The sequence below is a fragment of the Dermacentor variabilis genome, chromosome 1 (genome assembly GCF_050947875.1).
Source record: "Dermacentor variabilis isolate Ectoservices chromosome 1, ASM5094787v1, whole genome shotgun sequence".
Lineage (NCBI taxonomy): Eukaryota > Metazoa > Arthropoda > Arachnida > Ixodida > Ixodidae > Dermacentor > Dermacentor variabilis.
The window spans coordinates 102453045-102597223 of NC_134568.1; the positions used below are offsets into that span (position 1 = coordinate 102453045).

General features: G+C 44.7%; 3 protein-coding genes across 6 annotated transcripts in view; 2 read left to right on the forward strand and 1 right to left on the reverse strand.

The window, feature by feature from the left end:
• Positions 1–11724: 11724 nt before the first annotated feature.
• LOC142582124 (palmitoyl-protein thioesterase 1-like) lies at positions 11725–12991 on the reverse strand. Its single transcript, XM_075691523.1, has one exon. The coding sequence runs from the start codon at positions 12850–12852 to the stop codon at positions 11896–11898; it is 957 nt and encodes a 318-aa protein (XP_075547638.1). The 5' UTR covers positions 12853–12991; the 3' UTR covers positions 11725–11895.
• Positions 12992–13205: 214 nt separating this feature from the next.
• On the forward strand, positions 13206–89673 carry p115 (General vesicular transport factor p115). 4 transcript variants are annotated; one of them, XM_075691531.1, is made up of 20 exons: positions 13207–13326; positions 13832–13918; positions 14013–14151; positions 14575–14678; positions 17061–17219; positions 20619–20739; positions 23655–24019; positions 28235–28323; positions 31676–31830; positions 34249–34454; positions 38837–38947; positions 43585–43706; positions 47966–48147; positions 49708–49826; positions 63406–63544; positions 68594–68718; positions 78431–78607; positions 83262–83393; positions 84581–84595; positions 89310–89673. In XM_075691531.1, the coding sequence occupies exons 1-20, from the start codon at positions 13249–13251 to the stop codon at positions 89403–89405; spliced, it is 2721 nt and encodes a 906-aa protein (XP_075547646.1). In that variant the 5' UTR covers positions 13207–13248; the 3' UTR covers positions 89406–89673. The 4 variants fall into 4 exon arrangements, with proteins under 4 accessions (XP_075547659.1, XP_075547646.1, XP_075547652.1 ...); XM_075691537.1 differs by having other exon boundaries at positions 68606–68718; XM_075691544.1 differs by lacking the exon at positions 84581–84595 and having other exon boundaries at positions 13206–13326.
• Positions 89674–96413: 6740 nt separating this feature from the next.
• Positions 96414–144179, forward strand: part of LOC142579659 (uncharacterized) — a 64984-nt gene continuing 17218 nt past the window's right edge. Inside the window, exons 1-2 of the mRNA XM_075690117.1 lie at positions 96414–96708; positions 98585–98696. Coding sequence (XP_075546232.1) covers positions 96670–96708; positions 98585–98696 — 151 coding nt within the window. The 5' untranslated portion in view covers positions 96414–96669. The remainder of the gene's footprint in view (positions 96709–98584; positions 98697–144179) is intronic.

Sequence of the window (144179 nt, forward strand, 5' to 3'; positions counted from 1 at the left end):
TGCCTATTGCATATACACCGTTTTTTCGTGGGCGCCGCCATATTGTGAACGCAGTGGCGCCGCCTATGAGCAGCGCCATACTGGCTTGGGTGAAAGCGGTGTTTTGCATGGCAGGTATATGCTCTGCGGTAGGTTGTGGCGTTTGTTTTCGCGCTCATGTGGTATATTTAGTATGCCGTGCGTCTTCTACGTGGTAAACGGTTCTGTGAGACGTGCTGAAGTGGTTTAAGGCGTCATGGCCGGAGTTTCTGCTGGCGTTGAGGTGGACGGAACACGCAGCGCGATGTGTGCGCGCATATTTGAGCCTACAATCAGCCTCGGAGATCAATTGTGTATTTCTGAATGTTCCATTCACTAATGTGACTTTATTGCAGTATTATCCTCTATTTCCAAGCTGCGGTTTAGGAGCCATGAAACATACGCGAAGATCGTAACAGCGTGGGTACCGTTCTGCTACGATAGGAGCTGTGATGTTATACTTTGACAAGCGTTCAAACTGTTCGCTGCAGGTTACATTGCGTGAATACTTGGTTCGATGGATGAGGCTTCCGCCCATGAATAAAATAGTTTTGGCTAGTAATAGCAGCATACCTTACAGTCTGAATTAAGCTTGTCCAGCAAATGGACTGTTTACGAACTGCGCGAGCGTCCTAAGCAGTGGTAGGTGCTCGTTTACATATATCTTTGTTCTATATACCGCATGGTCCAAGCATACGGCATCGGCGGTTATATCTCCATAAACGTTGTGCGGCGTCACTATGCGAGGTCGTATTGCGGCGTTAGGCACGTTTTCTCTTTCTTTTCCGAGCAAGAGGATGATAACCGATTTTTTTTTCGGTTGTGTTCGTTCCGTTCTCTACGACGCACTCACACGTATTACGGAAATTTCGCCCTCAAAAATATCCATCGCATTCTTTTTATGCGATCCCTCTCATATATTATGTCTGTATGCATGCCAGAAAGGCAATGCCGAAGCACACAGCCTATATATGTATCGTGCTGGCTCACTAAGCGCAGTGATCGCTGTGTTGAGCAGTGCCATTGGCCTCATGCAGGAAGGCTAGCGTAGACATATAGTAATTTCAAGCCTACTAGACTTGAAATGCGCGAGAACGATGCCGGTGCATCATAAATATTTGATAGTGCCTGCCGCTTAGATGTTTCGTGGTTGCATTATGTTGGCCGTGCACGAGCATGCACTCTTATGTTTTATGTTTTACTCCCTTCGCCAAGCGATCAGACAGTGAGCTGATTTACCATTTAATGCTGGTAATACAGAGACAACGGTTTTCTTTGTTGAATTAAAGCCCGTATAAGCAAAATAGTTCATGACACATACACACCGCGACTGATAATGTGCGTACACCGCGGCTGATGAAGCGCGTCACATTTTTGCGGCCCCAAGACATATTTCCGCCTACTGTAGTTACGGATGCACCGAAAGGCTTCCCTGATGACCTTATATGAATGAACATGGCGCAAATTTCACAAAGTACGATCTAAAACAATCCGAAATCCTTCCGCACCACGCGAAAGCAATACTTTCAAGCATAGCCGCGCCGGATCGCCCTAGCCAGAGAACAGGAAAGGCTCGCCGCGCGCCCTATCCTCCTCGCCTGATGAAAAGGTCTATACATTGTGCGGGAATGCGCGACAACAACACATTTTGCGCGAACCTGATCGCTTTGCTGTCGGGCACTGAAAGGTCGCTGACGGCGACGGCACTCAGGCGCGGTGGATATATAGAGTACCGATATCTGTTGCACGGGTCAAGATAGACTGTCGAACTAAGTGAAAGCGCTATTGCTTTCCATTCAAAGGTATATTCTCTTTGTGTACAGTTGAACGTTTGAAATCACAAATGAGAAGTTATTCAGTTGCATTGAGTTGGAACGGACATGAGCCGCGGAAGAAACGAGGAGGTTCTAAGAGATAAGTAAATCATAAAACAGTCACGTAGTGCACTGGCTTTTCATTATAGCATTCACATAAGTACAGCACTAGCGCAAAAGGTTTCCCAGATTTCATCCCCGTATTGTATTCGAAGATAGGGCTGTAATCTACTAAAACATGGTACGGAAAGGCAGGCGTGCAAACACAAACAGAAATATAGAGTGCAGTTTTTTTTTTACTTCGGGCACTAATAAATAAGGCCTAGAAAATTTACTCGAATTACGTCACTACAGATTAATTATCTGCCCAGGCGGACATTGTTTACACGAAAAACCGAAACAATACATTAACTAATTAAAATAATTGCATTGGTTAGTTTTTATTGCGATAGGAGACTCCAGGCGCATTTCTGCCGTCGCCGGGGGGCGGGGGGGGGGAGGAAACGGTTCTCCGGCGGCCGCGCGTGCCCTATCTTGAAGCGAAAGACAGCGCAAAAGACAGCTCGCTGCTGCTGCCGCTCTTCCTCACGCCAACGTTTTGACAGCGAGATGTGTTTACGTTTGCCTCTGCGCGCGTCACGCCATGCTTGTTAATTTAGTTAGTAAGCGAATGTTTACGAGTTTATATAGCCGATAACGCTATTATCCGTACTTCGTAAAGCTGTCTACGAATATGCTATCACAATCGATGCTTCGCCTTTCGAGCGAAACTGCGACTTTTTTTTTTGGTGGGGGGGGGGGGGATGAAGGCAACTGGTCAATAAACCCATGCACGCTACCTGAAGGCATCAAAGCTGCCGGATTCGAAACTCTCGCTATATAATGAACGAGAAGAAATGAAGCCGAGAGGGCCCGATTTTTAGTTTTCATATCATAAGAAGCCAACAAACAATGACACCAAGTACATAAATAAAAGACCCCAGAAACATAAATACTCCATAATGGATGGGAAAACAGCGCCGCGGTAGCTGAATTGGTAAGAGCATCGCATACGTAATGCAAAGACGTGGGTTCGTGTCCCATCTGCGGCCAGTGGTTTTTCATTCGCGTTCATTTCCATTTATTTATCATTTGTTTAATTCAATTAAGAATTGCAGATTATTTGCCCTATGCTGTCTTTGGTGTCATTGTCTGTTGGCTTCTTATGATATGACGAATAAAAATCGGGCCTCTCGATCGGTTTTCTTTGTTCTAGTTCATATAGTACATACGTATACACTTAACAACCCCTTACTATATATTGAGCCGGATATCGAGTGTTTTCTCATTTCTAAACAAAGTGAAATATTAAGTGTACGTGGAGTCCGTTTGTCAAAAATAGAACACGTTATTTTAGTTATTTGATACGCGCTTGTACTGCAGTTCGCAACTGGACGCCCAGTCAGCTAAGGAGCTTGTAAATAAGAAACAAGTGTTTTCATTTATCAGGAGTATCATGATAATGACATCAATGAAACAAGATAGCAGTGCGTCACGAGACGAATGCAGATAATTTTGTTCTTTCAACGATAATGAGATAGATAGATAGATAGATAGATAGATAGATAGATAGATAGATAGATAGATAGATAGATAGATAGATAGATAGATAGATAGATAGATAGATAGATAGATAGATAGAAATAGAAGAAGGGAAAGACAGGGAGGTTAACGAGAAGAAAAGTCCGGTTTGCTACCCTACACTAGGGTAGTGGGGAGAGGGACGCAGAAAGATAATAGGGAAATAGAGAGAGAGATAAGCGAAACAGAGTACAGGCACGCAATCACTGCTGTTCACAGCACAGGAAACAGTTAACACTTCTCAGAGCTACAGTTGCTCGGGCTACTCATCTGCGACGCCTTGTGACGTCAGTATTTCTAAAATGATTTGTTCTGACAATGGTCCGTCGTTGATACGAGTTCGCGCAGTGGTGAGCGTTTGTCTCTATCACTTGTATTGATGACAGTCCCACAAAATGGGTTCGAGTGTCTCCTCGAGACCGCCATCATCACAGGAGGCGTTGTCAGCCATTCCAATACGGAAAGCAGTAAAGACTACTCCTAGCCACAGCCGACAAAGCAGGGCAGCATCGCGTCGGCTGAGTCCTGGTGGATTGCAAAGGCGGAATGAATGCTTCTCAACCACAGAATACTTTCAGTAAGAAATCATGTTAAATATAAGTTAGCTGCAATGTTATTTAAGGTAATACGTAATCCTCCCCCAGTAAATATATTTCCTGAGGCTACTTTGGTTAACTTGAACCGCACAAGATTTGCACCTAACAACAATTTCTTATTGCCACTAATACATACCAATTATGGAAAACAATCTGGATATTTCGCAGCATTATCTACTTTGAACAGCATCCCACTATAGATGTCAAACGCTCTTCGTCTTTAGGTTTGTTCAAGAAAACATTATTCACTTTTCTACTAGATAGACAAAATAATCCACATATCTAAGCTATTCACTTCACTCCTGCTCATTTCCTTTCCGTTTTTCCTTTTTCTTTAGTTCTTTTTTTTCATTTGTAGCCTTTATAAATATTTTTGGTTTATTCTGTTGCGAATGCCTTAAACTACTGTTTTAATCCTACGACTAGTTATTCACTTTATATTATTTTGCAGTTTGTACTACATTTACTTTGATAATCTTCCGCTTAGTGACTACTGTACTGCTGTTTTATGCTGTGTATTTGCTATAATGTATATATTTTCTGACAGGAGGTCCCCTTTCAGCCACAGGCTCTGGGACCTCCTTCTGTATACTTGTGTAAGCATGTATATCTACTTATTAAAGAAATAAACTGAAACTGAAACTGAAGAGTTCAGGCGGCGTAGTCGGTGTTTTGAAAACTTCGTGTGTGCCACAGAGAAAGCGTGATCTTTCGTGAGAGCAGGCGAAGTATTGTAGCTGCATCTGAGCGTGGCAGCGGTATCCATTCTTGCGTGCCGTCTTCAAGAGCTATCCGAGCAGCGTTATTGGTGTGCTCGTCGCCCATAACGCTGCAGTGACTTGAAAGTCATTGAAACCTGATGTGATGTCCTTTCTTGGTCAAAGTAAGAATGAACTCTCCACTCGAGCACCAGGTGTTCGTGGGGTCCGTGGCGCAGGACTGAATGTAAAGTCTGTAGCGCCGCTTTCGAATCGCTGAATACAGACCATCTATGAGGTTCTGTTTGGCTCTCCAGGCGAAGTTCAGCACGAAGAGCTGCAAGTTCTATAGCCATCGACGTGGTCGGGTGGCACGTTTTGAAATCGAACGTGATGACTCTCACTGTGAACACCACGGCTTCTGCAGAACCCTAGACAGCGGCCATCAGTATAAGTGTGAACGTGATCGATGTACCTCTCATGCAGTGTACTTCTCAATGTACCTCTCAAGAGCAGATGGCAGCTCAAATTTTTTATTGCGATAGAAATTACATGGACACTCCAGGCGCACTTCTGCCGTCGCCGTGATGTTCGCTATAAAATCCATGGGCGATAAAATCGTCGCAGCGCGCCGTATGCTGTATGTGCGAGTGAAAGCGTTGCGAGTGCGAGCCGACGATGGCGGCTCAATCTCGCGCACGCAGAGGAGGAAAGCGGGGAGGAAGCGCGTTGTCTTCCGTCGCGCGAAAAGCACCGAGGGGAGGGAGATCGGTTCTACGGCGGCTGCTGCGTATGGCGCGTGCACTATTTAGAAGCGATCTGCGATGAGTATAAAGCAGTCTAGGTGCGCCGGGAGGTCATAGCTTGGTGTGTGCTGTGTTCTCGTCACTTCGTTCGCATTGAAGCAAGAGGCAGCACGAAGGTCAATTCCTCACTCCAGCGTTTTTACAGCGAGTGTCCGCGCTCATCTGGTGAGCTGTGTTTATGTTTTTCTGTGCGCACGTGACGCCATGCTTGTTGATTTAGTTAGTAAGCGAGTGCTTACAAGTTTATACAGGCGATAAAGCTGCTATCGTTACTTTGTATAGCTGTCTACTAATTTGCTATCGCAATCGATGCCTTTCGGGCGAAACTGCGGCTTTCTCGATTACGCATTTTACAGCACATGTTTATATTGGGAAGTTGAAAGTAATTGTCATAAAAGTTTAGTTACGTGTTTCTACGTTCCAAAACGGCCATGTAGGCGGAAATATCTGGCATCAAATTATTCATTCCCTACTACCTACTTTTAGTACCGAATTTAAACATGTGCCATAAAATTTGTAATCAATAATTCAATTCATTAAATTAGTTTAATTTCTAAATAAACTGCCTTCTTCATACAAATGATGTCCACCTGTGCAGATAATTATAGTTAGTGACGTGATTCGAATAAATTTTGTAGGCTTTGAAGAAAGTCGCAGTTTAGCCCGAAAGACGAAGCATCGATTGCGATAGCATATTAGTAGAGAGCTATATAAAGTAAGGATAGCAGCTTTATCACCCGTATAAACTTGTAAACGCTCGCTTACTAACTAAACTAACAAGCATGGCGCCACGCGCGCACAGGCAAACATAAGCACAGCTCACTAGATGAGCGCGGACACTCGCTGTCAAAACGCTGGCTTGAGGAAGAACGGCAGCAGCAGCGAGCGAATTGACCTTCGTGCTGCCTCTCGCTTCAACGTGAATTAAGCGGCGAGATTACAGCGCACACGAAGCTATGAACCCCCAGCTCACCTAGCCTCTACACTCATAGCAGATCGCTTTCGAGAAAGGGCCCGCGCGGCCGCGGCATACGTAGCAGCCGCCGGAGTAGAACGTCCCCCCACCCTGTTTTTCTTTTTCGTGCGTGTCATTTTTCTCAGCTAGGTTGGCTCAGCGCTTTAGCTAGGCGTAGCGAACGTTGTACGCAGCGTTTCCTGGGGCCCTATAACGTAAAACTATTCCAATATGTTTTTATTCCAATCTCCTGACGTGAAACTTGCGACGCTAACATCGGGTGGTGACCCGCATGGTTGTCTGAACAGACCAATCAAACGTTCTTCTCGTTTATAAAAGGTCACGTTTGTTTGCTTGAAAAACGAATAAAATTGCCTACACTGGCCGGCTTGTCTCAGCTAATTGGCTGACAAAAGGCGAGGAGCACGCTCAAGGGGAGAGGGATTGAATGGGGCCGAGCTAGTACATTGAAAATCGATAACCTGATGAAGAGGGTGGTGCCGGTGTCTGTGATTGGTCCGCTTTCCCTTACTTTGCTTGCTGTGACCGGGAGAAAATCGTGGCGAAGTGCAATGGAAGGTTAAGAATGCCTCCAAAACGGATCCTCAGCAAAAGGTTGGCAGAACCAGGGCGTAAACGTGCCGAAAGTGCTCGAAAATGTTACACGGCCACGCAAAAAGCTTTATTGTATGCACTTGACGTTATTGACCACTACCTGCCACAAATTGGCATGCGGTCATCTCCAGAGAAGACAACCTATATGTGGTGATCGGAGGTTCAACGCAGGACGAAGCAGCCCTCACGCTCACTCTCGCAGGCGAAACACTGCAGCGAGCGAAAAAATCAGTGTGCGCTCTAGGGATACCTATTGACCGCACAGGCACAGTGGATGCGTGGCTCGCAGACCTTCGTCGGACATAGCACAATACTATGCACCTCATAAAACGAATCTGTTTCCGCATGGGCGGTGCTGGTACCGACGTATGTCGAAAGCTTGTTAGTGCTTTGCTGACATCCCGAGCGATATACGGAGCACGCTGTTATGACCAGCTGCTCGGCACTGGACACAGCTAGAGGTGCTCCACAGATCAGCTCTCCGTGTTATCACAGGGTTCCCGAAACACACACGTGTCGAGGAGCTACATCGCTATGCGAAGTTGCCTACCCTCCGTGCAACCGTCGAAGCATCGAAGGCAGGACACGAGGAACGCCTGAAGCATACCAGACAAGGCAGGACTTTACTGGCCTACGTGGGAAATGATATATCAACTTTGCCACAACTGCCATCCGACATCTCACCGTGGGATGACATTGTTGTCGTCGACACTACACCAACGCCCCGAAACATGGGCGCCCAACACGCGCACCGCCGGGCAGCATTCGCTGCGCGTCATGCGCAGACACTGGCAGACGCACCGCTAAGCCACGAACAAGTGTACACTGACGCAGCTTTCGACCCACGCAGCAGCGAGGGAGCAGTCGCCTACCACGTAGTGGGTTCTTGTGCGACACATTCTACCTTTACAACTGCTGATGCCGAAGACCCAACGGAACTTGAACTCCGCGCAATAGTCTGGGCATTAGATAAAGTTTCAAGCACCAAGCAAAACACATCGATATATATACACCGACTCTCAGTATGCGCTGCATGACTGCAAGTCGCGCCACACAGCATTCTTCCTATTCCCCATTATAGGCTTTCGAGCCATCCCTTAATACGTAAAATTAACCCATGCTCTCCGCCAGGTGCGAGTAGCCAGTGCCTGAGCGATTGGCGGCAGCCATCTTTTATTCCTTTCGGAACGAGGCAGCCTGCGGCTATACAGAAGAAAAATCAGTTTAGTTCGGCATACTAATGCATTTTAACGCGCAAACGTCACTTTGACGCGGTGAGTTTTCGCGGTCATGTGACGTCGAGTGACAGGCAGGTGAAGTGGGTGTCACCCGAAAACTTTTGACCAATAGCCGAGGGATAATGGCGAAAAGGCGTCGAATCAGAAATAACTAGTTTTCTTTTGTTCTTTCCAATCATGCATAATTGCAGTAGTACCTTAGCGCGATAAGAACACGGATAAAAGAATTTGTATCCGTGTTTTTATCGCGCTAAGGTATTACTTCAATTATGGACGACTAACTATAGTGCAACAATCAACTCTTCTACAATCACGCATAATCAGTGTGTACACGTCATATCAGATGGGGAGGTAGCGCGGTTTTAGTGACGTTGCGTGACATATAGGCGAAGTGGGGGTGGTCCAAAAAATTTTTGACCAATCGCGCAGTGCTGATTGAAGAATTGGAATAGAAAAGTTTGGAATAGCTTTACGTTATAGCGCCCGTGCTCTCTGTGCTAGCGCTATGCCGTGCTGTTGCGCTAACTGCAGCAAGAAGCCTGAAGATGGTTATGCAGTTTTATGATACCACAAGGAAAGCGCGACGGCTGGCGCAGGAAGCAGTGGCTGCATAGCATTGGGTGAAAGAACTTTGTTCCGACAAAGAACAGTGTTGTTTGCGAGGTGAGGCATCTTTCTTATTGCTCGTATCAAAGCATCCCCTAATGCTAAAATTTTAAGATTCTTCCGTCCTGCTCAACAGCGTTATTGTTGCGCAATTTGTACGTCGCATAAAAATGGGGTTGCCCTGAGATTGCTTAATATTCTTCTGGGACTCCATCACCTTGCACGTCACCAACTGTTGTTATTCAGTCAGAAAAAAATTCTGTTTTCCGCTATGAATATTTATGTGCGAAGATACAGCCTCTCGATCGTACTTTTCGCGATTGTTAGGATCCGTTGCCTGTTTTACTGAAAACTGAAATAGCGGCTTGTAGAGGAACTATTATTTTCAGCTTACGTCGATGTGTGCATCAGTCATACAATGAATGCAGGCCCTGAAAAAATTAGTGGCAAGTATACCCGTGGTCTTGCAGGTGATGAGCGCTAGCCAGTCCACATTGCGTCTTTTAAGTTTTAAGGCGAAAGCCTTTAGATCTCTCTTTCAAGGTCGCGTTGTGAACAGAAAATATCACGAAACCCAGGAAGGCCAGAAGCGACCCAAAGCATGTCTAGCCGTGTATAAGAGGTTAATGATTATGATTGACTTAAGGTGGATTAGCGAGGATTTAGGTTGATTAGGGTATATTAAGGAGGATTAAGGTGCATGAACAAGAATTAAGGCGTATTAAGGAGGATTAAGGTGAATAACAGTAGGCTTTACAAGGTTTTCGCATTCGCGTCTCTCAGGCGATACCTAAGGACACGTTGAATTTTTTGTAATTAGCTTTGAACTGCAGTTCCACGCACGCATGAGGGGCGATGATTATTATTTGGCTTTCTCACGGCTAGAGGCAATGTGCAGGGGGTGTTCACATGATCGCGCACGCTTGCTGTTGATATCGACATCTAGGCGGAGGCCTGGAATCTTCGCTTTAATAGCGAATGTTTTAAAACCACCTTTCTGCGGCTTTGTTTTGTGAGGACACTTTTTCCTTTGATTTAACATGAGCCGAAATCATTGCATCAATGCGCTTTGATTACGAAGGTTGAGCAATAAATCATGACTTTGGTCATGATGTAGTAATGCAGATAATATTCTGTAGGCAATAATGTTTAGCACTGCAACGTATTTCACCCTAATCCACCTTCATCGACCTTAATCCACCATGATCCTCCATCATCCACCTTGATACACCCTAATCCTCCTTAATACATCTGCATCCACCCTAACACACTCACTAATCAATCATTAATTAACTTTACTACTCAGTAATCATCTCGTATACACGGCTGGACAAACCTTGGTTTGCTTCCGGCCTTCCTTGTGTCACGTGATATTTTCTATACCTCACAGCGCGACACCTTGAAACAGAGATCTAAGGCTTTTGCTTAAAGCCACACGAAGAGGGATGTTCCACAAGCAATACTAGATCAGACGCACAAAGTAAAGCATCTCATCATGTGGCAGAAAAATTGTCTGGAGCTTAGAACTGACCTCAAAGCTCATTTTACATCAGTATACCCCGTTCATACGGCTTTAAGAAAAAAAACCAACCTCCTCATTAACGTTGCCTTCAGCATTATCGATGCTGTTATCAGCGTTTCTCAAAAATTTCCACACCACTGGGGCGCGCAAGTGGCCCAAAATAACGCGCCTCCATAGAATGCTGCGGCCCGTCCACGGGAGCTCAGGAGAAAAAGCGTGCCGTGCACAGCGCGCGCGGCCGGCGGGCGAGGAGAATAAAGGAGGAGAGCGCCGCGGCGAGGAGAGTGTCGCTACTTTCAAATTATCAAGGGGTTTTTTAATGCAGGGAGGAACACAGTCACGTGGTATTTTCCATATTTCGCGGGGTTTATTGATCAGTCGGGAAAATTAGTACACAATTTGAACGTCACCGAAAACAACGCAGTTAGATGTCCCTTGGTTGTGCCTACACATGCCTCATTGACACTTTGATAATTAAGATAGTACGTCTCGAGTTATATAATTATTTACAGTAACCCAATTAAATCTCGGTAACGAAAGAATACTGGCAGCTACTCCACTGTACTGGAAACAATTATGCACTAGGTTTTCTCCGAGTAACGCATTGTTTTTTTTTAAATATTTGTGCATGATAGTTAATTTGGACACCCTGTATATATTTATGACCTCTGCAAGCAAGTTACGATGTTTCCATCCCTAATAAATGTTGAATAATATTAGAAGTGGTTTTTTTTTTTCATGAGTCGTTAGCATTGCTTAATGAAAAGAGAAGAAATACTCAGACACATATCATTCACGTGCATTTCACACGCCGTTAATAAACGACTCTGCCGAAAGGGTCACTGAAGTCTGCAGGTTTTTTCCAGGGTCCGAAAAGCACGCAAAGCAATTTGAAGCGAGGTGAACACACAGCAACGTATTCATTCTCTAGGCATAGGCTATCCATACCTTTAGATATAATTGTTAATTGGCTTCTCTTTCAAATATATAATGAACTTTATCCTGTGCATAAGTGAAAAGGTCGAGGCAAATCAAAAGAAACTTCAGATAATGTTGGTGACCAAACTCTGGCAATTACACTTAAGGTGGGGGGGGGGGGGCTCTGTTCCCTCCGGAAAACTCCGGAGGGGGCTCGGGCCCCGGAGCCACCCCGTGGTCGGCGCCTATGGCACGCGCCCTTTCCCAAGTCCGACCGCCTCCAACCACGAAAACGCACCACAGAGGCAAATAAAACGATTCGATTTTAAAAGAAAGGAAGGAAGATTTTATTTTTCTTCGAAGTTCATTAGTAGGATTTAAAAATGCCCTAATGTGTGACAAGCGTTCACTCAACAGCTAAATAAGTATCATTGGTATATAAGGTGTCACTGCATGGATGTATCGCGAGATGAGAGAAAAAACCCAAGCTCACAGCAAATATTGCTTAATTATGTTCTCTGTGAACCACTCGTCCTTGAACTGAAGGTGGTCGCCAAGCGTGGACAAGAAGTGAAGCCTGCCGCTCTGATCAAGCTCCTTGAGGCCAATCCAGTCTTCCGTGTAGATCTTCTGGTCGTGCAGAGGCACTATAGTCTTGTCGTCGTGCTCCGCGTAGTAGCCGAACCAGCTGGTTGCTTTGGGATCGACCACTGTGTCGTTTTCGAACAGGACGAGCACGAGATTATTCAGCTTGAGCAGGTTGGCTTTGTAGGTCTCATTCTTGACGCGCTCGTTGTTGATGTCGGAGAGGAAAAGACTCTTGGCAATGTACGTATGTCGGTCGAAAGGGTCCTGCCAGTACTGAGCGGGGACCAGATGTTCTTGAACGACGTCCCAATAGGCGCCGATGTTCAGAAGCTTCCTGGCATACTCGCAGAGCGCCGAACTTTCCCCGGGACACCTTGGAAGCCCGTAGACTCCCTGGTGCTGCCCGCCGAGGGAGATGAGGTTTCGTATGGGCGGCTCAGGACACCTCTGCGCCACTGCCCTTAGGAACTGGCCGCCCTGGGAAAAGCCGAGCGCATTGTAGCCCCCGGATAGCTTCGAGTCGTTAGCGATGATATTGCAAGCCTCTTCAACCTGAGCGTTCGTGTTCATGAAGTAGCTGTTGCCGATTTCGTCGATCATATTGGTACCGATACGCAAGGAGTTCACGTACACGCCGGGGATAGACTGCTCGAGGAAATTCTTGAATCCGCCCAAGCTCAGCGGATTGCAGCAAGAATCACCCAGGCCGTGCCACATGACGATGGGAAAAGCTTGCGACACGCTCTCGCCATCTCTGCTGAGAGGGCGGATCCTGTCTCCATTAGTTATGTGCGCACCGCAAAACGCGACACCGATGCACAGACTGAGCTGAGTCCATAAGAGCAAGTCAAATTTCATTGTAGCTGCGCAGCAATCACCTGTGAGTTGCAGCTGATGTGAGTGACTGGTCCGAACGAACTCCGCAACAGCCCAAGCAGCAAGTTTTGGAGTGCGTATCTCGCGCGATTTGAGAGACGGAGAGCGGTGACAAAGCGGCGTAACCAAGGCGACCAAGGACACAAGTAAATGTTGGATAAAATAAAATAAAAATTAAAATTAAAGAGAGAAAAGCAGCACCCAGAGTTAAGTGACCTAAAGGAGCATGTACAGGCACATTTTAAATATCCTTTTGTTTGGTATATGCTGCTACAACATGCTTACATTAAAACAAAAACCGAAAGCGAGAAACAGACCAAGTCCGTGCGGGAGCGCACCGTGCGCCGGAAGTCGTCTGCGCCACGCCATAAGTGCAAGATGGAGCTGTTCAAGTCGGGCTTGAAAACTGTGCTTGGTGGACAGCCCGGTGCTCATGCTCCAACCGGGGCAGAAACGGTACTATAACTATTTATACAGTGATTGCAGCGTTTGGTCGGAAGGATGTCGGTGCCTATTATTGAGCGGGCTTGTGTCGAGGTGACATGCCCACGCTCCCGGCATCGCTGCTTTGCGAGCTCATATGTCTTGCTCGTGTCAGTGTTTACAGTATTTCTGTGCAGCTAAGGCAGTGGGTGCTTTGCGTGAAGTATGTTTTTTTTTCTCGCTTGACTGAAATATATAGCGGCGAACGGGCATGCAATTGGGCCGGAGCTGACAGTGAAGAACACGGAGTTGGCGTTTAAGCGACGAGCTATTCGTTGCTCGGCGATGTTATTTTACCTTCACAGCTTGTAAATATTCTGCTTCGAAATGAGAATGCTCGTAAATGTTGTGACAAATATAAGGAATAAGCACCGACAAGGCTGCTTTAATGTGCTGTGCTGAATAACATTTGTTGTTCGACGAGATGCTACGTCACAAACCGAAACTCAAGATAGCGACTGCAATTCTCATCTTGTAGGTTGAGCGCCTAGTCAACAGAGTTCAGACGTCGACGCTTTTGGAAGACCGGCGAGATGCCTGCCGCGCTCTCAAGGCTTTGGCAAAGGTAACCAATATTGTGCACCTATTTTACTAATGTTTAGGGCGAAACAAACTGTTTCGGCATGTGGTTAACATGACTTGGTGCGTGCTGATTTCAGAAATTCAGAGTGGAAGTCGGTGCTCAGGGCATGGACGCCCTGGTTCATATTCTGGAAACTGACAGAGGAGACGGCGAAATCATTGGCTACGCCCTAGATGCCCTTTCGTACGTCATATCGGGTGCAGAGGAGAACGAAGGTACCGTGTTTGCTAATGCACCGGTTTGTTTCTTGAGCTTGTTGCGTTCTGCTGCACCAACAAATACGACTTCGCCAAAAATATTGTACACTCACTGTTGCGAAAGCTTCGCAGTACTTTTAGTAGTCATGGCAGTTACTTCAGCTTAGCTGTGTTTGCTACAGAAAGCTTGTTTTGGAAGAATTTTCGACAACCGCTTTTTCGTGGCATGTGCTTAGGACTGTTCTTGCTATATTTTCAAAAGTATTGATTTTTTGTAGGTTGCATATCCAAAGAAATATTTTAAATTCTACACTTTTCTTCTTTCGTTGTCAGGCCATTAGGAGGCAAATAATGCTCTTTGTAAAATTGTGAAATAATGCTCTTTGTAAAATTGTGTTGTGGTAGCTTCACCATCTGTGTGTTTCTTTTTTTTAAATACAGAGGACTCTCAGGATGAAAATGCAAGTCGAGAACTGGGAGAGCAGTTCACAGAAATATACATAAAGAAACCTGAGAATGTTACACTTCTGTTGGATCTTATGGAGGTAAGCCAGTTAAAAACGTTCTGTGGCACTGCTGATGCTTAGATACATTGGTACTGTTCACACTATATTGAAGGAAGCGGTAAATGGTAATGGGGAGTTCAGTGGAAAGGTGAGAGCCCATGTGTTTGCTGAATGAATCCTCTGTACCACTTTAATTAAGGTGTGTATACACTCATTGACATCTTAATAAAAGTAACAATAATTAATAAAGTAACAGAAAGTAACAAAGATGTAACAGGGCAAAGGGTCAACAGGTTGCCACATGCTGGCATGGACAGCATTACACAAGGGCATTCCAATGGAGAGCATGTGTCCACATGGGAGGCAGGCACAGTGCATGTCAGCTGGGATAGTACGCTGAACCACGCAGTGGCTACTTGGCTACTGAAAGTGTAACTTTCAGTGAAAGACAAAATAAGGATACTGTGTTATGTTGTATACTTAGTAAGTTTGTAGCGTTTCACACATGCTTGTGGCTAGTTTCTGAACTTGAAGTTTCTGAATGCTTTGCCAAGATATTGTTGAGTCGCATTTAGATTGAACTGAATGATGCATGCATGTGCTTTCAACCACACATGTCAGCAGGTATTATACCTTCCCATTGAAATGTGGACAGCGGAGTGCATGATTTTTGCGGAGCCTAGCAAAAAGCTAAGGGCACAAAGATGTATGATGAACTTTAATGAATTCTGAACACCTGGATCATCAGAGTTTGTTGTACATCTTTGTGCCCTTTGCTTTTTGCTAGACAGCGCAGAAGCCGCACACTCTGCTGTTAATATCTCAATGTGTTTGTATAGTACATCTGAAAGCTGCTCTAGAAGCTCATTAGGCCATCCACATATTAATGTGACAGCGTTAAGGCGCTTGTGTCGCAGAAAAGCCAGTGTCGGCGTTGGCCGTGGGCGAAAAATCCCAGAAGGCAATTCTTAAATAACAACAACTTGCAAGATGGGCTGGGTGGGAATCGAACCAGGGTCTCCAGAGTGTGAGATGGAGACGCTACCACTCAGCCATGAGTTCGATGGTTCAAAGCGGGACTAAAGCGCCTCTAGTGAATGCGGTGTTGCCTTAGAAACGTGCCCTAGAAAGTTATACTGCGGTGTATATAGGTAATTATGAGCATGTAAATTACTGAAGTCGCAGTTAAACGAGTAGCGAAATACGTTTCTGCTACATTTCTTCTGCGCTTGGCGCACACGCAGAGCCATATTGTGGCAAACACAGAAAACCCCCTCCTCGCAATGTACGGCGCTGCCCCGACAGGTGGCGCGCCACTCGCCCGCTTCTCCCCTTCATCTTGTTTGAGCGTATTGGGGCCGTGCGGGGACCGGTGCGAGGATGCCCCAAAGTTGTGCTGTGGACTTAGAAGTGTTGTATATGAAAACTATGTCTTTGTGTGACTCAAGAGCAGGCTGAGCGAATGAGTGGGTGGTGCAAACGGGTTGCGATAACGCTATCGCGTTCCACTCTTGAAGGCGAAGCTTAAAGGGACACTAAAGGCAAATACTAAGTCAAGCTAAAGTGATAGATTAGTGTTTGAGAATCTCTAAGGCGTCAATATTATTGCGAACAGAGCCTTAATAATAGAGAAATTAAGGCAAATGCAGGACATGATTAGAGACTCCCCCGAGATGTTCAAGCACTTGCCCGATGACGAAAACACTCCCCAGTTAAATTCTGTCACAAGTGCTCAACTACTCGTTGCAAGAAACATCCTTTTATTGCATTATAAGATGAAATAAAATGCTACTTGTCCAGTTCTATTTCATCTTTAGAAAAAAGAACTTGTTGAAATTGCCGTTGACAATGATGCCCGCGGTCGAAAGGTTTCGTTTGTGCTCGACTTTGTGCCGCCCATGCTTTCGCGTTTCAGCACTTTCCTGATCGCGTAGTGCTGCGCTGGTTTTGCTGGCTCGCAGAACTCACACAAACTGCAAGTAGATAATTCAACTTCCATGTGATGTCACGGGATGCTCGAATGGTCTACACCACTTGACCAAAAAGCAGCTGCAGCGGCGAATCCACCACTCTGTCTTGACTCGGTACCGCCATCTGTTGGGCGCCGTTTTACTCACCGACGGCAGAGAGCAAAGGGTGGTGATGCCGTATGCAATGTCACCACTCCGCAGGAGATTTGAACTTTGACAAAGGCATTCAGACCCTTCAGATGCCATTTTCTCGTAAATTAAGTCTTTTCTTGGCATGAAACAAGCGTTGCGAGGTTTCTGAGATGGCATTTAAGCAGTCCACGTCGACTTAGTATTAGCCTGTAGTGTCCCTTTAAGCGTCCTCCAATTTTTTTTTCCATCCAAACTACCCTGACAGCATGCAGACTTTCGTGGTGCTGCTAAATAGAATGTGATTATTCATGCACTACAGGAATTTGACTTCAGAGTAAGATGGCCATCCGTACGTCTACTGACTGGCTTGCTTGTTCATCGTGCTAAAGAAGTTCAGGAGTGTGTTCTCACCAGTCCAATGGGTGTGTCCAGACTTATGGACCTTCTCTCAGACAGCCGAGAAGTCATTCGAAATGATGTGAGTATTGGATGGCATTTTCTTGTAGTGTCGCATGGCTGATGACTTGCCAGTAATTTGTTACATATGCACTTAAGCCTTTCGACTAATTGTGACATGGCTGTAGCACAAAGACTCCAACTGTGCGATTAGCTTCTGTTGTTGTTAGTGCGTACTACAGCAATCAGACATTAATCATTTGTAGTATTTGTAAGCTGGTTTAGTGATGGCTGTGTGCTCTCAGCTTAGAACTTGGAGACCATCTCACAGTTACAGTGGAACGCCGCGTTAATACGCTCTTTTTGTGCTGCTATAGATAAATAAATTAAAACTGAGAATACAATACAGTCAAATGCCTCAACAACGAAATGACCTGTATAATGAAGGATTCTATACGTCACAACCGAATTTTTATCTTTTGTATATACATGTATTGTGAACACCTCTACAGTGAAGACCACTATAACAAATTTGCCTGTTGTATGTACGAAGGAAACTAAGTGTCCCCAATGGTTCTGTCCTTTTGGCTGCACCACAGAGATAGATAACATTTTGTGTACTGGCTGTGCCATAAAGCTCCATTTTCCACTTTGTTCATTTTATGGTGCTCATTTACCAGACCTTGCACTTTTGCATTGGTTACCGAAAGCTTAACGCCATCACAAAGTGGGATGTTTACCCACTTCCAAGAATCGATGAAACTCTAGAAAAACTACGATATGCAAAATTCTTTTCCTCCCTGGACCTCTAAAGTGGGTACTGGCAGGTAGAAGTGGATGTATGAGATTGTGAAAAGATGGCATTTGTGACGCCACACGGACCAATGACCTCCGTTTGGCCTTTGTTATGCACCTGTCACATTTTAGCTAATGAGCTGAGCTGACTGTGCTCACCGGTCTGAAATGGCAATCCTGTCTCGTTTATCTTGACGATGTCATGTTTTTTTTTTTCTGCTACCTTTGAGTAGCATGTAGAACAACTGCGGTTTTTGATGAAAGCTATTAGGTCAGCAGGTTTGACGATAAAACCACAGAAATGTCATTTCGCCTTTCAAGAACTCCTTTTCCCCGGCTATGTCGTCAGTTCAGAAGGCATTCGCCCAGACCTTTAGAAGACTGCAGCAGTTGAAAATTTTTCCAAAACCAACTGACAAAGAGGCCGTTAGGCAATTCATATGACAGTGTGCTTACTACAGACGCTTCGTTAAAAATTTGTCAAGGATTGTGGAACCACTAGTGGGGCTAACAAGAGAAGACATGCCTTTTGTTCGGTTAAGTGAACAGGAGAGTGCCTTCAGTGAACTATGAAGGCATCTTCAGAATCATCCAGTTCTTGCGCATTTTGACGAAGAAGCCGAAACTGATCCACACAGATGCAAGCAATTTAGGCCTCGGGGCCGTCCTCATTAAGTGGCGAAATGGAGAGGAACATTGCGTATGCTAGTCAAACTCTTTCGGAGGCTGAGGTGAGAGAAAAAGAATGCCTGGCGGTGATATGGTTCATCAACAAGTTTAGACCATACTTTTGTGGTAGACCATTTCAAGCTATCAGTGACCATCATTCATTGTGTTGGCTTGCGAATCTCAAAGACCCATATGGACAACTTGCAAGGTGGAGCCTCTGGCTGCAGGAATACAATATAACGGTCGTGTACAAGTCCGCTCACAAGCACAGTGATGCTGATTGCTTGTCGCGTGCACTGATTGAATCCACGGAACCTACACCTGCGGAAAATGGACAGGATTATCCGTTCCTAGGAGCTGTGCTATTGTCACAAATGACGCAGCATCAGCAGTCTGACGTGGAGTTGCGTCTGCTCATTGATTACCTAGGACACCCTGTTGAGCTTCCACAAGCTTCTGCCCGCACCTTGTCATCATTCGTTCTGAGAAATAATATCCTGTATAAAAGAAATTTTAACATAGTTCGGAGACATTTTTAGTCATTGTACCTTCAAAGTTACGACCCGAGATATTGGAAGCGGGCCACGATGACCCATCATCACTTAGGTGTGAGCAGAACATTTGCAAAAATCCACATGAAGTATTACTGGCCAAAGTTGTTGAATTCTTTGCAACATTATGTGAGAACCGGCCGGGATTGCCAAACACGCCACCATTGAAGCCAGCAGATCTCTTTCAGCTCATACGGCCACCGGAAGCTCCATTCACACAAGTGGGAATGGACTTAATTGGCCCCTTTCCTACATCATTATCACGGAATCAGTGGATTGCAATTGCAACTGACTACCTAACTCGATATGACGAGACAGTCTCTTGTTAGGCGAATGGCCATCGAAGTAGCTGCATTTTTTGTCACCAGTATAGTGCTACGGCATGGCGCTCCTAAAGTTATTATCACTGACTGAGAAACCATACTGCTCGTTTGACAGTCTATTAAGAAATTGACGCACACTAGTCACAGAAAAACCACTGCTTATCATCCGTAGACAAATGGACTGACTGAACAGCTCAACAGAACACTGACCAATATGTTGTCAATATACGTGCACATGGAGCACTGAAGGTGGGATGGGATACTACCGTACGCAGCATTCGCGTACGATACCGCAGTGTAAGAGATTACTCGAATGGCCCCTTTCCAACTTGTTTTTGGCCGGACTGTCACCACACCCTTTAGGTGCAATGCTACCTGTAGATGAAATCTACAAAAATGACCATGATATCGGGGACTTCACACAAAGAGCTGAAGAGGCATGACAGCTGGCACGACACCGCATTCAGCAGCAACAGCAAACCAATGTGGATTGACACAACTTGCGACGAAGAGAGGTCCAATACACACCTGGAGACAGAGTATGGTTGTGGACTCTCATACGGATGTGCAGCCTATCCAAAAAGCTTCTTCATGATTATTTTAGCCCGTACAGGATAATTTGCCAACTCAGCCCCTTAAATTATGAAGTTGTACCAGAAGGTCAAGTAACCTCAGCACAATGATGACATTGCACAAAAAATCTTTCATGTCGTCTGAATGAAACCTTATTACGACAGACAGTATCTGCTATCACCAACAAGCATTTTGAATGACAGCCTGGAAACCACTGCCTTCTTTATGAGCATCGGCGCAATGCACTTCTGGGAAGGGGACAATGGCACAAGCTGCTTTCAAATCACTTGCACCAGCCGTGCACCAGGAAAGGAGAGATGTGGAATGCTTTGGAGAAGACTGTGTATGTTGGAGCCAGGCTCTCACTTTGCTGCTTGTTGGGCACATGTTCACCCAGCGTTCACCAAACATTCACTCTACTGTGTGTTAATATCAGCTGCCAAGTTTCATGTAAACTCTATCAATAAATTGGCATCTCCCAAGTAGACTGTACTATACACATTGCAAAGATATTTGGAAACAGTGCATACTGATTGCAACATGTCAACACAGTGCTCTTCTTTTCTGCAGGCACTACTTCTGCTCTCTCACCTGACGAAAGCTAATGCCAACATTCAGAAGATTGTTGCATTTGAGAATGCCTTTGATCGTCTTCTAGACATTATCATTGACGAAGGCTGCAGTGATGGAGGTAAGGTTACTTTGCATTGTGCAGTAGCATGGTTGCCAAGTGATGCTGGAATTTTTTGGAGAGCAGTTACTTATTCTCATAGTTACCTTATGCTTATTGTTTAAAAACTGCTAATAAAGTGAATGTGCCGGCTAGTTGGTCGAACATCTTGCATTTGGGAACACCATGAAAGACGACGCAGAAGAGGCAGAAAACAACCACACATAGTGCACCACACAGTGCTACGTGTGGTTGTTTCATGCCTCTTCTCCAACCTCGTCTTCTGCGCTGTTCCCTAATGCAAGATTAATAACAGCTGTGAAAGAGAAGGCAATCGTCATGTCGTCATTTGTGCTGTTGCCATAGGCATGCTATATACTCATAATGAATGCGCCATGTAAGGAGGAGTGGAATAGTAATAATTTGTTAATGGCACTACTTTCTTTAACCCTCTGATTGACCTACTGTACCTACTGCAGTCCCATTTTTCAGGGTAACTTCATTGTGCTGTACTGGTGAAATGCAACATATGACTGAAGTTTGCTTGTCTGCTGTCTTTCTGGGCCTCATTTAAAAAATTTTTCTGTTCGATTTTATATTCATCAATAAGGTGGAATGGGTAGATTGACCATTTGCTTCCTCATCCTTTCCTGCTATATTTTGTTATTCGTTTCATCTTTCTTGAAGCACCACAATGATAAACGAATTCTCTTGTGAGCTAAATTTCTTTCTTGCTCTGGAGTAAAGAGACAGAAAAAGCCGAAGCCCATTTTTCTCCACACACACACACACACACACACACGCACACGCACACGCACGCACACGCACGCACGCGCGCGCACACACGCGCACACACACACACACACACACACACACACGCACACACACACACACACACACCTTGATTCAAAATGCATAAAAATGTGTATTCAGTACCGCTGCGTGGTTTCTAATTTTGGTAATGTTAGGCATCTCATTTGTCATATTAACCTGCCGTGGTTGCTTAGTGGCTTTGGTGTTGCACTGCTAAGCACGAGGTCGTGGGATCAAATCCCGGCCGCGGCAGCCACATTTTGATGGAGGCTAAATGCACAAACGCCCGTGTACCTTGCATTGGGTGCACGTTGAAGGACCCCAAGGGGTCAAAATTAATCCCGAATTCCCACTAAGGTGTGCCTCATAATCAGATAGTACTTTTGGCACGTAAAACCCCATAATCAAATTTTTCTTTACCAAGCTTTACCAAGACATCACAGTGCAATATGTGAGAAATTCACACCCTTTTGAGTCTTCTTAAAGAGACACTAAAGGCAAATATTAAGTCAAGCTAGAGCGATAGATTAGCGCTCGAGATTCTCTAACGCGTCAATATTATCAGGAACAGAGCCTTAATGATAGAGAAATTGAGGTAAAAGCAGGACATGATTAGAGACCCCCCCAGGACAACCAAGTACTTGCCTGATGATGAAAGCACTCCTCAGTTAAATTCTGTCACCAGTACTCAACCATTCATTGCAAGAAACGTTCTTGTATTGTATTATAAGACGAAATAAAATGCTGCTTGTCCATTTCTAGATCTATTTCATTTCTAAAAAAAAGAACTCATTGAAATTTCCCTTGACAACGACGCGGGTGGTCAAAAGGTTTCGTTTTCGCTCTTGTCCGCGCCGTCCACGCTTTTGTGTTTCGGTAGTTTCTTTATTGCATAGTGCTATGCTGGTTTTGCTGGCTCACGAAACTCGCACAAACTGCAAGTAGCAGAGAGTTCAACTTCCATGTGATGTCGCGGGATGCCCAAACGGTCTACGCCACTTGACCAAAAAGCAGCTGCAGTGGCGAATCCACCGCTCTGTCTTATCTTGGTACCACCATCTGTCGGGTGCCGTTTTAGTCACCGATGGCAGCAAAGAGTAGTGATGGCGTATGCAACGTCACCCCTCCCCCAGTTGGGTGGCGGGAGGTTTGAATTCTGAAAAAGGTATCCGGACCCTTGAGATGCAATTTTCTTGTAAACTAAGTCTTTTTTTTTTTGGCACGAAACAAGCATTGTGAGGTTTCTGGAATGGTATTTAAACATCCCACATCGACTTAGTATTTGCCTTTAGTGTCCCTTTAAAACCATCTGTTTCATAATAACTTTTGTGATACTGCGCAGCCCTGACAGATGATGCTGGTACAAAGGGTGCTCAATAAACTCAGCGACATCCTGGAAAGCATGCACATGTTGCTTGCATAGTGTGCTAACCTATACAAGCTGCTTCTGACCATTTTGCAGGCAGACACGAGGAGGTAGAAACGGAAAATGAGGATATGTATGCGTCGCTTGAGGAAAATACCCTAGGTGGATAGTGGAACATAGAAGTCGTACTTTCTTTCTAATTTAAAATGTTTCTGAGCTTTCAGATTTGACTTCTTGCAACCACTACTTGATGAAGAACACATTCATGCTTGAGACATGCTAATATGATCCATTCTCTTGTTATGTCCATCATAGTAGCTGAGCTGCGCATGTGTCAACAATTTTTGTATTGTCAGTGTGCATATCTGATTTCTTGTAGGTACACATAAGGTTAATAGCACTCATTTTTTATTTGCAGTCTGATAATACTAAAATAAGTTAATGAGCAGCCTGTAAACGAGCAGGGCATAACTTTTAAAAATTCCTCGGTCGCTGCCTATTTATAACATCGTGATCTGTTTGAGAAAGGTCATCTTAATATGGTAGCATTGCTATAAAGGGGTTCTTTTTCCATTCATCTTTATACATTGCTTTTCTGTTCTTGAAATGTTGCTACTCAAAATGGGTTTTTGTGCAAGACGAGGTGGCACTAACTGTGCATGCCTATGTCACTCCTTTCCTTGATTCTGGCATCTCTAAAGGAATATGGCTGATGGAGTACACTCACCTGAGCCTGTGTGTTGTACTGCCTATACAGGTGTGGTTGTCGAGGACTGCCTGGTGGTCCTGCTACACCTACTGAAGAACAATAATTCAAACCAGAACTTCTTCAAGGAGGGCAGCTACATACAGCGGCTGAGCCCCTTCTTCAACTACCACCACAGCCAGCAGCAGCAACAGGAGGGCTCAGAGGCACAGCAGTCTGGTGGCGGAGGTGGATGGTCAGCCCAGAAGGTGTCCAACATCTTCCACATGCTCCAGGTGGTGCGCTCCTTAGTGTCGCCCAGTGCTCCACTCAATGTCACTTCATCGTGTCAGAAGGCAATGAACCAGTCTGGCCTGCTTGAACAACTCTGCAACATCCTTATGGCCATTGGTGTTCCTGCTGATATCCTCACTGAGGTAAGCATGTGCTCCTTTCACCTGCTTTGAACTTAAGTGAACTTTGAACTTTCCATGTGAATGGCAGCATCACTGCATGCGAGCAGGTGTGTGAGCTGTGTGCCATATGACTGCTTAAAGGGCAACTTTGGTGATTTTTTAACCCAGTCGCTTCCACAGCCGGCGATCTGCCGGCTGTGGAGACCAAGTCCAAAGTCAAAGAATTGCTGTTTCTGGCTATTTTTCATGGATGACAGTACATTGCCAGCTATATTCTGTTTTGGGTTTCGCACACTACCTGGACGTATATGTCTACACTTTCAGCAGTAGTGGTTTGTAAAACAATGGGTAGCTACCTGATCACCAGACTCCGCTATGTTGTAGCCGTTGCAGCCAGAGTACCAGGCTCTAAAGTAGGTCATACGGGCTCCCAAGTGGGTAAATTTCTGTTAGCACATACCACTGAAAACTTTGGAGCAGAACCATTGAATGCAGTGCTTATTATTTGAGGGCCAAGTTCGTAAGTCCAACAGGCATCCTTCTTGTGTGTTCTTTCTTTTTTTGTGCTTTTTCTGATGCAGAAGCCATTTGTGAACAAAATAAATTGGATATATTGTAAATACGATGTCTGTAGCAGATTTTAGAGCAGTTTTCGTGCAATGCAATGCATGCTCAATGCAGCAGGAAAATGTGCCATGGAACAGCAGGTCCGGCGGACTGCCAAAAGGGTGGAAGCGAAGAGGTATACGAGCCTCAGTGAACCTGATGTTCCGAGTGGTTTGGTCAGATATTCCAACTGGGGCAAGTGGGAACTGAATAGTTTTTCCACAAATTAGTTTGGAAGGTTTGCATGCGCAATCCTGATCAGTGCCCTGGAATTAATATATTTAGTGGGGCCTCTGTGCTTTCTGGCCATGGTGTTAGCACTGGAGCAGTTATGCTAACATCATTTTCAAAGCTGTTATTAAATGAAATCTGCAGGGCTCTTATCTTTATCTCCTTTAGCTCTTTATCTCTATGCTTAGCTCTTTACCTCTTTATCTGCCTTGCAGAAAGGTTTTGAAGGCAACACAACCTTCGTAAAGTAATATTTTTGTTTCGTTTTGTTTGTTCCAGCAAAAAGAGTTGTGTGACAGAAGAATGTGTAGAATTCATTGTAGTTGAAGACATTGTCTCAAGATAATGTTATTAGCAGTTCTGTACTTTGTGTATGCCTATTCTAACATCAACAGTGGCATCTTGAGAAACAGCTCCCTGGGCTGTCCAGTCAAGTTTCAGTTTCAATGTACTGTCTTAAGTCTATTTAATTTTTTGCAATATTTTTATGTGACCTGAAAAAATTTACGCTTGACAGTAAATGCAGTAAAATTTGAAACCACCACTTTCCTGGCAGGATAACAAAGACCAGCATAGTTGCCCTTTAATTGGGGGTGCAGTCAACTTTGTGCCACTTTGTTCCTAGTGTTATCCTTTCCTGGTATAGACACTGATAGATGGGCATGCACTTCATGCACATCAGTGATTGATACTACAATCTTCTAAAAGATGGCGATGGCATCCACAGGCTATGCATGTTTGCAAAGTGAGGAAGGGGATGTGCAATATGGCATACTAGGGAGCATGAAAAATTGTGCTACTACAGGACTCTAGGTTATAACTGAAAGACGCGTGCACATTCGGACTCATTTCTTGGCTGTCTGTACTTAAAGTAGCTTGCATCACACATTTACTTTTTGCAGCCATGACTGTCCTTATAAACAGCACACATTGAGGCACTCAGTGGGGTGGGGAAAGGCCAACCTTCTGGTGGCAGCCCTCCCATTACTGGCTTATCTTAGCTCTATACTAATTAGCTGCAATGTTGCCAAGCACCTCAACAGAACCATTGCTTTAAGAATATTTCATCATAATGAAGTTACAGGAAACTTGAGCTTTAAAGGCAGCCTTAACATCCGCAACACATAAGTAACTATTCTGAATTACCTTTATTTTATAATAATTTTCAATCGAACATGAAACAAAATGTGCCCTCCTTTAGTAGGCCTGGGAAGGTTCATTGCCTCCTTGCCCCCACCCCACCCTTGCGCACATGTCTGTACTTAAAGATATGAGTGCCTGTTCATTATTTTCATACACTAGTCCATTTTGTGCCAACAAACAGCTCATGTATCGAATGTGGGATAGTCTACTCGGCTTTGAGCAGAGTTCGCTTCTTGTGTACTTTACAGGCTTTGTGTGGGGACAAGAATGTAGTGAATGAAAACGTTTATTATACAGTTGTAACGTCTTTATGCAAAAATATAAAACTAAGTTACTTGCATATTTATTGAATAAGAATAGAAGAAGCAACATTGCATTTGAAAAAAAACCTAAGCCGCTTCATGCTGTGACATTTACTGTTGTGTTGGCCTGATAACTTGTATTGAAACTTCAATCCTTCAATTTTGCACTTCACTTTGATTAGAACAGCTGCCTATGTATGGTAGTACCTGTGCTGGCCTTAAATGTTAAGGAGAAAATTACCAAAAGTGTTGTCTCTACTACGTTTGAAATCCTGCATATATATATATATATATATATTTTTACCATGTCGTGTAGACATATCCATCTCCTACCTCTCATCTGTGTTTGCGATGAATTCCCGTAACCATGAATCTCTCCTACCTGGTTAAGTTATTTTACTGTGTAACGAAAATTGGCATTCAGTGCAGCTGGCCCTACATTAATTATTATTGTCTGTATTTTTTGTGATTCTATACAGTTCAGCTAATGTTGATTGTAAATTTTTTTTTTCGTTTCTCTTACATGTAATGCACAACTTTTTTTCCCCACTTTGTGTTGCGACATATGCTGTCTTTTGTCCAATAATGATGTATTCACCACTTATGGGGCGGTCTTTGGTCATGTTGCTGGACTGCAGCGTGTTGTAAATAAGGGGGACTTCCCATACAAAAATAGAATTGCGGGTCTGCACAGTGGGTTATGAGGGTTGCTGTAGAGGAGGGCTATGGATTAATTTTGACCACCAAAGGTTCTCTAATGTGCACACTAAGCACAGTACACAAGCGTGTCTTCAGTCTGCCTCCATCAGAATGTGGCTGCTGCGGTCTGGAATCCAACCTACAGCCTCTTCCTCAGCAGCTGAGTGCCATAGCTATTGAGCCACTGCGGCAGGCGATGTCCCTTGAATAAAAATACCTTTTGTGCAGTGCTTTTAAGAGTCCAATAAAGCAGCTAATATTGAAGAAGAAGAAGAAGAAGAAGAAACGTTATTAAAGAATGGTCCGGCAGTTTATTGAAAAAAATATTGAAAAATATTAAAGCGCAGTGACTTCTATATGGGAATGTAGTTAGTTTTACACTGACTGACTTGAGTAAGCAACGATGACAGAGCAACTATTGTGATGTGTAAGGTATGTGACTTTTCTACCACCATGTTCTTGTCATTCTTACACCGGGGATTAAAAAAGAAATTTGTAAGGTTATGTTAATATCTGGTTTTAACACACTGGTATGCAGAAAAAAGTAAATGGAATGCAGTTCTGAGGTCAGTCTATTGTTGTGTGGTATTGTGTCATTAAACAATGTTCTGCCCATGCAAAAGTATGCCAGTGCTACATTTGCATGTGAGCATGTGAGAATTTTCTCTAGTTCCTATTAAATTGTACTTTGACATACAGTTGGCCACAAATGTTTAAGTGACACAGGATTTGCAAGCACTAAAAAACTGAATTCCCACAAAGCCTAGGCACTTGGCATGGAATTCAAAGCTTCTACCTGTAGTAGTTATTGTGGCCTATGATGCCTTGACAGAGTAGAAATTCACATTTGTCATGAAACCCGCATTGAGTAAACTTTTTTTTGGCTGACTGTGTGTTTAGACCGCAGAACTGTGTCCTGTTTACTTTGTTTCTGCTGTGAATAATAGAAATGGGCTCAAAGCTGAAATGTCACTGGTGTCTCTTTGTTACCAGTTGTACAAGACCAGGACTGTTATTATGTAGTGATTCCTTCCACTTTGTTTTATGGCACTCTTATCATTCATTACGCGTGGCCGGCTGATCTCGTTGATAACATGGGCAGAGCGCTGCTCTGACAACTGACAAAGTGCGGAGCATAGTGGCATTGGAATATAATTGTTCCATTATCCCGACCCAAGAACATTCATCTCTGCAAAATGTTCAGTTTTGCCTTATTTTCAGTGAACAAAATATTGGGAAAAAAAATATTTTTCAGACAATAAACACAGTGGCAGAAGTCATACGAGGCCATCACAGTAACCAGGAGTACTTTGCTTCTGTGAATGCTCCTTCCAATCCCCCTAGGTAAGTCAGTTTTTCTGTAGCCATTTGAGCTGGAACATTTTTATTAAAGCAAAAGGCATTGTAATGTGAAATACAAGGATCTTTACTGGTATTGGATAGACATATTAGTGTCGGACATTTTTGTTTTAGACAAGTATAGGAGAAGTAGCAATATAGTACTTGATTGTTGATAATATATGGCGGTAAATTTTGGCTCATGAAATCTCTTAGCATCTTCATTATTGGTGCTTTGTGAGGTTTTCCACCCTGTCACCGCGTGGCAGACACAGTATACTTTTCTTGCTTTCTCAAGTTAAAGGATTTTGATGCATATTGGTGCAGTGAGTAGTACATGCATTGTATGATAATTTATCTGCTTTAACTACTGTCACTTGTTTATAGGTGAGAAACATGCGGACCAACTTTTTTTCATTGCAACAGATGTTCTGAAGGTCACCTGTGGCACAAAGCACTGTTCCATTTCTGCAGCAGGATTACATGGAGAGGCAGGCTTTAGTTGCATAAGAAACCAAAACGTTTATCAATTTCGTGAATATTTGATATTACTTGGGTTAGGCTTGCATTGCACGGTTGGAGTGTGTCGCTTTCCAAGGCTGTTCTATTTTGCAAAGTCATCCTAATGCAATTGCTTCAACTTTTCTGGTTTTGAATTTGAAATATCAGTTGCCATTTGACAAACTGGCAGAGGTTTTATGCCTATAACTGGCTGACCAAGGTACCTCGTGTTGAATATTATATTGCTGAAGCAAGCGTTTATTCTCTTCCATATTTTGACTGATGTTCAGGCTACCTATGTTTATTCTTGTATCTGACGAACTAATCAGCTGCTATAATTTGTAATGCCCAACTAATACAGTATGACTCACTGCCATCATCATGCTGCCTTGCCATGTCCCAACACAGTATGGTCAAGGAAAGTTTATCAGCTGTATTTTTAGCAAGATATATTTTGATACACAATTGCTAATAAATCTTTTACAAATGGAAAAGTTTTAAGAAAAGGCCTTGAAGTGGTTTCAAGTATTGCATCAGTATGTACATTTGGATGCTTTTACGATGAAAACTGTTATTACAAAAAAAAGACTTGAATAATAAGGGGACAAGCATGTAAATGCGTCTAAGAGACAAGGATGAAAGGACAAGACGGGACACACACAGTACACGTAGTGTCCTTGTCTTGTGTGTGCATTTACATGCTTGCATTGCTGAACCAACTGGCCCAGCTAGATTCTTATCTTCCAACGTTATTGTGAGTGCCAATACAATGAAAAATTTACTCTTGTTTAACAAAATGTTGTTGAATGCTTTTGTTTAATAAAATTATTTGTTTCTCCAATTCTGGACCTCTTTGTCTAATGCACGTAAGAACACACACAAAATCTATGGCTGTGATTTCACTTCTAATGTGCAGGATCTTAGCTTCCGAGTACTCGCATGGCTTGTGCTGTCACATTTGATTTTTGCTTGTGCAGTTTGTGCCCCCTTTGTAGGCCTGGGAAGGGTTGTTGCATCCTTGCTGATTATTTTCCAACTCATGTGGTGATGTGAAGTAATGACTTGTTTGTCGGACATTTGTAATTTTACAAAATGGAAGTTTTGAGAGCACATGCACTCTGTTTATGCGCGTGTGCTTGCTGCCAGAAGTAAAGCAGAGGCTGTGTGCGTGACTGAACTCCATGTAATTTAATAATTTCTTGGTTTTGCCTGTCATAAAACAGCTGTGCTCTTTGGAACTGGTTTACGAGTATGTTATCCCATGCATCAGCGTTCATTACTGGCTCTCTGCCATGAATGTAGGTAGCTGTGGGTTTCACAACCCTTCACACAGTCGTAAAGCTGAGAAGTCACCGCTCACGTAGTACTCTGCCAAAGCAGGAGAAGTGCATGGCATAACGACCAGTGAGTAAATCTCTGTTGACAGCAGCATCCATGTGCTCGGAGCTTATGACCTATGATGTTGTTGGTACCATTAATGGGAAGACGGAATCCTGAAAAGCTGCCCCGGTGGACTGTGGCAAGGATTCAGAGGCAGACCTGAAAGTCATGACGACCAGTGAAGCAGTAGCAGCAGTTCATTCCTTGCAGGCCTTTCTTGCAGCATTGCCAGGACTTTTGGCTGAGCACGATGCTATGTCTTCAGATCATCAGTTCAACAGTAGTAGACTACTCTGTGAAGTGAAGCATTCAGAAAAAAAAAAAAATGTTGAAAGTGTGCTCTGAAACTTTTCTTTTGGTAGGGTTTGGTTTCATTTGGCACACTTATTGTGCTTTATTAGGTGCTCTAGGGGGGACAGTCACTCTAATAGAGTAACCTATGCGATGGGGGAAATTCATGGCACCATGATGTAATATTTGTAATGAAAAACGTAATTAGTGAAGAAGGCACTATGGAAAGAGATGTGACCTGGCAGAGTCCAGTCAGGATGAAAAAATTTAAAAGCAGATTCAGGTGCTTTGTGCAAAGGATACTAGCTATGTTTAGTGGACAGGTTTACATTAAAAGATAGTATGACTGTCAGTGTTGTGTAGAACTAAAAAAGTTATGATGAAGAAGTCTTAACAGCTTGAAGATGCAAGTGTCTGAAATAAAGAGAGCAGTAGTGATGTGGATTCGAGACGACTATGCCCTGGTAACAGCCTAAGTTGGGAGTATTTCAGAAAATGTTCAAGTTAGAAAACTAAGATGGTTTAGTTGGATTATGAGAAGGGACAAAAGCTCTATCTTGTTAGGTTGCAAGAGGGAATCTGGTAAGCCAAAGAAAAGGTGCAATGACATATTAGGGAAGGTATCAAAAACCAAGAGGCCAAGGAAGAAATGACACTGGAAGAAACCAATCTATGAACAGTGGTTGTATATAAAAATGACATGGCTGAATAAAGAAGTGAATTTTTGTTAATTATCCGAATGAAAATTTAAATTTGTTGTGCATGTTATGTCTGCCTCTTCATATTACCACCCGCCGTGGTTGCTCAGTGGCTATGGTGTTGGGCTGCTGAGCACGAGGTCGCGGGATCGAATCCCGGCCACGGCGGCCGCATTTTCGGTGGGGGCGAAATGCGAAAACACCCGTGTGCTTAGATTTAGGTGCACGTTAAAGAACCCCAGGTGGTCAAAATTTCCGGAGTCCTCCACTACGGCGTGCCTCATAATCAGAAAGTGGTTTTGGCACGTAAAACCCCAAATATTATTATTATATTCATATTACCCTGCTGCAAAGACAGTCACAACACGGGCATATTCAACAGAGACTTTTCAAACGCCTGCTGTAAATGTGTATACATATTCTTGTAAGTGTATTTAGCTTTCTTCTTCAGCTTGACTCTACTATTTCTACACACTATTTTTTTACAGACCTGCCATAGTCGTCCTGCTAATGTCCATGGTCAACGAAAAGCAGCCTTTTGTCTTGCGATGTGCTGTCCTGTACTGTTTCCAGTGTTTCCTTTACAAAAACGAGCTTGGCCAGGCGCAGATCATCCAGACTCTTTTACCCACATGTGCAGACAGTAAGTTGATCCTGCATTTTGGATGGCCTTTTAATTTTTGCTTTATGACCTACGGTCACACTTCTGAGCACAGCTATATGGGCAAAATTTCAGGCACCCATTGGCTAATCACACTGTACGTCCCCAATCAGTGTGAGTGCCTTGATTGTAATGTATATGTATTGATGAACTTGTGCTCGCAATTTTATTCTTGTTATTAACTTTGTACCTCATTACTCATGTTAGGCAAATTAATAGTTAAGATTAATATGTAAGGATTATAATGCCAGCCTCTACACTTCTCATTTACCCCTGTTGTGTACAAAGCTACTATGTCAAGAACAAAGTGGACTATGGCAAAAGTTTAGTGGAAGGTGTTAAGTGACAGGCAAATGTGATTTGTAGCTGTGAAGGAAGTGTTAGGAATGTACTATAGTAAAACCTCATAACAAAGTTGAAGGGGGAGCCATAATTGCTTTCTTATATCAATTGTTGCATCTATTGCAATATGAATCTATAAAAATTTCAAGGGGAATCTCAATTTGTTATAGCCATTATTTCATTATATTCCATTTCGTTGTTATGAGGTTTGATTGTATACAGTGAACCTCCCTTAACCGAAGGCATAAAATGAGAAAGATAATTAAAGATGACTGGAGATTCAAGGGGTGCTATAAAGTAAAATTATTCCAAACTTTTCTATTCCAATTCTGCAATCAGCTCTCCACGATTGGTCAAACACCTTTTTGGACCACCCCCACTTAACCTGTCTGTCACGCGACGTCACGAAAACTGTGATAGCTCCTCATCTGATATGACTTGTACACACTGATTATGCATGATTTGATCAAACAGATGAAAAGTAGTTATTTCTGATTCAACCCCTTTTTTCCATGAGCCCTCGGCTATTGGCCAAAGTTTTCGGGCTGCACTCTTCACCTGCCTGTCACACGACGTCGCAAAACCGTAAAAAACTCACTGCGTCAAAGGGACGTGTACGTGATAAAGATGCATTAATATGCTGAACAAAACTGAATTTTCTTCTGAATAGCCGCAGGCTGCCCCGTTCCGAAAGGAATAAAAGATGGCTGCCACCAATCGCTCAGGCACTGGCTACTTGCACCTGCCAGAGAGCATGGGTTTAATTGCATATAATAAAACTTTTTGCATGGCCGTGTAACATTTTCGAGTACTTTAGGCACGTTTATGACCTCGTTCTGTCAACTCTTCTTTGCTGAGGATCCATTTCAGCGTCATTCTTAAGCTTCCGTTGCATGCCGCTGCGATTTTCGATCAGCCACCTCAAGCTAAGTAAGGGAAAGCGGACCAGTCACAGACGCCGGCACCACCCTCTTGATCCGGTTATCGATTTCCAGTGCAGTGGCTCGACCCCATCGAATTCCTCTCCACTTGAGCGTGCTCCTTGCCTCTTGTCAGCCAATTAGATGAGGCAAGCCGCCCAGTGTAGGCAATTTTATTTGTTTTTCAAGCAAAAAAAGTTACCTCCTATGAATGAGGAGAGGATTTGATTGGTCTGTTCAGACAACCCTGCGGGTGACCTCCTGATCCTTGCGTCGGCGGTTACGCAAATTTGACGTCAGGAGATTGGAATAAAATTATATTGGAATAGTTTTACGTTATAGGGCCCAATGTATGCAAAATGTCACTGTATTAGGTGCACATTGCAAACTCAGAAGTTTAAATAAACCACAACGGTGCAGCTGCCATCTATGCATAAAAATGCATGACGTAGTAGGATGTAAAGGATACAGGTATATCAGAGTTGCCTTTTGCCACTGTCCTCGTGTGGAGCACGCTGCCCAAGCACACTCTGGACTCTTTTGCTGCAGATTTGTCAAGTACCTGTGGTCCACTCACAGTGTGCCCACATTATCATTACTTATCACGAATGTTCACGAGCTTCTTCGAATGTTCTTCAAAAATCATCACAACCACTACATTTTTTCCTTCATTCTTCTATGCTTTATGTTTTCCGTTCTTGAGTGCTAAGGTCTGCTCTGTGTCTGCTACCCATCGGTAGTGTCCTTTCCTGGTCTAATGTTTAGAGATATCAGTAGCCTACCAGGAGAAGCACTCGAAATAAGGAGGTGAGAAATACATGGTGCTATGGAAGCTTACAATATGCCATGAAAATCATTTCAACTTGGCTGACGTTTTGAGATATATGCAAGGTCGAGTTAATACTAGTGCGAAAGACAGGAGTTGAGCATGCTGGTCCCTCGCATCTCCATGGTCAGCAGCATTAGCATAAGTACTGACATCGTGGTCTTGAGCACTGAAATGGTCTTTTTCTGCATCACCCTTGAAGACTGCCCCTCCATGGTTGCCATCTCTTGTGGCACTGCTGTTTCCTTGGTTGCTGCCAGTGTGTTGTCTTCTGACGTTCCTTGCTTCCCCATCCTCCTGCTTCTCTGCCAGTGACGAGTGTGACAGCGGGTCAGCTGCTATGTGGGGGTCTATTCAGCACAGACCCGCTGAGCAATTGGTTTGCAGCCGTGGCCCTGTCGCATGCACTTGTTGACAACCCAACGCAGAAAGAGCAGCTCCTCCGTGTGCAGCTTGCCACCAGTGTGGGCAACCCACCAGTCTCCCTCATGCGGCAGTGCACCGCCATCCTTCAGCAGGTGAGAACTGTCTGCAGGGAGCAGAAACTGGTAGTAGGCTGGCACAGTGCACTGGATTGTGATCTTAATGTTAGCAAAGAGGGCTATTTGTCTTGCACTAGTGACCGGAAGGAGTTGTTCTAATGATGATCGATTAATTTTTTTATTTGGTTAATGATGAATCATTCATCATTTTAGCCTTTAATCGATTAATTGCATTCAATGCAGGGTTTTTCATCGAATAACTGATTAATCAATATTTTTGCCGGCTACTCTTAAAAAGGTTGAAACACAGTTGTCTACTCTTGTAGGAACCTATTTTAAGGTTTGAGAGGTGGAACCAACTTTGAAACACAAGCGTATAAATGTTTGATAAAGGATAATTTTTAACTCGTTAAAGACTAGGTAAAGTTGACACTAGTGGCTTTCGAGAGGATAAACAATATATGGTATAAAATGGCACTTAGTGCAGAATTAAATAAGAAACATGGCACTAGTGAATAGTACAGTTAAACAAGAAATAAGAAAAATGGCAAAAGTGAAAGGTGAAGTTAAACTGAAGTATGCAATAAATTGCACTATGCACAGGGTAAAAGAATATTACTGGTTTAGGATCTTAAATCACATGCTCTTTTCTTGAGAGCGAAGGAATGTCAATTGGCCGGGATGTTTAGGTAAAAACAACACTTTCTTTGAATGCCCACACAACCAGCATGCGAGAATAGATGCTCAGATGCTATAGATTTGCTGGAATCAGCATGAACTTCATTGCTACGTCAAATACATGCTCCAAGCCAGTGCGCATGCTGTGCCATATCTTTAGTAGACTGGAAGTGGCATGATGATCAACGACTGATCAACGATTGTGAGGACATTTCAAACCTCCGGCTTCAGATGCTGTGGTGGCATGTGTGGTGTGTGGGAAGAGAGGGAAAGCGCTCGGCTCTGCATCACTTGGTGCTCTGAAAAACAGTCGAAAGTCGCTGTACCACAGCTGCACAGTCATTGCTCATGTGCTGCCATTCCAGTACGATTTAATAATTTTTGCGCCACTCCTGTCAAACGCTCAAAAACAATCAAACGGGTCTAATTGATTAAGTCGATTAAATGGAAGGTGGACATCGATGAAGATTAATTGTTTTGTCGGATACATTTAGTTGATTAATCGATTAATCATTCATTGATTACCAACCTCAACTTCAGAGCAAAGCTGCTAGCTGGCTTCGCTTGCATAGTATCAATGATCACAGTATGGCAGTAGAGGCCATCCTTGAAGCATGGGAACTTTGCACATACATGCCACAGGCATCAAAGGTATGCTTAGTGCCTGTGATTGACCGAGTTACAGCACATTTCAAGCATATGCAATGTTTTGTCAAAAAGTTTCTGGATTGGATGTCAAAAATGTTTGAGAATAAATTCATTCCCCTCTTGCACAAGTCACTGCTACTACACCAGCGAATAGAGGTACTGTCCCGAAGGTATGATGAGTCAGTGTTGTAAAATTTTGTGTGGTTTGTTCTACTGTGATTTGCACCATGTGTGGCAGCCAAGGAAAGCAAGGAAATGTTGCATAATGTTGACTCAGCTTTAGGAGGGAAGCTATGGGTTGTCCCTCAAATTTTGTGTTGTTTTCTTTGTTTAGTGCATTCAGAAATTTGATTAATGTTGATGAGTGCTCTAGTCGACCAATGGCCAGTTCAGTGCTTAAATTATTGAGAGTATGTAATATTTGCAAAAATCATAATCATACCATTATTGCTGTGAAAGTACTATTAGGGATTGGTCATGCATGTTGTCAACAGCTTTTGGTGGAGAATTTCGGGAATATGCTAGCTGCATAAACATTTGTGCTCAGACGCTGGAGTACTGACCAGAAACAGCAGCTACAGCTTTACATCTTGTTGAGCATCAAAGGGGCTGCTAGTAATCTGAACTTTCTTTCAAATGTCGATATTGTTGAAATCTGAGCTTGTGCCTCTGATCTGGTAACCAAAAGGAAACGCATAAAGTCCAAGGTTTGCCTCAATCAAAAGAGGCAAGTAAGAAGCAGTGTCAAGCCAAGGTTGATTTGTTGTTTGATTACCAGGGAATTTCTTCCTCTTGCTCAAACAGTTATACTAGCTGCATTCTGCATCAAAGTAATAGACAGGAGAGGTCGGGTGGAAGTGACCTAATTAGTGTTAAAGAAAGACAAATAGCTGTGCCATCATGACAGTGTGCTAGCTCGTACTGTCTTCATGACTCAGTAATTATAAAACATTCGTGAATACTTCAACAATTCACAGCTTCTTTGGAATTGTTCTCAAGCCTCAAAGGAGGACTAGTTTGAAGGTGATGGAAACCACTAATACCTGAAGGAAGCCTGTCTGTATATTAAGCCATAGGTCCGGAAACTTTGACAAGACCGTGTGCAGGCGGTTGATTGAAAATGTAGAAAAAAGACAATACATCCTTGATGGCACATAACTCCAAGCGTCAGAGTAGATTCACATTGCCCAAAATTCATATCTCATGAAATGAAACTGCCATACATAGAAATGAAACTTAAGAAAATTTAGTTTTGACCGGGAATTTGTATTATTTAACAGTGTATTATGGGGCTTCAACTCTAATATGCAGTTATTCAGTACCTTCTGGCATGCTAAAAGGTGCACTGTAAAGCCTTATCTTGATTCATATTGTTATCCACCTCAGTAGCGTAGTGGCTATGGCGTTGCACTGCTGAGCTCAAGGTTACGGGTTTGAAATGGCCGTAGCAGGCGGCATTTCGATGGGGGTGAAGTGGCATATTTAGATTGAGATACACAATAAAGAACCCGATGTAGTCAAAATTAATCTGGAGTCTCCCACTACACTGTGCCTCATAATCTGATTGTGGTTTTGACACGTAAAACCCCAAAATTTTATTGAATGTTTCTGAGTCGTACTGTACGTGACTTGCCTTCTTTCTTTTTTTTTTCTTGTCACAAAAAAATTTGCCTCAGTTTGCTCACATGTCGCTCCGTCATTATTTTGTGATTGCAAAAAAACTGCATATATGTGGAGTAGTGCAATATAGTATGTTAAACAACTGTTACCATGCCAGAGGCACTTTCAGCTTCATCTTGTGGGGATGCCGAAACAACTTTCTCAAGTTATTTTTCATATCTCAAAATTAATAAAGCTTCTTTTCCACATTTTTTGCATTAACATTTATGTGCTTTCAGTAGCTCATGGTGACTATATCAGCTTCAGTTGTTTTTTGTCCTTTCTGTGCAGAGTTGTCAGGTTTGACAATTTAAATTGATTGCAAGAACAGATTGGTTAATGATTTTAATCCCCAATCAATTCTTGGGCTGTGAAAGATGCCATAGCGGAGGGCTCTTGATTGACTGCACTTGGTTTTCCTTAATGTGCTTTTAAATTTAAGTACAGGAGCATTTGTGCCTCCTGCTCTCTTCAGACTGCAGTCATGCCATAGCTGAGCAAAAGAGAGTTGACAGGGTTCATGTTATTGGAAAGGCTCTATACCGTAAGTTGTTATGCAGCTAATGAAATATTTCCCATATTGTGATTTCACCGTAGTTGAGGTGCACCGCAGCTGAAGAAACTTGAGCCACTGGTTATTGATCCCTGTCTCAGTGAAGCAGTTGTTGGCATGCCATTACATGTGTATACTAAATGAGTACAGCACCCCATGACAACTAGAAAAAGTTAGAGATGTTAGGTGTACGACAATAAAGTAAAACAAAAAGAAAAACCTGCAGCTGAGGAAAATAGAAAGAGTAGCCATGACATCTTGATGGTGTTGTGTTGTCAGTTTTATAACAATATTCTAGCAGCAGCTTTAGAGTAAAGCTCTTAGGCGGCTGTTCCTGCATCGAGTGTCAGTGTGACCAAGCAAATGAGTGCAGTGGATGAAAGAGCAAACGCAGAGCGTAGCGGGGGATAAAAAAGTGGCGAGAGTGAATGGAGTGAGAGGGGGAAAGCAGAGGGGAAGGGTATGGCAAAAGCGGGAGAAGAAAACCATAGTGTTGTGCAAGACGCAATGGCTACGTTATAGTGCCAGAGTAATGCACGTCATCTGGGAGATCTGTCTGCGGCAGCTGCTGTGAATCGTGCCCACGTGTCACCCATGTGCTGCTTCTCACAATCTCCCGATTAGCTGGGCAGTCGCACCACACTTCGCACCATTTGCATTGTACCGCATGAGACAGGTTGTCCACGCCAGCCAATATATCACAAAATGAAAACACGTATAGAGCTGCGGTGAAATTTTGCATTAGGGAGTATCGTAATTGTCGGTGAATTCTTTTCTAGGATGAGGGGCTGATATCGTTCTGCTTTTCTTTTTTCTTGAACAATGTTTTGTGCATTGGGGCAATAATTGTCTCCTTTTTTTTTTTAATACTTCCTTGCAGGGTGGAAAACTGCAGACACGGTTAGGTCTTCTGATGCTTATGAGCACATGGCTGGCCAACTGCACGCTTGCAGTGACAAGTTTCCTCAACATCCCAACAAATATCCCTTATGTATCCTTTTGTTTTCATGAAAATTAACTCTAGAGCCTTAACATGGCTGCTAGTGCACTACTGATGCTATAACAGCCAAGACAACTTGTGTATCCAAATTTGTTCATTGATCAAACGTGGTCGAACAAGAAATAAGTCTTTGGAGCCTACGTTTTGTCAGGCGGACTTGTCGTCAGGGCAACAACTGCTTTTGCAAGTCTCTGGATCCAACTTTTCGACAAGAGGACTTGCATCTGTCAGAGTAACAACTGTTTATACAACAGAAGAAATTGTTGGCCTAACGAAAAACCCCTTGTGCAAATGTTGGTTTCAGACTGGCATCTCTTGTTCGACCACTGTTGATAATTTCAAGTCTCCATCTTCCTGTGTACCTCTGTCTCATTAAAATTTGCTGCTTAGTGATAGGGCAATTACACAGGGCATGCTTTAAATAAGCATGTGTCACACAGCATGCAAAGAAAGCATGTGTTTCGGCATACCACGGGCCACAATGACAAGAAAGAGCTTACAGCCATACTATTTCAAGATAATCATAACTGGATGTAAGCAAGTTTTGTTATGCCTAGGCATTATTTATATATAGGAAGCAAGAAATAAAGCTTGTAAAGGCTTTGAAGGCTGCATTATTGAAAAAGTAAATAAAATGTATATGGTGCTGCTTTACACCAAATCTTGGTGTTTCTAAAATGAAAATTAAGGTAAATGTGGTGGTATAGAGAAATTAAGATGGTTTAAAAATATTATGAAGAAATTACGCACGGTAAAGAATAATAAAGGAAAAAGTGTGCTTCAAAGGGTTTTGTACAAATTTTCGCTGCACACTTCTCAGCACAGACGCTCTTCTTGAGTCTGCATTGATGATAATGACCCGCCCATGTGCCAAGTTCCTGAGACTGTGCCTCATTGAGTACCTCATTCTTAAAAGGAGGGTTTTGCCTTTCTATTCTGACCACAAAAGTTTCAATATGGCTTTCTTTTGTTCATTGTTAATTGCGAGGAAGCCAGGCCATTAGCAAGAGCAAGGGAAAGCACATTTAATTTGGTGGCGGTGGTATGCATACTGAGTTCTGTGTACATATAAAATATCCATCTTCGTTAGAGCAGTGTGCTGTACAATTAAAATGTTTGTAGAATTGCTATTGTTTTAAACAGGGTATAATATCTGTAGCATAGTTATTTATAATCTTGGTGTGCAGTAACAGAAGTGGAGGCATTTTGAGATGCCCCAAGAGAGCATCCCTTGCTTTATCTGGAGAATTCGGTACCAATCTACTAAAGAATTCCTATATGCACTGATAGTTTTCTGCTTGAAAAGCACTAAAGCCGAAGTAAAAACACCTATAACAGGATCATCTTTGTACACGCAGCTTTTCATTGAGTAGCATCTCTGCATAGAAACACAGGGGTGGGACTCCTACACCAAATGCACCATTTTGATACAAACACAATTTCCCGTGCCGAATTGTGCCAAACATAGAAAATTGACTAAAGTTGTGTCACACTGCACCAGAACAGCTTCGGTGCTCCGGCAGTGGCCGCGAACAGTGGGCTGATTCATTTTTCAATGAAGAGTGCAGCCATTCACATTCCACACACTGTGTGATAGCGCCTCCCACAATTTCTCCTAATTTTCGAGCTTATAACACTAGACTATTCGGCGCTTCCGGCAAGTGGCCAGTGTGCACGCGGCCACTCCCGGCTGTCGCTGCTGTCGGAACGGCCAGGACGGCTGTATTTAGAGTGTACTAAAATATGGTTTAGTGGGCCGAGTGGCGTGGCGCTCCCTATTTGAGGCGCAAAACAACAAAAAGTAGGCTGAGGGCGCTGCAAGCTAACTAAATATTACGGAAGCACCTGCTGCGGGTTCAGCGGGCAGGTGTCTGTTCTCAGGGTTACTGTAACACAAAACTATTCCAATCTGTTTTTGTACCCATGTGAGTGAGGCCTGAGCCATTTTGACTTATCACGATGGGCAAATGGCGGATTTGGAATACAAAGTCGCAGTTTCGCCTGAAAAGCAAAGCATCAACTGCAATAGCCAATTAGTAGACAGCAATATAAAGGAAGGATAGCAGCCTTATTGGCCATATAAACTCTTAAAGATTCGCTTACTAACTAAGTTAACAAGCATGATGTCATGTGCGCACAGGCAATTATAAACACATCTAGTTCGATGAGAGTGGGCACTCGCTGTCAAAAGCTGGTGTGAGCAAGAGCGGTAGCAGCAGCAGGCAAATTGACCTTTGTGATGCCTCTCACTTCAACGTGAACTAAGCAACAAGAACACAGCTCACACAAAGCTATGAGCCCCCGGTACACTAGACTCTACATGTATTCATCGCAGATCACTTTCAAGATAGGGTCTGCACGGCTGTGCCACATGCAGCAGCCGCCGAAGTAGACACTCCCCCCCCCCCCCCCCCCTTCTTCCCCTCCTCCTGGTAGCTTGCATGCAACGGAAGACGGTGTGCTTCCTCCATGCTTTCCACCTTTGCGTATGCGAGATTTAGCTACCGTTGTCGACTCAGCCTCACATACTTTCATTTGTGCATACAGCATACAGCGCATGGTGACGATGTTATCGGCCTTGGACTTTATACGAAACATCACAGCGACATTACGGCAGAAATGTGCTTCGATTGTTCATATAATTGCTATCGCAATAAAAACAGATTGTAATAGGTTTGCATTATACCAGCCCAGGGTCCATGCGGCTCTCTGGATCTGCGGTGACATATGGTGACCCAGAAATTATGTTGAATGAGTGAATTCTGGGGTTTTTCTTGCCAAAACCACGATTTGATTATAGTGGGGAACTCCGAATTAATTTTGACCATCTGGGGATTGTTAACATGCCCCTAACACACAGGACCACGGGCATTTTTGCGTTTCACCACCAAGGAAATGCGGCTGCTGAGGCCAGGATTCGATCCCGTGACCTCATGCTTAGCAGTGCAATAAAGCTGCAAGTCACCACGGCGGGTCAGAATTTATGTTACCGCGTCGATTGGACCGCATAATTTGAGAAAATTTTTTGCTATCATCATGAGTATTGGCGTCGGAATATATAGTTCCATCGTAGTGCCACCAGTGTTTTCGGCTTTACAGGAAAGCGTGCGGCGTCCCATCGCTTGACCCACTCTTCCGTATTCTAGTACGCTATAGCTACAAAGCGTGCTTCTATGGCAGTGTGTTCTCATTGGCTTGCGGCAAGGTGAAACTATTCCTATTATGTCGAAATGTTCAATAAACCACAGTAGTTCATAACTGTGGCTTCTTCGTATGGCCTGTTGGTGAACTGCATCTCCAGGCACTTCACCCACATTGAGACACGAAGAAAAAATGTATTTATAAAAATATGTGCTACTTTTCGAAGTTTTCGGATTCGATATTGCAGAATGCATGTTTTTTGTGATTGCTACCACTAATTAAACACCTACAGGACCTATTACCAAAATTAGCATGCACTAAACGGTTTCAGTATCAGCTAATCTGCTTCAAAATTCAGCTTAAGACGTTGGTTAAGGCAGTTGCAGCACAGCGCTTGTGTTGGTTTATTCTGTGTTCCATTGTGGTTTCGAGGGGCGCTGCCATAGCCCATTAGCCCACCAAAATTCAGATTGGCCTGCTCCAAACGGAATTTTACTTGCTCCAAAAATTTGCTCCAGAATAACTTTGGGCAGTCCCACCCCTGGAAACAGATGGTTGAAGCTGAGGTTATTGGTTAAAAGTTTCAGGCATACTCTTAGTCTCCCATCAGGTTTGGGCATTGCAAATGGACTAATGCAGTGCATAGGTCATGACCTAGTGATTGTGTCTCCAAAGTATCAACTTGCTCCACGGCGCGAAGATAGCTCAAATTTCAAACGAAAGCCAGTGCACCCTTCCTCTCGAGGGAGTCCTGCTGCCTGCCCGGGAATCAAGGTCACAGATAAATGCGCGTCTGTGTAAGATGCACTGCCTGCAGTGTTGCTATTTATGGTACTTGAGTTTGGTACATCATCCAATGCAGAACACTGCGAAACTGCCCCTGTAAGTGTGCGGTGCAGCAAAAAACTGGAAAAAAAAAGAAAAAGAAGAAGAAGGCAAACCTCTAGATGTTAACGTGTCTCAGTTCCACAGCTCCAGTGTGGGAGAAGGCAGAGCATGAATGTTGCTTGTGGATGCTAGTTGAGGCAAAGGGAGGTAGTGTCTATAATAGCAAAGAAGCTTGTCCCTTGGTAGCATGGCAATGCATTTCAATTTCTTCCATCTCTCCTAGTAATAAACCAATTTGTAAAATTGTTGCATTAAAACATTCTATAGACGGGACGTTATAACTTCCTGTATATAAGCGAAATTTTCAATGGAGCCTAGTCAGGGGCCCTTTAAAGCAGCAGTGCCTGTCCACAATTTCTGGTTCATGCTCATAAAGTACCACTACGCTATTGACCTTGAGGCCTAGACCTGCTTTTTACTCAGAAACCACAAATATAATATGATTTGTAACCAGGAGTGGAAAGACGTGTCATCAGGTGAAAATATCCTATACCATACATTGCAGTGCTTTGCAGTATCCACAAAAGTGAAGGGCCTGTGGAAGGGGGAAGAAGTGGGTAGCAGAACTGGATTGTGTATTCTCCTTATCTTGTTCATAGCTTACTTCGCAAGTTGGCCTTGCAGAAGGTGATGAGCACGAAGATTTAGTTCAAGGCCTGTGTGCATTTCTTTTAGGAATTTGCATTGAATTCAACGATGATTCTGTACCAAGCTTTACTAGGTGAGCACGTTTATTGATTGATGATTCTTGTGAATCTATACTAGCTGTAGCGGAAATTGCAACATATGGAAATAATAAAAAAGCCTGGTGACTTTCACGCCCATTTTGTAATGGAAAATGCCGTTAAATTTGACATTGCCGTACAGGAAAGGACATTGAAACATGTGACATCAAATTGATGTCAGTGTTGCTGTGGCTGAAGTGCTAGAATAAAATAAGAAATTTAGCCTTAATTCTCTCCATTTACAACCCCTCATCCTCCTTAATCTTTTATTTTGTTAGTAAACATGCAAAAAATTTTCGATGAGTAATCAGCCAGCATCATTTAATATTTCCCATTAGTTTCTCACCAAGTGCAGCGTGAAGGTGGCATTGTTGCCATGCTTGCTGGTAATGTCGAGTTTCAATGCAGTGAAAATGTGGATTAACTAGCTCAAATTGGCTCAGTGTTATCAAATCGACTCACTTATTGCCACCAGTGAACTTGTAAATTACCGTGTTGCTGGGACACTGGCAGCATAAAAAGTTCAATTTTTGTGAATAGTCATTTGAAAATGTCATGTTTTACATGTGAGTGTGCTTCAGTGTTCTGTGAGCATTTATAGAAACCTGCTTTTTTGTCCTAAAATGGGCCCCTGTATTCATCTATTTTGCACTCACTATCAGTCTTCTGAGCATTTGCAGCCAGTCTTTTTTTTTTTCTTTGACAGTAATTGTTCATGGCTACTGAGAAATTTAATGATTAACTGTGATATTTTATTCACCTTGGCACTTAGTGAAAGAAAGAGAAGAGACAGTACTTTGGCTTGCAGCTTGTTTTGGTACTTGCCTAATCAGAGCTGTCCTTTAAAGTATTTGTTGCACAGAAGCCACAAAAAAAGAAAGAATGAAAGAAAGAAAAAGAAAGACACTCTCTCAACCTGGGTACTCACTTAGGCTTGAAACTGCAGAATACATGCCGTGCCCCTCAACTCCAGGCTGCATGCTTAGGCTGTTGGAAGTTCTGCAATTTCCTGGTTGCTGCGCTGCAAAAACCTTCATGGGCATCCCTGCTATTGTGCTTGATAGAAAAGGCCACATAAGTTCAAGGCTGCAGGGCGAGCCTCCTGACTTAGCTGTGTGTTGGACTCCAGGGATTCTTCGACCAAATTACTATCATATCCAATCACCAAAGCTATATTTATGGCCCAACTTCAGGCTGACAATGATGTGCACATTGTGTTTCATTGCTAGTGTTTACTGCAGCCTGCTCACTCACTGCACAAATATTCCATTAGGTATCACTTTTGGTCAAAATTAACTTTTTGCTTGAAAAGTCTTGCTTAAGCATTCTTCTTTTGTGTGTAGTACATAAAAAAAAGAAAAGCTTGTGTAATGAAGTCGTGGTGGCTCAAGAAGCTGGATGTTTTCTTCTTGTTTGACTGCCTACTGCTTGACACAGGCGTGCCTCATAATCGTGTCGTGGTTGTGGCACGTAAAATCCCAGAATTTTTGTAACCCTTTAATGACAGTACATATAAATTCCCCAAAATAATGTTTATTTTCTATTTGAATGTGCAATATAATAGAGAATAAACATAATCAATGAAAAGAAAAATATATTTTGCTCAAATTTTTTTCAGCAATAGGGGGTAAACTGCAGGAAGAAAACTGGAAGTGGGCTTCACTTTGAGCCACCCAAGGCTTCATTTGGAATTTGTACAGACAGCTCTCATCATTTGTGAACCATATGTGCACATTTAATTTGCTTTGCATCACATGTGTGGCACCACTGTAGCCAGATATCTTGCATTGGTCTCTCTCTTCTGACCGTGCTTTCAAAAGAAAGCGAGTCATGTGCCAAACTTGTTTCTTGTCCTATATTTCTGCTCTAAACCAACAAATGGCTCTTGCTGCCTGTCAGTAAGTGTTGTCCAAAGATACATAGCCAGAAACTTTGTACTCAATACCAAAACTTGGCAAGAAAAAATTTTTTCATCTGGTATGTTGTCTGTAGGCAACACTCATTAATAAAGGATTAATAAGGGTCAGACCACCATGGCAGTCGCATCAAACGTATAGATAAAACTGCCTGTTTTTGCATGTAGCATCGTTTCATTTGGAATTCTTTGAATGGAGGTTTCATGCTGAATGAAAATCTTTCTGGCCTCAATCATACAGCCATGATAAGAAAATGATTGCAAACTGTAGACAGTGTGATCAGGAACATAAGCCAAATATTTTGTCACCACTGTTTTGTTACTCTTTAGCACATTTGTTGAACAGCAACCTTGAATAGTTTTTTTTTTGACATTAGACATTATTTATTTCATCATAAATGTGTACATCAACATAAGCAAACAACTGTTGGGCCCATAGCCAAGGCTAGTGTAGGCTCATGTGGTATACATGCGTATGTGCTACGGCAATCAGGACAGTGATGAACAAATGCGTATTGATTGTAGATAATTGTACAGGATGAGAAACAAGAGGGAAGAAATACATACATCAGTGCAGCAATAGAATAGTATTACTGAAAAAATATCACCACAAAGACAGAGCAACATTCTTAACTAATTTTTGAGAGATATAAGGGAGTTTTAGAATAGGGGCCCCAATAGTTTGGGGTCCCAAGGAGCTTTGCAGGTGTTAGCGTTGGGGCACGTAGGAGTGAAGAGTTTTAGAATAGGGTTTGACGTTTGCGGATAGCGTCTTGCGTTGACAGCGCCACTACGGCGTCAAAAAAAACTATTAGAAATAATTAAATAAATTATACCATTTTATGATAGGAATAATAATTTTTACTTGCATGTATTCACGTTTAATTACAATTTAGAGGTTATTCTCTGTAAGCAGCAAACAATTAGTTGCGCTTAGTTTTGAGCAAACCAACTTTACTAGCCTTCACCAGCCAAGCTTAGCCGCGTTAGGCCTACGAGCCATAAAATCCACAATCGAATTCAAAATCAGCGGCGTCTAATGAGTCAATCTTCATAACACACGCTAGTTGAGAGAAAGCGATAACAGCACTTACTTCTCCTAGCTTGCGAACTTCACGCGTTACCGCGAATCGAACCCAGTTTTGTGCTAGGTTAAAGCCGTCGCTTCAATGGGTGCCGCCATGTTTTCCGACGCAAAGCTTTTGGGGCCGCTATTTGGGCTCCCGCTAAATCGGTGAAATAGCGTTCTCAACGCAAAACCCAAACGGAGTTTGCGTCTTGCGCATGCGCAGTGGCTTCGACGCTATTTCTTTGGGGCCCCAAAACGTTTGGGGCCCCTATTCTAAAACTCTCGATAATCTTTTTATGAAAAACAAAAAGTTACTAGCACTCTTCACTTCTATTGGTAAGGCGTTCCATATTTTTGTACCATATGTGTACCGTATGTGTTTCGGGTAACTGGTAAATTGAAATTTATGTTAGTAGCGTGCCTAATATTTCGTGTAGGAATCACAAATATACTAAAGAACAATGAGTGATTGCGACATATTATGTTATTCACTAAAATAGCAACTTTCATTTCGGAGGATAGGGTAAAGGGAAGTGTTTTCAACCTGCAAAATAAATGACTGCTAGATTCGAATGGACTAGAAAACGTCATTATCCGCACTGCTCTCTTTTGTAAGCGCAAAATTGGATCCAAATATGTTTTAAATGTGGACGACCATGATTTGCAACAGTATGTCATATGACAATGAAAGAGAGAAAAGTAGATTATTTTCAGTACCGAAATATCGAAGCATGCCATCGCCTTTAAAAGCCCATAACACACTGACGCTAGCTTCAAACATACATTATCAATGTGTGGCTTTCAGTTTAAACTACTGTCTAGTCTCACGCCCAGATATTGTGTTCACCTGCTCCAGAGTGCTATTATCAAGACATATTTGTACACAGCCCCCCAAAAAAGTAAGTGATAAAGGAGCAGTAGCTAGAGCATTGCCCCCGCTGTGTAAAAACGTGCTGAGGGGGAGCAGGGAAAGTAAACATTGTGCTCTTTATTATTATCGTGCCCTTTTCTAACATTTCTCTGGTAATACACCACACTTACTCCAGTGTGTTATCAGTTTTGAAGAAAAGGTATTGCAGGGTCCCTTTAAAAGCGATGAACTTGAGGACTCCCGAAATATTTTATGGACTCCCGATAGGGTCATAACTTTCTTTTTTAAAACTGCTTACACTATGTGCTATATTCCTTTTTCATGCTATTACTGGATGATTGGCGTCTTTCATCAGAGCTATAGCAACTTGGTTGTTTTTGTATTCCTTGCTGGCGTACAGCGAGTCCCTCTGCCAGCTGCTGATGAAGCGTGTGGGCCTGGACACATTTGTGGATAAGCTGGTGGCCATACCGAAGCAGGAGTGCTACAGTCAAGCAGCCCAGAAGCCGCAGCTCAAATACAAGCACCCCTCAGAAGTGTTCTTTGACTACGAGTTTTGTCGCCTTTTTAAATCTCTTGAAGGTAATGGAACAGCGCTTTCAGAAGATATATATTGGCAGGGACAAAGAGAAAAAATAGACAGGAAGGAGCACGCGCACACACAGACAAACGCTAGTTTCATCCATCTATTGCTTACATCTGCTGAAACTTCTTGCATACACATATGCTGCCTGTTTCAGTCAAGATGAAGTAAAATTTTTAAAGCACTGAAAACGAAAATAAATGTTTTCTTAGCATGACATGGTAAAGAATTACATGTTATGTGCAATAGCAGTCTAGTTAATCCAATTCTGCTAATTTTTAATTAACTTTATGGCAGATAATACACTTGCAAAATTGAAGCTGTTAAAAGCCCAAGGCATCCTTGGAATCATAAGACCATCACCAGTTGTGACTTATTTGTCCCTAAAATTTGCTATGAAATGTGTTGTCATTCCATGCAGTTTTATCTTGCAGTTCATAAACAGAGGTCTTTTCCTTTAGTAGTATGCAATAAAAACCCAGCAGTTTGTATCTCATGGTACCCATACAGGGCTAGATTGCACAAACGTTGAAAGCACATAGAAAATACATGCACCAGTTGGAGCCTTTGCTTCGGGTTAGATTACTTTAGATTAAGCAACATTATGTTCTGGCAACATCACAGCATTGTCAACTATAGTATCAGTGTGTACTCTGCATCCCTTTTGTGCTCTCATTATAGCTGGAACACTTAAGCATGGCACATGCACTACACAATCCTGTCAAGTTAACCAATGAACATTAAATTGACATAAAACTGTGATTTTACACTGCATACTTCCACATATGTTTGACAAGACCATTTCATCTGCTAAAATCTTGATTTTCAAACTAGTGAGTGCTAAAGTAATGTTTTCCTGTACTACGTTGAACGAAATTTATTTTATAACACATTTTGAAAATGCATAAATTGAATCTGGCTTTAGTTTCAGGGCTTTTAGAACTTACCTTGAGCACAAGCTGTCTTTGATTGTGCATTTGAAACAGCCTTGTGTTATCTAAATGACTTGTCCAGAAGTTTGCAAAGTGATGTAAAATTTTTAGAGGGAAAGTTGGGGGCATCTACCTTGAAGTAGCTGCATGCTGCTTCTCAGACGTACCAACTTATAGTTAGCATAAATCATTATTGATTTGTTGTTTTTAATATTGTGTCATTTCACACATATTTCACACATTCTCCTGGTGGTCCTACATTCAAGCTGCACAGTGCAGTACCGTCAATTGTAGGCTGGAGTTGCACTGCTAGTAAAATACTGCACATTGTCGTTAATTGCTAACAATGGAATATTTAACTTCATGTTATTACTACAAGAAAGAAGTTGATCCATTGCAGTTTTATATTTTTTAGCGTTTAATTGGAGATAGATTTAAAGTTGTTTAAGAATGGTAATTTACATTCAGTGACATTCACTGCTAGGTTTCTGTGACAGTAAATAAATTCGTTCCACACAAAGTGGCAATGCCTTTACAATGGGCAACTCACGCAACCATGTATGACTGTTGGTACACTGATACAGATTATAAAATGAGTAACAGAAAGAAATTCTCTCTTGGTTTCAGGCACAATTATAAAGGCAGTGCAACCGCGACCAAAAGATTTACAGAACGGGCCTGAGTCCAACATGACAGCGCAGCAGCATTCATTGCTGTTGCAATACAAGACAGTTATCAGAGATCAGGTAAGCTAAGACAGGGACATAAGCCAGGAAATCTTTAAAGCTCCTGTAAAGGGTAAAGGCTGGCCCGCATGACATATACAATTTGCACAACAATTTGGCTAACAAGATAGGTGTGAGCACAGTAGTTGTGGGAGGCCCCAGTGTTCTGCTGCTGAGCATCAGGTTGCGTGTTCGATCACCACCTACATTCTTATGGGGATGCTGTGCAAGAACAGTCTTGTGCTTAGGTCTACATGCACTTTAAAGAACTTCAGGTGGTCAAAATTAAACTGGAGCCCTCCACTACAGCACCTCTCATGCTTTTAAGTGCTAAATGCAAACATTTTGTTTGATTTCGGTGATGCAGCCAGTGCCTCCCCTTCCTTCCTTCTTAAGCAGGAAAAGGGGGCACAACTTTGCTGCATGCACGTGGCATTCTTTATAGAATGCATGGATAGTCGGGAAAGGCCAGTAATTTTGAACAGCATCATGTGTTGGTGAATTCAAGGGTGCCAAATGGCTGTAATGTGCAATTAAACATGTGCAGTCAGTTTGTGACTGCGTAATTGCAGTGCACTGCTGTAAGCAAATGAATCGCAAGGCAGCAGCACTTTTATTTGCTTGCACATTCTAGCTCAATGAAGCCCTATGTTTCACATCATCTGGAGGTGTGCAAGCTGCTGAGGGTCATCACGCTGCAGATTTCTCCTGGTTGCAAATTTTGCCTAGTGCCTCCTATATTAAGTTACAGTGTGTGACTGCATATGGAGTCCACCTTCCAGTAGGGCCATACGGCCCATGCTGAACTTTCTCTCCCATCTCCTTTGCTGGCACCTTTCTTTCATGATTTAATCTCACACCTTCCACCACCCGCCCTAATCCTTGTTCACTTAGTATACTTGCTTTCTCATGTACACTACAGTTTGGGCGGCCACAACACAGCGAGGCAGTAATGGTGCCTACAGCCACACCTTTGTCTCTTTTTCCCTCCACTGTTCCATTTTAGTTTTGATACAGTATGTAAAAAAACATCCATAATGGTGTCGATTGTGTGCAAAGGATGACGGCCGTAAGGAAGGTAAAAGGGTGAGAGTCCGGCAGTGGCCTGAGTCGCGGTGTTGTAGGCGTAGATGACAAACGGAAGAACTAGGTCCTAATTAGAGCGATCAGGTGAGACATACATGGTGAGCATGTCACCAAGAGTTCGATTAAAGCATTCCGTGGTACCGTTAGTCTGTGGGTGATAAGCAGTGCATTTACGATGAAGAATAGCACATTCAGCAAGCAGTTGTTCGATGACTTCAGATAAGAAGGCGCAGCCTCTGTCGCTTAAAAGTTCATGTGGACTTCCATGATGAAGGAGAAAACGGCAAAGTATGAAATTGGCGACCTCCTGCGCTGTAGCATTTGGTAGAGCAGCAGCCTCTGCATAACGGGTTAAGTGGTCTACCGCAACGATCATCCACCTGTTGCCGGTAGGAGTCAACGGAAGTGGCCCGTAGAGATCTATGCCCACGCGATCAAAGGGTCGAGATGGGCATTGTAAAGGCTGGAGTTCGCCGGCGGAGTTGTGCGGTGGCGCTTTGCGGCATTGGCACTCATGACAAGAGCGAACGAAGTTTCGAACGAAATCATACATTCCCTGCCAGTAATAGCAGTGTCGAAGTCTTTCGTAGTCTCCCGCATGGCCACACTGAGGGTCGACGTGGAACGAGGAGCAGAGCTCTGAGCGCAAGATTCTCGGAATGACGAGTAACCAGGTGCGTCCCTCTGGGGCATAGTTGCGTCGATACAGAAGCTGGTCTCGAATCGCAAAGTGAGGAACTTGGCGCCGAAGCGTACATGACGCTGTAACTTTTGTCGTATCCGAAAGAAGGTCGAGCAGAGATGCAGTCCAGGGATCATTACGCTGTGCAGCAGCGATAGTGTCAACGTCCAGAGAGGATAATGTGCGCTCGCAGGAGGAGTCGTGACTGGCCTTCGGGGGAAGCCAGGTTGACGCTGTGCCAACACAGCGCCAAGGCCTACGCCGCTTGCATCGGTATGGATTTCGGTTGGCGCTTGAGGGTCAAAATGGTGAAGAATGGGTGGCGTCGTAAAAAGACGCCGCAAGGTTGTGAAGGCGTTGTCACACTCTGGAGACCATGATGAGAGATCTCTAGTGCCACCAAGGAGCTGCTGGAGAGGCGATATAATTGACGCAAAGTTTCGAATGAATCGCCGGAAGTGAGAGCAGAGGCCGATGAAACTGCGTAGCTCTTTCATAGTGGTAGGTTTTAATAATTAATTATGGGGTTTTACATGCCAAAACCAATTTCTGATTATGAGGCACGCCGTAGTGGAGGACTCCGGAAATTTTGACCACCTGGGGTTCTTTAACGTGCACCTAAATCTAAGTATAAGGATGTTCTCGCATTTCGCCCCCATAGAAATGCGGCTGCCGTGGCCGAAATTCGATCCCGCGACCTCGCACTCAGCAGCCCAACACCATAGCCACTGAGCAACCACGGTGGGTGGTGGTAGGTTTTGGGAATGCAGTAATGTAGCTTCTCGGGATCCGGGCGAATGCTCTCCTTTGACACATCATGGCCTAAAATTGTGAGCTGACGAACAGAAAATTGACACTTCTTCAGGTTAAGTTGCAACCCGGTGTTGGTCAAGCAAGTGAGTACGTACGTGCTGGAGGCGGAGCAAGTGTGTTGCGAAATCAGGGGCGAACACCACAATGACGTCAAGATAGCAATGACAGATTTACCATATAAGGCCATGCAGAACACTATCCATCATTCTTTCGAACGTAGCAGGTGCATTGCAAAGTCTGAAAGGCGTGACGGTGAATTCATACAAGCTGTCTGGTGTAACAAAGGCAGTTTTCGGGCGATCAGCCTCTGCCATCGGAACCTACCGGTAGCCTGACTGCAAATCCAGCGAAGAAAAGAACTCGACTACCTGCAAACAGTCCAGAGCATCAGCGATGCATGGTAATGGGTAGACGTCCTTCAGCGTGACCTTGTTCAACCGTCGAAAATCAGCACAGAAGCGGATGGAACCATCTTACTTTGTGACGAGGACCACGGGAGAGGCTGACGTGCTCTGCGAAGGTTGAATGACGTCTCGACTGAGCATGTCATCGACCTGGTCTGCAATGTCACGACATTCCGTAGTGGACACGCGGTATGGTCTTTGTCGCAGCGGTGAGTGAGCGCCAGTGTCGATGTAATGCTTGACCGTCGATGCAAGGCCAAGATATGTTTGTGCGACGTCGAAAGAATGGCGGAAGTGCTGAAGGACTGCGAGAAGTTGAGATCGCTGCGAATGCGTCAGATCTTCGATGATGAATGGGCTGAACACACCAGTCCATGTTGAGTCGGGTACGGAGAGGGCACTCAGTTCATGGACGGCAGTAGAAGGCACTTCGTCGAGGACGGAGACAATTTGTGTGGAATCGACCAACTCGACATAACCAAGGCATTTGCGGCAGAGCAGTGATAGCGGTGATGAAAGATGATTGTAAATGCGCATTGTGCTGACACCGGCAGCAAGGTCAAGAGCTGCAAAGGGAAAAGGAAGCGCTTTTCGGGTAACAAAGTGATGAGAGGGCATGAAGAAGACAGTCCCATTGGATGTGGTGCTACAGAAGACTGGTACGAATGCTGAAGAGCGCGGGAAAATACAGGTGTCTTCTTTCATGACAATTTTAGCGGCAGGATTAGCATCGACCGAGGCCAGGTCGCCAAGTTGGAAAAGTTCAATCTCAGCCCGAGCGCAATTGATGATGGCATTGTGGCATGAGAGAAAATCCCATCCTAGAATAACGGCGTGGGAAGACGATGAAAGAACTATGAACTCAATCGTGTATAAAACGTCCTGTATGGTCACATGGGCAGTACAAGCAGCGGTAGGGCGAATGGGTTGAGCACTCGCCGTTCGAAGTGACAATCCAGACAGAGACGTCGTCACTTTACGAAACGAACGGCAAGACCTGGCATCCATAACTGAAATAGCGGCACCGGTATCGACAAGGGCGACTGTAGCAACATCTTCGTTAAACACATCAATGACATTGGCAGGTAAAGGAGGAGGACTTCGGCATGGCGACACTTGCGCAGTTCTTGCCTCAGGAACTGCGTCGGCTAGTTTCCCTCTTCGTTAGACGGGTCGTCGACGCATAGGGGAATGCGATCGGCGACGTGGGGAGGGTGATCGGAGGCGTTCGAACTGAGGACGGCGATCAGTCTGGGAGCGAGCTGGTGATGGGTCGAAGGGTCGAAGGCGCATTTGAATCAGGCGACACATAGGGCGCTCGGCGATCGCCATCGAACGCCTGCGATCGGCGGCGGCAGAACCTTGCGACATGACCGGGATACCTACATGCGAAGCATATAGGGCGATTGTCCGGCGTTCGCCACGGGTTAGCGACGGCAGTGGTGGTCCAGGGGACGGGAGGGGGAGTGCGGTGCACAGGCTGCTGGAAGCGACGCACAGGCGCACCGCGAGGGGCCATTGCAGCAACCGTAGCATAAGTGACTGGTAAAGTCGCGACATCCCGCTAGTGAACCTCCAGCAGCGCTTCCGCGACCTCTTCATGGATCACGTTACGGAGATGAGACGGCAAAGTGCTGGCAGACTCCTGAGTGACGGACACCAGAGATAGCTGTCATGCGACTTCTTCGCGAACGAAATCCTTGATTTGGGTTATCAGGGAGGCTTGGCCGGTGGTCAGGCTGCAGAGTGACACTGCATTTGGTGTGGGATGTCGCCTTGTCAGAGCTCGCTGCCTACATAATTCACCATAGCTCTGGCACAAGCTGATGTCGCCAACAGTGCGCGGGTCCTTGGCCAGAAGCATCTGGAATGCGTCATCATCGATTTCCTTCATGACGTGCTTGATCTTTTCCGCTTCCGTCATGGCAGCGTTCACGCGCCTGCACAAATTGAGAACGTCTTCTATATAGCTAGTGAATGTCTCACCCGTGTCCTGTGCGCATGTACGCAAACGCTGCTCGGCTCGGAGTTTCCTGACGGCAGGTCGGTCAAATACTTCTGTAATCGACGTCTTGAACACCGACCATGTTCAGATATCTCTCTTATGATTTCTGAACCAGAGACTGGCCATGCCTGCGAGGTAGAATGATACGTAAGCCAGCTTGCCGAATCATTTCATATGTTGTGAATGCTCACCCGTTTGTAGGACGACAGCCACTCTTCAACGTCGTCGTCGTCGGTTCCGCTGAAGATGGGAGGCTCCCGCTGGAAAACGGTGCCAGCGCAAGGGACGGGTGGCGATGGAAGAGTTTGCTGGTCAGCGTCCAGCATGGCAGAGAGTAGTGTCCGAGAACGAAGTTCCAGGATGGTACAGTGGAACGTTACCCAGCACCTCCACCACTTATAAAGGAGATTTATTGAAGTTCGTAGCGACCGCCGGTTCTAGGGTGCACCAAGCACAGTCCCCGAGCTCGAGCCTCTGCTGCGCGATTGATGCTGCCGATGCTGCTGACTCTGCGCCCATGTTCGTTATCTTCCTTACTATATGTATAGACGCACGCACTCGCGCGCGCGCGCGCACGCACACACACACACACACACACACACACACACACACACACACACACACACACACACACACACACACACACACACACACACACACACACACACACACACACACACACACACACACACACACACACACACACACACACACACACACACACACACACACACACACACACACACACACACACACACACACACACACACACACACACACACACACACACACACACACACACACACACACACACACACACACACACACACACACACACACACACACACACACACACACACACACACACACACACACACACACACACACACACACACACACACACACACACACACACACACACACACACACACACACACACACACACACACACACACACACACACACACACACACACACACACACACACACACACACGAACTCCTAGCACTCCCCAGACAAGAATACTTCAACAGTGAGGATGCACATTTTTGCGTGGCCGAAACAACACTTTGCTTATCTTCTGACAAAAGTTTTTCTTTGCTGAGGCGTGCATCCACTTTGCATCAAATTTTAGTACAGTCGAACCCGGATATATCGAACCCGCATATTTTGAATTATTGGCTATATCGAACACACAGATTACCCCGTTGAAAATACTATGAAAAGTATAGGACAATTGCGTAGTATATCGAATTACATTTTCGTCGGATATTCGATATATTGAACGCCGCGCCGCGCCCCTGGAAGGTGCGCTTTTCCCAAAGACATTCGTGTCCGGTCCTCAGGGGAAAACATTTCCGCAGAGTCAGTCAGCAGGCTCCTCCTCTGCGCATGCGCGGCCGTCGCCTAGCGACGGAGACGCAGAGCCTTTCCCCCGCTCGTTTGCCCCACCGGCGCGAGCCCTCTCGCTCCTCCTCTACCGCGGGCGTGTGCATTGGGCAAGGGCATTGGAGCTCATCGAAGAGAGTGCGCGGCATGGAGACGTGGCGACGTTTCCAAGCCACGCTTCCTGGGAAAAGGGAAAAAGAGCGAGGGGTCGGCACGGTCGCTCGTGGGCCAGGGGAGACAAGAGAGCCAGAGAGGGCTCAAAAAACGAACACAGCGCCTTCGACGGCATATTCCGCCGATCTTTTTCCCCGCTCTCTTCTTTCTTTTCCCTTTGTCGTTCCTTCGCAGCCCCGTTGACTGCCGCTCGAACAGGCTTCGCTCCGACTGCTCCATCTGCACATCGCGCGTTTTGTTGTGCGTAGCTCTGTTTCAACGTGCTGTGTGTAGCGTGTGTGATTGCGGTCATCTGGTGAGCTATGGCATCCGCGGACATAAAAAAGAGGAAGAATCTGGACTTTGCAAGAAAGCGTGAAGTAATCCGGCGTGTCGAGAATGGAGAAAAGAAGTCCTCCGTGGCAGACGCATTCGGCATTCCGCGGAGTAGTTTAAGTACGTTGTTAAAAAACAAGCAGGACATCAAGCTTAAAGCAGGTGAGGAAAGTCGCTCGGGAGCGTGTCGTGTGCGCCCTGCTGCTTTTGACAAAGTGGAGAAGGCACTCTATACGTGGTTTCTTGAAATCCGAGCGAAAAATATTCCCGTGGATGGCCCGATGTTAATCGAAAAGGCCAAATGGTTTGCTACGGCTCTTGGCAAAAAGAACTTTTACGGTGGCACTGGATGGCTGCAACGGTTTAAAAACCGCCACGGCATTGTAGGAAAGGCCATTTCAGCCGAAAGTGGGGCTGTCAGCAGCCAGGAGATGCAGCAGTGGCTTTCTGAGGAGTGGCCGAAGATCACTGAGAAGTTTTCGCCTGCAGAAATCTTCAGTGCAGACGAAACTGGTCTCTTTTGGCAAATGTTGCCAAATAAGGCACTCGCTCTTCATGGAACCTCATGCGACGGCGGTAAAATGAGCAAAGTGCGTGTGTCGGTGATGCTTGCAGCCGACATGGACGGCTCGTGCAAGCTACGGCCATTCGTGATCGGGAAGAGCAAGTCACCACGCTGCTTCTAGAACTGTAAACAGCTTCCCGTCCGCTACGGCTGTAATAGGAAGGCCTGGATGACACGTCAACTTTTTTTTTAATGGCTGCAGGCTTGGGACGCTGAGTTGGGCAAGTTGGGCCGCCGAGTTTGCCTTCTGGTAGACAACTGTGGCCCATCAAATGACTTGCAAGCTGCAGCACATCGAATTGAAGTTTTTCCCACCGAACACCATAGCGAGACTGCAGCCCCTTAACCAGGGTATCATAAAGGCATTCAAGGTAGGCTATCGGAAGCGACTTATTCAACGGCTCCTCATAAACCTCCGCATGGGAACCGATCTCAAGATTGACCTGCTCGGCGCGATCCAGATGAGTACCTGCGCTTGGGGCGACGTGAAGCAGGCCACAGTAGCCAACTGTTTCGGCAAGGCAGGCCTTCAAGTGGCCGGAAATGAATGTCCGGAAGCTTTAGATGATGATGAGTGCTTGGAGGACGCGTTCCGCGACTTGTCCAATTTTCCCCACACTGTCCTGTCCGAAGTTACTGTTGATGACTTCATTAACGCTGACAACGAAGTTCAAGCGGTAGCCGACCTCGCTGATGAGGACATTGTGGCCGGAATAGCTGGCGTTCAAGACGGCGATTCCAGCGATGACGAGGGCAACTGTGTTTTCGAAGAAACGCCTCCATGCACAGCCACTGAACTGGTGTCAGCGTTCAGCCTGATTCGGCAACGTTGCGGCGTATTTGGAAGGCACTGGGCTCTCGCACCTGGACAGTCTCGAGAAGATTGAGACTAGTGTTTTAAACTACATTTCCCAGAGGAAAAAGCAGCCTAAAATTAGTGACTTCTTTTTCGTGAAATAAAGCGCTTTCATATTGTGTGCACATGCTATGTGATTCGCGGCTGTTCCAATCGGTAAGCCACAATTTTTTATGATTGCGAGTGCTTTTTTGGCCTATATCTGTATATCGAATTTTCGCTATATCGAACTATTTTCCGATCCCCGTCGAATGCGATATATCCGGGTTCGACTGTATCATCCTTATGCTATTTTTAAAAATTATGATATTAATAAAACCTAAAATTTCGCTTACGAATTAATGCATTTATATAACGCATGGCACCCGCCGTGGTTGCTCAGTGGCTATGGTGTTGGGCTATTGAGCACGAGGTTGCGGGATTGAAACCCGGCTACGGCGGCCGCATTTTTGATGGGGCGAAATGCGAAAACACCCGTGTACTTAGATTTAGGTGCACGTTAAAGCACCCCAGGTGGTCGAAATTTCCGGAGTCCTCAACTACGAAGTGCCTCATAATCAGAAAGTGGTTTGGCACGTGAAACCCCATAATTTTTTATAACGCATGGCAATGACCTAGCAGATACCTGATTGGAAAAATTGACAGCGCTAAAAATGGGGCCAAGCAAGAACAACACAGCGCACTATCATGTGCCTTCTCGTTTGCAGGCCAGACTTCTTGCAGCCCAGGTAACAAGGGAGATAACCGTTGTTTTCCAGCCAGATCTTCTAGTGAGTGGTATATCCACGGTTACATATCAAAGAGGGCGGGCACTATTTTGCAGATTGCCTATCACTCAATCGTGTTTTTGGCATTGTGGGCATGCTATATTATTTTAGATTTAAACATGCAGGAATGAAGCTTTACGCTAGAACTTCTATAGTGTCATATGATGCAAGTTTCACTCACTTTCGGTGACCTGCTGCCCGACTTGTTTGAATAAATGTTTGGAAGTAACTTGCGATCATGGTATTGTAGTCATCACGTGACGCATATTGTTATTTGATCACAGTCTGGAATTGATGAGGTCGACAGTCCAAAGCTGGGCTGCTTCCTGTTTCGAAGCCGTTGTGAAAATTACAGCATTCATAGTTCGCAGTAAAATAAGGGCCAGTAGCTCCGAGAGATTAGTGTCGTGTCTCCTGACACCCGTCTGTTCTGAAAATTGCTGAGACGTTTAGGTGGGATGGGCTCTCTGCAGCAAGCAGCACGTGTTACGGTGGGTGAGCAGCACAGTAGGTGAGCCTCCACTAGGTGACTGGAGACGGCCGTCTGGTGTTCGAGCGATTTGGCAGTGACCAGACACACTCTCTATGTCCATAAGTATCTGCTAACTTCGTTCTTGACGCCTTTTATGTGTGTGTCCCCCTCCTCGTATCCATCACCCCACTCCTCTTCTTAAAATTATTTTCCGTTAGTCACTGTCACACACAACATTCACTGGGTTGTTGAATGGCACAGCGGCTCCTAACATTCCTGTATTTCGGTTTCTGCATGGACTTCGAGACCATTCACGTAGCTGCCCTCCCACCTGTTGTGGCTGTTTCTTAGTTTCCCTGGCCCAGCACCCTTGTCCTTGATATATTTTGCCGTGCACAAATAAGCGTTCTGTAGGCCTTTCTTTCTTGTCCTGTTTTTTGCCGTTTTCATTCTTGACAGCATGTACAAACTAGCCTAACAGCAAACTCTTCTCAAGCTTATTAACATAATGAAAGCCACATACACGGGAAAGAAAAAGAAGAGAAAAAAAAAGGGGGGGGGGGGTGCTTATGCATTTCCTAGACAAGCAAGTCGCAATATTTTTGAAATGCTTTTGTAGTGGACAGTATCATAGAGCCCCACGGTGGAAGAAGAAGAGACTGGGCTAGCGCCATCAGGTATATAGGCTCAACGATGGTAGCCGCAACATCAACGCAGTCACCTGATGAATAAATGGCAATTCTTTGTCGGCCTTCTGTTCCTACAAGTTGGTGACCTGGACGTGATACCACTTCACAACTGTATACGTGTACCAAGTTTCTTCTCGACGCCATGTAACCTGCCGCCGAACAACGACATCTCGAAGAAAACGGAACATGTTCTGTCGCCACTCTCAAACTTCCCAATTTTTGGCCCTCGGACTATGAACTCTGGTTCGTCCACATCGAGGCACAGTTTCGCCATCACCGAGTCGCATTTCAGGCGGCCAAGTACAACGTCGTGAGTGTGCTTAACCCAACCACTGCAGCTTTGGTCCACGACATTTTGCTAGCTCCTCCGCCCGATGATCAGTACAACACCCTTAAGCAGGAGTTACTATAGCGCGCCACCGACTCCGAGTCGCAACGAATTCAACAATTCTTCTCATCGGAGGAACTTGGTGACAGAAAACTGACTGAGCTGCTTCGCTGCATGACACAACTCCTGGGAACCAGTCCATCATCAGCAGACTCGAAAATCCTTCAGGAGCTCTTCTTCCAGTGTCTATAGAACCAAGTATGCATGATTTTATGTGCCTCATCTACTACGACACCTGTCAAGGCCTTAGCGACGATGGCAGAGCAGATTATGGATTCTTTCCATCCTGTGATATTCGCTGTTGACTGTTGTAATGCACTCGTGGCGACACAACCCCAGTTACAGCAACGCTTTGACGAACCCGAAAGTTCCAGTACACACCTTGCTGCGCAAGTAGAGGAACTAACTAACTAGTTGGCTGCCTTACGTTTTCTTTCGCGCTAATAACCATCAGCAGTGGCAGCGCTTGTGTGACCAAAACGTGTCATGCCTTCCTTCTCCCTTTATTTGTTGGTATCATGCCAGATATGGCACTCGCGCATGTCAGTGCCATCCGCCTTGCAAATTTCTGGGAAACGGTTGCGCCACTCACTGATGATCGCTAGTGCTACTGGCCCTACATCAAGCCGTCTCTTCTATGTCACCGACTGCGTCAAGAAAGTTTGCTATCTTGTAGACACTGGTGTGGAAATTTGTGTCATTCCCCCTACTTTTCAAGACCGCAGAAGACATCGCCATGACACGTCATTTCTCACTGCCGTCAATGGTTCTAACATTAAAACCTGTGGCCAGGAATCTGTCACTCTTGACCTTGGTCTGCGACGTCCTTTTCTATGGCTATTCACAGTCGCCGACGTCCGTGGGCCGATTATCGGCGCTGAATTTCTGTGGAAATTTAACCTTCTCGTCGACCTTCGCCACTGCCACCTACTTGACTCCTCAACAAACCTGTTTGTACAAGGTATCACCACATCCGCACCACCTTTGCGTCTCGTACAAGCACACACCCAGGTACCAAAATTGGGGCCCACGATCCTGCTGGAATTTCCAGAGCTGTTCGAACCACCCTCGTCAGATCGTCCAATAGTGCACAATGTCACGCACCACACTGTGACTAAAGGACCACCAGTATATGCCCGACCTCGCCACTTAGCACCAGACCGTCTGAAAATTGCAAAGCAAGAATTCGAACACATGCTCGTGTTGGGCTTCGTTCGTCCTTCCGCTAGCCCTTGGTCATCTGCTTTACACATGGCGTCCAAGAAGACGGCTGATTGGCAGCCGTGTGGCGATTAAACAAAGTGACGATTCCCAATAGGTACCCTGTACCCCACATCCACGATTTCACCACATTGCTTCATGGTTGCTGCATATTTAGCAAGGTGGATCTTGTAAACGCCTACCACCAGATTCCTGTCGAGCCTTCCGACATTCCTAAAACTGCAATCATTACCCCTTTTGGCATGTTTTGGTTTGTTGAACAAGTACGCCGTGACCTGAATTGTTGCTTCGTCTATTTAGATGACATTCTTGTATTCAGTCGCTCTGCTGTGGAACATGAATCTGGCACATGAACACCTCCATCAATATGGCCTGGTTGTAAACATCTCGAAGAGTGAGTTTGGCGTTGCTTCTCTCAATTTCCTGGGCCATTGAGTAGATGAGCATGGCATCCAACCCGTCCCATCCCTGTCCAAGCCATTAAAGATTTTCCACGTCCGCCTTCATCACTACGGGGGGAGCCATAGAAGAAGAGACTTGACTAGCGCCATCAGGTGTATAGGCTTGACGATGGTAGCCGCGACATCAACGCAGTCACCTGATGAATAAATGGCAATTCTTTGTGGGCTTTCTGTTCCTACACTTTTCTTCCATGCAGCTTGGCCAACCGTTCAATCAAGTACCAGAAATGAGAAGCTCTTCAACGACAGAAAGGCCTGATGGGAAGCAACGATTCCCCCAAGTTTTATGCACGTACTTGTCCCATCTTTATCTGTGTGTGGAATTTTTAGCACTGATCCCCCCTCAGTAGTTATGGTTAACATGATCCGTAATGAATTAGAGGCACGCCATGAGTGGGGCTGCAATGCATGTGCATAGGAGAGGGGATCGCCCTCATGACAGCACCCCTTTTGGACCACCACTAGCCCTCGCCTTGCTTTCAGATTCAAGCTTTCCCTTTCATCCATGTTGCTCTTTCGGCGCATACCTCCTGAAACTTTCTGTTCCGTGGGAAAGGGGAGGGTGTTAGTGGGCGGGGGGTTCTACCCCCCAAACGACACCCTAGCTACGCTAATTCTTTGTGGTGTCATCGCCAGATAGTGCAGCATGTCTAGAGAAGTGCGATGAGGAAGCCCGGCTACACACACGCATCATACATGACTCGTTTTAGTGGTGAACGTGTGGTATGTTGCTATATTGCTTCAGTGCTAATTTCATTAACATAACCATTCTTCATGAGATGGGTTCTGTCGGAATTTTTTCCCTGATCATGAGCTAAGATTGCATCAGCTTTGTTCAGAGAGTGGCTCTGTACTTTCATGAATGTAAAGCAGGCAAGCACGCCTCACAGTAATTATTTCGTAGGTCGGTGTTGTATACTATTCTCACCGCACTTGGAAGTGGCAAAACTACATCTGAAGCTTGTTCACTGCAGGTGTGCTTGGGACAATAGCTTCCTTCATATTCTTGATGCAGAATAATACAGCAGTGCATGCCCAAAATTTATTTGAATTCATATCGTAGCATAGATGGTGCTTTAGTATTAGTCTGCCGGGCATCAGTCTGAAAGTATTTATTTCCACTGCTACAACGTCAGTTTCCTCTCTTTTGAATCCGACTCTGACATAGCTGCTGGGTTGAAACTTCAATCAAATGACTGGGCATGAAATTTGGCTCTTATGTTTGTCTCCTTTTTTTTCTCTCTCATCACTCTAGTTCATACTAGTTGCATGCTGTGTTTCATACGTCATTCACTATGGTATGTTGTTTTCAGGATGAAAGAATCAAGTCCATGACCTCTGAGCTGGAGACACTGCGGCGGGAGCATCAGGAGAGTACTCGCGAGCTCAAGGAAATGGTAGAAACAGTGCAACAGCTGAAGGACCAAAATGCTCTCCTCAAAGCACAAAGAGGTTAGGGCATGCAGAGGCACAGAAAGTGGTGTTATTTATCCATGATGAAGGGCGAGCACCTACTTGGTGCTGATTAATGGACTAAAGAGTGAACATCACATATCTATTAGGCTTGATAGGTACTGATAGGTAAGATAGGTAATACATATGTATTAGGCTTGCAGTCAGCTATGGCTGACTGCAATTACAAATTTCACTTAACTTATACCATTGTAAAACTTTGGCTGGCTTGGTGTTTTTGTGTTTTTAGTTTTGAAACCAATTAGTTAGACCAAAGCTTTCAGCTAATTCACACACTTTGGTTTACTAAGGCAGAGTAAACTGCTAAAAATCAGCTGAAGAGCGGACATTCATGCAGACTGAGTAGGCGGAATAAGCCCACATTTTTTTTTTATTTAGTACCTACTGCAGTCCGAAGACCAAGCAGGAGGGTCAAAAAATGAACATAGTGAACAAAATTGAACAAGTTATACAACAGAATATATAAAGTACTACTACTTGGCCAAATATAGACTAAAATATGATTCAAAAGACATTGGAGACAAAAGTTGCACAAATTTGTAAAACCACTTTTATTCACACAAAGAAAAAGCAACCACTAGTTCACGAGTTGTCAAAATCTGATAGCAAGGTTGCTGTATGTGTTAAGGGGCGCAGCTACAAGATGGTGCCACTGACCCAGTTATGCATTCACGATTCTGATATCCTGGATGCACAGAGTGTGGTTGCTCCGTCTCTCTCTCCCTCCTCTAGCTGACTGCTTTGGCAACTGGCAGTGGCCATTCGATTAAGGTATAATTTTACGTAATTATGTATCTGTTCACTTAACATTTTATTTTGAATCATATTTATTTCAGCTTGCAGTAGTTCAGTCTTCTGATCATTCAAACTTCTGTGTTGTCTAGGAGTTTGAGCTAGCCGTGTTCACTGTAAACATCTTCGTTTTTAATAGCGCAGTGCCGTTATTGAGTGTTTTGCGAAGTGCCGGCTTTTTAAATTTTGCTTTTCTGTTACTGTTCTGATTGTGCACTTTGACAGCATTGGTGGTCCTCAGACTGGTTGATTGAGTAACTAGGGTTAACATATATATATTTGTGAACTCCCAAAACATGTGTTAATATAAATCTGAGGAGCAATTCTTGAGGGCCCAGTTGATAAATAGGAACCAAAGACAAACTAAGTACATAATTACCTTTAGGTTAGTGTGAAGGAATAAGCAAAAATAAAATGGTGTAGTGTTCCACACAAAAGAATGCCACAGATGTCATTCAATGTCACTTGAATGAACGTGTGGTATTTATTGGCGCAAGAGCCAGGTATGGCCAAAGAGTGCCATGCCAGTTTTAGTGATTTCGCTGTGGAGTGATGGATTCTATGAAGTTGAAGTGACGTGGCTGTAAAGTGCGTGAAATATATGTGTAATAAGATTGTGGTGATGACTAATGACTTGTACTATGAGCCTTAAAGTACATTGCGAAAGATGATATGATATACAAAACATGTCAGATGCAAAGATTGGCCACAGCACTATGGTCTCACCAGAGCCCTTGAGACACAAGGGCGTGGAGGCATGTGCTATACAATACTGCTATCGCAGCCGCATCCTCTGAAGACAGGAAGCGCTATGAATGTATGGGACTGATAACATGTAGGACAACATCATTGAAGAAACTGAGGACTGCTTTGGCGTTAAAAAGCACTTCTTTGCCAAGAAACATAGCCGGGTGAAGTGGGGTACAATAGCGGTATGCCAGAGGAAAATGTTTTTCTCCCAACTTCGGCTTCCCGACACCCCAGTAGGACGTGGAGCACGGTCAGCCTCTTCCCGCATCTACAACAGGTTGGAGGTTCATTTCCAGAGAGTAGAAAATAATGGGTCTCAAATGTGTGTCCTATTCTCAGTTGACAAAATAGGACATCTGTTCGCCATGATTTTGTTACGGAGGGCCAAAAGCCTAACTGTGGCTTTATCATGTGCAGCTTATTATTTGTTTCTGCGTCCGACAGGCGTTGCCACTGGTTCCGCAGTTTCCTTTGTAAGAAATGCTTCAGATCAGTAGCAGGGACCACAGCGGTAAGAGTAGCTTGCGATGTAATTAATCTGGCCATTTGGTCTGCTAGAACATTTCCCTCAATGCCTCTTTGGCCAGGTACCCAGCATATAATGATATGCTGGTTAGATACTGTATGTACGCTCTGCACAGAACGGAGTAGAGCTCAATAAGTACAGGGTTTTTGTGTTTACAGAATGACTTCAGGGCTTTTACGATGCTTAGAGAGTCTGTAAATATGACTGTTCTTCGAAGTTTTGATTTCATCACATATGCTTCACTGTCGACAATAGTGCATGGGCTTCTGCCGTAAATATACTAGATTCCGGGTGCAGTGCACCAGATTCTGAAAAAGATGGGATGGCTGCGTAAGAAACCCCTGCATCTGGCTTGGAAGCGTCCATGTAAAACTCAGTGCAAGAGTACTTATACTGGAGTTCCAAAGAAATGCATTTTAATATGTGCCTCTGGCACATGTTTCGTGACATCTACAAACGACATATTACAGTCTGTGAGCTGCCACTGCCATGGCGGTAACAGTTTTGCTTGAGTCATAGGACAGTGTTCAAGAAGTGGAACACCCACATGCAAAGCAAACAGCTTCCTCACTGCAGGTCGGTTATGGAAGAGTGTAGCAGCGGCGATATCGTTTATGGTGAATAACAAGGATGTTCAATGTTCGCTTGTACTCTCAGAAAATATGTAAAACTGTTATATGACCGCTGCAGATGAAATGACCACTGATTTGACTCTATGTATAGGCTCTGGATTGGACTTGTCCTGAAAGCACCGGTCACAAGACGGATACCCAGATGGTGGATGGTGTCTAGGATTTTTAATGCACTTGGTGTTGCAGAATTATAAATTATTGCTCCGTAATCAAGGCAGGAGCAGACAAGACTGTTATATAAGTTCAGAAGGCACTTTCGATCACTACCCCATGTAGTGCGTGACAGAAGCTTGAGAAGGTTCATTGTTTTCAGACATTTTATTTTCAGATTTTGAATATGGGGAATAAACATAAGCTTTGAGCCTAAAGTGATTCCCAGGAGTTTATGTTGGTTGCTCACAGAGAGTTGGTCTCCCTTGACCGTAATACTAGGCAGTTGTGCTACCCCTCTCTTGTTTGAGAAGAGTACGCAGGTACTTTTTTTTGTGTTTATTTTGAAGCCGTTCTAATTCGCCCATTTAGACAATTTGTTTATCCCAAGCTGCACTTGTCGTTCGCAGATAGCAATACTGCATGATTTGAAACTTACCTGTACATCGTCAACATAAACGGCATAAAACATTGTGTGTGGAACGACTTTATGCAGGCTGTTCATTTTTACAATAAATAGTTTGCAACTAAGACGCCCCCTTGCAGAACACCAGTGGGTGATTGATTTAGATAAAGCATTATCAACTTTTATGTGAAAACTCTGGTTAGACAGATAGCCGGTTAGACAGACAGGACGCCCATCACGGAAAGATCACGGAGGATCCCGAATCGCCATGTTGTGTCGTATGCTTCCTCAAGGTCTAGAAATACTGAAAGTAAAAACTGCTTATGAATGAATGCATCTCTAATGTTTCCCTCAATGCGGACAAGGTGATTTATTGTCGACCTTCCCTCTTGGAAACCACATTGAAGGGGGTCTAATTTGTTGTTACCTTCTAGGAAGCTGATTAAGCGCCGGTTTACCATTATTTTTTAATAAGCATTTTTAAATAAAATGGTGTAGTGCTCCACATAAAAGAATGTCACAGATGAATCACTTATTATAAAAAATATGTTTATGCACGTAGCAGAAACATGTTCATTAAGGGTTAGGGGAGGAGTCATGTCCTGCTGTGGGTGCCATAACTGTCTCGTTTAAGAGAGGTAACCGAATAATTCTGCAGCAGAAGTGGAGCCATCAGATCCACACTATTCTTGGGTGGTCTTCCTCACAAGTACTGACCAAGCGCAGTGCTGCTTAGTCTTGGTGACCTGATGAGAACAGGCATGTTCAGCGTAACATAGCCAATGGCCATTTACTAAAACATCTGTGAAAACATTAATTTCATCCATGATCACTGAAGTGATGATTGCTGGTATGGCCAATGGCAAGTACGTGATCCTAACCCTGGATTTTATTTAAAGTTTCACACTCAAGCTTTCTTCATATTCCTTCTCTTTATGTTGTCTGTTTCACGTCTCGCACAATGAGCATCAGACCTTAATAATCAACCAACTAGGCTTGCAAGATGTTCTGCTCAGCTTTTATGAGTTGTGCTGCTACAGTCGTTACCAATAATGTCTATATTGCCTTTATCTGACTATTCAAGGCATATTTGTGAAAGTTTGCCTTTCATGTGAGCAAAGAGTAAGCAAGTTCATTCTTGATGTCGCATAGGTCATGTCAGTATGCAGTATGCATTCTACATCGTAGTGCTTAAAAGTAGTAGTGCATTTTTTTTTTTCACAGCACCCGTGCCCTGCAACTTTTGCTTAGTGAAGCAGTTTAGCATTCAGAGTGTGTGTATCCATCATGTGTCTGTGTAATGTTTTTTCCTGTTGTCAAAATGGCATTGAAACCGTTCGCTCAATGTGCATGTAACACTTGCATGTCATGCCTAGAGGTAGCAGGGAGGCAGGGGTTGTGGTGACATCTGGGGAAGCCTCTTTGAAACAAAGTGTGTAGAACCCTGCAGATGAATATGTGCCTGTATTTGCGTGCCCTTACGGCTACATATTAACCTTAGCACTAGTTTTGTCAGTGTTAAACCAACAAGAGTTGTGCAAAGCAGTACAGTTTGCAACAGCTTTCAATTTAACACAGTTTCACTAGATGTTGGCACCAGTGTTACAGCATTTGACTGTGTTCTCGGGATCACACTGTTGTGGTAGTGGTAATGTGTATGTATTTAACTTTAAGGCACTGTTGCAGATCAAACAAGTTGCTAAAATGGCTGTGAAGGTTAATGATGTGAACAAGCTGACCAGGCAGCTCGAGTGTAGGCCTTATTCTTGAAGCATCTTTCACAGTGGCAGCTGGTGGTGGCCAGGGGGACAGCAAGAGTCCCAGCCCTGAGCTGGATCAGACCAAGAGAGAGCTGGAGGACCTTCGGAAACAGCATGAGCAGATATTGCAGGAACTGGTGAGGCTTTTATATCCCTGGTTGTTAATTTGAGATTGGATAGAAGCTGAAAAACTCTCCAGAGGGAACTCTGGCAGTGTGATTGTTCAGCTACCATGGGAATTATGGTTAGTTTATGGATCCAACTGATCTTCATGCTTGTGGCTTCAGATGCTTTTGTGGCTTTGTTTACTACACTTTATCTGCCTTCAGTTGCTTAAATTTCAAAGCAATCTATGCTTTTCTAAATAGAGAAGGCTGTAAGACTCCGTGCACATGTGTATTTACTGCAAACAGGTCTAGTCGATATTCTAATTGACATTAAGAGAGAAAAATGGAGCTGGACAGGTCATGTAATGTGTAGGTTAGATAACCGGTGGACTATCAGGGTTACAGAATGGGTGCCAAGAGAAGCGAAGCACAGTCGAGGACGGCAGAAGACTAGGTGGGGCGATGAAATTAGGAAATTTGCGGGCGCTAGTTGGAATTGGTTGTCACAGAACAGCGGCAATTGAAGATTTTTCGTCCTGCAGTGGACATAAAATATGCTGATAATGATGATGATGAGTCTGCTTGCAAAGTCACAAAGCTGTTGAAGCTAGTATAAAGAAAAAGTTTAGGCAGAATATGCAAATAGCCATCATTCCCGTGAAGGCTGAACTGCCATGCTTGGAGCTCCTATAGACACTAGTGCCACAGTTCTTTCTAGCGATTTTGTTAGGAAACTCAGTGGTGCTTACAAGCTTTAAAGGGTGTTGCATTACAGAATCCGAAAAAAAAAATGGTGAAATGGATAATAATTAAGTGGGTGTTTCTTTTTTTTTTTAAGCTTTTCAACATACATTTAGAAATGTAGAGAACACCGCAAGATGCCAGGGGCAGCTTAGTAGCAATTGTATGCTGGTGTTGTGTAGTTGCTACCTTGGCTTTCTATGCTTAATATGTTCCATGCTACAGTTGAGCCTCGATTTAGCAAAGTCAGTGGGACTCTAGAATTATTTCATTAAATTGAAGGCACTTAAAACAAAACTCATGCAAATATTGCACAAGTGTTTAAGTGTTTCTTATGTCCTTATGCTGTATGTTTTACTTATACTCCGTTTTGAACCTTAGTGCAACGCTGTGGAAGCTATGCAAGAGGTTCGGTCACAAAAATGTATAGCTCCGTGCATTCTGTCAATGCTTCACTGTGCATTCTGTCCACACTTCGCTGTGTGCCAATGGCATTTTCTCGCACGAGCATGCATGTGAGGCTGTCATGATGGCCTGCAAATAAAAAACCAGAAAAGGAAAACAGGAAGCAAAATGATCTAAAACAGTGCATTAGCAGCCGTATACCACAGTTGTTCTAAGGAATAAAAATTTTTTTAGAACAGTTAGGCACAATTGTGGTCAAGAAACATCGAAATATTTCAAAGTGTGAACACAGCCACTCCAAAAAGTCTCTCTAGCCTCCACAATGTTGCACCTGATGTCCGAAACTGAGTATGGAGTCTTATCTCTACTCTTGGTCTCCGACTTCTTAGCCATTGCTACGTGCTTGAAACAAATTTGCCAGGCAAATGTCCAATTATCTTATTTTGATATTCCCAACTTCTGAATAAAAAAAAAAGAATGTATGTACACCCATGAGCAAAAGTATACAGACCACAGGGTCACCGATAAAACAGAATTTCTTTGTAATTAACACATATAAACGGAAACTGAAGAGTGCACTTTTAAATTCGTAATGCCAAGTTTGGACTGCAATCTTTAATTTCAAGTTGGATTCAAAGAGAGGGGAGAAAATTAGTTTTATCGCACAATTCCTGGCTCGTATACTTTTTGTTCACGGGTGTACTTACTGTAGACAGTGAGCTCGTTGAGCATGTCATGTGTCCATCGTGGTAGCAGCAAATCCTTTTAAAAGATCTGTTACCTGAACTGAAACCCTGTATACCGATATTTTTCCACATTTTATCCATATTTCAGAAAAAAATCTTTGTTAAATTGGGCAAGATTAAAGTTCATTTCATTGCTTTGGGTTTTTCAATGGATTAAGATCTGAATATGTGTATCAAAAACACTTCATTAAACCGAAAATTGCATAATATCTGGTTTCATTAAATATAGGTATGACTGTGCTGATGTCACCTCTTGACCCCTCAACCCCATGTACTATGTAGCTATCCCCCGCAGGGGCGTCTGCGTCAGCAAGCGTTTGGTGTGTTGTGACACCACGTACCCGAGCACATGGGGGTCGGACCTTCCCGTGTCTAACCGTGCGCGGCTTAGTCGTTGCTGGGGAAAGGGGATCCGGGGAGTTGAGCCGATGTCGAGTGTTTGGACCTTAAAGGCCCCTCAGCGGAGGCAACACACCTCTTTGGTCTTGGCTTCACGTAGACGGCACGCCTGGACTGACCCACCCGGGGGAAATCAGCAGTTGCCTTTTCCTGTCCCCATCTCTAATCTTCATCTTACTCTCTCACTTTCAACCTTTCCTGTCTCCTACTCACTTCATTTTACTTCTAGCTTTCCAGGCAGCAAGGGTTAACCGTGTGCATCTACCCAGTCTCGGGTACATATATTAGGTTATAGCGGTGTTGTATAGCTGACGTCTAGGTATCTTCTTAACCTCATAGCATCCCCTTGTTGGGCTCCATGGCGAACGGCTGGCACCACTGCCCATAACTCCATGATACTAATTGCTAGCTCTTTCACCCCTCTTCCTGACCACCCTCAGAAACGAGGGCGCACCGACGATGTTTTCACATTTTTTGGCAACAGATTACAAAGCTTCTCCCGATTCCATGTCATCCATTCTGACAAACCTGAAAAGGCTATGAGAATGATTTCACCTTTCCTAATGTCGAAATGTCTCACCGAAGCACTTGGCGCAGGCTACAAGGCATCAAAGATGGCTAGTGGAGATCTCCTTTTAGAACTCCACAATGTGAAACAGCATGAAAGGCTTCCGAAACTAGTTACATTCGGGGAAATCCCAGTGACAATATCCCCGCACCGAACTATGAACACCAGCCGTGGTGTTGTCTCTGATGATGACCTAATGGAGCTGACAGAAGCTGAATTATTAGAAGGCTGGAGCGATCAAAACGTAATCATTGTTGATGTAATAGTTCTGTGGAAACCCGCAAGGTGGTGAGAAGTAATCAATAAAGGGAAAATGAGACATCAACCCAGACGTAGCTAAGTGCTACAAATGCTACAAGTGCTACAAGTCCCTTTGCTTCTGAGTTGTTGATAAATTTGACTTCGCCTGCCATCTGCTAGCCACCTGGTTAGCTCAGATGGTAGAGTGGCTGCCCCAGAAAGGCGGTGGTCCCAGGTTCGAGTCCCAGGTTCGAGTCCCAGATCAGGACGAATTTTTATTCAACTGCGAAGCTTTTCTTTCGAGGAACTCATACGAGTTTCCTTTGTAGCACTTAGCTACGTTTGGGTGGACGTCTCATTTTCCCTTTATTAAGTAATCAATGTTTAGAGAATTCTGATAAGGCACAATGGAAAAGAGATTAAAGCAAAGCATCTGATACTTACCTTTGGTTCAAGTGTGCTCCCTGAGAATACTGAGACAGGATATGTGAAGCTCCGGGTCAGACCATACGTCCCAAACCCCAAGAGATGTTTTTAATGCCAGCGATTTAGCCACAGTTCACAGAACTGCTGAGGCCGCCAAACTTGTGCTAAATGCAGTGCTCATGAGCACTCCTCTCCATCGTGTGAAAACTCCCTCCACTGTGTAAACTGTGATGGGGAGCATGCCGCTTACTCGCGGTCATGCCCATAATGGAAAAAAGAAAAAGAAATTGTGACAATAAAAGTAAAAGAAAACATCTCATTCAAGGAAGCACACAAGCGGGTGTGCTACCTGCCTAAAGTCAGTTTTGCCGAAGTAACGCGTTGGGGGTGCAGTGCCACTACGGCCTCTGGCGGCTGTCTGGCCCGCACACAGTGAGCCGGTGGTGATGCCATCCGTCCCCTTGGTGGCTGCAGCTGGCGCTGCTCCGCCGCCCCAACAGAAGGGACCATCAACCTCTGGGCCAGTGGCCTCAAAGGTCTCGTCTACCGAGACGAGGCCTTCACATCAAATGCAGCGCGCGTGTCCAGTGCCTTCCTTGCAAGAGGCGATGCACACAACAACCAGCCAGACGGCGCCGCCAGCGCCTAAGGAGTGCTCTTGTGATTGCTCCAAAAAAGACAAAACTCGCGTCATGGCACCTGGAAAGGGCCCCTGAGCTAATCTTCGTCTCTTGAACACATAGCACAAAACACATTTATCATAATGGAGACACAAGTACTACAATGGAATGTGAGAGGACTTCTTCATAACCTTGGCGATATTAGAGAACTCTTACACAAACATAATCCAAAGTTGCTGTGTGTTCAAAAGACACATCTGAAACCTACGAACGCAAATTTTCTTCGAAATAAGACCGTGATGAGGCTAACGCCTCTGGCGGTGTAGCAATACTAGCCGACAAGTCTGTAGCTTGCTGACACGTCGCCCTTCAGACGCCCCTTAAGGCAGTGTCAGTTCGGGCCATTCTTTTTAATAAGTTGGTAACTGTATATTCTATTTATATACCCCCGAACCATCATTAAAAAAAAAAAACTTTTATAACTTCATTGATCAGCTTTCCGAGCCTTACATACTCGTGGGAGATTTTAACGCTCATAATACGATGTGGGGAGACTCTCGATGTGATGTGAGAGGTCGACTCATTGAAAATTTTCTTTTAACCTCCGGTGCGTGCCTCTTCAATAAGAAAGAACCAACGTATTATAATCCTCATCATAATTAACACTCGGCAATAGACCTGTCGATTGGCTCTGTTTCTATATTCCCTGATTTATAATGGGGTGTAAATAAAAATCCATTTGAAAATGATCACTTCCCAGTGACACTGAACTTAGTAAACCAAGGTGTCTTCCCTCCGCACTTCCCTCGCTGGAAACTGGCCTCACCTAACTGTGAATGTTTTAAGGAATCCACCTACTTATCACAAGATTTTGCAGATAATTTTAGTGTAGATCACGCTGTTTCATACTTTACCGCTTTTATCATTGACACCGCTGAAAGGTTCATTCCTCAAACAAGTGGCTCTTCATTTAAAAGATGGGTCCTCTGGTAGAATGACGATTGTAGAGAGGCATGGAGGAGACAAAATGAAGTTTGGGGCAAACTACGTAAGTGTCCTACGGCCGAAAATCTAATAGAATTTAAACAGGTTAGATCTCGGGGAAGAAGGACGCGACGACAGGCAATGAAGGCACATTGGCAGAGGTTTCTCTCAGGCATAAATTCGTATACTCAAGAAGCTAAAGTATGGGACAGGCTGAGAAGGCTAACGGGACGAGAAATCCATCCATTGCCCCTAGTGAATGATGAAGCGAACAGCTTGGAAGACCAAGCTGGCGCTCTTGACGAACACTTTCAGCGCATTTCCAGTTCTAACCATTATTTCGAGGTATTCCTAAAACACAAAACAAGTAGTACAACGCAAGGCCATTGACCACAAATGCAGACAGAACGAACCACATAACCTGCCTTTTAACATTGCTGAGTTGAGAGCCTCCTTGACTGCATGTCAGAGCTCTGCACCTGGACCTGACAAGATCACGTACGACATGATTAAACACCTCCCCAGGGATACTCAAATAACGCTACTCGCACTTTTAAACGCTATATGGGCTGCGGGGTACCTCCTCACTGCTTGGAAAGAAAACCTTGTCATTCCATTTCGGAAAAAAGGCAAAGACCCCACTTTAGTAACAAGTTACTGCCCAGTCGCCCTCACAAGTTGTGTTTGTAAACTTCTTTGAAAAAATTATAAACCGTCGCCTTTTACACTTCCTTGAATCAAACAAAATTTTTTATCCATATCAGTGTGGTTTTAGAGAAGGACGATCCACAACCAACCATCTCATGCACATTGAAGCAAACATTCGCCATGCCTTCGTACATAAACAATCCTTCTTTATCCGTATTTCTTGATATGGAAAAGGCGCACAATACAACTTGGCATTGCGGAATCCTGCGCGACCTGGCAGCGCTGGGCATCCACGGCAATATGTTAAACTTTATAGAAAGCTACCTACACAACTGTACATTCTGTGTAAAAATAGGTAATTCACTGTCGCGTACATTCATACAGGACACAGGGGTACCCCATGAGGCGTACTCAGTTGAACGTTTTTTATCGTTCAGATGAACACAGTTCGTACATCATTACCACCAGCTATTTCTTATTCCATCTATGCAGACGACATACAAATACATAGATTTCATATCCTGCATATGAAATCTATGTGAGACAGTCTGTGATCTAACAGTCTGTGAGAGACAGGTACAAGAGTGCTTGAACAAAGTTTCTAAGCGGGCAGACGAAAACGGGTTCAAAGTGAACCCCAACAAAGTTCTTGTGTTCTTTTCACCAGGAAGAAATCGCTTACTGCAGATCCCACTGTCGAAATGTATGGGCAACAAATACCTGTGAACTAAGACCACAAATTTCTAGGTGTTATACTTCAGGTTTACTTCCATTCCACACATAAAATATATTCAAAATATATAAAAACAATGAACTTACTTAAAATCATATCCCACATAACATGGGGCAGCGACAGAAAGTGTTTATTGAATCTTTACAGGAGCCTAATTCAATCACGATTGGAATATGGTACCGTGGTATAGTATCACTCTGCCGCCCCGAGCGTGCTATAGATGCTAGATCCCGTCCACCATCTGGGTATCCATCTCGCCACTGGCACATGTAGAACAAGCCCTGTTGAAAGCCCAAACGTAGAGTCAGATGAGTGGTCACTTCATTTTCAGAGAACATACGTCAGTTTCACCTATTTTCTCAAAGTGCACTCTGATCAGGAACACCCGTTTTCCACAACCGTTAATGACATGACGTGTGCAACACTGTTTCGTAATAGACACTCTATGAGACTACCTTTCTCACTGTGTGTGAAAAAACTTAGCGAAGGAATGGATGTCCCGATTCTTGGAACATTGCCTAATGCCTCCAGCTAAGCTATTACTGCCCTGGGAGTGGCAGGTGATAGAATGTGATGTATCCTTTGTAGAGGTCACAAAGCACGCTCCTGAGCTCGAAATCGCTATGCATTTCCCTGAACTTTAATCAAAGTACTCCTGCTCTGAATTCTACACAGACACGTCAAAATCACATGCTGGCGTATCTTACGCTGCTGTTGGCCCCTCTTTTTCTAAATCTGATGTACCGTATTTATTCGAATCTAGGCCAATAATTTTTTAAAATAATCATATTCCAAACTCTAGCGTCGGCTTAGATTCGAGGATTTTAAAAAATGCGCCAGTTTTTCGTTGAAACTGCTAAATATGGTGCATAGCTAGCGCCATCTAGAAAAGTCAGTATCACACCCACTACTAGCTGTGCCAGTAGCCAACCGTACACAAGCGAGGTCGCCATATTGACCTGTGTCGTGTCGGCCGTATCGGTGTGCGGCGTGGTGTTATCGTGACGGCAACGAGCCGCATCAAACGTGCATCACTATCGCAGCTGGCGGGCTGTGTAGCTGCAGCGTGGGACGTCATCCCAGGTACTTTGATCGTGCGCGCATTTAAAAAGTGCAGCATATCTAATGTGTTTGACAGTACCGAAGATAGTGTACTGTTTGAAGGTGACAGTGACAAGGAACACAGCGACGAGTCTAGCAGCGATGACGACGTTGAATGAGCTCTGCACGTTCAGATTCAATAAATGCTGTTTGCATTTTGTGAACGCTGCCCTTGCTTTTTTTGTTTGACCTACATTCGAGGTAATATATATATATTTTTTTGGCTTCGGACTTTAGGGGGTCTGCTTAGCATCGGGGTCATCCTAGATTCGAGTAAATACGGTACTTAACCCCCTAACAAGTACCTTGACTGCAGAAGCCTATGCAGTACTGTCTGTGGTAAAACATATAAAGAAATAAAAACTTGACAGAGCAGTCACATTCACAGACTCGCTCAGTCTTGTAAAAGCGTTAATGTCTTTACAAAAGCATACAAATCCTGTTTTTATTGAACTTTACTCAATCTTGTGCAACATTTATTTATCTCGTAGACATGTAGTGATATGCTGGGTTCCTGGCCATAGAGGAATCGAAGGTAATGTGCTTGCCGACGAAATCGCCAAATCTATACCATCGCAAGGTATTCGTTCTGCTGCTGTTCCTGCCATAGACATGAAGCCTTTCCTACAAAACAAACTGCGAAGCCACTGGCAATGCTTGTGGGATGCTGAAACGAGCAATAAGCTTCACATGACTAAGCCGAAGTTATGTTTCTGGCCCCCAACTATGAAAATGCGAAGAACAGATGTCCTATTCACTAGACTCAGAATAGGACACACATTTGGCACTCATAACTTTTTCTTGACTGGTAATGAGCCTCCAACCTCTGGTAGATGTGGTGACAAGCTGACCATTCTCCACATCTTCCTGGAGTGTCGGGAAGCCAAAAGAGACGGGAAGAAACATTTTCTTCTTGCGTACTGCTATTGTGTCCCTCTTCATCCAGCTATGTTTTTTGGTGAAGAACCGCTTTTGAAGACCAAAGCAGTCCTCGCTTTCTTGAATGACGTTGTGCTACACGTTATAAGCCCATTAAATTCGTAGCGCATCCTCTAGAAAGAGGATGCGCTACATCCTCTTTCTAGAGGATGCTACTATGATAGTTGTTTTGTATAGCACATGCTTCTAGGCCCTTGTGTTCAAGGGCTCTGGTGAGGCAGTAGTGCTCTAGCCAATTTTAGCATCTCACATATTTTGTATATTGCATCATTCTTTTGCAATGCATTTTGATGCTCATAGTACATGTCATTAGTCATTGGCATAATCTTATTACACATAGATTTTATGCAATCTACAGCAACTATTTTAGGCCCCTTTACAGCCGCATCAAAGCACTTCGCAGAACTCATCTGTCCACTGCGAACTCATTAACACTGGCATGGCACTCTTCGGCCATACCTGGCCCTTGCACCACTAAACATCACACATTCATTCATACTACGTAGCTATGGTATCTTACTCCATGTATCATAATAATGACGTTGTTGCTATGTCCCTCTTGACAGAGCATGCGGGGCAATACGAATAGTTTTCTCCGACACTTATCATAGTTCTACCCTTACATAGTGAACCTCCATTGAGTGGTGTGCTTGCAGCTTTAAAACATAACCTAACCCGATTTTACTGCCTTCACTTGAAGCCAAAAAGTATTCTTTTTAACATATGAAGTCATTTAAGCTTCTCATGGTGCCCCAAAGTAAGCCATCTCATGGCATCTCATGCAATATTATTTATTGAGAAGGTAGATAAACCAAGATTCAGTGATTGTTTTTCTAAGTTGAAGTGCTCAATGTTATCTCAGTATATTACCCTTTTGTACTTTTGTCCCTCCTCCCTTTTTTTTTTGGACAAGTAATTGGACAAACCCTGTCCAATTACCAACCATGCCTCATGCCCTTGTACAAATGTTATCAGTAAGTCTTATTGCTTTGCATTCTCTAAGTGTATCTCAAAGTCGTTATGCTGTACGTTTAACTAGAGCTGTATCTGCACTCTTGGTCTCTGACTTATTCTTTATATATCCCTCTTCTTCTGCAGTCTCATCTGCTTGCAGCATTTGTTTCAAGTATGCAGTTAACACTCTCCTCCTTCATATTCACCTTGGATGTGCCCCTCCCACTTAACATTGCAGGAAACCTTGAAGGCACAAAAGGTGAGCCAGGCATTTGTCACAGAGCCAGCCCATACGCCATCTTCCGAAACAGTTGCTGACCCATCGCTGAAGGCCGAGCTTGATTCTGCCAAGGAGCGAATTGCAGCTCTTGAAGCAGAGGTCTCTTCACTTCGTGAGGCTAGTGAGCTTCTCAAGGTGGGCCTTCCCTTTTATAAGCCTGCTCAATTGAGCATTTGTAGCAGCAGGTTGCTGGTTGTCACTTACACAAATGAGACATTACAGTGTGCTTGTCTCCTCCAGAGGCTAGTGTTGGAGTAGGACCTTATGGGCCAGGATTGCCAGCACAACTCTTGCTGCTCACTGATCTGGTGGCGCTTATGATTCCTATAATATTTTGATGGACTGACAGTGCTCAGCGGTAACCCTCACCTTTGTGCTAAGTAGCTAAGGTGTAACTTTTTGCTGCGGGATACCTAACAACTTTTGAGTGCAAACATGCTATGAAACGGTGCTACCATAAATCATATATAATGACCAGAAGCCATTAGTATGCTTTACTTCCATGTGCTACAGTTATACCAGATGTTTTAATCAGTGTTGATTGTTTCCATGTATTAGAAATATGAGATTCAAGACAAAATTATAATTTCTGTTGGCAAAAATTCATAGCACTGGCAATATCAGAAATTGAACTAATATATATATATATATATATATATATATATATATATATATATATATATTTTTTTTTTTCCAATGAGAATTTGAACTATGTTTTGTGAATTCGTTTTTTTAATTAGCAACTTATTGCATTTGTTGCAGTTGCAGAATTGAAGCCAGTCAATGATTAAGCCATGTTTTTGAGCAGGAATCATGATTAGCAACATTTGTAATATATTCATCCCCAACCTTGTGGTGAAATATACATTGGTGTCTCACATGTCATTTCCCCAAAGCCTTTCTCAAGCACTGCAAGATGGAAATTGAAAACAGTATGGTATTTCATTGCTGATTTTGCAGACAAATACTTTAAAGTTTTTTGGTAGTCTCAAGCTTCCTATTCGAGCGAACGTGCCTTGAACATTGATCGATTTCAGTTCTGCAGATTGATCAGTACATTTAAAGAAAATTTGCTTTTGGTAATTAGTACCACACAATCTTCATTTTATATTGCAACCAGTGGCTAGTAACTGCCAAAATTACGCTATTATATAGAGTTTTATCCCAAAGCCTCAAACACCGGAGATCAGGTTGAATTGTCTGAACTGTCAAGACTGATCAACAAGTGGAAAGTAAGAGGCATGTAGCATTGACTGGGGGGGAACAAGGTTGTACACAAAAATAAAGAGGGAAAGATGAGCAATTTAAATGATACTACATACATAATGGCAGCAGAGGATCTAGCTTAGACTGAACTCTACAGTACCTAAAACAGCCATGGAGCCACAATTAGATGTAATTGCTGAGAAGATAATGAAGTCCCATTTGTGACTAGGAATGCTGTTAGAAGGACTTTGTAAGGTAAAAGCAGCAGGAAATGGAATAACAGTCAGCCTGATAAACTATGGTGGGGATATTGTGCTTGAAAAGATTGAAATCTTTCTTTAGTATATGGGGTGTTTTGTTTTAGCTTTAACAGTTCTTTTTAACAAAAAAACAAAATTTAAACAGACTAGTCCAAAAGAATTTTTAAAAATCACCCGTGACATGTAGCACAATTTTACTTCTTGAGCTAGATTACTCTCAGAAGCATACATTATTTGCAAAAGAAATGAAAGGTAGTATTTGGCTAATTCACAAGTTTTGCTAATTAACTTTTAACCCAATTACCGTACACCACATATTGCAATTTATGAATTGCCACTTAGAACGAATTCAGAGAATAACACCATTTTAGAGATATGTGTTCCCAAAGTTTGCAAGGAAATGCGTTGGTGTTCCAGTAATTTATCAGCTTTTTGTGCACATAAAGGCATTTTGTTAAAAAGGTTAAAAAGGTAAGTGGACCAGCAGTGCATCTTTACAGCAAGTTTGACTGCACTTATCTGAAAACTGTTGCTAGTTTCAAAATTTGTTCCAAGTGGATGTGCCTTGTGAAATCACTGGCTTCAATTCATGAACTGCAGTATGTACACTAAAGTAATTAGTTGAAAAGCTAATTAGTGAGATTTCGTTCATTGTCAATTATGCATATTGATTTCCAGTCTAAGTAATGTATGTCTCTTCTGAATATTCCAGCTCAACAAATACATTTGTGCTTCATGCCACAGGCGATTTAAAAAATGTTTTGCTAACATTGAACTAAAACACCCGGTATAATGCCTCATTTCTTCAAATGTAACAGAGGCTTAGAAGAATGCGAAAAGGGTATGAATCCATAAGAAAGAAGACATTGAAAGATTGAATGAATATAGGGCCATAGTTTGCTTTTAGTACTATACGAGGTATCTATTAGAGTGATTCCAAATAGAATCAGATTAACACTTTAGTCAGCCCAAAGAACAAGCTGGCTTTGGAAATTCAACTACGGATCAAATGCATCTCATGAGCCAAGTATAATTAAATAGTCTCTGGAACATAACCAACAACCCTATATAGCCTTCATACATTGCAAAATCATTGAGGCATTGCATAGTAAACATATAGAGCAGGCATACTTCAATATTTGAATATCTACCGAGGTTTCATAGCAACTGTAATCCTTCTCAAGTTAAAAAGGGTGTGAAGCAGGAACACTACGCAATTTCTCATTGCTATTTACTGAATACTTGCAAGCACTCAAGGTAGCAGGTTGGAAAGGATTAGGTATAAAGAACATGGGGTATATCTCTACAACCTGCTGTTTGCAATTGATATTGTCCTGTTCAGTAGTAAGGCTGATGACGTGCAACAAAGGGTTGTGGATTTGAACTAGCAATGTGTACGAGTAAGTTTCAATATTAATATGCAAAAGACTAAGGTAGTGTTAAGTAGCCTGACAAGGCAACAATAGTTTGATTGGTAGTCATCCTCGTGAAACTGTGACAGGGGACTCTGCATGAAATTTACTAGTCAATAAAAATGAGTTGGAGCACATACGGCAAACGCTGAAGGTAGCTTGACGATATCTTTAACAAGAAAATTATGTAATCGATGGATTCTACCTGTGCTAACATATGGGGCTGAAATTCAGAAGATAACAAATTTGAACCCACCAAGGTGACATTGTGCTGCTAAGCCTGAGGGTGCGAGATCAAATCCTGACCGTTGCGTTATTCAATGTGAGCGAAATGCAAAACTGCTCATGTAGTGTGCATTTGGTACATGTTAAAGAGCCCCAGGTGGTCAAAATTAATCCCAAGTCCCCCACTACGTCATGCCTCATAATCATATTGTGGTTTTAGCACATAAAATCCCTGAATTTAAAGAAACTTAAGTGGAAGCTAAGGACTATTCAGTGACCAATGGAAGAGGAAATAATAGGTGTAAAATTAGAGACAAAGGCACCAGTATGGATGAGGGAGTAAACACGGGTAAGTGATATTGTATGGATTCATATTAAAAGGAAGGGCAGGTCATGTAATGCATATAGAACAGGTAACTTTTGCTCTATTAAAGTGAGAGATTGGGTGCCCAGAAAAAGGAAGTGCAGTTGAGGAGGGCGTAGGATTAGGTAATGTGAATGTGATAAGATTAGGAAAATTGCAACCATATATAGGACAGAGGTGGCTGATTCAAGATAGCGGTAATTGGAGACAGCTGGGAGAGGCCTTCAGCCTGCAGTGGACATGAAGCAGGCTGATGATGGTTATCTTAATGCGTCTATTCCGATCCTCTACAGTTTATCAGAAAAGACAAACCCACAAGGTGCATAAATGTTTCTGAATTCTCTAGTGTGATGTCATGGAACATCTTTACTAGAGAGCTCTGAAGGGTGGACATAAGAGTTTTTCCTCTCCAGAACTTTTGAGCAGTATGGATGCAGTGAGAGTGTAACTAGACGTCTTGCACTCAGCTGCAGTTGCATGCAATAGCTTCATCTCTTTTAAGAAAAGCCTTATTTAGTGTCCGACAATATCTATTTGGCATCCTATTTTTGCAAGCCTAAGGAGTTTGTTATACCAAAATGTGTTTGAATTTATAATTTTTTTTATAACAAATGTGTACTGCACCATCACAAATTTCAGAAATTTTTGCAATTGGACTGTTGGCAAAATTTCAGAAAGTCACATTACAGCTTCCCAACCCTGCCTAACTTCACCATAACAATGTAGCCTGTTTTTGAGGTAGAACTTGGGTAAATGCAGTTTGGCGTCTTCTAGTATCTGGTTTCTCGCTACAGGCACCTAGCTGTACCACACTGAAAGAGGTGAAGGAACTCACCAGCATCCTTGTGGTGGAGGTTTCACTGAATAAATGCAGCAATGACAAGCTTGTGCGTGGCAGTTACATGTGGGGAACACTTGTGCAGCTGTCTCATGCGATAAGCAGCCCGCACTTCACCAAAGCTTTACTTTAGCTTAAGCTGACTTGATGGCAAAGGGCCTATAGGCCTTTCCAACAAGAGCTCCCTGGGCTTCTTCAACGCATAGACTTGGCGCTCTTTGGCCAAAGATGCCCTTGCATCATTAAAACCCATCAATTAATTCTTCAACACAGTGCCCTCTCTACTGTTATGAGCCCATGTGAGAACCTGCTCAAAAGCATTGGGACAGAAGCAGAATGTGTACTTTGTACCCACATGCAACAATCCAGAGAGAGGTGTCATCTTATTCCAATGGAAAGATCTATAGAGATGTGCAAGCTTTTGCCGTGGTATGTTGGTGTGTGGGCACAACGTCTAATTAATTTGTGTATTTGTGACCTGCAGAAAGAGAAGGAGTCATCAGAGGAAGAGCTACAGACTCTGCGGAAAGAGCAAGAAGATCTTCTTGTGATGCTCACGGAGCAGGACACAAAAATCTTCAAGCTCAAATCCAAGTTCAAAGAGCTTGGGGTAGAGGTACACTGGACTCTTCCTACATAGATTGCTATAATGACATGGAACTTGATGCATAAACCTCACTTCAAGACTTCTGCTTTGCACGTTCTTCTGCATTCTGCCTCTGTTGCAACTAACTGTTTGTTTGTTCCTTGTTTTCACCCCTGCCAAATATACTGCTTCCTTTGTCTTGTGTCGTGTGTTGGTGGCATGGTGCTGGTGCTGTGGCAGAACCTTGGTTATGTGCCCCACATTTATGCAACAACTCACACAGCAATATTGTGCGTGGTGCAAAAACACACAGGAACCACCAAGTACTTGACAGTTAAGGGTGGGTGTAGGCTGTAATGTGCTAAAAATGGCAAAAACATTTCCTGGCTCAGTGTGGCTGCAATAGTGTTATTTTTTTTTCTTACCTTTAATCAAATTGTGTCGCATATTTAGTAGAGAGACAGAATGGGGAGTGAGAGGTTTGTGTATGTTTCTGGCTTTACAGGTACTAATTGTGCGACTGAAGAATGCACCATCAATGTTCAATGTGCTCTTTATCAGTGTCAATGTGCCAGCAGTAAAGCTTCTGTTGTGCAAAGTAATAATAAAAGGGACTAAAATGGGCGCTCGTGAAATGTTGAGATTTTTTTTCGTTGTGGCACGTACTGTCCTCAGTTGTATAAAAATTAAGTAGAGCAACTGATAGGACATATTAGGTTATTTTGGACCCTCCCCCACTTTATTTTAGTTAAATTCCATAGCCATTGTGTCACAGTTGTATAATTGCATTTTTTATAATATTTTTGCATATTCGTTTTGAAGTTGTACACAGTATTTACTATATTTAGTAGTAACTGGGCTCTACGCCACGACTTCAAGACATTTCTTCTTTTGCTTGTTTTCCTTGGCATGCCATCTTTTGTTTCGAAACATCCTTTGCTACAGAATCTTCACTTAAGCGCCATTTTTAAGCCAAGGATAGGCATACTGTCACTTCTAAGCATTGCCTTTATTGCCTTTATTGGGTATGCGAGCTTGCCTTCTAGCAACACCTTAAGTGGCATGGAATGCTTAGATGCTTGTGCATTTTACTTCTTGGTTGCTGCATTCATTCTGTTTGTCAAATCGGGACACCATTGCAGATTTCTGAACAGCACACTACATTTACTGTCTCATTTTTCAATGACCCTTTGTTTCCTGCTTTTTGAAACTTTCAGGCAGAACCAGATGCGGTGAGTGTTGTGCCTGTTTAACAAGATGGTAACAGTGGTGAAGGGAAGGCATGATGAAGGGAAGCATGTGGTGCAGTGATCTTTTATTTTCTCTTGGACAAGAGGGTGGCAGCAAAAGAATGTCTTAAAAGCTACCATGCTCCTGCAAAAGTGTAGTGGTGCAATACTTTTTATGTTTAGCAGACTTTGTACTAGTACAGTTCTCTTACCAAAGCACCATTATTGTAGTACACACATATTTGTGGAGGATTTGTATAAGATGGTGTAGCAACGAAGCCGCCTTTTTTCTGTTTTCAGTTCGTTTGCCCCTTTTTTGTGTGGGAAAGCTGCAACATAAAGCCTTGTCATAACCATGGCTTGATGAGTGCTGCTACCCGTCGTGTGTGTTTGTTAAGCCGTAGTATCTCACCTGAGACTTCACTCATGAATTCCTATGGAATGGCTGTGCTATAGTCCAGTTTGCAATAAGGTGCAGTGAAAGACCTTAACGAATCTATGTGTGCTTTGACTGGTTCGTAGTACCTGCTCCCTGTGTTTGCTGTCGCTTAAAAGGAACTTTTTGCTAAATTTAGTAAGGCATGTTGCAAAGAACGCATCTGGTGCAATTTCTAACTGGAGCTGGCAACTCTTTCCTTACCAAGCATAAAAAATCAACCAATTCAATCCACAGCCTTGCGTGCTGTGTTACATTGGTATTAGTGCTGTTCAACAAGCGTAGCCATGTAATATGCAGCTTGAATTGTATATTGTCAGTATGGGTTGCATTGTTTTGTTGCTGATTGAGAAACCTTAAGAACTAAAGCTTCAGCTAGGAGCAATACAAATTAAGCTTGTTATAACAAAGTTAAAGGAGCAGTAAAATTTGTTACAAACACTTTTATTTGTAACCATTAACCACTGCAACAGCAAACACTAAACCATAGTCGCACTATTTAAATATGGTAAGTTGCCATTACCAATGCCTGTTCATTGCTTATTGACTGTGTGTGCAATGAACTGTTTATCTGTGCTTGGAGCAAAAGGCAAAAGCAAAAGAAAATTACTGTTGCATCATAAGAGCAAAAATAATCATTAGCTGTGTTGTTTATTGTGTAGAAGCTTGTTACAAAAGATCCATGGTGGTTTCTTAGTTACCTATTAGGCAGACAAGAACATTCTCTGTTGTAGCCAGTTTGTTGAAATTGTGACTTCCATTTTCATGTGAACCAAGCTAGTGCAGGAGTTGACTGATGGCTTATGCCTCCAATCACATTGGCATGATAAGACATGCATGCACTTAGCATTTTGTAGCCTTTGGCACTTTCATCATCACACACTTCAAGTGTTCTAGTGAAAATATTGTTTTTCATCCTGTATTGCCGTCGCCATGTCCCCTACATTCCCTCATCATGTGGTAGTAGCACCATAAGACATTGGTGAAAGCTCCACCATCAGGCAGGACAAGGTGCACAGCGACCGTCGCGGTGTGGCAACCAATGCAAGTAGCACATTATGTGCAATAACTGGTGCTTTGCATAGAACAGGAATGCTGATTTTGTGCCAGGTGCACTGCAGTGTGCTATGACAGATTGATGGATTTGTGGCACTTTGCCTGATGTTGCAGAACTTTAAAGGGCCCTCACGAGATAAACAATGTGCATAGATCCCACATTAACAATTGTTTCTGCAAAGCTTTACACTGATGTACGGCTTGATGAAAGCAGCTGAAAATTCTAATGAAAGCCTGTGTGCTGCTTCTCGGAGGAGCCACTCTTCCCACCAGCAGAGATGCCACAGCTATCGTCTGCGTGTCACGTATACAACCAGTAGCTTACAAATAGCCAGCATGAATGTGAAAAGTCTGAGATTCTCATGATAGTAGAGCACGGGAAACCACCACTGGAAATGCGCTGCCCAGCAAGAAAAGAGAGAGAGAGAGAAAAAAAAGAAAAAGTAAAAGTCGCGAAGTAAATGTCTTGCAAGTCCTTAGCTCCTGCATAGAAGGCAGGGGAGTAATGCCACCCACGGCCATTGGTTGTAGGAGAGAGCCTCTGCTGCGAGAAAGGTAGCTTGTCTCCTCATGATAAGTCCTCATAACATTTCCTTTGACTTTGATCTTTGATATTACTAAACTGTGCTTAGAAATTATTGAGCATTCTTTGGTTGGAACTCTTTGTGCAACTAAAATTTCCATTGGGACTACAATGTGCCCTTTAAAATACATTGCCCATGAAGGTGCTAACATGATATTAATGTGAATGCACAGGTTTTTTTTTTTTCACTGCATCAGAATTGCTTACCTGCATGAACCATTTTGTTTGTTAGACATACCAGATGCATCATCCATCAGTTCTCCAGTCATGCGAAAGTATGTGCATGTTTTCTATGCGAGGGCCATTGCATAAAGCATTACAAATGTAGAGCAAATGGAACAGAAGGCTCTGCTACAAGGAGATTGAAAGTGCAGTTCATTCTCTCAGTACTACTATACTACTACACATCATGTGTAGTAGTATAGTAGTACTGTCATAGTAATTGGTGCCATGTGACATTCGATAATTGTCATAGTGGCTAGCTTCTTTGCCCACCAAAAGTCAGCTTTTCTAATATTTTTTTTTTTATGCTTGGCTTACCTAAACTAGTTACAGCATGGGCATGGTGCAAGACTCAGTACACTTAAGTTAAAGCCTTAAATGATTCTTCTTATTGATGCCTTATTCAGCTTTTGTTCCATGCTTTTCAAATATGTGATGGATTATTTCTGCAGTGCCTCTTTAAAAGATGAACGCTTAAAAAGGCTCACCCAAGGCCAAAAATTTTTTTGAAGCAAAAAAAAAAATCATTTTTTTTTCTATAACCACAAAGAAGCGGCACTTCTTTCCCGTGGTAAGGAAAGAGTTAACACATGCATTTGTTATAGATGAAACAGTTGGTGCATCATGCTGTGTTAAGAATGTAGTGGAGTAAAAGTGTAGCTAATGGATATAAAATGCCTTGAAAATGTTTACTTGCAGTTGTGTGCTGCTTAGAAAAATGTCTTCATTAGAGTCCCCTTTCTCAAACCATGCTTGGCATCTCTACCACACTTGACAATTGTCTTATGCTTGGCATGCTAACAAAGGCAAGCACATTATTCCTTAAAGGGGCCCTTAACCACCAGTTGAGCTTGGTGAGCAAAACATTTCGCAAGTATAGAGCACAGAGCAGTGAACACCTTGGCCAAGTTCTGTAGTTGTATGCAGAGTGTGGACTGCGTATGTGAAACATAAAAGATAGCTTCTGCCCCTCTAATCAAACAGAGGGCTCTTGCTTACCGCTTACAGAGCTACTGGCTGCCAGCCAGCCAGCTGAGATGGGATAGACAGCAGTCACTGACTGACCCATCATTTTGACCATGAATACCTGTGCACACAATCTTGCACATGTGTGTGCCCTTTCATATATATTGAGAGCCACTGAGAAAGGTGAAAATGGCAGTTAATGCATCCCATCCATCAAATCACTGTTCCTTTGTTGCCCTCAGGCAGCTTTGTAATATAGCCATCTCAAAATACACTTGCGGATTTTCAGTGATGGGCGAGTCCCAGGCGTGACCTCTGATTGAATTAGTATTGGTAGCAGCCATAATTCGGCATAGACACCGTCTATGTTACAATTGGTGTTGCTTGCAGTGGCATGATGAAAAAATGAAAATTTCAAAGGTAGGCACTACAGGTGGAGCATTGCTACCAGTGACACCCCACTGAGGAATATGGATGAGTTGAGGGTGAATGGAGGAAGTAAACATTCAATTCTTAATATCTATGTTCACATCATGTTCTTTTCAAACACATAAGCAAGAAAACAACACGACACCCGAGCGCAATAACTCTTGCCAATTTTAATTATGTCTAACCAACTAGCCCACTGCAGAATTTTATGTATTCCTTGAAAGGCATTGCACTCATTTCACTGTGCCCAATTTTGGGAAAATGGTGCTCCAGGGCCTCTTAAAAGCAAAAGGATGTTTTTATTTAGGGCTCACTGCTTTGCATGTTTTTGCACACTGTGCGCAGGGACCTGCTTGGCCTCTTTAGTTCGCATCATCTGTTTGCCTGCATAACCCAAAATTTGTGGATAATTACTGTGCTGTTGATAGTGATCATGCTCCTTTCTAGACACTTAATATTGTCTTTTTTTTTATGAACACATTAAGACAATAATAATGTAGAAGAAAACACAGTGCGACAAAGCAGTTTATTTACTAGCATAGCTAGCGTGAGTGGCGTATCAACATAAACCCGCTGCAGTAGCCTAGTGGCTATGGTGCTGAGCTTGAGCTCTCGGGTTCGATCATGGTCATGATAGCCACATTCAGATGGGGGTGGAATGCAAAAAATGCTTGTGTGGACATTAAAGAACCCCATGTGGCCAGAATTAATCCGAAGCACCCCTACTATGGTTGGCCTCACAATCAGGTCATAGTTTTGGCACATAAAACCCCAAACTTAATATGAGCCTACTTTCTTAGCTACATTGCCATACCTGAAAAATTGACATGGAAGGTGATGGCGATAAAAACTGCAGATTATGTTTTGGTTTTGTTTAAGGTTGCGTTAAGTTTAATGCACCTAAGTCTAGATAATGATCTGGAAATTGAGGTAAGTAAAAAGGTTTTGCTTTTTGTGCCTGAATGCACAAAAGCAATCTTCAGAGCACTCTTGCACTTGTCCAATTTTGCGTGCAACCTTTGCAGGTTCCCGATCTTGGTGAAAGTGACGACGATTTGGGCAGCGACCTTGGCGACACAGAGGACCTTGTTGTGGTTGGCGAGCCAAATGAGGAAGTGTGACTACACCAGTAATGGCACTGAGAGTTGCATAGACTGTAAACAAAACAGCTGTTGCTTGTACAAAATTGCTTTATTTACATGTTTTTTTTTTCTTCAGTGGAAAAGGGTGGAAGGTGGGGCTACTGTGAGGAAATAGATACACATTATAATTAGCTTTTTCCACATTGCGCAAGACTGACCTACTGCTGCATCAAATGCTTGTGGTGATGGCCCTGAGCTACGAGCAACAAGGTCTTCTTGGTGAATAAAGAAATGTTTGTACATGTTGCATTGGTTTCAAACTGTTCGTACATGAAACGCAAATTTTGCTGCAAGTGTACGGCATTATCGTTTGGCTGGTGACAACAAATTGCAGCAGTGTTTGAGCAGACTGCTACATTTGAAGGTAGCTTCAAAAATATAAACAACTCGAGCATACTTTAACAATGCTCGAGTATTATTGTAGCACAGAACATATCTGAGCACTCGTTTGAACTCCTTGAATTGCAGAAATCAAGTATAATCTTGGTGTCTTGAGGAGCTCGCTATGATTGAAGCAGCCTTGCCAAGTGTGCTGGAGCATTTACTTCAACTATGTTCTGCCAGCTTTCTCTTGCAGCCATGCAAGTGCTATTCTCCTACAACTCCAGGAACAGCTAAAAAACAATTGTTCGGTTCATTACAGCAAATACTCCTACAATCACAGCAACTTGGGCATTCTGGGAGCAAAAGTAGCTGGTAAGACAAGAGACTATAAAGAGGAAGTGTACAAAGAAAATAGCTGCATCCAGTAAATTATTGAGATTACAGTAGACCCTTTCGTATTCAACTTGCTGTCTCAGTTTCTCTCTCTCTCCCAGATTCCCACCCACGCGACTGCTTAGCGGCTGTGGTGTTTGGCTGCTAAACACGAGGTTGCAGGACCGAATGCCGGCCATGGCGGCCGCATTTCGATGGGGGCAAAATGCAAAAACACCCGCATACTTATATTTAGATGCATGTTAAAGAACCCCAGGTGGTCCAAATTATTCCGAAACCCCTCAATATGGTGTGCCTCATAATCAAATTGTGGTGTTGGCATGTACAACCCCATATATATATTTTTTTTTTGATAATTCCCAGTTGTCTATTTGCACTTTGTGACCCTGTACTTGGATGCAATCGATTTTCCTGTTGAACTGAACATGAAGTTAACAAATGCATTTTAAGAAACCTAAGAGGCCCCCAAACTGTCCAGCTTATCAGGAAATAAACCTATTGTTCTTGCCCTAGAGAAACTTGCTCGGTCACTACACTTGTGCTGCTCTAAACCATTGGGACAATCTAAGCTCGTCCTTGCACATAAACTAATACAGCTCGATACTACTAAAGGCTGCCCCACATACAGCATTCTTACCGGCCTTTTCTGGCGCAGACCAGTTCTGATTGGTCTGTGCTCATCGAGCTGCTTCCGGCGGCAATGGCAAGATCTGGTGTCTCTTGGGCGCGTCACCCTCCACGTTGACGCCAAGCGACGCCAGGTGATGAAACGGCAGAAAACACAATGTGGGGCGGCCTTAACTGCATGTCTATGAGTAGCCCCTGTGTTCATGAAGTGCACCGTGGTATTTTTAAATAGAGTGATTGTTCACAGCTCAACTATTTGGTACCAATTTTCAGTGCCAAGTGCATGCAAGAGCATTACTGTGAATGCTGACATTTTTTTTTCTGTTTAATATATTGAAATAAACTGTTTCTGCAATTTATTTTTGGGTTTATTTGTCATATTGATGTCATCAGAAAAATCTAAATTGCTTAACAACCAGTAAAGAAGGGGTGTGAAGCAAAACTAGCAATTATAGTACAGACACAGTTTTCACTTGAAACAAGGAAGCAAAATACAAAACTACATGTACGAGGGGGTGCTGGTAAGTACTGAGCCTTATACAGAGAAAACATTTAGCTAGAAAACTAACTGCTACACTATTTACATATTCCCCAAGGAAGTCTATGCACTAGCGACATGTTCTGCAGCTTATTACGGCAAATAATGTCTGCTGGTGTAGCTCGTACTCATTTGCAGCATTAGTTGCCTCCAGAACACTCCCCAATCACTGTCCCTTTTAGGTATTTTTTTTTTTAGACTAGAAAAAGATTACTTGGACGACAAGGGTGGATGGGCCATCACTTGAAATATTAAGGAGGTCAGTTTTGCACAACTGGTTTCCAGCAGAATGTTCAGACATGGACAAAAAGAGATGACACACACTGGACTAGCAATCAGTACACCACCAATACTACTAACAGAAAAAGAAAAGGGCTACTTGTGCAAAAACGATATTTCAACCTAAGGAGTCTGATAATCGGAATGACAGAGAAAAAAAAAAAAAAAGCATTGGCTGTCTTGTGCCATGGAAAGTGTAGGAAGTCGATAACAAACATTTAGTTGCTAGTCCAGCGAGTATCGTTTTCTCTTTCTGCCTGTGTTAGAATGTTCTGCTGGAAACCAATTGTGCTGTGTGCAACCAACGAGCTCAGGCAAACATATCCTATCAGTTTTGCTATTGTTTCGTCTGCAGTGTGTGACGAGGCAATGTTATGTAACAGGATGACACTTTTGGAAAGCTTTCCTGAATGTTTTTATAGATGTTGAACCTTGCGAAATACTGGCACGTACCGACTCTGGGGGGTTGGCCAAGAATCAGTTAGGTCAAAAGTATGACATATGAGGCCAAAATTTTATAATAGGCAAGTTAGAATTGAAAGACAGAGATCGGAGAGCCTGCATAATTTTATGAAAACGAAAAACACCATAATCATAAAAATGAATTCAATTTGGGTGAAAGAAAAGGAGGCTTGAATTATTGTATTATAAGTTTAAATTTCATTGATCCTAAAACAAAATCTTGGATGGCAGTGCTAACGTTCCCGTTGCTGTACTCTGGTGTAGAGGCACCCAAAGATAGTAAATTTTGACGAGTTGAATATAATCTAACAAGGCTGAGTGGTATTTTTTTCTAAGGTGAGTTTTCTTAAGCTAAAGAATTGTCAACAAGAAATTAAAAAGTTTTTATGGTCTCGTCTTCCCTACACATATTACATATCAGTGAGTGTGCCAGATCAGTCGTGTGTAAATAAAAACTCAAAGAAGGTATGTGACAGCGAAGTCTACTTGGAGTTACTTGAATTTTTGTTGTTTGATGTAGAACACATTTCCAAGGGTAAAATAAGTGCTTAAATCTAAGGAATTTGTTATAGATGGTACAGAGGATTATCAAAGAATCACTTGCCTCCGAAATCTTGCAGGTTCAATGCTTTTTATTATGTTTTGCCTCAACTTCGTCTATAAAACATAGTAACATTTTGCATCTATGGTTGCACCTGGGTGGTGGTAATTAACCAGCAGAACCACTCCTTATCCCAAAAAACTGTTTCCATTTGCTTCTGCACTGACCTTGCCACACGAAACTTCCTTGGCAGCCAGGGGAACCACTGTGCCTATATTCCTTAGACTGTTCCTTTTTTCTCAGGATCATAACAGCAGATCCATGTCTTGTCACCAGTTCCAAAACAGCCACCAATGTCTTAACACATTTCCTCTTATGTTGAGTTGTCAAAAGTTTGGGATCCACTTTGGTGCAACCTTTTTCATTTCCAAGTCATCGTGGACAATAACAGGAACTCTCCCACATGATACTCCCAGATATGTAGAAATTCTTTTAGCTGATATGTCGTGGTCCTCTATGGTTATGTCATTATTGGCTTTCTGAAATTTTCAGCACCTACAAGCACATGAAACAGGCCTTCCACTGGGTTTCTCATTTTCGACACCAAAATGGCGAATTCTAAAACTGGCAACCAGACTTTTAACGAGAGCGTACGAAGGGCCTCTGGCAACCAAAGTTTGCGACTTCATTATGCATCTGCTTTTCACCTATGAGAAACAGGAACTTGATTATGGTCCCATGGTTTTTCCACACACAACGTTTTCTGGAAAAGCTGACTCTTGCACCATTGAATATAGACAAATTGGCCAATACAATTTTTTCTGGTTAAGGTTGAATATACTGATCATCCCCCTCATACCAAACTGCACTTATTGATATCACACTTCGGGAAAAATAACAAGCAACATTCCAACATACATTTGCATTGATTTACAAAATTGAACAGCAAAAGATGCAATTAAAGATAAGCAGTATTATAACTACTATGGGCCTATTTCTTTTACTACTGTACTGTTATTGATCTATTCCCCAACATTGAGCAGCCCTTTCATCATTTTTTTTTTCAAAGATTGGTGAACATGAAATACAAACGGCTGTGCATGCGAGTTTCACGTTAGGAACAAGTAAAAATGCTATGCGTGTGAGAAATAGAGAAGGGGGTATAGTTTCTGGAGAATGAATGGTTCGTGGTTTACGAACAACTAAATCTTATGCACGCTACTCTTGCCTTGCTGGAAACTTATAAGCCCATCGGTCCTATATATATGGTAAGAGTTCTACTTTGATCTTTTAAATCAAGTGAACTGATAATTATAGCACATAGTTCCCTGGCAGCTAGCTGCGGTCATTTGAGCCCCTTGCTGCGCCTTTAAAAAATAAATGGAACACAAATGTAACTTTCGATGGTCCACTGGCACCAGTAAGGCTATCTTTAACGTTCTTTTTTTCTGAAATGGTATGATTGATGCCCCTGGCGGCATCTAAATCCTAAACCACGCGAAAAAAAAAAAAAACGCAAAAGTTACAAACGATAAATTTCCAGAAGCACAGCTTATTTTTGTGTTCCTAGTTTCGCATAAATATCGTCTACTTTCATAGACTATCGGGAATCGTAAGCAAAAAGATGCGAATGACTCACGAACACATGCGGGAAAAGTGGCGCTTGTTATTCTGCGTTGCCAACAATATAAAACATATATTACCATGTACACTGAAATGTTTCGTTCTGCACGATGCAGAAAACTTTTGTATCTCTGCTTAACGCAGCTCACTGTAGTAGCACTCAACGTGTAGCTGTATTACTGGCATGGCTGGTCATCCTAGCAGTAAGACTCTTGCTATGCTCTTGCACTATTACCGTGCCGATTACTGAACGTCATTCAACGCGCCAAATACCTGCAGCCTCCTTGAAACACGTTGCGTTTGCGCGTTGCCTGATGGTGAACACCAGCATTTGCACAAAACACCTACAACGTTATTTCTGTGCACAGTGCTTACACAGCGTTGCTGTGAAAACGCCCATTCCTTCATTAACGCAACGAATTCGTCACAAGCAGCAAAAGTGAAACCAAAGCTTAACAATAGAAATAATATGAAACTCTATGGCGTCTGTCAACAAACGCAGGCAAATATTTCAGATAGAAATATCTCGTTTTGTCATTATCATTTAGTACTTGATAAAAATAATATTGTAAAAAGTATTACATAGCTTGTATTTAAAAAACAATTTTGAAGAGATATTTTTATTTCTACACATGTATAAAGTAACTGTATTGGCTTTAAAAATTTTCTTGGACGTCTCTACATTGTTATTTAGTTTTAAAATGCAATACATATGTTGGCAGTTATAAACATTTCATCTGGCAACACTGACACATCTTGACCCACAGTTAGCAGATTTTTGTGATTTTTCATAGTTGCCTAAATTTTACGCCGTTTTTTCCCTAGAAAAACGACATGTTGGCAGATTTTTGTGTACTACAGTGTTGCTAGACTTTTGTTAATGCTCATATTTCCTTGAATACCTTTCAAATTCCCTAGGTCCTTGCAGGATAAATACATTGCGACAAATTTATGTAACACAGGCATTATATGCGCATTCTGTTTGGTGACAAAAACATTCGATGTCGACTGTGGCGTTGTGGCTGTCATGGGGTTGTGGCGTTGCGGTGCCCAGTGATATCTACGTTGGCGTTCGCGCCAATGTAGATCGTTTTGCAGCATGCCCCACTTGGAACATATTTATCCTGCATGGATTTCATTGTTAATGCGTACACGCACATGCATACACAGGGATAATGTAAATAATACAGTGATAATGCAAAAACCAACTTTGAATTTGAACACGCAGTGCATTAGCACAGAACGACACAAAAAGAGCAAACAGTGCGCTGCGTTTTTCGATCATTTTACCGTCTTCCTGTGCGACCTTAGCGCTGCTTTGATTACCAGCTAGGCCAGCAATGTGTTAGCTCGCAAGCTTCAATTCGAGCGTGTGCTTGGGCAATACAGAATTACAATGTTTCATCTCCAAAATTTTCGGTGCGTAGACTACCATTAGCGAGTCATGTATTGTAATTCTACTGGAAATACACCACAAGATAATCACTCATCCGCGAAAACAAACCACACACAGTCACAGACTTCAGCCTGCGTTTTGCATACACTCATTAAAAAGCTTACACCCTCTGGAGCTCATCTTGTACTACAACGGAAATCGTCATCCGCCTTGTTTGCGTTCCCTTTCGAAACTGCACTCGCTGCTTTCTTGTGGAGAACGCTACATCACGGTGGTAACGCGCATGCCATTCGTGACCTGGAACTACCGGGCTCGCAGCTTTAAATAAAGTAAATACGGGCAAGATAGATGGCGATTATCGTCGTGGGGCAATTAAGATAAGTCCCAAAGGGTGCAAACTTGTTTAAGAGTGTAGGCTGGCGTACGCAAAAGCTGTGGTGCGGCTGCCACACTAAATCTGAACCCAGACAACACTACACAGCAAGTATTCACGTCAAAAATGAATATATGAGAAAATCATCACTGTATTCCTGACCTTCGCAGATGAGAAAGCTCCCGCAGTTATTCTATACGGTCCTTGGACCCGAGAGACACATGAACTGCGTCAGAACAGCCTTCGTAATGTTGGATGACCGTGACAAAGACGTGGTACCTAGTGACCATTTCGTCCTTGCCAACGAGAAAATATCCCCAGTAGCGGTTTCATAGGAAAACCCCCTTCCTTTGCTGTTGCGACCCAAAGATCCCCTTCTTTCCCTGTTGTTGGACGCGGATTCCCCTAGGCCGAAAACGTGTGCACGCCAAGCTGGTTTTCTTATTCATGTGCACACTGTGTTGCCGACGAAAACAAATTTCGCATGTAAAAAGTCAATCAGTTCACTCATGCGCTGCGTCCTCAGGAGATTGACGCCCCTGGTACCTCAGAGGGCCGTGTCTATACGAGGGAGAACCGATCCCACGCGGGAAAAAAAGAAAAGGTGGTTTTGCGTACGCAGCTGAGTAATCAGTGAAGTTGCTTCATAGTACAGGTTTAGACGCACCTTCGCTAAGTTTAAGGTTCATGAAATGCATTCGTTTACCCAGCATTTACTTCCATTTGGTGAGTGCCATGCGCGCGAGTCGATACCACACGGGAACGTTAAAGTTCGTCTTTTTTTAGATTTGATGAGGCAATGATTTCTCGCGCACATTGTGTGATGATAAACGACTGATTATTTCTACTAGCCAGTACCTAGTGCGGCCAGCTGGGACCGCGTGGTTTCCAGCTGGTTAGATTTAACATATTAGCTATTTCTCTCAAATATGTTACTGATATATGTAGGTTAAAGCTCCTTTTTCAAATATTTTACAATATAAAGTTAGAATTAATAAGGAAATTTACCTAAAGAAGCTGTTTTATATTTTCAAGCGCAACAATCATACCCTAAAATCATAACCTAAAAATTAATTCGTGAACACCGGCCCAGGACGTCCTGTTCGCTAGGGTTCCTTTTTCTCCAAAGTGCATAGCGGAACGGAACAAGCTGCCTGCAGAGCAAGTATGTTGCCAAAATGAAGAGTTGTTTGTACCACAACTGCTGTAACGCCCAAGGGAAATGCGTGGGGGTCGTTCTTGACTAAAGAAAGAAAGAAAAAGGAAATATGCTACACAAACATAATTATTTCACATGTGCAGAGCAACCAGCACGATTCTGATTACTGGATGCGAGTGTTTCTAATGAAGCCACTAAGCCCAGTCTGCAGCTTGTTCCATCACACACTGCAAATATGCCACGGATATGTGAGAAGTAGTGAAAAAAAAAAGTGTGTTAGAGCTCTGAGTGTGCTTAAAACTGTGATAGGCTATGGTACTTATACTGTCGATTGTGACGAATATGTTTACTTATTTTTTTGCATAAGCAGTTTCCACAGAATCTCTCCAATGTATAGTTTGTATTATGCACACCATCGCAGATTTTTCATATTGGTACTGCGAAGCAAGGTCTGCCAGAGTACACTTTTGTTACTCTTGTGCTGCATTGGCTAGCACTGAAAACAGTTGTTTTCTTTCTGTTGTCAGGGATGCATAAGCCTCTTTGTGTCTGGCAGTGTTGTACTCTTATTACGGTGCATGCTGCATTGCCAATGTGGAATCGCTCTCTGTAAACATGCCGACAGAGTCCTCTAAAACGTGCTGCCTCCATGTATGCAGCCTGAGTGAGTGAAAAACAAAACTATGGTTGAAAATTTGACATGAATGCAGGAGAGGTCTTCTTACTATTTCATTGCCATATGCTGAAGACCTAAAGACCATCATATTTTTCTGAGTTGACATATATGCAATAGTGTTAAAAGCAAAAGAGTGCTAACTTGGGCCGGTCTGTACATGTTCAAGCAAAATAGAGCATCAGCGCATATGGGACAGAAGGAAAGAGTTGATGTGGACGATTCGTGCCTCATGAGAAAGCCCCAAGCAGTGTCTACAGAGCGAGTGTCTGCCAAAAGGGAGTTGTTTTTTCATTGATGTGAAAAGCTTCTATTATTCATTAGTGCACAATTTGGCTTGCATAGAATTGAGCCAGTGCATCGACCGCTATGGGTGCATTTGTTTCCAGTACTTGTACAGCATTAGCATTAGCTATTTCTTAAAAAATTGTAACTGTTATTTGCACTCCACATTCATTGAGTACAATGGTCAGTTTTTTTATTTAAAAAGAAGATGTGTGCATTGACTTGTGTCTAGCTCTATTTCTTAGCAACCTGCTGCTAGAAAGTTATGACAGATGCCTTATGAACAGCCTGCAACAAACAGCCACTATGAAGATCTTCAGATTTGTAGACAATTTTGTAGTTATTTCTGAATATAACCATTAAACACAGCACTTCATTTGTTTGCTAGTTCAAACACACATGCCAAGTGCAGTGGGGCTTTGGACGAAAAGTGGGAGACTATATTCACATCACCAAAACCTGATGTGGCGATGTTGTATTGCCAGACACCACAGATGTACGTGTACACAAACATCTATGATGTCGCTGCTGAAAGTTGGGACGGTTCATCACTTCACAAGATAACAAGGGAGAAAGGGTCTCCTTGCATTTTGAAGGGTAAGTGCACAATTGCAAGGACCAATTTAGCAGCTTTCAGTGACACGAATCATTGCACTATGCAGGCTGGCTGGCACGTGCTTGAGCTGTTTGTAACAACATGTGTCTGCCACCCCGAGTATCAGTGACATGAACAGTCTCCTATGTAATGCCCAAAGCCATGCTGCACTTGGTGCACATTTTGAACTGGCCAAATAAAAGTTGGCATAATTAATTATTTGTGGTGCTCTCAAAGAATGGAGGCTTTCAAATAAAAAAAGCAGGCACAACAATTTCAGTTCATTACTCCTATAAAATGATTAGCCTGTGAGAGCTACGGGTATGTAAAGGTTTTGCAAACTTTATATATAAAATTTATTTTAGGAGGTACAGTGGTGATGTTCGAGTTCACTAAAGCATGCAGAAAATGTAAGCATTCAATGTGGCCATGAGTTGTAGGTGAGGTTAAGTTCAGTCTGAGAAAGTCGGAGGAAGGTGAAAAGTCCCTGTCATATCTGTGAAAGTTAAAACCCTACAAACAAATTGAAGATGTATAAATACTGGAACCCTTTTGTACTGCAGGGCATGTCAAAGATAAAGCTGCTGGTGATTTGTGTTTACAACAGAGCAAGTGAATAATGCATATATGCATGCAATGAGATATACTAAGGATCCAGGACCCAGCTTCTGACTTCCTTCTGTTCTACCTATGTCAGCGCATGGTGCATCATACCACATCTGCTTCTCTGCTACAGGCTGGTGGCAATGAAAGCAATGCTTGAATGAGGACGGCACTGTGCACCAATTGTGACTGAAATATTTCTCAAAACTGCAGAGTCTTCATGAGGTTTAAGCACAAGAAAATTTTTTTATGGAAATCTGGTGCTGACTTGTAGCTAGGGGGCACCTAGCTTGTCAAAGTACATGGAGGTATTTAAGTTCATCACTTTTAATTGGCAGCAACAAAATAAGCTCTGTTGCCATTTTTTGATCGCAGCTAAGTAGAGTTAAAAATTTGGTATATTTATAACATACTAATTAAGATATAGAACTTCAATAAGAAAGAACGTGAACTATCTAGTAAAGAGGCATCTTTAAAGACCGCACAAGTGTAAGTTGTTATACTATATGGTAGTGACAGTGCAAACGAAGGAAAGGTAGATCTAATCTTTCTCCGGTGTAGATAGTCTCTCTGCGGAGACTTCGGGTCAGGGCAACCCTTACACCAGCCATCACTATTGCTGCGGTCGACCATATGATGACATTGTCCAGTTTCTGAAGCGTTCCACTTCTTTAATTGGCTGCAGCTGATGCCCACCATCTACTTTGGATGTGCCCTGGGACAAAGGCACAGTTTGCAAAAGTGTACTTAGAGGTGTGAAACTGAACAGTGATCAAGCCAAAGACTATGAACTATGGATTATGGACAACACATTCTATAAGTCACTGTTGCAGTACCGGCATGAAACGGGCCTACATGCTTATATTTAATTTCATAGTAACATTACGCCATGTTACAACCTAAGCGAAAAAAGCCCCAAAGAACACTGCTTATCTTGATAGTAGAGCACTTCTTCGAAGACCTTCAAAAAAAAAAAAAACACTTCATGCTATATGTATTGCAGTATCAAATAGACCCGAAGAGTTGTGTGGATAGTATTTCATTGCAGTGGAAATTATGTTTAGAGACAGGTACTGCAATTCATTGTCATTATTCTGCTACACAGAAGATTTTTGTAAAAAGTTTCAATATTCAATTAAATCAGGATAAAAATGCAGTAATAAAAGATGTTATTTATATTTATGTATTTATTTACAAATATTTCACAGACTCCATGTAGGAGTATGTTCCCTAGGAGTGTATCTTTACTGCTAAACAAAAAAAGAGGTTGCTATAGTTTGAAGAAAGCTTGCTAAAATGGCAACATATATCAACTGCCTGTTGTAGCTTTGAAATATGTGCAGGGAAATGTCTTGTCAAAAGACTTTGGAACGGAGTTCATCCAGAGTCCTCAGAATTAATTGTCAAGATATACATTATATATTAATTATTATACAATGTTATACAATTATTATTATACAATTATACTGTGTTGGGAGACCATAGTCTTACTATGTCCTCCCAACACAGCTGCATGGAAGCAGTTGGGGATGCCCTCATGTGACACTGACATAAATTCCAACACTGTTTGAGGCCGGCCCGGGGCTACAGTATATATTACTTGCAATAAACACTTTGTAGCTGAGTATAGCATCTGTGGTGGCCATTCATCAATGCATCCAAGAAAGATATGCAATCTCAAAAAACACTGAAGTGTGGTGTCCCATTCCTTTGATTGCTTCTTTGATCTTATATGTAGCCTTATGAGCATGCACTAAAAAATATCCTTGAAAGTGATCGATCAAGAACACAGACCGATATGTGATCTTAGCTCAGTAATATAATTTAAAATCAATTAACCTGCCTTCTTTTCACTCACTCTATAGTCACAGGTGTGCGTGATTTTGAGGTGCATATATGAATTTCTATGTGTGTGCCACAACTTTCCACCGGTGAACTTCCATCTAGGTTCTCCCTGCTCCAATCCAGCCCTTCCCACCTCAGAAATAAATAAAAAAATTGGTAAATGGGTGCACGTTACATTTATTTATTTATTTCAAAATACCCCTAAAGGCCGCCAAAGGGGTATTACATAGGGAACCGATACATGAAAAAATACGAGCTTTGCGCGTTACGGAAAGAAAAACAACTAAAGTACACAAAACTTATACAAAATTTTTACAAAAAAACCCCCACAAAAGTTATACAAAAGTACGATGTCTACCAAAATACACAAGTAAAACAATATACAAAACACATTAGTCAAGTGAAACTCGGATAGAAAATACAAGACTGTCTGAGAAAACAAATTAAGGGAATTAAATAGGCACAATGTAAAAAGTAAAACGAGGTGTTGCTCGAAACTGCGTCAGTTGTCACCTTAACAAATTGATGAGACATGAATACACTTGTACAATGTGCATGCAGAACGGTAAGACAAATGATCAAAACAATATATACACTGAACAACGTATGAAGAAACAGTACATGATGGATATTTACATGTAACTATTGTGTAAAAGTTCCTGAAAGGTTGCGAAATCGGTTTGAGTAGCAATGTGTGATGGTAGGTTATTCCATGCAACAATTGTTCGGGGAACGAAGGAGTTAGCATAGTTAGCTGAGTGACAACTGATGCGTTTTATCTTGAAGATATGGTCTAGCTGTGCGTGGAAAGAAGGCTGTCGCTGGTTCGAAGATGCGGTGAAGGTGTGGATGATGATAAAGTTTGTGCAGCAGCGAGAGGCGGGCAATTATGCGGCGATGAGATAAGTCGTCAAGCTGAGCGCGAGTTTTCAGTGCTGAAATGCTAGTATAAGGTGAATAATCAGAAAAAATGAAATGGGCCGCGCGGTTTAGCAGTGATTAGATTTCTTGAGTGATATATGTTTGAAAAGGATCCGAGATAGCTGATGCATACTCGATTTTTGGGCGTAATAATGTGCTGTATGCTAGTCTGCATAGTTTAGCTGGAGCATGCTTAAGGTTGCGTTTGAGGAGGCCTAAGGAGCAGCTAGCTGATGCCAACGTCAGGCGGGTGTGATGATGCCACGTTAGATCAGACTGTAAGTGAACACCAAGGTACTTATATGAAGTTGTAAGTTCAATTATGTTGTTATATATTACATACGATGTTGGAATACAGTGGTTGCACCTAATAAATAATACTAACTTCATTTTATCTGTATTAAGAGTCATCAACTATGTTGAACACCATGTGTTAATACTGTAGCGTTAAGATCGGTTTGAAGAATATCTTTGTCATTGTCGCATGAAATTAATCAATATATTACACAGTCATCGGCAAAAAGTCTGATGTGGGAATACACACAGTTAGGCAGGTCATTATTATAGATTAAGAAAAGTAAAGGGCCAAGAATGCTGCTCTGCGGAACACCGGAGGTTGCTTTGGTAGAAGAGGAATTACTGTTGTTAACAGACGTATATTTTACTCTGGATGAGAGGAAATCCTTAATCCATCCAATAACGGTTGGGTGTATGTTAAGGTTCATTAGCTTCAGTATTAGCCTATGGTGAGCAACATGATCGAAAGTTTTAGAAGTCCAGGAAGATAGCATCAACTTGAAACCGTAGGTCTAGGTATGAATGTAAGTCATCTAAAAAAGCCGGCTAACTGTGTTTCGCATGAATAACCATGACGAAAGCCATGTTGGTAATCAACAATAATTTTGTGGTCTTCTTAGTAGTTAATGATTTCAGTATACAAGATGTGTTCAAGTAATTTACAAATAGTACTAGTTAAGGAAATGGGGCAGTAATTTAATGGGGTGAGTTCGGTCTCCGGACTTAAAAAATGGGTATGACTTTTGTTACCTTCCAGTCGTGTGGAATAGTATTAGTTGATAAAGACTGCGAGAAGAGTGCACACAATATAGGTGATAAAACTAGGTGACAAATATTTTAACACTTTATTATTAATGCCAGTGTGATGCGGAAGAAACTTTAAGTTTATTTAGTAAAGAAGAAATACCTGCTTCGCTAACAATTATTTCTGGCATTGATATGTTAATGAGATTGTCAAGGGTTGGTGATGATGTGGTGTCTTCCTGTGTAAATATAGATGAAAATGCGCGATTCAATAAATCGGCACATTCCGAGTGGTGGACCATATCACCGTGCTCATCAACTAGTATTAAATCGGGATAGCTCTTCGGGTCTATTACACGCCAAAAAACATTGAGGATGTTGAGGATGTTGTTGCACATGGCATGTATGCCATGTGCAACAAATAACAATTCCTGGGATGTGAAATGCTGGGAAATGTGAACAAGTATGTTATGTTGAATTCCAATGGCAGATCTAGATCAAGTTTTTCTGCTCTGTATGGAGCAATCTTATTCCAATGGCAGAATGGGAGCGTGAGCTGTGTATTCCAATGGCAGATTGGGAGCAGCCGCTGATCCCAGATTGCTACGTGGAGCAAAAATATTTGCTCCGCCGAAATCGGCAGATTTGACCGGAAGTCCTCGTGACGTATTTCCTTCACCCGCCTCTGCTTCCTGTCACGGTTGCCTGTTTCCGGTCGCGAGCAGCTATGGACATGGGAAACGTGGACGCCGCTTCGCGCCGTGCGATTTTGTTCGCGCTCCTAGACAGCTCCGACTCGGACAGTACGATTTCCAAGTCGAGTGATGATTCTTCTGACACGGACAGTGAAATGTGGTGGTGGCTTGCGCTTCCAAGCGCTTGTTCCTCTCTCTATTCTAGCGCCCTCTCACTTGATTTTCCTGTACTAAGTGCCCCCGCGGGAGCGCATGCATTCCCTTCGCAGATATGGTGTGAGCAGATGAGAGCGATCTCAGTCGGAGTGATGCGCTCCGTTCGTGATCCGGCCGAGCGCTCGCTATCTACCATTGGAATTCAACATTAGTGTGCTAAATTCTTCAAAATTACCTGTGCTGTAAGCTGACAGCATCACATTGCTCTGTACATGCTAATGTGTACTGGGAGACATGTCCGTTGTTACATCTATTTTTTGCCATATTGTGCGTGTTATACATTGAAACCTCGTTATAACGAACAGTTAAAAAGTCTGAAATTAGTTCGCTATATCCATAATTCGTAATATAAAATTTCGTAAAAAATACATGCAAGAGGAGCAAAATTCAATCAGAGAAGGCACAGCAACTCGAACGATGCTTACTTGGGTCACGTTCATTTATTTACGCACAAAGAACTGCGTTATCGCGGCCTGCTTCTTGGTGTTGATCGCATTCCGTATCACGCCCTGTTCCACAGTTTGCAAACACTCAACAAGGGCAAACCCACTGCCCTCAATAGCACTGCAGTGGCGGCGTAGTAAATCCAACGCAGCAAGTGCTTCTTGTGAAGTCGGAATGTTCTCATCGTCTACGTGGTCAGCCTGAGCTTCGTCTGCGGAATGTTCAGAGACTTCCGCAGCGCCGCACAACACACTTGTAGTGCAACGAAGCCTGCCGCCTGCTATTAACGTGAGGTAGGGCTTGGCGTCACGAAGTTCGTTATATCCGTTTTATGCCAAACCGCGTTCGCTATAGGAAGTTAAAAATACATGTGTTTGACAAAAATATTTCGGAAGAGTTCGATATATTCAATAATTCGTTATATGCGTGTTCGTTATATCGAGGTTTGACTGTATATTGATTGTATTTATTACTTTTTATATGGCATCGCTTAATGTTTCTTCTATGGTTTCAGTATACCTGTTTTGAATTAAAACAGTGTTGCTATACTGAAATCAGCAGGGTCAGGACATAGGCCATTTGGGCTGTAAGTCACGTTTATATATACCTATATGGGATGCATTTAATAGGGATATCACTTCCTGTTCATGCCACAGCTCCCATGAGAATAATTTTCAGATTGCGTTCCTGAAAGTGTCGCTGCAGTCAGGCATTTCTATGAATGATATGTGCGTTACAATAACATAGAAGAATCCCTTAAAGCAGCTACTGAAAAAATATATACAGCTTTGTTTTGCGTTATCGGCAAGATGATGTGTTATTGCCTCGTCAAAAGTATACGGGCTTATCTGAGGAGTTTTGCCATATTAATAAAAAATTCTCTGCTCTAAGCTGCTTGAATAACTTGTTGTGGAACATGTAGATGAAACACTGGCAGAAATGGCTGAGAACTGTGTAAAATGGACTTACACTTACCATCTACCTGCTATACAGGCTTTCAATTTTAGCATGAAAAGTGTGCTGCAGCAAAAGTTGCTGACTGACCTTGCGTATATAGGTACCATATTTAGCAAGTATTCTCTAGCTGTTATCTACCCTTGATAAATCTGCAGGCTCCCAAATTTAGCACAAAAACATGCAACTGAAGAAAAAAATATGTTGATGTGATTTCTGACAACCAGTAGTCTTTGTAAAGTCTAGGGCATGCACACTATACCAGGAAGAACATCATGCCGAAATGCGTATGCCCTACTGTAACGGTAATACTGGAATGTAATGACTTGGCACTTTATGTTAGTTTCTCTTTAACTTATTGATGCTGTAATTGTGTACCAGATAATGCAGAATACATATGTACTTTTTTGCAAACACTTTTCAGCACAGCTAGGTGGCAATGTTTCCCCAATTGTGAGGCATGAACAATTACGTGGATTTTTGTTTGTAGTCACTTTGTAAATTTGAGGCATGTGCAGTTAAAAACTCGATATAACAAACTTCAGTATAACGAAATTCTCGATATAACGAGGTACTTAAACTTTTTAACATATTTTCGATTGAACACCCTGTATTTTTGACCTCATTGTAATATGAAGTGTGCTTATACGTTATTTCAATAAAACGAAATTCCACTGTCGCTGCGAAGGAATACTGACGCATTAAATATGGCATACAGCCACGGGCGTAGATGATCAAACGGTTGAATTACATGCCATTGCTTGCTATATCGCACCTCTCAAATCGCGCTCCGCGCGACTGAGAGCAGCCACCGAATTGGAGCGCCTTCGCTGGTAGCGGCGAATTCAGCTGGTCATAACCTCCGAAATCTAAAGTCCCTTGAACTGAGGAGAAAAATGGCGCGAACGAAAAAGACAAGCAAAACGCAAGATCCATGCGTTTCCAAGGGCAACGGCAGGGTGACCAATCGTCGTGCAGAAAAACGGGGGCAAAACTGGTTGTCGCGACGGGCACGCGCAAGGGGCGAGAAGGAGGCGAGGAGGTCACGCGGTGGCGGCAGTGTTCAGAGTGGCGGTACTTTCAAATTATCAAGGGACTTTAGGCTGGCTCGGCGCTTTAGCCCATTAGCTCGGCGCAGCGAACGTTTTTGCTCTCTGTGCTACCGCTATGCCGTGCTGTTGCGCATATAATTGCAGCAAGAAGCTTGAAGATGGTTTTGCCGTTTTTATGATACCACAAGGAAAGCGTAACGGCTTGCGCAGGAAGCAGTGGCTGCACAACATTGGCTGAAAGAACTTTGTTGCGACAAAGAACAGCGTGGTTTGCGAGCTGAGGCATCTTTCTTATTGCTCATAGTAAAGCACCGCGTAATGCTACATTTTTAAAATTCTTCTGGCCTGCTCAACAGCGTTTTTGTTGCGGCAATTTGTACGTTGCATAAAAATGCGGTTGTCCTCAATATGCTTAATATTCTGCGGCGGCTCCATTACCTCGCACGTCACCAACTGTTGTTATTCAAGAGAGTTTTAGTTTAGGGGACGCAAGCGGCTTGCGTACGCAAGAACTAGGGGCGACGGTTCTGCGCATGCGCAGACCGCTACGTCTACTTGCGTCCTTGGCCGGCCGAAAACATCACTGCCCCTAAGTGGTCACGTTACCCACGTGACTCTCGCGGTGTAGGAGAACTTACGAGTAGCTAGCGGGTAGATAATCTACTAAATCTTTCGCCAAGTGTCGACAGACGTCGTTTTTATATATATTAGAGAGCTTTAGCGTGTCCGGTATTCGGATAAACGCCTTTGGGGCGTTGGGGCGGAGCCATAAACGGGAGCGACCTAAAACCCCTCAATTTCCCAAAGTAGCGCCATTCACTTCCCTCCTCCTCCGCTCGGCGCGGCCTCGACGGTGGCGCCGCCGGTGGTGGGCCTACCGTAGCAGACGACGGCTAACACTCTACGGGAGGAAATCCGCAGAAAAGTTCGTTCGAGCCCTGCGGAGCAGTTTTTTCACTCGAGATCTTTCTTCGTCAGTCGGTAACTGGCCTTTAGAATTTCGTGTTGGAATTGCGGAAGAAATAGCGAAAAGGACCATTATTCAAGGCGTATTTAAGGCGTAAAGCGCGCGACGTTGAGAGTTCGTGTTGCTGAAACACGACGCAAGCACGCGGTGTACTCAAATACGCGCGTAATTACCAAAGTTTCAGGTGTTGACGGCGTGAAAGTATGTGTACGTGGTTTTCGTAGGTTCATTTACGTACCTGCAGGATACTTTTGTTCGGCCGGCGCGTGAGAGATTGCTGACCGCACACAGCCGGAATGGCTGTGTGCGGTCAGCAATGCCTGGCAACAGGACCGTTTCTTTCATTGCGGGGTGCTTTGGTAATCGTGACGATATATTGTTTTTTTTTTTTACAAGTACTGCTCCAGGAGGGCACATGTAATGGCTAACGGAGGCCTCTGAAGAGCACGTGACATTACAATAATGCAGGCGTCGCAAGGAGTGTTCGCATACAAAATTGGCTGTCCGCGATCTTATACCCCCTTGGCATGTACAGGCTTCGGCGAGCCCCATCCAACCCTGGTTCTAGCTTTGGTGTTCCCGTTGCCGCTTTGGTGCCCTGGAGGCGCCGTCAATAATACGAAATAATGACAAGGAGTTACAACTAGTAAATAAAATTTATTGAAGAAATACAATCGCGCCGAGGCGCCAACTTCTGAAGCTGCGCTAGCGCGCCTGCGCGAATATTATGAAACGCCAACGAGGAATTTACCGGTCCACGTACGATTCTATGATCAAAGTGCACGTTAAACATCCCCAGGTGAGCTAGATAATGTTATCCGGAGCCATCCACTACGACCTGCATCCTCGCTTTAGTCGCTTCGGAACGTTAAAAACGTTAATCACCACAAACCAAATCAATACATGCGGGCGTACATTCGAAGCTAAAAGACTGCATCGTAAGTCATATTGAGCCTTGCAAAGGCCTTGAGAATGTGCTAACTTCTGGTGGAGCCTAAAACACACCCTGAGTAAAGTCGCTTTTATGTCACAGGCCAGCTGCAGATGCGTGCATTTCACCGCAAGACGAAATTACATGAAACAAAGAGAGCACATTCGAAAAAAAAAAAAAAGTCAAACAACGCGCTAAAAACCACGCAGAGCATGAACACACTTTTTCGAAGCGGAAGGCGTGAACTAGGCTCGAAATAAGAGGTTGTGAGTAGCCGTGGCTCTTCACTAAGCCATGCGTTCTTTGCCACTTCCTCGAAGTCAGCCCGCCCGATCCTGCGAATCCACACTTCTTGCGTTGCGGCCGCCGGACGGCAAAGCAAAAAGCTTTTTGCCCGCTGTTGTAATCGCACCGCTGGCGCGAGTTGTTGGGAACTCGGCGTTGACGCCCGTTGTTGCACCTGGGTCGCAAGCCCCAAGGGTAGCGTTGGCCTGGCGGCCTGGGGTACAACTGGAAGCATCCGAAGGTCCCGGCAAAGCATGAGTCGACTGGTAACAACAAAACAACTTGTTTATTCTAACATCGCAAAGAGTTGGCGGTCAGGTTGACCGAAGTAGAGAGACGGGAGTGCACTTTACTCAACAGAAGAAATCGGAGCCCTCTTGGCGTCCGGGGGCAGCTGCTTTTATACTCTCGCAGTTGAGGGCAAGAAGGAACCCCTCTATAGACGAGCACGTGACTGTGCCGCTCGCGCACAATGGGATAAGGTGGCGCAGCGACGTGTCGGCGCCACTCGGACCCCCCTTGCTTCACAGTTGTTGGGAGCTCCTCTCCCCGGCTGCCGCGCTTCGACAAGCGTGGGCACAATGGGAAGAGAAGGAGGAGCAGCCGCCGTGTCGGCGCCGCTCGGACCCGCTTGCTTCACAGTTGTTGGGAGGTCCTCTCCCCGGCTGCCGCGCTTCGACAAGCGTGGGCACCAATATGCACATACACTCACACACGCACATGAAGACACGTGGCATTGGAACATGCCTGGACGCGCTTGGCAGGGAGGCGTAGCGGCGGCGCCGAACGGGCCAAAATGTCTGCCGCTTTGAACGAAGCCCCGGCGTCCGTTGCATCCGCGCCGGCTAAACCGCGCGTCGTAGGCGAAACGTAACAGACCGCCCCGCCGGGGGAAGGAGATCCCGATGGTCAGGGGACTGCATCCGCTGTCCGGAGGGATGTCGCTCGATGATGCTCATAACCGAAGTCGGGCGTCCCTCGACGTTTCTTGAGCGCAGCGCACAGAGAAGGCCTCGTTCTCTCGTTCAGGTTCGCACGGGACACTGCAAAGTGACTTCGGGAGAGTTCACATTTTTGTTCTCGTTCCCGGCCAGAGTTAGAACTACGCTGAAACTCAACCGCTCAGTCAGCAAGCACGGCACAACCCTCACTAAGCCCTGCCAGGCTCTTTCCCCTTTTATACCACTGCCTAGTTCCTTAAAGTAGTCTAGCAGCACTCAGAACGCGTCCACAAATTGGAAAATTGCACTAGAAAGCATATCATCACTTGGAAACACTAAACAAAAGCAATATGTTAAAAATCCTGCCTCAGGAAGAAAAACATCAGTAACAATTTTGAGGCTGATTCCTACGTTAGGGCTTCGACTTAAGCCATCGGCGTTAACGTTGAGACTCCCCTTTTTGTAACGCACCTCAAAGGAATATTGTTGCAAAGCGAGGCTCCAGCGCAGGAGGCGGCCATTTTTGGGAGAGATGGTCTGCAGCCATTGGAGAGGGCAGTGATCCGTCTCAATGATAAACCTCGAGCCGGCTAGATAGCATGACAATTTCTGAACGGCCCACACGAGACACGCACACTCTTTCTCGGTGGCGCTGTACGCCTGCTCACGACTGGTCAGCTTACGACTAGCATACAGGACGGGGTGTTCTACTTCTCCATTTTCCCGTTGGCACAGTACAACGCCCATGCCTCGCTCACTAGCATCGCACTGAACAACGAACCCTTTTGTATAGTCTGGCGATCGTAGCACAGGCTGGCTTGTAGCAACCTATCAAGTCCGTCTGACGTAGGCGCGATGAGCAAATCTGCAGATAGCTCTTCTAACTTTCCCGCATCGGGATTTCCCTCTCCAGTATCTGGTGCCTTTAACGTTACAGACTCAAGTTTATTCAGTTCGGGCGTGCTCTGAATATCGGCTTGCTGCGCCTCTGACCCTTTCTCATTGTTCGCCAACGTCGGCCCCGCAACTACCGCCTTTGCAGCGAGCTCCCGAACCTTCGATCTGGTTAAGGCCTGAACGCTAGCCTCACCAAACAAAAGCCCCTTCTCGCGCAGGAGGTGATCGGACCTGTTCGAAAATAGGTACGGGTACTGAGGGGGCAGCATAGATGACACTGCCGCCTCCGTCTCAAGCGCTCCGAATGGTCCTTCAATAAGCACTTTTGCTACGGGCAGACACACGCTATGAGCTTCCACGGCTTGCTTGATCCATGCACACTCGCCCGTGAACATATCGGGTTCTACGTAGGAGGGGTGAACTACATCCATCGTAGCTGCGGAATCGCGAAGCACTCGGCACTCTTTCCCGTTCACGAGGAGGTCTCGCATGTAATGCTCGAGAAGCTTCATGTTCTCGTCAGTGCTGCATATTGACAAAAACACAACTTTTGGTTTTGTTTCCGGACACTGCGCCGAAAAGTGACCCGGCTTCTGGCACGTATAACAAACGCGCGCTTGCCTCATCTCGAACCGCTTTCTGTCCGGACACTGCGCCGAAAAGTGACCCGGCTTCTGGCACGTGTAACACACGCGCGCTTGCCTCATCTCGAACCGCTTTCTGCGTTCGGCTTCGGCTGCCGCCGTCTCCTTACGTTTGGTCGGACTGCTTTCACTCGCATCCGCACTACGCGTGTCCCCCTTTAATCTCATGGGCGTGAACTTCGGCCTCTCAAACTTGGAGCCAAATTCACCCTTTTGACCGTCCTTAGCTCCGCGAGCCCGACGCGTCACAAACTCCTCGGCTAGCTCAGCGGCTTTAGCCACCGTACAAACGTCTGGCCTATCCAAGACCCAGTACCGCACGTTCTCAGGTAACCGACTATAAAACTGTTCTAGCCCGAAACACTGCAGAACTTTCTCGTGGTCACCAAACGCTTTCTCTTCTTTGAGCCACTCCTGCATGTTTGACATAAGCTTGTACGCAAACTCCGTATATGACTCACTTCTACCTTTCTCATTTTCCCGAAACTTCCGACGGAACGCCTCCGCTGACAGCCTGTACTTTTTTAGCAGACTCGATTTCACTTTGTCGAAATCCTCTGCCTCCTCTCTATCCAAGCGAGCGACTACGTCGGCCGCCTCGCCGGGTAACAAAGTGAGCAAGCGCTGTGGCCACGTTTCCCGAGAGAACCCCTGCTTCTCGCACGTTCGCTCAAAGTTAACCAGGAACAAACCAATGTCCTCTCCAAGCTTAAACGGCCGCATCAGGTCAGTCATCTTGAACAATACGCGTTCTCCTGCACCGTGTGCCTGACTTCCATTACGAGCGCGTTCCATCTCTATCTCGAGACGCTTCATTTCCAAAGCGTGTTGACGCTCTTCTTTTTCTTTCTCTTCTTTACGTTCACGCTCTTCTTTCTCTTTCTGTTCTTTAAGTTCGCGCTCTTCTTTCTCTTTCTGTTCTTTAAGTTCGCGCTCTTCTTTCTCTTTCTGTTCTTTAAGTTCGCGCTCCTGTCTTTTTGACCTCTCCTCAATAGTCTCAAGGCATTCCGACAGCTCGTCATCCTCAGCCTCTAACTCAAGAATAGCCTTTAGCAGTTCTGGTTTTCTGAGTTTGTCCGAGACATCCAGACCCAACTCTCTTGCAAGCTCCAACAATTTCGGTTTGCGCAACGACTTCAAATCCATGGCTGCTCTGAATGCTGCTTTCTCTACTGCCTATTATTGTCTTGCCGCAAACTAACCCGGTAGCAACGACAACCACAATTACCAGCTCTGTTTCTGACACTAACAAAAGCCTGGCAAAGCTCAGAAGAAGAAAGTCCCGCACTCACCAAACCTCGCAGCCAAGAATTCAGCGCAGTCGTTCCGCTGCAGGCAACCAGTCATCACACAGGGCTCGTTGCACTGCTCCCGGATGGTCGTTGAGCTGCTCAGCATACAGTCAACTGCATCTCTTCGCTGCTGGCCTCCGTTGTCGCGATCCCACCGCTGCCACCAGTTGTTGTAATCGCACCGCTGGCGCGAGTTGTTGGGAACTCGGCGTTGACGCCCGTTGTTGCACCTGGGTCGCAAGCCCCAAGGGTAGCGTTGGCCTGGCGGCCTGGGGTACAACTGGAAGCATCCGAAGGTCCCGGCAAAGCATGAGTCGACTGGTAACAACAAAACAACTTGTTTATTCTAACATCGCAAAGAGTTGGCGGTCAGGTTGACCGAAGTAGAGAGACGGGAGAGCACTTTACTCAACAGAAGAAATCGGAGCCCTCTTGGCGTCCGGGGGCCGCTGCTTTTATACTCTCGCAGTTGAGGGCAAGAAGGAACCCCTCTATAGACGAGCACGTGACTGTGCCGCTCGGGAACAATGGGATAAGGTGGCGCAGCGACGTGTCGGCGCCACTCGGACCCCCCTTGCTTCACAGTTGTTGGGAGCTCCTCTCCCCGGCTGCCGCGCTTCGACAAGCGTGGGCACCAATATGCACATACACTCACACACGCACATGAAGACACGTGGCATTGGAACATGCCTGGACGCGCTGGGCAGGGAGGCGTAGCGGCGGCGCCGAACGGGCCAAAATGTCTGCCGCTTTGAACGAAGCCCCGGCGTCCGTTGCATCCGCGCCGGCTAAACCGCGCGTCGTAGGCGAAACGTAACACCGCGCTGTGTCTGTTGCGGCAACCGAAGGCGCAGCAGCATAGCATCGCAATTAAGTTCTTGGCCCGACACATTCTATTACGCTAAAGGCACGTTCACACCGAAGGCGGAGCGGGCAAGCGGCCAAGCGGATGCGGCCAAGCGGCCGCGGATTTTCCGCTTTGCGGAAAATACGCGGCCGCTTGGCCGGATCGCGCCTGGACCGATTTTTTCCGCGCGGACAAGTTGGCCGCTTTGGCCGCAGCCAATCAGAGCCCGGCACTGAGGAAGCGCTGGTGAACGAATGTAAACGAATCTCTTTCTCTGGGCTTTTCGCTTATGTTCTTGAAAGGCGTAAACACGGCAAGTTGGGCCAGTTGGTTGGGATTCATAGTAAGGTTTGTGACAGCGCAACACAAGACAAGGACAAAAGAAGGTATAAAACGACGACACGGCGCCGTGTCGTCGCTTTATACTTCTTTTTTTTTTGGCCCTTGTCTTGTGTTGTCGCTTTTCAATATTTGTAACAGCGCTACACAAGGGGCGAGTAAAATGCCAACGATCTCGTCTTCGTCTGAGCTCATCATTTTGCAGAAGTAGATAGCGGACGGGAGCGCGCCAACCCACGACGAAAAAAATATCGAAAGTGCGCGTACAAACCCAAAGTGCCGCGAGATGGCGGCACGTCCCTGACATTGCTAAAGAAATTGCGAGATGCCCCGCCTTCCGACGCCAGGCAAGCTTGTCCGGTGTGAACAGGCGTACGCGCTCACCGCCTCACCGCGTTGAAAATCCGCTTGGCCGCTTAGACGCGCCGCTTTCGGTGTGAATGTGCCTTAACGCACTCCGCCAGTCCGCCTGCCGTACTTTCGTCGCGCAGGCCCAACAATGGAGGTCGGCGCGCGCTGGAAAGAAAAAAATATACAAAACCGTGGCGCCTGCTCCGCGCTGGAAAGAAAAAACATACAAAAGCGCGGCGCCTTCTTCCACGTGACACAGATTGGCCAATGGGGGAGCGGAGGAGGCTGAGGCGACAAGAGGCGTGGAGGAGGACGCGCCAGGGTGAGCGGGGTGGCGGAAAGATCTAAGAATGGCGTTACTTTTGAATAATTGAGGGGTTTTAGAGCGGCCTGCATGGTGCAGCCACCTGGCGGCGCAAAGCTAAAACTGACAAAAACAGCTAATGTTGCTGTAACCAAGTCTATTCTACTTCGCTGCTGGTGTAAATTTTCGGCACTGGCGTAATTGTGTTGCTGCCAAAAAATTATACCCGCAGCAAAGTAAAATACACTTGGTTACTGCAATCAGAGTCCTTCCATGTTTTTCTGGTCACGAAACTCCGCCGTCACGCTATGGGAGAGGTTCATATGCTGCCCAAAGGTGCCGCGACGCGGCGCCACTGTGCCACAGAGGGCATCGTTCGCGTACCGAAACGCGTGCGCAGTGCGAGGCGAGCTGAGTGATCGGGTGCGTTCTGTGCATGTGCTGCGCCATTTTTCGAGTGCTGGGCTGTTTAGTAGAAGTGGCGGGATTGGACAACGATGCCGAACACGTGTTGCAAGTAACAGCTGAAGAAGTAGAATGGTGGTATCTCTAACAAGCCATTTAAAAAAATGCTACATTTGTGATGTGGCTACTTATGTTCATTTGTTATTTGAGAGTTGTTTTGCCGTGTGTTATGAAATGCTTATGCTTTACACTTTCTTGTTTATAGAAACAATCGATTATGCATTCTGTATTTATTGCCATTCGTTTGCTGGTGTTTGTTTCCTGCCCCCAATGCATATCTCCCACGTTTGATGTTATTTCTTTATGTTTAATATATCAGTGTCATGCTTTTAACAAACTTCTTGCATTGTGAATGGTGGACCATTCGTGACCGGACGCCTCTGTGCTGTCTGTATTTCGCTCCGATTATTTTACATGATAAATAAATGATCGTGCTTGCATGTTGTTTTTGCACCAACACGTTCTATTTTTTAATCGAATTATAAAGTTTTTAACATATTGTAAATAGTTACGCATTAAGAACCAAGATACCTAGTCTCGTCGTTTCTGTGTCGAAACCACGAGCAGCGTGAATAAGTGCTGGGCTTACTGACGCTTCTAAACGACTGCTTGCTAACGCAATTGCCTAAATATAATACAGCTAATTTCAACTGCGCAGGTCTCAACACATCACGTTCGCCTTAATCCGTTGCTAAAAGCCGCACTAAAGACATTTAGTAGCGAAGTTTGTGTTGCATTAATCCTACCTAAATCTCATTCAGAAATGGCATCGCTTTGCAAAGAAATCTTAAGCGCACGGAGCAGCTCAATTTCCTTTTCTTTGTCATTAAGTATTCTACGGTAGCAGCCATTTGCAATAACAATTTGATTCTTTTGATCTCCTTATAAGATACTGCCCACAGTCAGAGTCCTTCTCTGCCACAGTTTGTGGCAGAGAAGGAACAATCTGGCGCTATGCGCAACGGAGAGTTGGCGCTTACTTACTGGTAACTGGGGGTGACAGCCCATATGTTTGCATCTGGTGATAAGTGGGACCACTGGCGCTTTGTTGCGAATGCGCGGCGTTTAATTTCAGGCAAATATTAAAAAGCGGAGCCCATTGAAGTGTTGAGGCGAACGGCGATGATGTAGAAATCGGGACCGAGACCACCCGGCCGTGTACAGCGGACGCATTTCGCCGGGGGGGGGGGGGGCAAAATGCAAAACACCAGTTTAATTAAATTTAGGTGCATTTTAAAGACATGTAGTAGCGAAGTTTGTCTTGCATTAATCCTATCTAAATGTCATACAGAAATGGCATCGCTTTGCCGATCTTTAGGTGCCTTTAAAGCCATTTAGTAGCGAAGTTTGTCTTGCATTAATCCTATCTAAATCTCATTCAGACGTTTATTTCCGTTTATTTAAATTTAGGTGCATTTTAAAGGATCCCAGGTGGTCAAAATTAATCCTCAGTCCCCCACTACGGCGTGCCTCATAATCGTATCGCGGTTCTGGCTCTTAAAATCCCAGATTTTTAAAATTTTTTTGTCGGAGACCGCCGCAAGCTCCATGTTATGTGCGGCTTTTTTTTCGTCCCAGTCGCTCATATCATGGCAGAAGACGCGCTCAGGCAGTAATTTAAGCATATTCAATGTTAAAAAATAGTTACGTGAAACTAAAGCGATGGTTGAGGAAGTTGAGAAAGCTAGAATACCGAGGCTGCCCCACACACAACCACAGCGGTAGCGGCGTTCGCATGCCCTCTTATGCACGGTTGCGCCTCTAGCGGCGGGCGCTGGCTCTATATGAAACCAGAGTCTTTCCATTTTTTTAAACATGGAAGGACTCTGATTGCAGTAACCAAGTGTATTTTACTTTGCTGCGGGTATAATTTTTTGGCAGCAACACAATTACGCCAGTGCCGAAAATTTACACCAGCAGCGAAGTAGAATAGACTTGGTTACAGCAACATTAGCTGTTTTTGTCTGTTTGAGCTTTGCGCCACCAGGTGGCTGCACCATGCAGGCCGCTCCCGTTCATTGCTCCGCCCCAACGCCCTAGTCTGCGTTTACCCGAATACCGGATACTCTAAACCTCTCTTTTAACTGCTTTTAATAAGAATAGTTTTATGTGCTTTACTTCATATGCTTGATTTCATGTTTTAAAAAAATGATAACGCAGCAAAGATCAGACGTTGATGGCGCTGCGAGCGCATGCGACCTCACTGCGGCTTGCGTTTGGGGCCGCTAACCTATAACGTGTTTCTGCTTGCGTACGCAAACGCACCCAATCGCTAGGGGCCCCACCTTCCCGCCTTCTTTCGCTGTGTCTATGTGTGAGTTTCGTGCCTTTAACCAAAGCCTAAAGACCGTTTGGCTGCCAGCTGAAACCCGAATTTGTTTAATAAACCGCGTGCCGCCACGGGACAAAAGAATAATCGTCATCGCACACCCTACTTTCAAATCTTGTTTTCGAATCATTCATCAGTTAGCCTATTTACGGGCTGAATGCTGCAACGCTGAGTAGAAAGCAATGATCGTAAAAGTCCAATAACCACTCTGCGGTTGAAACGAGGCCATGTGTAAGTGATGTTCTACCAATGTTGAATGGTTGTTTCGGGGTCACGGAAACTGCAGTGAATGTGGCAGCTTTTAATTTGTGTCTGTGTTACCTGTCTGTCTTACCTGTTTGTCTGTGTTACCTGTGCTGACATTTGCGAATTTTTTAACGTCGCATATTTCAACCAATATCACATCCGCGGCCTTTCTTTGTTATTTCGTAGCATCGGATGTGATGGATCCGTGGTAGAGGGCATAAAAATTTCGACCACCTGAGGTTTTATTAATATGCACCGATACCAAACTAGTACACAGCACCATGCGTTTAACCTCTATCGAAACTTGGCCGCCGCGGCTGGGTGTCTCCCACGTCCTCAGGATCAGCAGTCGAGCGCGATAACTACGGAGCCTATACATCTGGGCCGCTTTTATTGCTTCATTGTAGTTCGAAACGTAACTTATATTTGTTCTGTGGGATATTACACACTAATAGTACGAAATGAACCATTTCTGGCGCATTTTTATATTCTGGCGCATTTTATGTCGGTGAGGTATCAGAAGCACTGGGTCGCTGCTGCAGAGTATGTGTTCCTTCTTCTGCCGCAGGCGCCCCTTGTGGTAAAAGCCTTTCTTTTGGCGGCTTCCTGTGCTTAGGCATCGCTGAAAAAAGAGAAACCACAGATGTTGCATCTCAGCGGGTACATTATTTTATCATTATGAACGCACATGCTCCGAGTTATGCTACATATAGAGGGAAATTAAACAAAATACGAAATTGTCAGTAGCATGCCTCTGGATGGCAGGCGCAGATGATTCATCTCTCCATAAAAATAGAGGAAACGAGCTATTTCATTGACCGGTGGTATGAAGAGCATCTTGCTGTAATGTGTGTCTTTTCTGTCTCTGAAGAGACACCTCGATAGTCGCTCCATGTGACTAAGGATGGCCGGTCATAAGAGTGCTAAGCTAGAGCAACAAACCGGCAAAGACCGCAAGAAGGAACAGGATTAAGAAACAAGCTCCGCAAACTTTAGTTAGTGCGAAAATATGTGGCTTCTTACCTCTGAACGAGAAGAGCATTGGCACAGCATTGGGCTTCAATTTTTTCCAGCCGTCCGCCCGGTTCTGCTCGAAGGCGCTTTCTTCAAAATGTGCCTGCAGCACGGAAGCACGCAATGGTGACACCATCTTATCATTCTTTAAATTGAAAAGGCTTCACGCTAACCTTCTAAACAGCCCAAAATAACTAACACACACAGGGACTTTCACGAACAGTGATAAGTGAAATTTAGGGGCTTGCTAAAATATAATCAGGAAGAAGCCAAAGACTGTCGGCTTTCTCCGAACAAACAGGGACAGTGTGAGGAAATTCTACAATATGAACTAGAGGCGTGTGCGCTTTCCAAATTAAAATATTAAAGCTTCTTGCCTATACTGACAGGTGGAACAAGGGTAGTGAGCTAAGAAATCATTTTAAGTATAAAAAGTGGCACTCTCTTATATTATACGTATGCTCAAAAAGGCAATGTTGTAGGTCGACACTGGCGTCATGCTGTCCACAAAGTTCGAGGAGCACGAACACAACAGCTCTCTTTTTCGTGTAATTCTGTCATCACCCAAAATAAATTTCTGTCGTTGGATGGACACGTAGCCTTGAAGTCCTCATCAATCATCTCTTATCCGGTATTCAAATAATTCGCCGATCATCGGGTGGGGAAAAAATAGCGAACGCTCCGACAATGCATGATCAAATTACTCATGCCCAAGACACAACTACGTGACTTCTATACATAACAGTAACCACAAGTGGAATGTCACTAAATCAGTCATGATGAGTCGTGACATGACATGCTTGTCATGACTATACGTGCGTAATGCGTGGTCATAGGTTTCATCCCCCCACACACAGACACACGCATGAACACACACACGCACGGACACCAAGTACCGCCCGAGTTGGACAGCGGCACAAGAATAACGCCGGGAAAACACGTCAACACGGTCCGTATGTCATTACATGAAAGGCATGCTTAAAGCTCACCTTACCTTCTACTGCGCCATGCGTGTGCTATTCCAGCTAAGTACAAAATCAAATTCTACGAGGCACCGGTCACAAAGAGCGCACAACGTACGCGTACTGTACACCTGGACGCTCTTGCAGCCGGTGTGCAACAAGCGATTGAAAACAAAGCCATTTAGTCTTATCCACAAATAAAGAAGAAGAAAGGGGGTTAACCGAGGGGCAAGATTTTTATTAGTCATATCATGAGAAGCCAACAAACACTGACACCAAGGACAACATAGGGGAAATTACTTGTGCTTAATAAATGGAATGTAGAAACGATAGGTTAATGGAAATTAAAGTGGATGAAAAAACAACTTGCCGCAGGTGGGAACCGAACCCACAACCTTCGCATTTCGCGTGCGATGCTCTACCAATTGAGCTACCGCAAAGCTGTTTTCCCATCCACTTTCTTGGGTGTTTATGTGTACTAGTAGAACCCCGGGAGTGTTAGCCAGCGCCACCACTCACAGACCTTGGCGGCGGACGTGGAATGTCCTTGTTGCCGCAGGCGTCACGGCAACAAGGACGCCTGCGGCAACAAGGACGTCCGTGACTTAAAATTCCGCCGAGCAGTGTGCTGAGATCGGCAGCGATGTGCATTTTTAAAACCTTATAATAAATTACACGCTTTACGCAGAACACTTAGATGTGTCAATTAATGATCAGAATGACCTACTCTAACGACTCAGTACGTTTAAATAGTAGTTGCCCAGTTTTCTCTTTCTTTTTCGTGTGCGTGGATGTGTTTCATGTATATTTGGCTTTGAAGGATAGACAGAGCGTACTTTCGCGCCACGTGTTTCAGCACGTGCAACCGTTTGGGACGTTATAAACAGTAGTTTGGAAATCGCAAGACTTTTAGCTATTAGTGGTTGTAGTGTGCGTGCACTGGTATCGGTAGCGGGTGGTGCCTCGAGGTAGATGAGGGGACGGATGAGAATGGAAAGGAAATCGAGTCAATCGGCAAGCACTGTGATGTCAATACTAGGCTGAAGAAAATGGAGGCTTTCCAGGATGAGCTTGTCGAACAGGTCGAAGAGCCCAAAATGAGCTAAATATGGAGCGCGATGCACGAAAGGCAGTGGAAAAAGAGACTTCAGGCAGCGGAGGAAAAGCTGAACAGGGCCGCCATCGTGAACAAGGAAGTTCATGACAATGGAACGTAGTCTCCCGACGTGACAGGAGAGAGCGTGTCAACAAAGCACGTGGAATGCGCGCAACGTGGGGAGGGGGTATCGGGAAAGAGATGCACCTATCTTGATGCGGCCACAAAGGGAAAGCAGGAATGTAGGAGTCAATGCCTCTTGTCAAGTCCAAATCACACAGAAAAGGATGACAATTAAAGGGAAGCAGGGAGATGCCTCGGCAGTAGGAGAGGGTGAAAGGGTGATTATCGCCGACGACTCAAACCTGGTTAGTTGCTCAGAGGCAATTGTGGAGAGGGGGAAAGGTGACAAAAGAGTGACGGTAGGGACATTTCCAAGACGAACTTTGAGCGCTGTCATGGAGCGAGCAAAAGCAAAGCTCACGAAAAATGCCACGGACGCCACCTTGTAGTAGTAGCCGGTGGGCTAAATGACGTCCTAAACAGAAAAGAGACCGGACTAGCCCAGCGCTTGGCGAAGGGGGTAGAAGACTTGCGCGACTTGTCCCCACAGGTGCAGATCGTGGTGTGCACGGTGCCGGAGGTGCCTGTACGTGACAGTAGCGTACAGAGAGCTGCAGTGGCTGCTAATGAGGTTGTATGGACCATGAGCCGAAAGGTTTCGATGTTGTAGAAGTAAACAGGGAAGTGAGAAGGTGTGGTGGTTTTCAACGAGACGGAATACACTTCAATCACAGGCTTGGACGAGAAGTGGGCCGGCGACTTGCTGGTTGCGCGGTTGCTTTTTTGGGGGGCCCACGGGCGATCAGGAGGCCAATGAAGGCAGTAATGAAGAAGGTCCCCTAGGGGAACCTCGGAATAGCATCGTCGTCAATAAGAGAAAAAGGCGGAAAGAGAGCTCGCCTTGCAATAGGCTATATAAACATACAGGGCGGCACAAGAAAGGAAAAATGGGTAGAGATTGAGGAACAGTTAAGTAGAGAACAAATAGGGGGGTATGTGGTTACATAAACGCACCTTAGAGACTCTGAAGACCCGCCAGCGATTGAGAATTATGTTTGGGAAGGGTTCAACTTAACTATATATCGGAAATAAAAAGGGTGGGGGAGTCGGAATACTCATCCATTAGGGAGCCAAATGGAAAAGAATAAATCCAAATGTCAAAAGCATCTTTGGTTATCATGTACAATGAGTGAAAAGAAAACTTGGCTGGGCGTAACGTATTTGTGGACGGGAAATAACTACAGAGAGAAGAATCAAGAGTTAGTGAACTGTCTAAGTGCGGATATTAAGGGTTTCAGGAATGGTGCCGAAATTATCCCATTAGGTGACATGAATGCCCACATACAGAATCTAGATGGCTATACCGGCAAAAAGGCAAGTCAACGCTAGATCTTTGTGAGCAACATAACCTCGTTATCGTGAATACAGGGTCTTAGTGCGGCTGGCAGGCCACGTGGGAAGTGGGAAACTGGCAATCGACCATTGATTACGGTCGAATGACCGAAGGAATTCATGATAAGTTGCGAGAAATGGTCATTGACGAGGAAGGTTATAGTAGCATAGGGAATGACCATAATCGCATTCTTTTGAAAATGGGATATGTAGTTGGGAAAGAAGTCAAGGAGCACAAAATGGCCAGTCCAAATTTGAACGACGAGCAAATAACAAATATAATCACAAGAGTCGAGGAAGAACTTTGGAAATATCCAAGCAAAGCGTGGGAATATAGTGAGCTTCTAAGTGTAACAACGACAGAAATACGGAAGGAGAAGCAACATGCTCGTTGGAAAGGAAAAAGAAACCGACAAGCTGGTGGAACAGGGAGGTACGAGAAGCGATCGCCGAATGACAGAAAGCATCCCGAGAGCACAGGCAGGCAAAAAAAAAAATGCAGTTGCTGCAGGATAAAGAGGCCAGAAAATGGGAAACATCCCGGGAGAAAAAATCTATGGTTCAAACACTGGTTCAAGTAAAGATACACGGTGAAAGTGAGCGTTGGTTGTCAGAAATACGTGAGATAAAGAAGGCCGCACCTAGAATATTTTGGAACCGCATAAACCTATTAGGCAGGAAGTCTGGATCAGTACAACATATCCTATTGACGAATATGGAAGAAAACTGGACGGGGACGCGGCATTAAATTACATCCGAAAAATAAAGCTGAATCTTTCCAAGGCGATGACGAGGTTGTACTTGAGGAAAAGAGCATGAAAGAGAACCAGATGGAAAAGGAGCTGGTGCTGACAAATTTCAATTAGAAGAAAGCCGAAGAGAAAATTCCGAAGCTCACAACCACAGGATTAGACGAGGTTCCCGTTAAGCTGATTAATGAACTAGGTCCAATAAGTAAGCAAGCTCTCTTGAAAGCAGTAGAAGAAAGTTGAAAAGATAGACGAATACGAGATAGTTGGCGACAAAGTAGAATGAATTTAATTTATAAAGGTAAGGGGGAGGAAGATAGAATTCACTCATATAGACTGTTGACCATTACATCGGTAATATACAGGTTAGCAATGCTGGCAATTGAATTAAAGTTGCAAGCATGGGCAGAGAGTAATGACATTTTGGGAGAACTTCAGAATGGCTTCAGAATAGGTAGGCGCCTGGATGATAACTTATTTATCCTTGCTCAGTGTATTGAAATGTCCAGAGTAGAAAGGAGACCGTTATATGTGCCTTTTTAGACATTATAGGAGCGTATGACAACGTAGACTGCAACATTTTGTGGGATATTCTGGAAGGCGAAGGCTTGGGCGACTATTGTATACGGCTTTGGAGAGAGATTTACCCACAAAATACCGTTTGCGTTGAATGGGAAGGGATGAGGAGCGAGGAGAAAGTTGAAATCAACAAGAGACTGAGGTAGGGGTGCCCTTTATCCCCACTGCTGTTTATGATGTACATGGTGAGGATGGAGAGGGCGCTAGAGGAAAGTAATATCGGGTTTAATCTTTCATTCAAACAGGCAGGTACAGTAGGAGAGCAGCAGCTTCCAGGTTTGTTTTATGCGGACGATATTGCGTTGCTAGCTAACGAGCAAAGTGATAAAGCAACGTCTGGCTGTTATCTGTGTACAGGAAGGCAAGAATTTAGGTCTGAAATTGAGCGCTAAAAATCAGGTGCTGTTGTATTCAATGAAAACAGTGGACAGTGTCAATTCACGGCCAGGAAATACCTCTGGTAAGGGAATATAAATACCTTGGTATACGGATAAACGAAGGCAATAGATATATGGAAACACAGGAAAAACCAATAACAGCAATGGGGAAGAGAAATGCGGCCATAGTGAAACACAGAGCGCTATGGGGTTACAATAGGTACGAGGTGCACCGGGGTATGTGGAAAGGTGTAATTGTCCAGGACGTACATTTCAAAATGCGGTTGTTTGCTTGAAATCAGGGATATGATCAGGACTCGATGGCAACCAAAGGTCAGCGGGGCGCCTCGCATTGGGCGCTCACGGGAAGACTACAAATGAAGCTGTGCAGGGTGATATGGGCGCCGACTACGGCGGGTGGGAGGTTTCGGGGCCCGAGCCCCCTCCGCAGTTTTCCGAGGGGGGGGGAAGGGGCTGAGCCCCTCCGGCGATGCCGAAGCCACCCCCCACCCCTTCCCCCTATCTAACGTGTCATTGCCAGAGTTTTGTAACCCACATCCTTTGAGGTTTTTTTTTTTTACTAGCCTCGACCTTTACACTTATCATTTTATTATGGCTAATAGCTTACTGCATCATTCTTGGCGCAGACGTGCACGGATTTTAATTCGCACTTTGCTTTATTTCTAAAAATCCTGACAATAGGAGAACAAGCGCATTAGAAGTACCAGCGGCGGCTGCCTCATCCGTATTTTCTCACTTCAACATCATTTTAGATTTCCACTGTAAACACCATGCATATACACAATATATTTAAATATACCGACAGGACAAAGTTTATTATATATTTAAAGAGAAGGAAGTAGCCAATTAACAATTATTTCTAAAGGTATGGATAGCTTATGTCTGGAGAATAAATATGTTGCTGTATGTTCACCTCGCTTCAAAATGCTTCACGTGCTTTTTTGACCCTGAAAAAACCTGTAAACATTAGTGACCCCTTCGGCGGAGTCTTTTATCAATGGCGTGTAAAATGCATGTGAATGATATGTGTCTCAGTATCGTTTATCTTTCCAGTAAGCAAAGCAAACGACTCATTAAAAACACTTCTAATAATTTAGAACATTTATTAGGGACGGAAACATTGTCACTTGCATGCAGAGGTCATAAATGTATACAGGTGTCCTAATTAACTGTTGATACGATCTTGACCGGATGAGATGGGTCTCTATCGCAAGAATCAGGAAACGACGACGAAGCGTGGCATCATGATGGTTAAAAAAGTCGAAGAGATTGTATTCACTTCATTGCTACATGGTTGTGACTCTTATCCGAGTCTCGAGCGGTTCTGATTAACACGAGGGCCAGGACGGCTTTAAATAACCCCTCGCGGTTTTGTGATCGTCGCCGTTTCCTTGGGGAGCCTGTGGAAGTATTAGTGCTTTCGTCAGGATCAGTCGTCGACGACCTCCTGCCCTTCCATTTGCCTTCCCTTCGTCCCTCTCTTTGTGTCAGCTCTGGGCTGACGCTGTTTCGGAGAAGAGGGTAATTATGTCGACATGGGGACGCCCACTTGAACGCTTCTCACACTTCTCACACTTCTCTCACACTGATGTCCAGGCTTATCGTGACAGCCTTTTCTGGGACGACGCAAATCATCATGTCATGGGAACCTACGCATGAATGTCTCTCACACTAGACAAGTCGATCGTCTAGTGTGAGACGATCATGCACACTATTATGCACCAAGATTAAAAAAAGAAGCAGTGCGTTACTCGAAGAAAACCTAGTGCATATTGTTTCCAGTACAATGGAGTAGCTGCCAGTAATTTTTTTCGTTACAGAGATTTAATTAAGTAATTGTAATTATTTATGGAACTCGAGACGTACTATCATAATTATCAAAGTGTCAATGGGGCATCTTTAGGCATAGCCAAGGGACATCTAAGTGCGGTATTTTCAGCAATGTACTAAGGTGTACTAAATTTTTTCGACTGATAAATAAACCCTGCGAAATATGGCGAATACGACGTGACTGGCTCGAACAGACACCTTCTGTGTTAGCTAGAACGAAATGAAGAAAATAAAGAAGAAAATCACCGCCCAAGCACTCCGTACAAATGGTTAACCAGCGAAGCTGAAACGTGCGGCCTCGGTGTTTATCCGTGGATTAATCCCAACTATTCATTAAACGACGGCTTGGTAGACTGCGGGATCCTCGCTACGCAGTTGCTGCTTGCGCTCGGCTGCACGAGCCTATTCTTGCGCCCGGGCTGCAGCATCGGGACGGCGTAGACGAGCTCGTAACCAGTTGTGCTCGCGGTGTTCCTGATCGAAAGCTGCCTGCTCCTCAGGATTAGTATTATGACGCCTGGCCTGCACGTTTCGGAGCCGGAGAGAAACGGCTGCGCGCCCGCTCGGCTGCGACGGAGAGCAACGACGTCACTACTGGCGCAGCCAATGGCGCGCCTCTCTATCGCTTTTTTTTTTTCGTGCATTCGCATGGGGTTGCGCCGGAGGAGTTTTCGGTGTACAAGCGACAGACGGACGGACGAACAGGCTAGCCATACGCAGCTTCGCTGTAAAACGTCGTGATCGAGCTAGTGCCTTATTTACGGCGCCTCGGCCGAAGTAACACGTCGCGTTTGGTGTTGGAAATAAGCTGTGGTAGCTGTTGCCTTAGCGTAGATAAAGTGCACGGATGGTTCTTCTTCTTTTTCTTTCCCACAACACCTGTCGCCACAAAAGCGAATTGACAACGTCAGAGCAAATGTTTGAAGGCGCGTTTTGTTTCGTCCCAGTCGCCATGTCTTTTTCTAATGAGCAGAAGGTAAAAATGACCCTAGCCTTGGGAGCTGCAAATGAAAAGAGCAAGGCCGCAAATGTATATATCAGTCATGGAAGTGTGGCGGTAGACAAAACGCGTCGACTATCAGAAATGATGAAAACCTGAGACAAACCGGCAGCTTCAAGGAACAGCGGCGTAGGACTTCATCTTTGAGTCCTAGCATACGCACGGATGTTCTAGTATTCTTGGCCTCAAACCCTCGTGCTAGCGTGCGGGATGTGGCTGCCCAGGTACCAACTTCCAAGTCTGGAGGATTCTAAGTGAGGGCCTTGTACCCGTATCACCTTAACTAGCACAAATGCTTGGAAGATAGGGACCTGTCGAATCGTCTAGATTTCTCGAATTGGGTCCTCACAAAAGCCGTTGAGTCACCAGACAGACTTTTTGAGCAACATCATCTGCACAGATGGAGCCAATTTTCACAGAAAAGCTAAGGTAAATTCGCATAATGCACACTATTGGACTGACTACAATGCACACTAGGTAAAGCGCAATCGGCACCAGTACCAGTGGTCGTTCAATGTGGTGCTATAATCAGTCTCTTCTTCGAACACACACTGACTGGACAGCGTTACATGGACGAAATCTTTGAAGGAGTAGTGGATGAGTTTCTCAGCGAAGTCCCACTGTCACGTCTTCCACTTCTGTGGTATTAGTAAGGTGGGGCACCAGCACACAGCAGCAGCCGAGCACGAAACTGGCTGGATGCGACTTTTCATGCGCAATAGATTGGAAGGCACGGGCCTGTGAATTGGCCGGCTAGGTCACCTGACCTCACTCCAGTCGATTTATTTCTTTGGGGTTATGTCAAAGGTCTTGTTTACATTATCAAGACGGAGGATAACGTTATCCGTACGTTATCCGTTACCCTCAAGGCGAGGATAACGGATGCCAGCCGTAGAATTCCAGCGTCGGTCATCAAGAAAGCCAGTGGAGACGTGATAAAGCAGACTCAGTACCGCGTAGCCGCAGAAGGAGTCCTATTCAAACACGTCCTCTAGGCAGCAGCTGGTGTTCAATGGTGCTTCCGAATTCATAGATAGTAAGGGCACACTGAAATCTGATGCGTTTTTTTTGTCTGTTTTCTGTGCAGGCTTCCCGATTTCCAATTCGGCTCGTTTAGAAGTGGTTATTTACTTTCTTGAACGCATTCGTTTTGCCTTTTCTCAACACGTGAATCGCTTCCCGGTCTGTTCATTTTGCTTTTATTTTATGTCATGAACCTGTTTTTTGCAGCACGTATGTACTTTCATGAAAAATAAAGCGGTCACATTAATTTGGCTTTGGTCGGAAGCAAGTTTCTGGCGCGAAATATAGCTTCGCGCGCACTCTTTCGATGCGGTGCGAGCAAAGCCGGGATTTTGATACATTCTATGCCTATTACTTTGCTTTTCGAGTTTCGTGCGCGGTCAGAGTTGCGCTTCCGCCGCGTTATCAACGGGCTTTTGTTATCAATGGGATCAGTCGGTCTTGAGAGACGGATAATAACAATGACGTAGAGAGGAAGGAATCTAGCTAGCTGCAAAGCCGCGAATCCTGCTGTTGGTACTCCTTCCATACCATTATCAAGGTGATCCGCTGTTTCTTCGGGTTTCCAACAGTCAGTGCAGTTGATATCAATCAGCTTATTTGAGGGCGCTGCTTTATGATGCGGGTTGGAGCGCAGTCACGTGGTATTTTTCATATTTCGTGAGGTTTGTTTGCCAGTCGGAAAAAAATTGCACGCAATTAGTACGTCGGTGAAAACACAGTAGTTAGATGTCATTTGGGGGTGCCTACAAACGCCTCATTGACGCTTTGCTAATTAGGAAAGTAGTTCTCGAATTAGATAACTAATTGCAATTGTCGAATTAAATTTCAGGAACGAAAGAATTACTGGCGGCTACTGCACTGTACTGAAAACAATATGCACTAGGTTTTTTCGAATAACGCAACTGTTCTTTCTTCAAGTCTTGGTGAATGATAGTTGAGGCACCCTGCATCATTCACTGAGTAAGCGAAATGAGGCCAAGCCGGATTCACTGGAATCAGAATCAACAGCAGTCATGCGTAGCAGCGCTTATACTTGGACTCACAGAAAAAGAAAAAAAAAAAGAAGACAGAGAGGGGTGCAGTTTCGCCGAAAAGGCGAAGCAGTATTAGTAATCGCGAAGTATACGATAATTACACGAAGGAAAATTACAGCACCGAGAGACGCCAGTTTCTTGCTGGTGGGAAAGGACTCGGGCTGTGAAATTGAACTGTCTGCTACTATGAGGTCTTGTAAATTTTCATATAAGGCCGTCACTTCAATGAACAACTCTTCGAGGTCACAAGAAGTTTCTTCAAGTTCAAGTGATATATATATATATATATATATATATATATATATATATATATATATATATATATATATATATATATGCATTTCCCCCCTCCCCCCCATCCCTGGGAAAATGAAAACTGCCCCCCTATGCAGGAGGGCAATTGAGCCACAAGGTCTTTCGATTTCTTTTTTTTTTTTTTTTGTGCACACGCCAGCGCGCCAGCACGCCCGAAATTAGTGTCGCGCCAGTGTGGGCATTGTGCACCAGCACCTGACACGCTTTAGTCGGGCCCGTGGTCGTCCTTGGGTGTGTGGCGTGTCAGAAGCCCGCAAAACTCTCGGCGCCTCCTCCGTTGTCCAAAGCAGCTTATCGTTGCGCTGCCATCATGGGACACTAAAGTTGCTACGTCGTTGCACCGCTTCGTTGCCCAGCAAACCACAGTGACCGGGCACCTACGCCACACGCGTGCCAATGCCGTGAGCCGCGCGCGGCCGTCTGCTGGTCTCTGCAATTATTGTGCCAATGGGGCCGTTGAAAGGCGCACGCAATTTGCGCACCGTCGCCTGGCTGTCCGTATCTATGGACATAAAGAAAGCAATCCCAATTTCCCTTGAAGTAGCCAGAGAAATTAACCCACCCGCTTAATGTTTAACAATTAAATAGGGAAACTATGAACAAATAATAAACAGCCGTGGTGTCCTACTTTGATAACTTGCAAATTTTATTGCAAGACCTTATTGGTAACTTGTAAACAATGACGTGTTAATTGTCTCCTAGACATACCTAATTGCTTGGTCACTAATGGCTTCTGGCTCATTGTGACGTGGACAACATTCAAGCTGACCAGTACTTGTTGGAAATACGCATGGCAATCACCAGAAGTTTTCATAATTTTCTCTCTAAAGTAAACAGGTCAGTTCTCGTCTGCGCCATTGTGTGGTGCCATCACACATGTTGCGATATGATCCGAGTGCTCCCGCAGGTATGATCCCAAGTGTGATTTCACATGTCAGATCACGATGCATGTATACAATATTCAGCTTGGTTTACTTTAAAGAAAAACTACTACTGGTTCAAATTACAGTAGGCACACCAATGACCTGAGGCACGTCATATGCTTTTGCAGGTGCTTTGCATCACACTGGGTCCTCAATCCATTTTCAACGTAGATGATCGGCTGTACCTTGAGTTCAGTACCACAACGTACTTGTACTTTCGAGCAGTGCCTTAGTTTACGTGTACGGAACAAAAGTGCTCATATTAATTGTTCCTCCAGTACACTGGTCTTGGTGACACTTCCCTTATGAGTACTTTTTACATTGTGTCCATGCACATTGTGCGTCTGTAGAAATGTAATGCGCCGTCCATATCATCTGGTATTGTATTCTAGGCATGTGTGAAAGAGAGAGAGAGAGAGAAAACATCTTCAGTGAGTCTAAAGATGGCTTGATTTTCAGGAGTGGTTCCCTCTTCACGGGAATCCATGCGCCGTCTTGGCTGCGACCGCCCTCTCAACCAACATGTTCTGGTCCACGAGGCGGGCGCTGGACAGCAGCGTTTCCCACTGCTCTTGGGGGTGGTGGGTAGAGGGTAGAGGAGGCAAGACTGCATTTTGTTTACAATCTATGACAATGTGCTGGAGGGTTTCTAGCTGTTCGCAGTATTTATATTGTTCGTCATACTGAGTAGGGAACATGAGATGAAGCTCCCTGGGGTGCGGGAACGCGTTGGTTTCCAACAATCTGAGTGTGGTCTCTTGGGTCTTCGTGAGCTGTAGATGCGGTGGTGGGAGTGTTCTGCGGTTGAGTCTGTAGTGTTGAGTGATTTCTTTGTATGTTGTCAGTCTATTAAGCTCTTATGTGTCCTCCGGGGCCTGGTCGACAAGTTCTTGGGCCTTGGAGTGGGTGAGTTCCTTGCCCTCCAGGAATGCGTGAGCGGGTGTCCACACTATTTTAACATTTATTTCTGGCAGCTTGGCTTTTAGTATGCATCAAGTCGTTGATGCCGCCCAGCCCGACGTAAAGCTCTTGCACACTTCTTGAGAATCAATTATAATGACTGTTGCCATAGTCTGCGTGAGGGCTAATGCCACGGCTAGTTCCTTTCCTTCTTGTGTTGTTGCATCTGGTATGGTGGCGTTGACATCTGGTATGTTGGCGCTGACGAGGAGATCCGTCTTTATCGTCACCACAACGGCTTTGGCTCTTCTGCCACGGTATATGCGGCTGCATCTGTGTAGACCACCTCCTGGGCCCGTAAGTCCTTGCCCTGGGCCTTGGCTCTTGCTTCGCGACGGCCTTGGTGGTTGTCAGGGTGCATATTTTTCGGTAAGAGATGGATCATAACGTGACGTTGCCAATCTTCTGGAAGTTGTCTGGGTGGTTGAGCATCTGTAGGGGAGTTCCACTTGATTTGTTTAAGAACTTTCTGTCCCGTTTGGGTCACAGCCAGGCGCATTTTCTGAGTGTAGAGGTGGCCCTCTATTAGTTCCTCAGCCGTTCTATAGAGACCCATATGGAGAAGGCTGTGTGTGGACGTGCTCACAGGGAGACCAAAGGCTTGCTTTGTGGCTTTTCGAATGAATGTGTTTAGTTTGTCTTTGTTGGTTTTCGTCAGTACTACATATGGCGCTGCATACATCACCCTAGAGAGGATGAAGGCTCGAACGAGGCGGAGGGTGTCGTTCTCTTTCATGCCTTGGTGTCTGTTTGTTATTCTATGAATCATGTGGAAGACCTGCTGCTTCGTCATGGTGAGGCGTTGGAGCGTCTGGCCGCATTTCCAACGCATGCCGCTAGGCAAATCTCATCATTGTACATCAAAGAATCTCTCTGTCCCTCTCTGTCTATTCAATCAAGTCGAACCCGCCGTGTAGGCTTAGCGGCTATGGTGTTGCGCTGCTAAGCACGAGATCGCGGGATCAAATCACGGCCGCGGCGGCCGCATTTTGATGGGGGCGAAATGCAAAAAACGCCGGTGTCCCGTCCATTGGGGGCCCATTAAAGATTCCACGGTGGTCAAAATTAATCCGGAGTCCCCCACTACGGTGTGCCTCCCAATCAAATCACCACGATTTGATTATGGCACGTAAAACCCCAGAATTCAACTAAATCAGTGCATGCAAATAGTATTGCGAAGCCTTTTTCTCGAACCTCGACCGGCATTATACTACTCGGTAGCGTGGCGTTGTCGGCAGGCTGCAGGCGTCCGGTAGACCATGGCGATTTTTAGTGTGAAACTTGCACTGTTTATTCAATGGTGGGTAAAGGATGTAGAAGAAGAGGATGAATTAATTAAAAAGTACATTGCGGGGCCGCTTAAGTAAGCCCGCTAAAATCGTAGGCGGGATCTTGCTCACGTCAACGTCATGTGACATGAACTGAGTCTGGTCGGGGATGGGCGGCTGATCCTTTCTCTTGGGCGACGTTGCACGTGCTTGCCTCCTCTGGCGGCTGATCCTTTTTCCAGGCGACGTTTCACGTGCGTGCCTCTTCTGGCGGCAACCCGCGGGTCCTGTTTGATTCGCGGAAAGGGTCTCCCCTAGAGTCGGACAGTTCGCGGAAAGGGTGCTCCCCTAGCGTCGCACAGTTTGTGAAAAGGGTTCTCCCCCAGAGTCGCACACACACAAAGGCCTGTAATCACTGCGGGGCGCCTGCCAGACCGGCAACCACTCGAGACAATCATAGCAAATTAGGGATCCTTCCTCCGTTTCGATTAGGCATGGTCTTTGAGCATCCTTTTAGCCCCTGGTGTTACACGCCAACCGTAACAATAGTTAAACCACGATATAACGCAGTTAAATAATCGGCACTTTGATTTTTTGTATCGAAATATGGAAATTGGTGATTGTGATCAATGGGATATTGTGGCGCAAGGCCAAGGGAAGGCCAAAGAGCGTAGAAAACATTCATCGACGATTACGATACTCCATAATGCGTAATTTCAGCGCAGCTCTTTACGCCTTTTGGTTTTGCGATATACTGGCTGGCACGGACAATCTGTATTGTGCGGCATGTTGCAAACAGAGCGAAGTGTGGCGCGACTGCCTCGCTAATCGGGAGGTCGTGAGAGGCAGCGCGTGGGTGATACGTGGGTGCGATTCACAGCAGCAGCCGCAGGCAGACCTCCGCTCGTGCAGCGCTTTGCTTCCACTTAGACGACGCGTGCTACTCTGGCGCCATCTCGTAGCCATCGTCGCCGCAAAGTCCGTCTTACGCGGCACTACGATTTTCTTTCGCCATACCCTCCTCCTCCGCTTTCTTCCTCGTACTCTCTTCGCTATTGCCGTGTTTCATCTTCAGCTGCGCTCTGAGTTCGCTTTCATCCTTCGCTGTTTTCGTTCGCTCGGTTATGAGGGACAACACCGACGCTCGCCGCAAGAACGGGCGCCCGGCGCTCTAAAAAAAGAATGGTACGATGTAGTCGATGGTGTGGTCAATGAAAAAGGATACAGGTGACGCGGCTGTATACAGTGGCCTAAAACATTCGCTGTAAAGTGCGTAATATATATGCCTAAATAAAATTATGGCAATGATACATAGTGAGTACAACGATACGTTGGAATAAAATAAAATATATGCTACAAAGAGTTGGTATACTAAAATGTGTTAGTGACAATAGCACTACTGCGTCATCAGGGCCCTTCTAAAGTAACGGCCTGGAGGCGTGTGCTCTACGAAGCACAGCCATCGCAACAGCGGCCTCTCAAGAGAGGCCGCGCTACGAATTCTTTGGGCTGATAACATATAGTAGGCGGATTTCATTGAAAAAATATAAAACTGGTTTCGTGTTGAATAATGGTTCCTCGCTGAGAAACATCGCTGGATGAAGAGGGATATGGGGCGCTATATATATATAACGTAAAACTATTCCAAACTTTTCTATTCCAATTCTGCAATCAGCTCACCGCGATTGCTCAAAAACTTTTTTGGACCAGCCCCACTTCACCTGTCTGTCACGCGACGTCACGAAAACCGCGATAGCTCCCCACCTGATATGACGTGTACACACTGATTATGCATAATTTGACCGAACAAAACAAAAATAGTTATTTCTGATTCGATGCCTTTTTGCCATTAGCCCTCGGCTATTGGTCAAAAGTTTTCGGGCTGCACCCACTTCACCTGCCTCTCACGCGACGTCACAAAACCGCAAAAACTTACTGCATCAAAGTGACGAGTACGCGTTAAAGATACATTAACATGCCGAACAAAACTGAACTTTCTTCTGAATAGCGGCAGGCTGCCCCGTTCCGAAAGGAATAAAAGATGGCTGCCGCCGATCGCTCCGGCACTGGCTACTCGCCCCTGCCGGAGAGCATGGGTTTATTTGCGTGTAATAAAACTTTTTGCGTGGCCGCGTAACGTTTTCGAGAACTTTCGGCACGTTTACGACTTCGTTCTGCCAACTCTTCTTTGCTGAGGGTCCGTTTTAGCGTCATTCTTAAGCTTCCGTTGCATGCCGCCGCGATTGTCGACGAGCCACCACAAGCTAAGTCAGAGAAAGCGGACCAATCGCAGACGCCCGCACCGCGCTCTTCATCCGGTTATCGATATTCAGTGCAGTGGCTCGGCCCCATCGAATCCCTCTCCACTTGAGCATGCTCCACGCCTCTTGTGAGCCAATTAGATAACACAAGCCGCTCAGTGCAGGCAATGTTATTCGTTTTTCAAGCAAACAAAAGTGACCTCCTATGAACAAGGGGAGCATTTGATTGGTCTTTTCAGACCACCCTGCGGGTGAGCACCCGATGCTTGCGTCGGCGGTTACGCAAATTTGACGTCAGGAGATTGGAATAAAAACATATTGGAATAGTTTTACGTTATACGGCCCCAGTTTATTTGCGTACAATAAAACTTTTTGTGTGGCCGTGTAACGTTTTCGAGCGCTTTCAGCACGTTTACGACCTCGCTCTGCCAACTCTTCTTTGCTGAGGATCCGTTTCAGCGGCATTCTTAACCTTCCGTGGCATGCCGCCGCGATTTTCGACCAGCCCCCTCAAGCTAAGTAAGGGAAAGCGGACCAATCGCAGACGCCGGTGCCACCCTCTTGATCCGGTCATTGATTTCCAGTGCACTAGCTCGGCCCCATCGAATCCCTCTCCCCTTGAGCGTGCTCCTCGCCTCTTGTCAAACAATTCGATAAGACAAGCCGCTCACTGTACGCAATGTTACTCGTTTTTAAAGCAAACAAAAGTGACCGCCTATAAACGAGGAGGGCGTTTGGTTGGTGTGTTGAGACAACCCTGCGGGTCACCGCCCGATGCTCGCGTCGGCGGTTACGCAAATTTGACGTCAGGAGATTGGAAAGAAACATGTTGGAATAGTTTTACGTTATAGGACCCCATATTGCCTTCGATTCCTCCGAGGCCAGGAACCCAGCACATTAAGGCACGTTGCTCGGCTGCATAAATAATGCATAGAAGCGAATATCGTTCATTGATTAATGCGAAAGCATTACATGCCCCATTACGCGAAAATCTGGCGTTGTAGTCGGCGGCGTGACCGAATGATGGTACCAAAAATGACCGACGGCAAAAAGTAAAACCGCATCAAAAACTACTCGGATTGACGTCAAATTTCTCAGGGAGGTCTTTGTAAACGAAGTAAATTAATGTCTTTGGACAGAATATTAGGTAAATTTCGCTACGAACACGCTTCCCCGACGCCACGGCGACTCCACTATTCTGATTGAGTAAGTGTGTGCCTAGTGCGTTCGTCGACGTCACGTCGCATCTGGCTGAGTAAACGTGTGACCAAGTGTACCAACCCTGCACCCGCAGGGAGCAGAGTTGCGCATAGGTCCGCCGCTGTGTTCCAGCTCTGCAGTGAAGCAAATCCTCGAGCGCGCAGGAAGCAAATGCCGCGCGGTGTTCCAATTGCTTTTTTGTCTGCTCGTCGCGAGCAACACGCGGCAATTATTCGCAAGCGCTGAGCAAGATGACACTTTTTAATGCAGACTACGCTCGAACGATTGGCGTAGCCGGAGGGGTACGAACCTCCCGATATTTTTAGTTTGTATGTACATATATACACTCACATGTGCAAACACACGCACGAACGTACATATAAGGAGTAGGACCCCCTCGATCCCTCTAAACGAAAGCCTGATTGCGCCCGTGGCTCGAACAGCTCAAAAGTTCGCATGCTAACGCACATGACCTTGCAACAAAAAGTCGTGCAATGTTTTTCAGCGTGCGTATGAAGTTTTCTCGCGGATGCCGGAAGGCAAGAAATGTTTTTAATGGTGTTTAGAGAAAACTTCGCATACATGTGGTGGACAACTATGTGAGCACATTTTGGCTGCCGAAACCAGACGAATAATGATCGTGGTCAAGAGAACTATGGTGCCTGCAGTTATGTCAGTGACCGTTAACTGTGACCATCATTCATCACTAGCCGTCATTCACAGCTGCTGCACGTTTTCGATATATGCGGTACAGACACATAGATTTAAACGCATTTCTAATACATGCGCACATTTTATGCACAGGTTATTTTTACGATTCATACCGCAAACTTAACAGCTGCTTCGTAGCAGCAAATCTGCGAGTGGAAAAAGATTCAAGATGCATAAGCTTCTAGATCAAATTTATTTCGTACAAGGGAATGGATGAGCAATGGCTGGTGGCAGCAGGGGATGAGTGCTGGTTCTTAGAGCCTATGGGGCAGAATTCAAAGCCACTGGAAAGGCAACAAGTTATTAAGAGTAACAACGGGTTATTTTTATAGCACTAACTTGCAAAGTAATTATTCACACATTGCAGACTGTAATATGACAACACATTTTTCTTTATCTCTTCGTACTACTCAGGTTAATTTACTATAACACAGCGCTTATTAAACGTACAAAAATAATTACACATTCCTCATGTCGACTAAGGCTGATCGAACAAGCAACATATTGCGGGTGGTAAATGTTGAAGCTATCACAGCTGCCTCATCAGCGGGAGTGCACCATGTTTTCGCATACTACAAAGCAATGACCATGAGTACATTAATCGACCTCACATGAAAAATCATAACGCCGACAAAAAAAAAATAGTAGAGAAAAGCCAGTATGCAACGGGCAAATCGTACCTGCTAGTATTTACTCTGTTTTGAACACACTGTTATAGAGCTGCATAGTCAGAACAATCGTACAAGCGAGACAACGAATTGGGCGAGTTGGTAAGTTAACATTCTTGGCGTTGTTGCGATTCGCCTGCGACACGTGGTTTTGCCGGCGCGACTGCGGCGGGGCGGCAGACATTTTTGGCCCGATCGTCGTCGCCGCAACGCTCATCGCCAGGTGTTTCCAGGCGCGACTGCGGCGATGCGACCGCAAAGGATCACCCTCGCATTCCAGTCATTGTGCCTGAACCAGGCGAAGCGAAAGCAGGGATCATCCTCTCATTACAGTCATTGTGCCTGAACCAGGCGAAGCGAAAGCAGGGATCATCCTCTCATTACAGTCATTGTGCCCGACCGGCAGCGCTACAACAGGGTGCTACGAGATCGTGCTCGACATGGTGCTACGGCAGCGCTACAACAGGGTGCTACGAGATCGTGCTCGACATGGTGCTACGGCAGCGCTACGACAGGGTGCTACGAGATCGTGCTCGACATGGTGCTACGGCATCGCTACGACAGTGTGCGTCACCATTAGCCCATTGTACATTCACGTGCTCGTCTTTTGAGGGGTTCCTTCTTGCCCTCAACTGCGAGAGTATAAAAACAGCTGCCCCGGACGCCAAAGGGAGGGCTCCGATTTCTTCTGTTGAGTAAAGTGCTCTCCCGTCTCTCTACTTCGGTCAACCTGACCACCAACTCTTTGCGATGTTAAAATAAACAAGTTGTTTTGTTGTTACCAGTCGACTCATGCTTTGCCGGGACCTTCGGATGCTTCCAGTTGTACCCCAGGCCGCCAGGCCAACGCTACCCTTGGGGCTTGCGACCCAGGTACAACCACGGGCGTCAGCGCCGAGTTCCCAACAGATCGTACCAGCGGTGCGATTCAAAACATCTGGTTGGCAGCGGTGAGATCGCCTACGACTTCAAACAACTGTCTGCCAGCGGTGAGATCGCGACAACGGAGGCCAGCAGCGAAGAGATGCAGTTGACTGTATGCTGAGCAGCTCAACGACGATCCGGGAGCAGTGCAACGAGCCCTGTGTGACGACTGGTTGCCTGCAGCGGAACGACTGCGCGGAATTCCTGCCTGCGAGGTTTGGTGAGTGCGGGACTTTCTTCTTCTGAGCTTTGCCAGGCTTTTTGTTAGTGTCAGAAACAGAGCTGGTAATTGTGGTTGTCGTTGCTGCCGGGTTAGTTTGCGGCAAGACAATAGTAAGCAGTAGAGAAAGCAGCATTCAGAGCAGCCATGGATTTGAAGTCGTTGCGCAAACCGAAATTGTTGGAGCTTGCAAGAGAGTTGGGTCTGGATGTCTCGGACAAACTCAGAAAACCAGAACTGCTAAAGGCTATTCTTGAGTTAGAGGCTGAGGATGACGAGCTGTCGGAATGCCTTGAGACTATTGAGGAGAGGTCAAAAAGACAGGAGCGCGAACTTAAAGAGCAAAAAGAGAAACAGGAGCGCGAACTTAAAGAGCAAAAAGAGAAACAGGAGCACGAACTTAAAGAGCAAAAAGAGAAACAGGAGCGCGAACTTAAAGAGCAGAAAGAAAAAGAAGAGCGTGACCGTCAACACGCTTTGGAAATGAAGCGTCTTGAGGTAGAGATGGAACGCGCTCGTAATGGAAGTCAGGCACACGGTGCAGGAGAACGAGTATTGTTCAAAATGACTGACCTGATGCGGCCGTTTAAGCTTGGAGAGGACATTGGTTTGTTCCTGGTTAACTTTGAGCGAACGTGCGAGAAGCAGGGGTTCTCTCGGGAAACGTGGCCACAGCGCTTGCTCACTTTGTTACCCGGCGAGGCGGCCGACGTAGTCGCTCGCTTGGATAGAGAGGAGGCAGAGGATTTCGACGCAGTGAAATCGAGTCTTCTAAAAAAGTACCGGCTGTCTGCGGAGGCGTTCCGTCGGAAGTTTCGGGAAAATGAGAAAGGCAGAAGTGAGTCATATACAGAGTTTGCGTATAGGCTTATGTCAAACATGCAGGAGTGGCTCAAAGAAGAGAAAGCGTTCGGTGACCACGATAAAGTTCTGCAGTGCTTCGGGCTAGAACAGTTTTATAGTCGGTTACCGGAGAACGTGCGATACTGGGTCTTGGATAGGCCAGACGTTTGTACGGTGGCTAAAGCCGCTGAGCTAGCCGAGGAGTTTGTGACGCGTCGGGCTCGCGGAGCTAAGGACGGTCAAAAGGGTGAATTTGGCTCGAAGTTTGAGAGGCCGAAGTTCACACCCATGAGAGCAAAGGGGAACACGCGTAGTGCGGATGCGAGTGGAAGCAGTGCGACCGAACCTAAGGAGACGGCGGCAGCCGAAGCCGAACGCAGAAAGCGGTTCGAGATGAGGCAAGCGCGCGTTTGTTATACGTGCCAGAAGCCGGGTCACTTTTCGGCGCAGTGTCCGGAAACAACACCAAAAGTTGTGTTTTTTTCAATAGGCAGCACTGACGAGAACATGAAGCTTCTCGAGCCTTACATGCGAGACCTCTTCGTGAACGGGAAAGAGTGCCGAGTGCTTCGCGATTCCGCAGCTACGATGGATGTAGTTCACCCGTCTTACGTAGAACCCCATATGTTCACGGGCGAGTGCGCGTGGATCAAGCAAGCCGTGGAAGCTCATAGCGTGTGTCTGCCGGTAGCAAAAGTGCTTATTGAAGGACCTTTCGGAGCGCTTGAGACAGAGGCGGCAGTGTCATCTATGCTGCCACCCCAGTACCCGTACCTATTTTCAAACAGGTCCGATCACCTCCTGCGCGAGAAGGGGCTTTTGTTTGGTGAAGCTAGTGTTCAGGCCTTAACCAGATCGAAGGTTCGGGAGCTCGCTGCAAAGGCGGTAGTTGCGGGGCCGACGTTATCGAACAATGAAAAAGGGTCAGAGGCGCAGCAAGCCGATATTCAGAGCACGCCCGAACTGAATAAACTTGAGTCTGTAACGTTAAAGGCGCCAGATACTGGAGAGGAAACGCCCGACGCGGGAAAGTTAGAAGAGCTATCTACTGATTTGCTCATCGCGCCTACGTCAGACGGACTTGATAGGTTGCTAAAAGTCAGCCGGACGGCTTTGATAGCCGAGCAAAAAAAGGATGGCAGCCTGGAAAACGTGCGCTGCAATGTCAAAGAAGGTATCGCCAGGAAAACTGCGCGTTTTGTGGAAAGAGGTGGAGTCCTGTACCGGAAGTATCTAGACCGCCGAGGAGTGGAGTTCGATCAGCTGGTCGTGCCTCAATGCTATCGTCAGGATCTGTTGCGCTTGTCACACGGGGGTTCGTGGTCCGGACACCTAGGAGTTAAGAAAACTAAGGACCGTCTCTTGCAAGAGTACTATTGGCCAGGGTGTTTTCGGGACGCAGACCATTTCGTGAGGACATGTGACACTTGTCAGCGGGTGGGCAAACCAGGGGACAAATCAAGGGCGCCGTTGAAATTGGTACCTATCATTACGGAGCCTTTTAGACGGCTCGTTATTGATACTGTGGGACCTCTGCCGGTAACAGCCACGGGGTACAGACACATTTTGACTGTGATCTGCCCAGCGACAAAGTTCCCTGAAGCAGTGCCGCTTAAAGAACTCAGCTCAGTTGAGATAGTTAATGCACTACTGTCCATATTTGCGCGAGTTGGTTTTCCTGCGGAAATCCAATCAGATCAGGGCGCAGTGTTTACTAGCGCTTTGACGACAACTTTTCTCGAAAGGTGTGGGGTAAAGCTGGTACACAGCTCAGTGTACCACCCACAGTCGAATTCCGTTGAGAAGCTCCACTCCGTCATGAAGCGCGTGTTGAGAGCGTTGTGTTTTGAACATCGAACTGACTGGGAGCTGTGTCTGCCTGGGGTGATGTTTGCTTTAAGGACCGCGCCGCATGCGGCTACGGGGTTTTCGCCAGCTGAACTGGTGTACGGTCGCTCGCTTCGATCTCCGCTTCGCATGCTTCGAGAATCATGGGAAGGCAGGGGCGACGACCCAGTCGTGGTGGAGTACGTACTTAAGCTCCTCGAACGCTTAAGAAGGGCACAGGAGTTGTCAGGTGAAGCAATGACAAAGGCCCAGCAGAGGGCCAAGGTTTATTATGATCGGACAGCCAGGGCCCGTCGTTTTGAGGTGGGCGATGAGGTCATGATATTGCGCACATCGCTAAACAACAAACTAGACGTGCAGTGGGAGGGCCCAGCGCGAATTGTTCAGAAACTGTCGGACGTTAACTACGTGGTAAGTCTGCCAGGAAAGCGGAAAGCACAGCAAGTTTACCACTGTAATCTGCTCAAACCTTATAGACAAAGGGAAGCAGTGGTGTGCATGATGGTAAACGTTCCTGAAGAGCTTCCGGTCGAGCTTCCGGGACTAGGCTCAGTGACGAACAGGGAAGACACCGGTCAAGTCATTAGTGACCTTATCAGTAAAGCACCGCTGTCGCCCGAGCAGAAAACCGAACTACACCAGCTATTACAAGAGTTTCAAGGTCTGTTCTCTGAGAGGCCTGGTAGGACTTCTGTACTTACTCATGATATAGAACTTACCTCCACAGAGCCAGTACGATCCAAGGCGTATCGGGTGTCACCCCGCCAGAGCGATATTATGGAGGCTGAGGTAAAGAAAATGCTACAGCTCGGTGTTATTGAGGCAGGTGAGAGTGATTATACCTCCCCTTTGATTTTAGTTGAGGTACCGGGCAAGGAACCTCGTCTTTGCGTCGACTACCGCAGGCTTAATTCCATCACTAAGGATCAAATTTATCCGATCCCTAACATCGAGGAGCGCCTTGAGAAGGTTAGTAGCGCTCAGTTTATTTCCACCCTAGATCTTGTCAGGGGTTATTGGCAGGTTCCACTTACAGAAGAGGCTAGTAGGTATGCGGCGTTCATTTCACCAATGGGAACATTCCGTCCTAAAGTGTTGAGTTTTGGTTTGAAGAACGCGCCATACTGTTTTTCAAGTCTCATGGATAAAGTGTTGCGGGGACAGCAAGAATTCGCTTTACCGTATCTAGACGACGTAGCGATATTCTCCGCATCCTGGTCTGAGCATATGGCACACTTGCGGGCAGTGCTAACCCGCCTGCGCGAAGCGGGCTTGACAGTCAAGGCTCCTAAGTGCCAGTTAGCACAGGCCGAGGTTGTCTACCTCGGTCACGTGATTGGTCAGGGTCGTCGCCGCCCCTCTGAAATAAAAGTGGCCGCTGTGCGAGACTTTCCGCAACCGCGCACCAAGACCGATATTCGGTCGTTCTTGGGTGTCGCCGGCTACTATCAGAGGTACATCCCTAGGTACTCTGATATCGCGGCTCCCCTGACGGATGCTCTAAGAAAAACAGAGCCTCAAACAGTCGTCTGGGACGAGACAAAGGAAAGAGCTTTTAGCGCCCTAAAGAGTGCCCTAACAAACCAGCCTGTGCTACGATCGCCAGACTATACAAAAGGGTTCATTGTTCAGTGCGATGCTAGTGAGCGAGGCATGGGCGTTGTACTGTGCCAACGGGAAAATGGAGAAGTAGAACACCCCGTCCTGTATGCTAGTCGTAAGCTGACCAGTCGTGAGCAGGCGTATAGCGCCACCGAGAAAGAGTGTGCGTGTCTCGTGTGGGCCGTTCAGAAATTGTCATGCTATCTAGCCGGCTCGAGGTTTATCATTGAGACGGATCACTGCCCTCTCCAATGGCTGCAGACCATCTCTCCCAAAAATGGCCGCCTCCTGCGCTGGAGCCTCGCTTTACAACAATATTCCTTTGAGGTGCGTTACAAAAAGGGGAGTCTCAACGGTAACGCCGATGGCTTAAGTCGAAGCCCCTAACGTAGGAATCAGCCTCAAAATTGTTTGTTACTGATGTTTTTCTTCCTGAGGCAGGATTTTTTTTAACATATTGCTTTTGTTTAGTGTTTCAAAGTGATGATATGCTTTCTAGTGCAATTTTCCAATTTGTGGACGCGTTCTGAGTGATGCTAGACTACTGTAAGGAACTAGGCAGTGGTATAAAAAGGGGAAAGAGCCTGGCAGGGCTTAGTGAGGGTTGTGCCGTGCTTGCTGACTGAGCGGTTGAGTTTCAGCGTAGTTCTAACGCTTGCCGGGAACGAGAACAAAAATGTGAACTCTCCCTAAGTCACTTTGCAGTGTCCCGTGCGAACCTGAACGAGAGAACGAGGCCTTCTCTGTGCGCTGCGCTCAAGAAACGTCGAGGGACGCCCGACTTCGGTTATGTGCATCATCGAGCGACATCCCTCCGGACAGCGGATGCAGTCCCCTGTCCATCGGGATCTCCTTCCCCCGGCGGGGCGGTCTGTTGCGATTCGCCTGCGACACGTGGTTTTGCCGGCGCGACTGCGGCGGGGCGGCAGACATTTTTGGCCCGATCGTCGTCGCCGCAACGCTCATCGCCAGGTGTTTCCAGGCGCGACTGCGGCGATGCGACCGCAAAGGATCACCCTCGCATTCCAGTCATTGTGCCTGAACCAGGCGAAGCGAAAGCAGGGATCATCCTCTCATTACAGTCATTGTGCCCGACCGGCAGCGCTACAACAGGGTGCTACGAGATCGTGCTCGACATGGTGCTACGGCAGCGCTACAACAGGGTGCTACGAGATCGTGCTCGACATGGTGCTACGGCAGCGCTACGACAGGGTGCTACGAGATCGTGCTCGACATGGTGCTACGGCATCGCTACGACAGTGTGCGTCACCATTAGCCCATTGTACATTCACGTGCTCGTCTTTTGAGGGGTTCCTTCTTGCCCTCAACTGCGAGAGTATAAAAACAGCTGCCCCGGACGCCAAAGGGAGGGCTCCGATTTCTTCTGTTGAGTAAAGTGCTCTCCCGTCTCTCTACTTCGGTCAACCTGACCACCAACTCTTTGCGATGTTAAAATAAACAAGTTGTTTTGTTGTTACCAGTCGACTCATGCTTTGCCGGGACCTTCGGATGCTTCCAGTTGTACCCCAGGCCGCCAGGCCAACGCTACCCTTGGGGCTTGCGACCCAGGTACAACCACGGGCGTCAGCGCCGAGTTCCCAACAGATCGTACCAGCGGTGCGATTCAAAACAGCGTATATGTGCAGCGCGACACGGACTTGTCGTACATTCCTCGTCCCGCATCTGTGTTGCGCTGCACGTATACTCCAAAAATTGCGCAAGTGAATAACCTCTCATGCCAGACGTACGCATTTCAGCGTGTACAGGAGTGTTACTCGATATAAATGCTGCTTTAGTGTAAACAAGCCGAACTCACCTCTGTAAACAAGGCGAACGCACCTCGCATATCCTGGTCCCTTTCGGAGCTGGCCGGTCTCGTCCGTCCGCACGGCACCGCGTAAAAATCTTTGCCACCTTCCGTGCAATTTGTGCAGTTTAATTTTTGGTGCGCTGCACCCCGTCATAGTGGAATACAAGTTTCAAAATGATG

Coding starts and splice junctions, on each gene's coding strand:
- LOC142582124 (XM_075691523.1), bottom strand. CDS start 12,852: ATGAAATTTGACTTGCTCTTATGGACTCAGCTCAGTCTGTGCATCGGT.
- p115 (XM_075691531.1), top strand. CDS start 13,249: ATGGAGCTGTTCAAGTCGGGCTTGAAAACTGTGCTTGGTGGACAGCCC. Junction 31,831..34,248: donor TTTACCCACATGTGCAGACA/GTAAGTTGATCC, acceptor CTTCTCTGCCAG/TGACGAGTGTGACAGCGGGT. Junction 38,948..43,584: donor TCCCAACAAATATCCCTTAT/GTATCCTTTTGT, acceptor TCTTGTTCATAG/CTTACTTCGCAAGTTGGCCT.